Consider the following 144,179-nt stretch of genomic DNA (forward strand, 5'->3'; position numbering starts at 1 on the left):
ATATAATATATATATATATATATATATATATATATATTATCACATGCATTTATAATTACACCTATCAATTACAACAATTGGGTTAGTTTTGGATTGAAATTGGATAACTTTGGATGTGATCAATTTTGGTTTTAAATTTTTTCTCATTTTGATTCAGTTTTGGCTGTTTTAAGTTTTTGGATTAGGTTAGTTGTATCATTTCACATGCTTGTTAATTTGTTTCGGTTAATTTTGGATTTGGATAAGTTCAAGTTCATGGTAATTTGATTTCGGGTTAGAAAAATTTTGATTGTTAAGGAATTTTTTTATAATTAAGTTGAGTTACTTTGGGTTTGAACTTAGAGTTCATTTGATTATATATTGAAGTTCAAATTTATAATAAAAAACTAAATGATTAAATCACAATTTGGGACATGAACTTGGCAACAACTCACACATTAGGGTCTAAATTTTTTTTGGGGTCTAACTTAGTCTTTGAACTAGGTTGGGGCTTGAACTTTTTTTGTCCAAGTTATTTCTTGAATTTGGCAGTTGTTTTCATAATGGAGCTTAAACTTTAGGGTTTTCAAGGAAATATGAAAAATTAACTTGGAAAAAAAATGTCTTGGCCCGAATGTGGGAACAATTGCCAAGTTCTAGTGTCACGGGGCTAGACCTTTCGTCTCGCGATCCGTGTGGCCTTAGGCGATCTGTTCGTCCTAACTCGCCTAAGTCAACCTTTACTCAAATGAGGATTCCTTAAGAACTCCTCCAAGGCACCAAGTTGAAGAGCAGAAGCAATTTATGTCAAAAGAATAACAACAGAAAGAGCGCACACAAAGTGTTTGAGTAAATGCTCTCAATTCTCTTATACACAAACAATAATGAAACAATGAATGAAGTGAGTACAAATGAGAGGGAGGCTCTCTATTTATAGTTGAGCTCCCCCAAAACCGACGGTCAAGATATATTTGCATCGATGGACGAGATTAACCATATCCCTTTATTTTAGGGATTTACAAGATATGCCATATCAAATCTAATCTAATCTTTACAAGATATGATTCTCTCAATCTTCTAAGATTAGTTACCAAATTAGCCTAAGTTGTCATATCTTCATTATTGGGCCAACCAGGCTTCAATCTGACAGGCTTCTCCAACAGTTCTTTGAATCGAACCGATTCTCGTAGGCCAAATGATCCCCATCTAAATAATAGACCTCCATTAGATGCATTTGGTGTGATGGTCACGGGCTTTGAACTGCGGCCCTGTGACATTCTCCCGACCCATTCTCGCAACGCCCTCGTTGCGACTTTCGAATGGCACTGACTTGATTCGCCTCGATCTCGTCTCGACGCCTTAGCTTTTCTCTTCTTTCGGGACTTTTGCCTCAGCGTATGTCGCTTCTTAACTCGAGTCGTCCTACTCGTTGCACTTTCTATGGTCAACTGTCTCACATGCATCACTTCTTTTTCCTTGAAGTCTGATGCACCACCCACCTCTCTCATAGGTGGAAGCCTTGTCGATGACTCGACCAACTCTGACGCTTCACTCAATTCGAGCCTCATTGGTCCAAGCTTCACTATTTTCATCGTAACTTTTTCCTCTAAGTCCTATGACAAACTCACCTCTTTCTTAGGTGGAAGCCCCTCCGATGACTCACCAAGCTCAGACGTTGCCTTTCCTTTGACTCCGGCTTGCTTTGGACAGTTCCCCAACTCATGCGAACCACGGCACAAGAAGCACTTTACTTGCTTCTTTTTGCTCCTCTTTGCCCTCTTGGCTTCGGCTTTTCCCTTGCTCGAACCAAGCTTCTTAGGCTCCTTGTCTGCTCCATCGTTCCCTCTGATGACAGACTTTCTTAGACACTTTCGCAACCTATGCGGACCATGACAAAAGAAGCACTCCACTAGCTTCTTCTCACTTTTGGCCTCCTTAGCTTCGACACCCCTTACGCTCGAACCAAGTATCAAGGCCTTACCCACCGGCTTTTCCTTAAGCGCGGATTTCTTCGGACATTTCTTCAACACGTATGGACCGTCGCAAAGAAAGCATTTCAGCTTGTCCCTTTTCCTCTTGGGTTTCTTCTTCCCAACTCGTGGTTTCCCATTACCACCATTGTCGCCGTTTCCATTTCCATCAACAATATCTTCCTTGTGATCCATTTCACATACACCCCTTTCCTTGGACTTGGAAGACCCAAGCTTGTCTTTCCCTAGACCAAGCTTGACCACGGACTCAATAGCTTTTGGACACCTCTTTGTTCCACCTCCTGTTTGACCCACGGCTTCAATCCATTCTGAAAAGCAAGCAATGCTTCTTTCTTGGTCACATATAAAACTTAGAGCATGAGTTCCTTAAACTCTCGAACATACTCCCCCACTGTGCCCTGTTGCGTTATCTCTTGCAACTTTTCCCGAGCTTCTTCCTTAGCAAATTTTGGGTAAAACTATCCCTTCAACTCACATTGGAACTCTTGCCACGTCCCAATCTCACATTGCCTTTTATTTGTGGTCCTATCTCGCCACCATAAAAGCGCAATATCAGTAAGAAACATTGAAGCAGTGTTTACCTTAACCGCATCATCCACGATGCTTTTGGCACGGAAGTAGTTTTCCATCCTCCACAAGAAATTGTCCACATCGCATGCAAACATTGTCCCCACAAACTCTTTTGGCTTCGGGACATCCTCGTTACTGAATGCTGCACTTAACACTCCTTTCCCCATGGTCTATTCTTGTGCTCAAAGCCCTCGTCGTGGCCATTGTTTCCTCTTTCAAAGTCATCATCATGGCCTTGAGAGCATCGTTCTTCTCCGGCAGCTTATCCCTATGTGAATTAAACAACTCGTTTACCTTATCCATGGTGGAATCAAGAGACATCTTTACATAGTCTCTAGACTGTTCCTTCTAGTTGTCTATGCAACCCTCGACCCCATCAAGTGCCTTCTTTACGCCCTCCATGGATTCTTCGAGTTTACCCACACATTCCTTTACTACCGACAACATCTCCCTCAAAGACTTTCTCGCCCACCTTTGTTCAAACTCTTCTTTCGACATCCCAACGGTGCCTTAGAACCAATAATTCGGATATCACTTGGTTCGAACCAACAGCTCAGATACCACTTGTCACGGAGCTAGACCTTTCGTCTTGCGATCTGTGAGGCCTTATGTGATTCGTTCGTCCAAACTCGCCTAAGTCAGCCTTTACTCAAATGAGGATTCCTTAAGAACTCCTCCAAGGCACCAAGTTGAAGAGCGGAAGCAATTTATGCTAAAAGAATAACAACAGAAAGAGCGCACACAAAGTGTTTGAGTAAATGCTCTCAATTCTCTTATTCACAAAGAATAATGAAACAATGAATGGAGTGAGTACAAATGAGGGGGAGGCTCTCTATTTATAGTTAAGCTCCCCCAAAACCGACGGTAAGATACATTTACATCGACGGACGAGATTAACCATATCCCTTTATTTTAAGGATTTACAAGATATGTCATATCAAATCTAATCTAATCTTTACAAGATATGATTCCCTCAATCTTCTAAGATTAGTTACCAAATTAGCCTAAGTTACCATATCTTCATTATCGGGCCAACCAGGCTTCAATCTGACTGGCTTCTCCAATAGTTCTTTGACTCGGGCCAATTCTCGTAGGCCAAATGATCCCCATCTAAACAATAGACCTCCATTGGATGCATTTGGTGTGATGGTCACAGGCTTTGAACTGCAGCCCCGTGACACTAGGACTAACTTAGACAAAGAAAAGCTTAAGCTCTAATGTGGGCACAATTGATAAGTTTAAGGTCTAATTTGAATAAAAAGAAGTTTTAGACCTCAAATGTGAGAATAATTACCGAATTTAAGTCCAAAAAGTGATTTAACCGAAATTTAATCTCTAGAATTAAAAATGAAATTTTGATGAAATTAAAAAAAATTAATGGCAAGTTAAAAGAAGGAAAATCTTTTAAAGGGTTTTTCTTTTCAATGTTGGATAGTTATATCGGGTTTCGGAAAATTTTACTAACATTATTTTTTTCATTTTCTTTTCAATCTAAAATTATACTAAGAGATCATCAAATGACCAGCAAAGCTGTAATGTTATTATTGTATATTAGTTATATATAACTAGATAAATTTAAAGGTTTTGATTTCTATTTTGAAGGATATTGTCAATGCACGAACAGCGAATATAACAATCAGCCAATCACAAACTGGGAAAACAGTGGAAAACAAGCCAGAGTGGAAAGCCACAGTAAAAAACGATTGTATCTGCACTCAGTCTGATTTGAAGCTTAATTGCAATTGGTTTCAGACGGTGGAGGACGTCGAATCGTGAGTGATGTCAAAATCAGGAGGCGAATGCTTGATCAACAACGGCGGACCAGTGATTTATTCCAGTAACTTGAGCTTCATCTATGCATGGGATACTTCATTTCCTTTCAAGCCCATTTCTTCGCAAGTCATCTGTTCTTAAAATCTTCGAATCCAAAATTAGGGTTTTCAAATTCTAGTGTAGCTTTTTGCTTGCTAAATTCAATAATGAAATGAACCTCTTCTTTTGGGACCTAATGTGGTATAATTTTAGTCCCAAAAAAAATTATTTAGGAAACAATATGAGAGTAACCAAACTCTCAACTTTGAATGTTTAAAGACGATTTAGTTGAAAATAAAAGAGGAATAGTAATACCTACAATTGTAATCGAGTCAAGCTCAAACAATGAGCTCAAGCAAAATCAAATACTATTAATATTCGAGTTTGGTTCAATTAAGCTCATTTACATTATTTATATATTTGAATTTGTGGCATTCAAGACCACATCAAAATTAATTTATTTATTTTTAAATACATTGACCAAATTCATATACTATGTACATTGGACATTAGTAGGTACATTAGTCAAAAGTCATGTATTTTTATGTTCAAAGTATGATTAAAGGACATACATTCAACTTTAATAGGTATATTAACCAAATTATGTATCCTTAATGATTAATGTACTATTAATGTTAATTTCTTAATGTTGAATGTATCACATTAAAATAATTCATATACCTGTACATTCATATACCAAAGGTGGAAGAATAGGGCATTTACATTGACACTTATAGAAATACTATATAAAGGGTTTTGGTTTCTCTCTATTTAACTAAGTTTGAGAGTTTTTCCATAACTTAAGAATCAAACATCAAAATGAGAAAGGAGAGAAAAGATCAAATGTGCATCATAACATGAATCAAGCTTCCATCCTAATTGTTAATATTTCCATAATTGAATTTCTACTAGACCAACAATCAATTGTGATCAAGTTCCTAGACTCAAGATGTTTAAGGTATGTCCTATTTAATTCATAAAAGTATGTTATACAAGTTTTATTTTATGAATACCATTGTGTATGGTTCAATTTTCTAACATGTGGTACCAAAGTTACATTAAGGCTAATTTTCGTGAGCCTATAAAAATTAAAGTTCAATCGACCCTAAAGTTTTAGTTTGGTTGAATTGGTTCTCACTAAAATGACCCATTCATAATGATACTATGGTTGTTGATTAAACAATTTTTATAAGTGAATGGTTATAATAATATAAAATAGCTCAAATGTGATTTACTATTTCTATGATCATATTATAGAATTGTTAATACATGAAAGCATTAATATCTCAAATTATAGAATTCAATCAAATACTATAGAGTGAACTAATAGCATATCATTATCTTAAATCAAAGGTTGGTTATGATGATGCACTAGATTGCTCATTATGAGATATTAGTACTCTCATTTGAGGGTAAACCAATAGCGTTTAATATCCTTAACTTAAAGCTTGGTTATGATGATGATGCAATAGATCACACATTACAAGATGCTATCCGTTGTACTTGAAAGTTAATCAATAGCATGCCATTGCCTTAACTCAAGGTTGGTTTTGATGATGCACTAGATTACTCATTGTAATATGGCTTTATGATTCATGGTATATTTATATCTATTACTCTAGCTTCTTTATAAGGTTATATGTTTAACATTTTGTGTTGATTAGTTTCAATTAACCTTATTGCAATGAAAAAATATTCATTACATTGCAATGCTTAGACTTGGATTATGGTTAAGGTTAGACAAACTTAAAAAAGCTAGAGATTATAAGTGAAAATCTCCATGCAATTTGGGAGCTCTCCAACAATTTGAGTCTCATGAGCATAGAAGCTTATGATACAACAAGGTAAATGTATGGCAACTTTGACTATTAAAATATACATTATAGTTAGTGAGAGTGTTGTGTACTTGAGCACATAATGGAAATAAGTAACTTGGCAAAACAACTTAACTCTTTGAATATGACTATTTAGAATAATTTTAAATGCAATTTATTTTTATCTCTTTTTTTCCTTAATATGGTCCATCTAAGATAAGGCTCAATGAACCATAAAGAAATACTAATTATGAGTGTGAAAAGGAAGAAATATTAAAGAAATAATGATTGCAAATGCGTACACATGATTGTTGAATCTGATGCCCTAAGTGTAGTATATTCGTTTGTAACCTTGTAATTTTTTTCGAACAGATTGGTTAATAAAATAAATTCATTGATTACATTAATATACTTTGTATGATTGTCCTCATATGATTTTTTCATGCAAAGCACAATGGAAGTAAATGTTGTTCATTGGTTGTCTAATGTTTAAACTAATACTAGGCGATAATACGTGGTCAAATCGATAACTACTATTCGGCCGGCGTGTGCATAAAAAATAATTTTCTAAAACAACTTTAAAGGTGCGATTTTACCTACATGCGAATAGTGTCAGTTATAATGCGATATTATGTGGTCAAATCGATAACAGCTATCTGGTCGACGTGTGCGTAAAAAATAATTTTCTAAAACAATATTAAAGGTGCGATTTTAACCGCAAGCGAATAGTGTCAGTTGTAATATTTATAGTGTCCAATGGAACACTAGAGTATTCCAAGGAGTCGAACCCAAAGGAGTCAATGATTTAATGATTTTTTTAACAAACATGCAAGAAAGGAGTTTAATTAGCAAACCGATTAAAAAATTAGTATGTCGTCTATCAAGTCCAATTAGGGAGACGCTTTGTCTTGGGCATCAAAGCGAATGACTCCCAAAAGATAGAGACATAGATGTGACTAACAGTACATCGGACTGGAACCAAGAAGAACAGATCTTGAATCCGTTTATAGATTTATTCACTTGTGACGTTCACAGTGTGGTGTTAGTATGCTCAGAGACCAATCATGAGATGATTGTAATTACATACTTGTTTTACCTTGTTTATTAATATAAGACATTGCCATTATTCTTTCAATTTCTTCTTCTATGTATATAAATAAACTGAATTGTAATAAAGTCCTAATAAAAATATGATTATTCTTACAAGGTCCTTTGTAACATCCCAAATTTAGCTCCATAAAATTTAAAAATATATAAAAAATAGGGAATCGACCCAATGGTTAGTTGTTTAATGTGAAAGCATGAAAGTTAGTTGGAGGTCCCAAGTTCAAGTCTCAACTTTTACAAAATAAATTGATTTTTGCAAACTCCTTTTTTTTTTTATGTGTTGTCATCCAAACCTAGTAAACCTAGGTATAAATATATTTTTTTATCCAAATAATCAACCTTTGAATCCCTTTTTATTCTACCTGATTCGTCCCTAACCCCCTCTCCCTTTCTTCATCTTTATTTTTTTTTCTTTTCCTTTTTTTCCTCTATTGTTGTCATTGCTTACACCTCCCCTTTTATCATCATCTTCTTCTTCTTCTTTTTGCATCAAAACTGTGCACCATCTCCTTTACTATATCGCTGAATTTTTTTCCCATATAAATAAGCCCTAAATCTAATATATTGAACTCCAAAATTGATCCCAAACATTTCCAAGAAGGTGTCATTGTCGTTTCTCTCAACTAGCTTGGGTAAGATCACTTTTCTCTTCAATTTCTTGGTTAATCTTGTCAATTAAAAATAAAAATTTATAGATCTGGAATTTAGGATATTTTAAATGTTTTTAAAGATATTTTTCCATATTTTAATGAGGTCTCAACCCATTTTAAAATTCAGCCCCAATTTTGGCCACCATTGGTGGTGGTGCGTGCGCATATGTGTAGAATAGGGGGTTGTTTCATTTCTTGAATCTAGCCCATTTAATTCCAGCCATAATTTGAGTTCTTGAATCCTCCTAATCAGCTATTAAACCCATGTCAATTAGGTAAAATTTACTTGATCATTTGGGCATTCAAAACTCACAAATCGGGAAGCATAAGTGCATTTAAGCGTAAAATTAATTGTTGTTTCGACATAGTTGTAGGGTAAAATTTATGGATTGATTAAATGAAGGAATTTAATAATTATTAGCTACTAACTTTCCAGTATATTATGGAATTAGGTGCTGACCCAAACGCCCTGAATCAATTGTAAAGCCGAAGAACAATCATACGTACAGTTCGCAGCGATACAAGGTAAAGAATCGAACTAGTTGAATTCATAAAATAGTTATTAATTTGACAATTGATTTGAACCCATTAGTGGGTAATTGGAAGTTGGTTAAATGGTAAATTGATTGAATTTATACTAAATTTTGGTTTAGGATCGTATAAAGGTTTATTAAGGAAAATCAGAAGATTCACTAGGGTGCTCCGAGAAAGCGAAAAATAAGGTGTGGGTCCTAAACTTGTAAAATTTATTTGATAATGATAAATTTCATGTTATATTTGATAAATTAGCTTGCTGGTTTGGCATAGTAGCCAAAATATTAGTTTTGCGAGCAACCGAACCAGGTACATTTCGAGCCTTAAAAGATTGATGTGTTGGCAAAATTGCTAGTTTGACTGTATGAATGTGTAATTGAGATTGTTATGCATAATTATATTATGTGATATGAGAATATTTGATTGAATGGTGTGAAATGTTGAGATATTAGGTTTATGCATTATTTAAATGCATGAAATATTTACTATGATATATATAAGTGAGGTTATTATTGGTGCACAATGAAATTCGTAAAGTATGTGAATTGAACGATATTGATAGATATCATCTTAATGGTAATTTTAAAAATTGGAACACTGCTTTCCTTTTCTGAAAGTATGCGATTATTTAGGACATGTTGAACATGTCGAATAAATGTGAAAAGTATTGAAATATGATTATGTATGAATTTGTATGACATATTGCATGTGCATTGGGATGGGATTTTGTGGTTGACGGATGAGTTCCATGGAGTACCAGTACCAGCGGCATATTAAGTCTGTATATATTTGTAGTCAGTGCACTACATTTGGAGTACCAAGGGGATTGGCGATTATATTGCATTATTTATTTGGAAATTTCACTGCATTCTTGATTATTGATGGTTTTACAACATCGAGCTTCGCTCACAAACGTTGGAGTTTGGCTGAAGGGTTCTGTGAAACTCGTGGTGTGTAGCGAATGGTATGGGTAAGACCTCACATATGTACTTTTCAGGATCATGTGCATTTGAAATTATTATTGATAATGTTTGATTGTGCTATTGGTACCTCTATGTAATTGTCTGTATGAATGCTTAACACTTGTTTAGTCTAACACTGAGCTTGTTAAGTTCACCCTATTACCTCAACTTCTTAGGTTACAAGAACCTACAGGGTCACACCCTATGGTACACCCTATGGTTAAAACGAACAAAATCCAAACATAATTGGTATTGTGGTTAGTTGTCACATGAATTAAATTAATTATTGAATTAATTTAATTTGACAGTTAAATATTAAACGAATTAAATGTACAAGCTTGTTGTATACAAATAGAGAACATAGTTAAAATTAATATATGAATTTGATTCATATAAAATTTTCACAAAATATTATTTACCAAAATTATTATAATAAATTATTATAATTATGATTTCAGTCAAACATTGAAACATGGTAGTTATAATTATTTTTGGAAAGAATATAGCGTTTTTAATGCTTTCCATATGTTCTCTATAGGATTATTTCGTTTTCAATATATGGATACCAAAAATCCCGAATTAGGGTAAGAGTGTTGTAAAAGAAAATAAGAAAAAGTTCTAGCAGCCGTTTCGGGAGATTTTCTCTGAAGAAGTTCTAGGAGAGTTTTTGTCATTTATTTTAATACCGAGTGGACTACGTAGAGGCTAGGAAGTTTTCGCCGTAGCTTGGAACCGACATCGAATCAGCAGCATCCTTTCATCGGTTCTTTCAGTTAAGAAGATATGTTTTCAACCTTATTTCAACTCGTTTCGTTCCTTATACATGGATCCATGGCTGAGGATCGTCGGAATATTTTTGTGTTGCGCCGCGAGGCATACCGACAGTCCTAACATGTGGCATATCTAAATCCTGAGTGGATGACTAACTATGCATGTGTGACTATTGCACTTTTATGTAAGTAAAAGCCTGAATTCGAATAGATAAGGAACCGAAAGTTGGTGCGTTGGGTGTACGAATTCTGTAGCGTGTAGTGTCATTCACAATAGTGGATTTCATAACTCGAGACATGGGTAAATGATATCCTTTCATTGGCATTACATGGTTGATAAAAAGTAAACGTGGTCACAAGTCGTTCATCTTTGTGATAAATGACTTGATTGTTATTTGATAGTAATTGACTTTTCATGAAGGAAGATGTAATGGTTATCATGAGATAAAATAGGATCATATTGGGAGAATAGATTTATCTCAAAGAGATTAAGGATATCCTTTAAAGGTAACACACTTATGATAAGGTCATTGGACGAGCACTGATTGAGTAACTTTCGTAATGGTATGCATGTATAGATAGCTCAGTCACGATATTATAGCGGAATGACTTTGTGACTAAATGAATTTATAATTAGTAGATGAAAAGATGGAACTTAATTATAAATCATTTGGGTCCTAATTACATATTTCCAATTGGTCCCTCCACTAGCTCGTTAAAATCATAAATGAATTGCATTTAGAATCAAATGAACAGAAACGGATGGAAATGATAAAGTTAGAGAAATAACTTACATTCGTAAATGAATGTGGTTTCACACTAAGTATGAAAATGACCTGGGAATTAATTTAAGTTTTTTGAATTATTATTTAAGTAAATAAATAATCGAAATTCAAAATTGGAATTAAATTAATTGGACATTGTGAATCCGTTGAATGTAGAAATTAAATATATTTTCTCATAGTTTTACGGTGAAGTTGTCATGATTTCAATGGAATTAGAATTGGATTGAGAAAATTTTTAATTAGAAATTTAATTTATTTAAATTAATTTAATAAATAATATTTATTTTGGGAAATAGAAAAACATGCATCGATTGGATTAAATAATAAAGTGTTGGGTTAAAAGTTCAAGACACACATATAATTGGACCTAATACAGGATAAGCCAAAACATCTCTCTTAGTAGGACTTGAGGACTAGTTTTTCTATCATATAAGTATTATTTGTATTCTACTAATTCAACCAGGATTCTTCTATCACTCCCTATAATTAGATGGCACTAATAGGGGTAAAAAACACACAAGTTATACATAACTTTGAGATATTGTTATTATGCCCGAAAATAGTGAGGGTATAAATTCTATTTTCTGGAAATAACAATTCTAATGGTTTCTATTCAGAGAGATTTACTTTTCTACTAAAAGTAAGAAATTGTTTCCGGTGTTGTGTTTGATTCGTATTTGATCGAGCTCACACTTAAAGCTATTCATGGTATGAGAATAGCGGAGAAGGTCGTTCGATTGAAATCTAGGAACGTATAAGATCCATCGCACAAGTATTTTTCGAGAAAAGTTTATTGCTATAAATATCACAAATTGACTAAGTTTTCTAGATGTTAATTTTTTGTTGTGACAAAAAATCGTTTTCAAATTGGATTCTTTCAAACAATTCCACCACACCTCCATTCATCGGCAACCAAACATGGCGGTCATTTGCTATCAATTCCTTTCTAAATTATGGGTCTTTCATGCTTTTCTAGGTTTTTCCAAAAACTTTCGGGTTCCATAAAACCTAGTTTGTTTTTGGCTCACATGATTTTTTAATTTCACAAAATATATAAAAATTATAAACATGCATAAAGATGAGAGTCCACAATCTAATTACAAACCTAAAAATGACCTAAATTACATTTTTTGGCAAAATTACATAATAACAAAAAATTATATAAAAACACATAACCAAACACATATATAATCCAAAAGGCATGTATATGATTAAGAATGTCACACTCTTATCAATTTAACCCAAAAAACTAGAGGAAGAAATTAGGTAATCAGTTTACACTATGAACGTAGCACAATCTAACTCTCATACTAATTGTTGGAAAAACTGGTTCAAAAAATGTGTTTGTTTGCACAATGAAAAAAAAATTAAACTCGAGACTTTGTTTAATTAATGCAACAAACTTTACCAAACTATTACTGTTATTTTTTACTTAGCAATTCTGGTTATTTCCCCTCTTTTAACCATCATGATCTTCTCTGATATTCTTGAACCCTCGATTTGCTTAGATTGTAAGCTATATTTCACGAACTAATTACATAATGAAAACTTGTTATTTCCAATAAAGAAAATTATTCTTTCTATGGGCTAAATGCCTAACTCAAATTCTCATGAAAAAAAAGAGACAAAATACTAATATTTTAATAGAAAATACATATAATCTCACTGAGACTTACTACGGTGGATGACAACACATCCCTTATAGGAACCCTAGGTGCCACCCATCCCAAATTAAATGGGCTTTTTGGGCTTATTCATGTTTTTTGTCCAATTATATGCGTTATCTAGTCTTTAAACTAACTTATATAATTTATCCAACCCAATAACTCGTTTTCTATTATCAAAATATTATTTATTTAATTAAAATAAATATAACTAATACACTCAATTAAATTATTTTCTCAGCCTAATTATATTTCTATTAAAGTCATAATGACTTTGTTGTACTAGATTCTACGAGTAAATAAAACTAGTTTCTTTTTTCATAAAATTGTGATGCCTAATTAATTTAACTTTCACTTTGAACTTCAACTATTTAATTACAATCGATTAAATAATAATTCAAATAAATTGAATTAATCACTAAGTCATCTCTTGTCTTTTATGATAACATGCATTCATTATGGATAGTGATACATAAAATCTCTTTCTCTGCTCATCAATTTCATTTATTCAACGTATCAGCTCAAATGCAATCCGTAAATGGTCATGCACTTATCAGTTCTTCCCTAGAGAGATGGAGATCTGAAACACACACATTCCATCTTCCACGCAGTGAGTGTACCATTACACTTGAGGATATGGCATTACAACTCGATCTACTAGCTGAAAGGGTAGTCATTACAGGTGTAGTGCACATTGAGGATTGGAGGCCAATTTTCTAGCAACTATTGGGTAAGGTGGCAGACAAGTTTAGTTGTGGCTAGATAAATATAAAATGGCTAGAAAATAATTTATCACATCTTAATGAATCTTCTAGCGAGGTGAAAAGACAATAGTTCCCTCGATCATTTATACTGAGGTTTATTGGGGGCTTCTAATGCCAGATAAATCTCTAACTAAGGTACATTTAAGGTGGCTCCTGCAACTAATTGACCTAAAAGAAGTTAGGTAGCTTAGTTGGAGATCAGCTATCTTGGCTACATTGTAATAAGAGATGTGTTCGGCCACCGAAGCTCCAAAAGTTAAAATTGATGGATATATACTCCTTTAGTCATGGGCATGGTATCATTTACCGTTTTTACGTCCTAGAGTAAACTTCCCTTACTAATTTTCCCTCGTAATAATGTAATATTCATTTAATAATATAGTTATCATATTATTTTATTTTTTATTAAATTTTTTAAGTGAAATTATTTGAACAGGTGGAACAATGTCGAAAGTCATGTGGGTATATCGAATAACCTTGAAGATATTTGACTATTGTTAGATCAACTGTCAGAAGCTGAGGTTAATTTTTGAATTTTCATTTACATAATAATTATGCTTGCATTTAATATGTATTATTAGGTATTTAATGAAATTTATAATTTCATATTGCAATTTGAATGGAGATCATACTCTGATCCAAGAATAAAAAAGTGCATCCCAGTTGAAGTTCTAACAAATTGTAATATCTAGCACGTCATACTGTCATTGATAGTTTTTGCAATAATTAAGATGCATGAATCTAATCGAGTGATGTGCCAGTTTGGCTTTGTGCAAAATAATCCAACCTCATTTTATAACCTCGATACATTTCACAAGATTGACTTGTGGGAGACACCCGAAGAAGATTTATCACAAGATTGACTTGTGGGAGACACCCGAAGAAGATTTATCTAGATTCCATGCCCAATATATCAACCTGTAGGCACATAGGTATAATTTTCTACTTATACACAAACAAATTGTCAAACTAGAGTTGGTTATATTTTCGGAGTACAAGACATAGTTCAGGTATAATGGTAAGCCATATTTATAGTCTGAAAAGGAAAAAAGTAGATAGATTTATCCTAGAAGGCCAGCACAACCACTGATGAGGCTTTCATCAAGAATACATGCATCGAGTTCATCATCATCAGCTTCAGCCTCGAATCCTATACCGACGGGCGCACCTCTAGGTCAATATGGTTCATATTTTTCTAGTGTATTTAATAACAACCCTATGATGTACACACAAGTATCATTTTATACACCATCATTGATATATGCACCGTCATCCATACTACCATCATATCATGCATCAACATCGTCCCCAAGGATTTTTTTGCTCCACCTCCATCCATAAAAGCATACTAGGTACATTTATCACCAGCACCAGCACCATTGTATTTAGGATCACCTACAATTCCATCATTTTATGCACAACCAAGTAGTTCGACATCATATATTTCTCCACCAATAATGTAACAAACACCACTGGAATCACTATTCTTAAGAGGCGGATTATCTTTACAGCCGCCTACTGATACAATTGGCAATATACAATGGCAACATAGGATGCAAATGCAGCCTAGCATGGAAGAACAAGATGAAGATGGAGACGATGATACTTAGCAGAATGAGGGGGACAATGATGATAGAGATGGAGATGGAGACACTGAAGACTACAACGATAATGATAAAAAGCTAAAACCCCAACCACAACAAAATCTTACTCACAAATGACACCCCCCAGGTTGTGGCACACATTCAATCCGAAGATAATAGATAATTTTTACATAGTAATTTTTTACATAAATCATTGATTAGTTTATTGAACATTTAATTTTACTTTTATATGTAAGTTATTAACATGTCTACAGTCCTCGTCCCAACATTTACACCAAATTTAGATATGTTTTCTTGCTATGTCTCGAGTTTTGGTAAAAACCACATAACCTAGGTTGGTTTATCTTCTCTCGAATATTCATATCGTTTGCGTATGCGACTAAATTTTGGTCGACCTTTGGCATACAACACAATTCAAGATTTCATAGCAATTTGAAAGGATCACTCGAAACAAAGGACCATCTACCTTCATTTGGGACCAGTAGGAATTCAGACTTCAATTCATTAAAGATACATGTTAGTTTGTACACTTCATCAGCATACTTCATGCAATCTAGATGACTAGAGGCATTGCAATTGCATGTGAGCATGGATAATGAAGTGCCAAAAATCTCCCATAGTTGTAGGTCATTTGTTGCAAGTTGACACGATACGTGTTGGATCTAGTGCCTTAAGTGTAGTATTTTCCTCAATATACACTTGTAATTTTTTCGAACAGATTGGCTAACAGAATAAGTTCATTAATTAAATTAATATGTTTTGTATAAATTGGCCTCAAATGCTTTTTACACATAAAATAAAATGGAAGAAAATGTTGCTCATTAGTTGTCTAATGTTTAACTAATACTAAGCAACATTACGTGGTCGGATCGTGATACAAAAAGATAGCTTGTATTTGTAGATGAACCTAAACATGTTCTTAGTCTACTTGGAAATGAGAAAAGCAATTGAAAGACTAATATGTCGTTTATCAAGTCTAATTGGCAAGATGCATTATCTTGGGCATCGGAGCAGATGACTCCCAGAAGATAGAGACATAGATGTGGCCGACTAGATTGACAGTACATCAGACAGGACCCAAGTAGAATAGATCTTGAATCCGTTTATGGATTTATTCACTTGTGACATTCATAGTGTGACATACCTAAATCCTAAGTGGATGGTGGACTATGTATGTGTGACTCGTACACTTTGATGTAATTAAAAGCCTGAATTCAAATAGATAAAGAACAGACAGCTGGTGAATTAGGTGTGCAACTTTTGTAGGATGTAGCGTCATTCACTACAGTGGAATTCATATCCCAGAACATGGGTAAATAATATCCTCTCATTGACATTACATGGTTGATGAAAAAGTAAAAGTAGCCATGGGTCATCCATCTTTGTGATGGATAACTTGATCACTATTTGATAGTGATTGACTTTTCATGAAGAAAGATATAATGGTTACCATGAAATAAAATAAGATCATATTGGGAGAGCAAATATTATCCCAAAGAGATCAAGGACATCTTATGAGGGTAACACATTTATGACAAGGTCATTGGACAAGCATTGAGTAGTTGCTTTCCTAATGGTATGTCGTTGGGGAGAGCTCAGTCATGATACTATATTGGAATGACTTCGTGACTAAATGAGTTTACAATTAATAGGCAAAAAGCGAGAACTTAATTATAAATCATTTGAGCCTTAACTACATATGTCCAATTGGTCCCTCCGCTAGCTCGTTGAAACTATAAATGAATTGCGTGTTTGAATAGAAATGAATGGAATGAATAGAAAAAAAGAAATGGGAAACATTCAAGAATAATTATGGTTTTCTCTAAAATAGAGAAATGGAATCATTTAGAAATAAATGTAGGTTTCCAAAAATGAAGATGGAAATTTCCAATCTCCTTATGTACTGGGTCAAAAAGGCCTAGGAAGTACTTGTAATTGGACTCAATATGAGAGGCCTAAAACCCCTTATCTAAGGATGTGGGACACCAAAATCCTAGTATCATTAACTAGGTTTGTCGCCCCCTATATCCTAAATAAACTAGGATATTATTTTTATAGTAGAAATAAACTTCTACAACGCTATGAAGGTTCTACCTTCTCTTCCTATAAATAGATGGCACTAGTAGAGCTATTTACACAAGTTTTAAGAGATTTCTACTCTACCAAAAACTAGAGAGAATTTATTCTCAACTTTTAAATATATTTTCCAGAATAACAATTTTATCGGTTTCTATTAAAAAAGAGAGAATATCAATTTTCACCCCAAAAATAAAACTTTTCTAGTTTTGTGTTTTAGTTCAGTTGGTTCGAGCTCACACTCGAAGCAGTTCATGATACAAGAATAGCAAAAAAGATTGTTTGGTTAAAACCTGGAAAAAATTAAGGATCCACTTATCCAAAAACACAGGTACATGTTCGATTAAGGTTTATTACCATAAATTTCACAAATCGGGTCGATTTTGAAATTTTTAATTTTTTGATTTGCAAGAAAATTATTTTTAAACCGAATTTTTTCCAACAATACGATCCCTTGATGATACCCAAAATATTGTATTTGTACGAGAGTGACACTATACCCCTATAGAGTTTGATTTTTTTCGATTTTCATTCATATCTTTCCCAATTCCTCACACCAAATGTGTGTACCCTTCATTTGTCCAACTTTTTTTTTCATCTTCGAAAACAAGATTGATAAGTGAAAATATGTTTCTTTCAGCACTGAAGTTATCGAAAAATGATGCGTCCCCTTCAATACAAAATTTATGCATTCAGCTAAGTTCGTTGTTATATGCTCGTATCATAAGCTTCCATCATATGATTTATTCCACTGTTCTTTGGATATCTGATTGAGGTACTCAGCACCGATTTTGTTTACTACCCGCAAATTCTCTAACATTTTGTGGAATCAATATTGTACAAGCTCGTACCCTATCAAAGTAAATACCGAGTATATCCATGAATCAAAACTATGCATATATTAAAGAATGATATAGAAAATAACATTTACTGCATGCCCATGTTAACAATATATCGGTGTTCTTATCATTGTGGAACATTCCCATATAATTGGCGACAATATGTTGTACACAATACCTATGGTGTGTACAATCCCAAAGGTTTCCATCACGATCAATCATAATGTGTATTTCAAGTGCCCTATAAAAAATGATGCATATCTCGAGTTGCGGTACGACATACCTTCTTATGTTAGTCAAGAAGTCCCAGGCATCCACGGATTCCCATTCAGCACTTGCAAATGCTATTGGTAAGATGTTCCAATTATCATCATATTCGACATCCAATAACAAGTAATACTAATATTTTTCGTACATGAATGTACCATCAATTTGGATGAGCAGCTTACAATAATGGAAAGCATCAAGGCATGGCTTGAATGTCCAAAAATACTATGAAGAATTCTTTTTCCTTGGACCATTCAGTTTTCATGATACAAAGGTTCCGTTTGTAAATCAATGACGGTACTTAGGACGTATAGATTCAATATACTCAACCATTTCCACAAATCATTATACAATTTTTCTCACTCGTTATGCATTTTTTCTATTGTCTTTTGTTTTGCAACCCATGCTTTCTAGTAAGATAGAATGTAATCATATTCACTAAAAATATTAGCAATCAAAATCAGAAGGGGAATCCTAGGATTCGCTTTCACCAAAGGTAAAATAATATCAAAGATAAGGTCAGAATCCAAATTTGGATGATCTTGTGAAATACCTCCTACAACATTTTAGAGTATGCCAAAAAACCAATCATGAGATGATTGTAATCACATATTAATTCTACCTTGTTTATTAATAAAAGGCATTGCCATTGTTATTTCAGTTTCACTTTATGTGTGTGTAAAATAAACTTATTTATACTAATGTTCCGTGAATAATATGATTATTCTTAAAAGGTCCTTAGTCAAGTACTATTATGGGCTTGGACAACAACAATGCATTAAGACTAATATGTAGTTGATTGATGACAAAGAGTTGTCATTGACATAGAGATGTCAAAATTAATACATGAGTATATGTTAGAGAATGACATATTAGACTGTCCCGCTGCGAGTATGCTTCTTGGATTATTATATAATAGTCACAACAATACTCATAGTAATAACTATGTATACGATCATTAGACTTGAGATCATCATTGTCCCAACATAGTGAGTCGTATATTTTGATACAGTCAAACGTCTACTGTAACAGGTTGTACTATAAAGACTGATGTTGGGTATACCACAATCTATATAGTGGGATATGATTGATCAAGATAGGATTTGTCCCTCCTACATAATGGTAGCAATATCTTAGGCCACTTGATGAAGTGAGGCTAGAAATGCATGACCATGCTCAAATAAGTTAATATGAGATATAACATTTATTTGTTTATTATAGTCTACTTCAGGCATCAAGAAACATGTGATTGGACTTTGCAAGTGTGATTATTCCTTGACTTGTTTCCAATTGAGATATAAAGGAAAAAAGGATATAATACATGAAAATTTATCACAGAAAGGTTATGTCGAACCATGACTTCTTGTAACTTGGGTAGCGATGATGCATTACTAGATGTCACTTATTGCTTATAATGTTAAAAGTGTTCTAGTATTACTACCAATATTACAAGAGCCTACAGGGTCACATCCTACGGTTGAAACGAACAGAATCTAAACACAGTTAGTATTAAATTTAACTGTCACGAGAATTATATTAATTATTGAATTAATTTAATTTTATAGTTAAATAATAAACACAGTATATGTACAAATTCGGTGTACAAGAATAGAGAACATATTTAAAATAAATGTATGAAAATATTAATTATGTATTATTTACCGAAATTATTAAAATAAAGTGTTACAATAATTTCGATCAAACATAAAATATATGGAAATTAATATCTTTTTTGGAAAGGATATTACATTATGCTATTTTTCATATATTTTCTGGCACCAAAAAGGGGTGATTCCGGTTTTAATATGGATATTAAAATAAAAATGAATTGTAGCACCCCAAACCTAGCCTAGACATTATGGCAGAACCTGGGAGTGTTACGAAGAAGAGTTTTGAAATCAATCTTATTGTGTTAAATTTCTCACGTTTAATTGTTACTAAAAAGAATCCACATTTTATAAAACATGTTATTATTTCCGTTAAGGAAAACATTGTTAATTTTCTCTTTCAGAATACTTATTTTGCAGCAGAAGTTTGATATTGTTAAAGTTGAAAACCGAGTTTGTGTTTTCAGAAAAAATTTTGTTTGCGTAAAACCGTGGTTTTCTCAAACATCGCAGTATAAAAGTCAAAAACACATCCAAAACCAAAATTAAAACAAAAAGTCCAGAGAGTCCCAAAATTACAAAAATCTCAAAAATAATCCATATTTTTAAATAAAAACCGTTAATCAAACAGTTTTGGAGCTAGTGGTCACCGCTGAGACTCCGTCGCACCGACCCGCCTATGTCTGAGGATTACCTGAAAGAACAGACAACAAATGTGAGTTTTCATAAACTCAGTGTGTAACTCAACGGAAACATACATGCATCAAATTCAAAATTTCAATATATCAGAACAGAAGTAGACATAAGTCCTTATCAGAATCAGATTATCAGAAACATACAAATATGCAAAGTCCTACCCCTAACCTCTACACACCTTCCAACCATCCCAACACACCATGTGGGGTATAAAACACCCACCCAACCCTACACACCACATAGTGTCTATACGACACTTATCAGAATAATTTACAGTTGTGCTGCCAAAATAATAGCATATTATTGCCTCATAGAACACTTCCTCCAACAAACAAAACCCTCCCCATATACAAATACAGAATACAAATATACAAAATAAATAGATTTAACATGATCTGCATGCTCCCATACAGATATCATACATGCTTATAGAACACAATTAGACATAAATATTAGTTTTTCTAAACTCAGATCAGTCTATCAGAATAATAGATCTCATCCATTAGGGTTTGTTTTGCCCTTACTGACCCTACGGAAGGCCCACAGTCGACCGAAACGACACGTGCGACCCTAGGGAAAATTTCAAAATTTTGGGCCCACATGGCCTGGCCCACAGCCCAGACACCTAAATCGACCTATCATGTTTGACCCACACGGCCACACACTCGCCCATCACACAGTCATGTATCGCACATGGCCAGCCACTCGACCGAGCACACTCCCGTGTGCATCGATAAGCCACTTTTTGACTTTCGCTGAACCTTATTTTCTCGTGTTTTCATTACACACCTGGTTCATTTTTTATGCTACAGAAATCCCAAGACGACCAAAACCTACAATCCATCAATCAAAACTCCCAAAATTAGTCTTAATTCCTCGATTTCAATCGAATTACCCCTCAACTACAAAGCAACAAAATTGTTTCCACTACCACACTGCATTCTTAATCGTTTCAAAATCTTACCTACGAAACGGCAGCCCCGAAGCTTTACTAAACGACCGAGGAGTTTCGAATATCCCGAGTATTATCTAGAAAAACGATGCACAAAACATCTAAACGTCAAACCAAGTGCTAAAATATTAACTAAGACTTCTTCAAAAAAAACATAACTAATCCTTACCTACAAAATCGTACGAAGAAACCGAGAATACCCAACGCAACGAGGAACGAGAATAGTGACCAAACAGAAAGAGGAAAAATAGAGACGAAACAAAGAAGACAGAGAAAAAAACAAAAATGACTTCAAACGGGAAAAAGAATTTTGGGAAAAATAAATTAAAATTAAAATAAAATAAAATAAACAATCCCTAAATTCCTTTAACTCCAACTAACCCACTAACCCACTAACTACACAATCCCACTAAATCTCACCCATTAACCACATCTAACTACCTCAAAATTTCACTTCCACCCAAACTCTATCAGACAACCAAAGCAAAAATTATCACCCACGCTCATGCAAGGATTCAAACACAAGACCCTAAGATAAGCTAACACATTACATCTTGAACTAACAGGCTTATTCTGACATGAGTTCACAAAAAACATAACATAAGCCCACCCCAAAGGGATAAGGCTGGGATCAAATATAGCAAAATTACTAAAACTGAGGCTTGAACCCAAGACCTCAAGCAAACCTCCAGAACTCTTAACCAGTGAAGCAAATACTCATTTCTAACAAATTTCACAAAAATAAAGATAAATAATTCAGGACGTTATAGGAATCATAAAAACCCTAAGGTGAAAGAGTGTTACCAATATTAACCACGAAAAGGAAAATAAACCTAGGTCTAGCAGCCGCATTTTTTAAAAAAAAAATCTCTAAAACGTTAAAAGAGAGTTTTTGTTTGTTCATTCACAACTGGGTGGACTACATAGAGGCCGAGACGATCCTATTGTAGCTTTGGATCAACAACGTACGAAAGGGATTAAACCAGCAGTGGTTCATCTATATTTTTTAGATTTTGAAAGGTATATTCTCAAACCTTTCCTTCTCGATTCGTTCCTCGTGCATGGATTCCTGGTTTGGATCGCCAGAATAATTTTTTCACTACGCCACGGGATGTCATGGCGACCCAACACAACACAAGTATGTAAAGTATCATATTTATTTATCGTCCACAATTTTGTCTTCTTCCTCACTAATGCTTTGATTTTCCAGGGACATCTATTGTCACACTTTATGCATTTCACCTCATATTTTTCTGCTCGTGATTTCGTAACTTGAAAATTAACCTTCATACATTATGCTATATCGCTTTAATGTAGTATTAATAGCATCTTTGGAGGAAAACTTCATTCCAACTTGTAAATCATTAAAAGTTGTAGAAGAACCTGCATAGCCATCTTCTATGAGGGGATTCTATAAATTCTACCCACGTTAAGCATCAATGTCAACATTAAGCATGTGGGGTAGAGGTGCATATAGTGTAAATTTTGGTTGGGTTCCTCCAGTATTATTTTAAACTTCATTGTTAGAATCACTCCCCTCTAGTTCAATAGGAGCAGCCTCTGGTTCAGAAAATAATGCAATTTACGAATCATTAGAGTGGGACTCTCGAATTGGATCATTATCGGTTTCATCACTTTTTCATTCCTCTTCATTATCAACCTGAGTTGTTGAATCATATACTAGATTGGATATCCCTTCACCGGTGTAGGTGGTAGGGAGAACATCATTCTTTCTTGGCAACCCTACGTAAAAACCAAAATTACCTACGGAAATTTTTTCCCATTTAACTTAAAGGCATACCCGTGTAAGGGTTTCAAGCATAAGAAATCGACATGCTGATGTTGGAATGAAAAGTGCTCATAGAATGTTATGTCGAGATCTTCACGTTCAAGTTACCAACCAACCCTAAGGGTATTCCAAAGTTGCAATCAAAGGCTCCAACCAAAGTATACATTCGCATTGATTATTCTAGTATTCCCTGATACGAGCTTTACGACGTCGTAAAACCATCACACAACTGTGTTTTTGGACTTTCTGCTTCCTATTCCTGGCCACCTTTCGTGTTATTGGACATATTAACAACAATGGTTGACGAACTGACCGCCTCCGAATGTATTAACGTCCAGAGTATAAATACTAGAACTAAATATATGGAATTGAGGTAGTGTCCGCAAGTATATGAGTCAGGTTGTACTATAGTTTTACAACAACGACAAGTACTAAATTAAACTTAACTTAAACGCAAATAGAATTAATTAGTAATTTAAATAAATTATATTAAGATAAAACATAAAGAAAGGATTTTTATATTTTTATAAATAAAGAAATAAAAAACTGCATAAATAAAATGGACTTTGGATAACTAATTTTTAAAACTTAATCAAATCTAGACATGGGTGATTAGTTCGCTTCGATGGTCATAACTAATTCCTATTTCGGGTTTCTATTCAATTAGCTAGTCATCACCCTAGTAGGATCTCTCGATCTTCCACTAAACTAACGAGTCGGCAAGAACTACTTATATCTCGACCTTACAGTCCAGACCAATTAGGGGCTAAGGTTTTCATGGATAAGTCATACCAATTTTGGGTTAATTCTCACCTAAATGACTTCCTATGGTTGTAAAGCCTAGGTTTAAGTTCTTCCTCTCCCAAACAATTAATCCTCTAAGAAAATCCTACATAACAATTAGTTAATCACCCCTCCACCCACTAACCCCCCATAAAAGGATTAGTTCCTTATAGAATCCATAAACATAATAAACTTGATAATAAATATATGCATAAAGAATAAATCAAAAGTAGAGTTTAGAGAATCTTGTTTGTATTTGATTGATGAAGTGCAATAATCCTCAAACATTTGATCACGTTTACAAAAATAAGTCCTCCAAAGGACACGAACAGAAAAGAATTGAAAATAAACCTAAAGCCTAAAAAAAGAAAAACTAAAACTAAAATTATATAGAGAAACTTAGAGTCTGAAAAGTTGTCCCTAAACAAGTGCTAACTAAGCCTATTTATAGAGTTAGGCTTGGTCGTCGTCCTCAACCCTAGGTTTGTTGACGTTTTCGTGTTAATTTCCATTGTACAGACTGTCTCATATTTATTCTCGTACAAGGATGATGTCGCGACACTCTAGTGCATGTGTTGTGACACTGAAGGCAGTCTACCTGGTTTAGGTTTGGCTTTAGGGGTGTATCACGACATCCTATAGCTGTGTCGCGACACCAAAGGCAGTCTTAAAATTCTTGTATTTTAATCCCTCTGTTTCGACATTGAACTTCCCGTGTTGCAACACAGCGACCAGCCTTGAGCTATTTTGTCTTTGAATGATGTCCTGCACACTCACTTAGTACATTAGTTCACCCTTAGGCCTCATTCGGCCCCTAAGGCCATAAAACAACTCAAAATACATTTTTTTTATTAAATTTAAAGCTAATATGGAAAACATAACTAAAACATGCTAAAATTACTCGTATTCAAGCTTCTTAAGTATGAAAACTAGTTTAATCAGCTACTCCGAATTACGAAAAATCACGAACTCAGACCACCTTCCTCTATATTGCCAAACTGGGCATATAGCTCTACTACAACATTCTCAGTTGAGCAATTCTCATCAAGCATTAACTCAACATTTGCTTCGCCATTTAGCTTAAATGTGGCATATCTTACAGGGTTTATTGACGTTAGGCGTCTATATTTCAAGCTCGAGATTCTCCTCCAGCGTGAATCCAAGACTTTCTTCTAATTCTTGACAGAAGCTCGTTAAGTTTGATGCTTCTGCTAAAAGCCAAATCTGTAGATTGGACAAATACAAAAACGAACATGATGCCAATGACACAATTTATCATCGTAATAAATAATGGCTCTAATTTTTTTACTCGTCTTCGAAAAAAACATGATTCACAAGTTTAATAAAAATAAATATGATAATATTATACAAAAAAAAAATATTTATTATTATTCCTATATATTGTCACAACATAAATTACTAACACATAAATTTGTAGATATCAAATTTCTTAACTAAATTCAAACAAGGTAACAACTATAAGTATTCTTTTACTTACTTGAACTAATTTAATATGTTGGGCTCTATTTCAACTTATATTGTAGCAATTACGAACTTTTGAGTAAATGAATAAAATAATTTCATATTTTAACATCAACAATCTTCTTTTTAGCTTGTAAGTTTTATCCTCGAAATTTAACTCTGAAAACTTTCTCCATATCAACTTCATTTTATAGTAAAACTCTATCGCCAAATATAAAATATTTTTCAAAATGTTAGAAAATATCTGACAGACTACACAAAATTTGAAAAACTCTACCCAAGATTCCAAACATGTATTTTACATGAAGGCTCTGCCATCTAATATGGAAAAGACAATACATTTAAAAAAAATTCAAACTAAAAAGTTATCAAGGGATTCTCGAGATAAAAACCATTAAAATTTTCTCAATTTTTTTTATATTTTGATCCAACGGTCATAATTTTTTTCCCTTTTTTTTTTTTGTCAAACGGCTCTAATTAAACCTAAAATTAGAAATCTTAACAGCTACTAACGTGGCACACTAACAAGGCGTGCTTTTTCCCTATAGACTTGCTATATTAGCAGAAGACACATCCAGCAGAGAGTGCTTTCACCACCTATATACCAACTCACCAAAATCAACCTACATCTCTAAATTTTCCAAATATCAGCCTAAAACCCTATTTTTCATTCAAAGATAGCATTTTTGCCTAATTTCTCCATTATTTTTCTCTTTTTTAGAATTTATAAGTATAAATATAATCCAATCATAAATATACATTCAAGTAACTATAATACATAATCAAACCAATACTAAAAAGAATAAACTAAAAACTAAAATAATCCAAACTAAATCCAACAATTATGCATAATCTAACTTGAACTTAGACATTCAATGACTCAAAGCGTTAATCTTTATCAACAGTGTTAATATCTTCTGACTTAAATTGTTTATTAAATAATATATTTCACTCTTTTATCCAATTTTATATCATAAAATAACATTTTTTAAATCTCATACTACAATATCATACATATTTATCCTTTATATAGTGTAAATTACATAATACCTATAATAAAAAAATACATTAAGCATTATCATGAAAAAAATTAAGATCAGCATAACCAAACTCCAACTTTTAATGTTGAACCAATGTCAAATTCAAATCCGTTTTCAACTTAATATTTTTATTCAGAATTTTCTAAATACCAGAAACTCATCGGTTCAAAAAATTGACCCGGACATACATAAATTTAGTTGAAAACAAAGAGTAATAATAATACCTACCGTTGTAATCGAGCGGAATAGAGCTCAAGCAAAGAGAAGCTCAAGCTTGATCAAATACAATTATTTAAACGACTCAAAATGAAATCAAATATTCAAGTTTAACTTAATTAAGCTCATTTACATGATTTATAAATAAAATGTTCCGTTAGGCTCATAAGCTGCTCGAATTGAGTATTAAAACACTCAAATTCAACTCACTTGATAGCTCTTGTTGCTCAAAGCTCAATCTCGATTCAAGAATGCTTTTAGTCAAACTCGAAGAATTTATAAGTATTATTTACACAGAATAATACAAGCATTCCAGCAATCCAAACAAAAAGCAATTAAACTGAGGTTTATCATAATACAAAGCTCGAACTTTGTGGACATAGGCTTTTTAAAAAACAAAAAAACAATATACATAATTAAAATTTGAGAATGCAGTATGCATGAGAATAAACTGGCGTCTCCACTCCAGTTTTGAAATCAGTTTATAATAACAAAACTCTCACAATTTCTCTATGCAATAATTCATGGTTACCAATATAGAAATATGCATCTAATAGCAACACAGCAAATTATAAGTTAGCTTAATTATACCTGGTGCTGTTCCTCCTGCCCCAGAACTTCTTTTTCACCTTGTCAAGTGCACCGTCTTCGTTTCCTAGTTTATTCAATACCACTTTCGTTTCTCGTAATCTCGTCGCATAATCCTTCTTCCAAGTTTCGAACATCTGCTTCAACCTTCTAAGCTCACGGTCCGGGTTCAGGCTTGCATCAACCTGACCTGATTTTACTTCCACCAAGAACTTTGCATCATCACCAAAGACTTGACTCCTCTGCTCGAATTCCTCGGCCAACCGGCTTATAACGCTTAAACCTGCACTCATTGGTCTCAAGCCGTTGCTCTCGGGGACCTTAAGGTTATTACCCGTGTCCCAGCAATACTCTCTATCATCACTCGTGTTAATTGATGCATCTGAACTCCTCTCCGACTCGTCAACTGCTAGGCTCTTCTTTGCAATGGAGAGGCTGGATTGTAGCGACCTCATTTGTTTCTGCCACACTTCTTCCATGGACTTCATTTTTAGCTCGTATTCGGACCAACGGTTTTCATATTGTAGGAGCCGCTGGTGGAGGATATCATTCTCCTCTTCTTTCTCCCGCAGAGCAGCCTCGGCTTTAAGAACTCGGCGCTGTAGTTCAGCAAGAAATGATGACTTGACCAGCACCTCGTCTGGTTCATCCGCCTGTATCAGAATGGCAAGTTTCTCAACTCTCAAATGCAAATAAGACAAGGATGAATACACATATCTTTTAAGAAAAAGTCAAATTTAATTAAAAGTTCAATCAATCCCACGTGTAGAGTCTGATTACATAAAGATGACCATAATTCAAATTTATGAGTTAAACACAATAAGATGGACATAGTACCTTAGGGACCCCAGACTTGAATCCAATATCTCCAGAGCATCTTCTGACTGACCAGCCACGAATTGCTGCAGCATAGAGCACGTATAATTGTTAATTGTATATTACTCCTATATCTTTTCTAATTTCATACATGGTTATGTTGAAATATGTGAAACTCAAATATTTTGGGATATATTTTATAATTATTTAGGTAGATAAATCTTAAAATAAATCATTTGAGATATTTTAGAATTATTTTATTTTATCTTTTAGTAGTTTATTGGAATAAGGGAATTATTTTCCCAATTAGGTTATGACTCTTTTCTCTATTTAAATTTAGTTGTTTAGTTAATAAAAGACAGAACAGTTTTATTAAATGCTCTCTTGAAAACTTTCATGGCATCTGAGTTAGGTTATCTCTAGTAGCATCATGGTTAAAACAGCTTTCATTGGAGATAAGAGATCCAGCAATCAAACAGAGGAAGAAAGTTTTACCGTTAAAACAACTAATAAAAATTATAAAGGCCAAAGGTCTCTAGAAGAGTCTCCATTCACTAAGAAACAACTAGAGCATCTACACAAGCTTTTTCAATCACCACAATTTCAGATGAATTCTTATCTTCCTAACTCATCCAATAATCCTTCTTCCTCCTTTACCCAATCAGATACTGATTTTTCTATTTTTTCAATGTCAGGCCTTGTAAAACAAACACGTGGATCGTTGATTCTGGAGCTAATGATCACATGACTAGTAGTAATTTTCTTTTTTCAACTTACACACCTTATGCAGGAAACAAAAAAATCAAAGTAGCAGATGGGTCGTTCTCGGCAATAGCCAAGAAAGGCACTGTTAAAATTTCGCCTTGCTTGGTTTTACATGATGTTTTACATGTACCAAATCTAGCTTGTAATCTCAAATCGTTCAGTAAATTAACCCAGTCTTCGAATTGTCATGTTATATTTGACTCCTCTATATGTAAATTTTAGGACATAGTCTCGGAGAGAATGATTGGCAATGCTAAAGAATCTGGTAGAATTTACTTTTTTGACGACGACCATCTAAGTCAACCAACAACTACTTTATGTTTAAATTTTGCTTCTAGTTTTGATAAGGTTATGATTTGTCATTATAGGCTTGGACATCCTAATTTTTACTATTTAAGATATTTGTTACCTGATCTATTTAAAAATAAAAGTCCTTCATATCATTGTGAATTTTGTGAATTGGCTAAACATCATTGGTCATTCTTCCCACCTCAAAAATATAAAGCTTCCAAACCTTTTTCGTTAATTCATAATGATGTTTGAGGACCTTCGAGAGTCTCAACTTTTTCAAGAAAACATTGGTTTGTCACATTTATTGATAATTATACTCGCATTTTTTGGGTGTTTTTGTTAAAAGATAAGTCTGAAGTTAAAAATGTGTTTCAGTCTTTTTATGCTATAGTGAAAACACAATGTTGTGTGAAAATAGAAGTACTTCGGAGTGACAAGGGTGGGGAATTTTTTAGTGGCCAATTAGGTATTTTCTTAACCAAACATGGTATAGTCCACCAAAGCTCTTGTACAAATACAGCACAACAAAATGGGGTTGCCGAAAAAAAAAAAACGACCAATAACTCTACCAAAGGCAATCCTATTACCGGAATAGCTTCCGGAATGCCTGTTACGATTTTGACTGCCCAATAACCAATTTGGTCCCGAGGTAACGAATAACCTGTTACGCCAAAAGATGCGATCAACACAACCAGAACCACGCCTGTAACCCAAGTTAATTCGCGAGGTTTTTTAAAACCACCAGTGAGATAGACACGAAATACATCTTTTGGAAGTAACTAGAGCCTTGATGTTCACTAGTCAGGTACCACATTATCTTTGGGGCGAAACCTTATTAACAATTACATAGCTTATTAATAGAATGCCTAGTAAAACTCTAAACTATAGAACTCCTTTCAATTTCTTTAAAGATAACTTTCTTAATTCTAAATTGATCACAAATTTATCCCTCCGAGTTTTTGGGTGTAGTGTTTTTGTTCATCTTCACAACCAAGGTAAACTAGATCCTAAACCAAAAAATGTGTCTTTATTGGCTATGCTTCTAATAAAAATGTTTACAAATGTTACGATCCAATTGATAGGAAGATTATTGTTACCATAGATGTCACATTTGTTGAAACACAATCTTACTTTGATTCTAACCTTCAGGGAGGGAATTATAGTAAGGAAGATTCTATAATTGATCAAGAAAACACTAGGAATATACAACATAAGGATTCTAATAATGGGGAAGGTGAATTTAGATTAACACAGAAATTAATGATGTTAATGTTGTTAATGAAAAGGAGTATGAAGGTGTAGAGTCTGATCATAAGAATAAAGAACAAACAAATGAGTTAATTGTTTACTCAAGAAGAAATCAAAATCAAGAAAGTAGAATGCACCAGATTCATCACCAAGAATCCGACCCACAAGATCTTGTCAAAAGTTCAGGTAAAGCTCATAATCCAACTAATAAATTTTCTGATTTAGATATTCCAATTGCTAAAAGAAAAGGTGTTAGAAATGTTGTCAAATATCTCATGTCTAACTTTGTGTCCTATAAAGCCTTGTCGTCGACATTCTCAACCTTTGTTTTGTGTCTCGATACTGTGAAAATACTCAAAAATATGAAAGATGCTACAAGTTCCTGAGCGGAAGGAGGCTATTTTAGAGGAGATGCGCTCTCTTGAAAAAACAGGTACATGGGAAACAGTGGAATTACTTGTAGGGAAAAAAATTGTGGGCTATAAATGGGTGTTCACAACCAAATTCAAATCGGATGGATCTTTAGATAGATACAAAGCCCGATTGGTGGCTAAATGGTACACTCAAACATATGAGATAGACTATCTTGAAACATTTGCTCCAGTAGCCAAATTAAATTCTGTTAGAGTTCTTTTATCAATTGCTAATAATCTTGATTGGTCCTTACAGCAGCTAGATGTGAAGAATCCTTTCCTAAATGGGAAACTTGAAGAAGAAGTTTACATGGATCCTCCTCCAGGTTTTGAAAAAAATTTGGAACTCGAATATGTAAGCTCAGGAAATCTTTGTATGGTCTAAAGCAGTCTCCTCGAGCTTAGTTTGAACGGTTCACTCAAGTTGTTAAAAAACAAGGTTACTCACAAGGGCAAGCTGATCACACAATGTTCTATCGACACTCAAAAAGAGGTAGAATAGCAATTATTATAGTTTATGTCGATGATATCATTCTTACAGGAGATGATGTTGATGAAATAAGGCGTCTCAAGGAGCATCTAGCATTGGAGTTTGAGATCAAAGACTTGAGTCCTTTGAAATACTTTCTTGGAATGGAAGTTGCTCGATCAAAGAAGGGTCTTGTGGTCTCTCAGAAAAAATATGTGATTAATCTTTTAAAAAAGGCTAGGATGAGTGGTTGCCGCCCTACTGACACACCAATTGATCCAAATGTAAAATTCAAAAATAAAAAAGGTCGATTAGTTGATAAAAGGCAGTACCAAAAATTAGTCCGTAAGTTAATTTACTTATCACATACAAGGCCAGACATAGCTTTTGCAGTGAGCTTAGTAAGTCAATTTATGCACTCCCCAATGAGGAACATGAAGAAGCGGTGTTTCGGATTCTGAGATACTTGAAGAGTTTACCTGGAAAGGGCTTATTCTTCAAGAAATCCGAACAAAGAGGAATTGAAGCTTATACAGATGCAAACTGGGCAGGCTCAATAACAGATAAAAGATCTACATCAGGATACCATACATTTGTATAGGGAAACCTTGTGACTTGGCGAAGCAAAAAACAAAATGTTGTAGCAAGAAGTAGTGCAGAGGCTGAGTTTAGATCAATGGCTCAAGAAATTTGTGAAATGATGTGGTTTAAAAGAATTATGGAAGAGCTGAGAAAACCAATAACTTCACCAATGAAGTTGTACTGTGATAGCAAAGCTGTCATTAGTATTGCGCACAACCCAGCCCAGCATGGCAGAACTAAACATATTGAGATTGATAGACACTTTATCAAGGAGAAGATTGAAAAAGGCCAGATGTGCATGCCGTTTGTTCCTTCAAAACAACAGATTGCTGACATACTCACCAAATGGCTCTCTAAGACAAGCTTTGATTTTCTTGTAAGCAAGTTAGGCATGATTGATATATATGCACCAACTTGAGGGAGGGTGTTGAAATATGTGAAACCCATATATTTTGGAATATATTTTAAAGTTATTTAGATAGATAAATCTTAGAATAAATCATTTGAGATATTCTAAGAATATTTTATCTTATCTTTTAGTAATTTATTAGAATAAGGGAATTATTTTCCTTATCTTTTAGTAGTTTATTAGAATAAGAAAATTATTTTCCCAAATAGGTTATGATTCTTTTCTCTATTTAAATTCAGTTGTTTAGTTAATAAAAGACAAAACAGTTTTATTAAATGCTCTCTTGAAAACTCAGGTTAGACGTGTTTGCATATCTTTAACATAAACAAAACTAGTGGTCAAAATATAAAAACATCTCCATCCTCAAATTGACCTGACCATGGCATCAGGAAGCCTGGGCCATTTCTGGATCTTCCGAACTCCAGTTTGAAGAAAATTCAAAGAAACAGTATATTGCTTTGCTTTTTATACTTAAACTCAAGTGAAGAATACAACCTAAATGCATACCTGATTGTATCACAATTGATGCATCTCTAATGTTCTTGAATGTTTTCTTAGCATTCATGCCTTTAATCTGCTTTTGTATAATAACAGCAGCTCTATGTCTCTGCAGTAAGACAGCATATTCTTTCCTGGTTTTATCTCCTCTGACAACTGTAGTAAGAGATAATAAGAAAATCAAGTTTTTTGACTGTTCCTTATTTTGCATAAACTTAATTTAAAGCGATAAAAACAGAAAATAGGAATACATGATTGTATGGTGGCAATGCCTCTTTGAAGCTCCTTAAAGTGACGGCAAGCTTGGTGTCCTCTAAAGCAGCTTTGAACACGTAAAATGCCATGCAGTGTACGATTTCGTGTATCCTCAAGAATCCCAATCTGCATGGATAATGTTATGTCAGTTCATCAAGATATTGCAGAGCTTTTTAATGTTCTTACCATCAAAGAGATATACCAACTAGTATTGATAGCAATTTTTCCAGACAAATTTCTTTTATTGTACCTGTCCGGTACGGAAAAACAATTTTGTGTAGCCAACTTGATACATCTCAGGCAAAATGTTAAATTGATGAAGAATCGCAACTGAAACGCTAAGTGAATCTTGCGAGGCAGCATTTTCCAGTAGAAGAAAACCATACCTGAGGAAAGGTACAAAACAAACCAGCACCAAACCAAAAGGTGGAAAAGTATCAGATAAACCCTCGAAAGTCAAAACCGTCTAAAAATGGGGTAAAAAAGAAAAGCTAAATGGTTCTGCCTTTGACAAAGAGAAAATGATTTCCTCTTACCTTTTGGCAAACTTCTGGTGAGGCATTCTGGTCGGATAGCCAGACCGCGATATACGAACAACCTCTAGGACTCCACAACATCTCAATTGCTGCAACACAAGTCCTTGCTCATATGATCCAGGAGACTGAAAGTTGTTGGGCTTTATACAACGTATGAAATGTGGAGTGGTGCTCTCTAGACGTTGCATTAGTTGGAAGAGTTGACCCTATGTTATAGAAAGTAACATAAGAAGAGGAATAGAGAGGGTAAACTAACCATTAACTGTAACATTAAAACAGCAATAGACTTTACATTCACAAAGAGGTTCAATTCTTTTATATGCCAAAAATGTGAAAAAGCTAAATCAATATTTCATCTAGGACTACAGTAAGTTCACTGAAAATAATATGATCAACAGTATGCCTCCCTAATCAGTGGGATTGTCATGCCTACTGTCCATGGATGCAAGATAGTTTCTCTCAAGGAACATAAAAGGGAAAAAGATTCAATCATAGAGAAAAAACTTTTAAAACAATTCATGACTTGCCTCCATTGAGAACAAGTGGACCTCACACATACATTAAACAATTATCATAGGCAAAAGCAAAAGAACATAAGCCAATAAGCAATGAGAAAAATGAGAATTAGGAGATTCGTGTGTTAATTGAAAAGATTTTAAATGCAACACAATAAAAGGGGTTTAATTATGGACTCGGTCGTTGTACTCCTAGAACTTTTGAACTTTAAGCCTTCTACTTTTAATTCTAACAATTTAGTCCCTCTACTTGTATGAACTGAAAAATGGAGTTCAATTGATCAAATTGTTAATGGATTTCTGTTAAATTTGAATGCGCCATTTAATATTCAAATGTTTGGAATTATATTTCAATTGATAACACATTTTCAAATTTAACAGAGGTCAATTGACAATTTTATCAATTGGACTTTAATTTTTAAATTAGACAAGTAGAGGGACTAAATTCATAGAATTAAAAGTAGATGAATGAATTTCAAAAGTAAAAAGAGTATAGAGACTGAGAGCATAATTAGACCGATTTAAATCTAGACCAAATCAAAACAGAAGCAAGAATCACTTCGAAGACAATGGACCACCCACCCCAAATTGATCAAGGTTTCATTTCATGCAGCCTAAAAATTGACACAAGAAGAATAAGACACTTCCAAGTATAAGATAAACAATGGCCAATTTTAGCTTAAGACGTATATGAACCTCATACCCAATAGCAAGAAGCAAAAACTTTTGCAAAAGCATCAAAATGTCATAAAACGTTGATGGATTGTTATAGACACGGATAAGCAAAACAAAACTATACGCTACCCTCAATTAAATAGCAAGAATGAAAATACAAATCATTAGCACATTACTTAGGCCTGTAATTCAACAGAAACTTCTTTCACATATTCATATGTATTACATTACATGATGAAGATTGTTCATACTGAAAGAAAGGAAGATTTGAAATTTGTAAGGAACTTCACCTTAAATTTAGTCGCAACACTTAACTTCTGAGAATCTGCACCACCAGCCTTATGTAAAGGACCAACTACAGGCTTTTCAGACTGGTTAAGCATATTTGATGCAAATGCTTTAGGAAGGTGGCATGAGCACGAGGACAGTAGTTGAATTGAATCCAGGTGCAGTAAGTCTCTGTTCTTCTCTAAAAATCCAGTTGTGTCATATGTGACCTGGGTTGGGACCAAGATGAATTGTTATATATTTGTCAGGTAGCAATAATAAATCCATATCTATCAGTAAACATATTTTTTTATCATATATAAATGTACCAACTCCAGCATTGCAAATAATGACAGTTATAACCTGAATATTTTTTTTAAATGAACTATTATATCCATGATTAATATTTCCTAATAAATTAGATTAATTAATCTATTTTTATTAGGCGTAAACTTAAATTTGACCAATTTTATTATTTTAATTATTATAATTATGATAATCACTATGTTATAAATCATTTACCAGCAACATGCATGGAGGAAAATCTAGTAAAAACTAGAAGTGACGCATCTTTCTTCCTCCACCAATACTTTAAACAAACGAATAACAAGGAGACGCAAGCAAGCACTTTGAAACACAAAAAAGGAATACTGCAACTGACAACAAAAAATAGTACCTCCCCTGCAAAATGGGAGACAGTGAAAGCCTTTTCTCGCTCTCCCTTAAAACAAGGATTAGAATTCAGATGTTGCTTGAGCTTGTTGGCAAAAGTGTAGTCCGTGCCATTAGGAAAAGTGGACTCCTCATTTAACAAAGACAACAATCCCAAAGGTTTCTGCATAAAACTTAAAAACATAAGATTTGAAAAGGCTCGTTTAATAAATTGAAGCTGAAAAGATAAAAGCTATCAGTACTAGATGCAAGCATCAATATTTCAGACATTATGATGAACAACAAGATCAGACTAGCTCCAAAGCAGGCAACCTCCACAAGACCTTAGCCTAAGGTATTTTTACAAAAGCACATTATTTCCTAAACCAAGCCTGTACAAGAAAAGCATACCGTGAAGTTGAATCATTAAAGTGAACTCCTTACCTTTTCAAAAAGATGAAGACAATCTTGGTTGTCATCAAAATCAACTTTTGCCCAATCAATGCCATCTTGAATATATTCCTAAAAAGGAAAAAGGATCGAGAATCATTGTAAAATTAACAGGTCTTTTTTTTATGAAATCACGTTAGTTCCCAAATAAAACTAACTGGTCAGAGAAAAAACAAAGCAATTATTATTATCCTTTTATAAATAAAAAGAGATTTATTGAAGAGTTTTTCTAAAGAGGTGATTTTTCAGCATCCTTCTCTGCATTAGTTCACGACGAAGGAAGTTTATGCATGCCCTCACTTTGACTGCATACTTCAATCATCATCAATTATCCAAAAAAGTAGTTTCAATCATCATCACTGAAGATTCAACAATTCACTCCTAGTTTACTACACTAACTCTTCCCTGCCAATGAATGCGCACAGAAAACTGTAATATCTGTCTTTACTTCATACTAATTCGTAATTCTTTGTAGCCTCCGTTACACATTTTAGCCGGTGCAAAACTTAATGAACCGAAAAGGTAGAAGAAATCTATTAAGTTTCATGCAGGTACTATAATCCATAACAAACTCTGATCAATCAACAAAATCTTAATCCAATCATATGATAAAAAAAATAAAGTTACCTCCTGTTCCAACTTGAATAGATGGCGATTAAAATGCTGCTGCAATCTCTCATTTGCATAATTAATGCAGAACTGTTCAAAACTATTCCTCTGGAAAAAAATTTGTTGATTGAACAACAAAAGAAATTTTCAATTTGGATGTATAGGGAGCCATAGAGACAGAGAGAGAATAAAAGTATTATTAAAACATACATCAAACGATTCAAAGCCATAAATATCAAGAATGCTGATAGATCTTCCTGTTAGCCTCTTGCCAACAGCAAGTGATTTGTTAATTTGCTCTACCAGCCACTCAAACAAACCAGCATAAATTGATTTTGCCAGGGCATCTCTTGTCTCAACCGCCTGAAAATGAAGGAACAACTTAATTATGAATCACGGCAAGTTCAATATAAGAATATAAATAAAATCGCTTCAACTTAAAATGTTAGATTCTAGGCCAGTCATCAGCCAGAGTTCCACAAACAAAGGACAGAATAATAAACAGCTTTAACTTTTGACACCTACTTAAGAAATAGAAGCAAGCGATTCAGAAACTTTGTGAAGCTAAAGTGACATGCATGAAACACAGCTAAACAAAGTAATAAGATTATTTAACTCAGCCAGTAGAATGAAAGAAAGTGAGTAAATCCTGCAATTATAAATTTCATGCTCATTTAGATAAGCATATGCAGCACTACTGCAAACCGAAAGATGTAATACATGCAAGTTCAGCCATATTTGGTTCTCTAATTTGATTCTTCAAAACACAGTAGAGAAGTCATATCCATATAATTTCCATAATCATGGCATCAGTTCAGAGATTTCCTTAAAATGAAGAGTGATGTGGATATAAGGTAGCGTAGAACGAGAACAATATTTGGGATCAAAGCAATTCAAACATTCTTCCAGCCAGCCAATAAACAGGCCATGAGGGAGAAGAAGGATGTCACAGAAATGCTATTGAAAATTTAAGAATGGAGACATTCTTGATCGGACGAAATCACCTTTACATGTTCTACCATAAAGTGAAATAAAATGCTTTTTTTTTTTGTGACCTATTAGACAAATTACAGTATAGTATTTTTATAGAGAAGGATTCTTAGTTTCTTACCTGTGATAGTGTTAGCTTTTGGACAATATTATCACTACCAACTCGCATTTTGCGAGTTGATAAAGCCAGATTAAGGTCTGCAGCGTCACATCCAATCAACTTGGCAACATTGATTAAACCTGGAAAGTAATGTTGTATTCAGATATTAGACGAAGCTCAATCAAAAGCAATATGAATAAAAAGACCACTTTATAAGCCAAAACATGTGACATTTAATACAAAGGAAATGAAAGAAGGTATATCAGCAGCATTAAAAAGGAAAGAGATAAGAAGCGAACACAACTGCCTAATATCAAGGGAAACAAATAAAAAGGAGAAATTAGATGAAGCTCAATCAAAAGCAATATGAATAAAATAATGAAGACCATTTTATAAGCCAAAACATGACATTTAATACAAAAGAAATGAAAGAAGGCATACCAGTAGCATTAAAAAGGAAAGAGATAAGGGGCAAACACAACTGTCAACTACCTAATACCAAGGGAAACAAATAAAAAGGAGAAATCTAGTACACAGGACATTATACCTTGACCCTGGTACAAAATACTGCCATCCAAAAGAAGATATAAAATCACTAAGACAACAAACGAGTGCAATTGGAGTTTAAACAAGTCATCAATCTTCCGGAGGTACTCAGGTTCACCTCGAAAAACATTCAAACTTGGCTCGGTCATGATAGAGTCAAGCTTGAAACAGGCCAAAATCAAGTATCCTAATGCTTGACTTGAGTAGCTCATGAGTCTTATTAAGCTTTTTAATTTAAAATCTCAATTTGAACTCGAACTCAAGCTCAAGCATAAATGATTGAGTTTTGAAGTCAAGCATGAATCGAGCTTTCAATTTTTATACCGAAATTAAACTCAATTGTACTCAAGTTGTGCCTCAAATTTCTTCAAGCCAAGCTCAAGCTTGAGCATCTTATAGCCTGAGCTTCACTTGGCTCAATTACACCCCAAGGTTTAACAGACAAATTAGACTCTACAACCATTTTCTAAGCATCCAACCTAAAATTAATTGGCAATAAGAAAAGTTAAATAACTTAAATATAACACCAAAGCAAAGACTAAACTTAATCAATGACAAATAAAACCATTTAATAGTCTTTAGTTTGGCTTCTCATGTGCCTCTATTTCATTTTTCCCTCTCCAATTAAAGTCAATTGTCAGAAAGATGAGGAGATTGGCGGGGAAGGGTAGGGGAAAGGCTATATGGATAAACTTCTGAACATCTATGAAGGGTCACGAGGTATAATAACAACATTAATAGAATCTAAAAACATGAAGCTAATCCAGGTAGCAAGAGTCTTTTCTAAGTGGTTTACGGAAATTTCTTACTTTCATCTTGCACAGCTTCTACATGGTTTTCATTATCAATAATGGTGAATGAGACATTTCCCAGCCACAGTACTGCAGCAAGCATTGCAAACACACTCTCTTGGTCTTCTTTGCTAACATGGACAATATCCAAAGCTTCCTGAAATTATACACAAAACAGTATATGCCAATTACTTTCCCAGGTTTAAAGTATGAATCATGACAAACATAAATAGATTAAAGAGATAATATTCATGATAAATAAGTACCTTAACTATGTGAAAATGTTCAGCATCATTAACCCCAGTAATAGAATAGCAATTACTCTGCTTCAAATATTTATACTCGTCCACATCCTTCAAATTTAGCTTCTCTGTAGGCCAAAATTGAATGAACAAAGGCAAAGAACATAATTTAATGAGGCAAAAGATAGAAAATGATTACTCAAATAAAGAGATTATTCTAGAAAACTAACAGCATAAAAAGAAAGACAACAACTAACTAGTTATCTCATGGATACTTTTCTGCTATCACATTAGGAGAGTCAAAAATGTAACACATATGTTTTCAAGCCTTCACAATGGAAAACTCTAATTTGCTACTGAACATCAAAAAGTGTACCATGAGACAAGCTCAAAGATGAACAAACCATACGCAATCTAGCAACAAACTTGAATCCCTAGTTGTTACCAAGGGGAAGTACATTAGACTAAAGAAAGAAAAGATAGCAAGAAACTTACCTCGAAGAGCACGAGGAGCACCAGCACAAAGCTGATAAAATATGTGGTATGACCTTTCTCCCTCTGCACATTGGACCACTCTAGACTGTTCGTATAATAGATTAACTCAGCAGCTTATATTTCAGAAAAATAATAGATCCAACAGCACATAAAAACAAGGTTGTGTAAAAATTACCTTCTCTAGTAGAACTGCCATGTGAAGAAGAACAAATTCAAACTTGATGTTAGTTACTCATTTCAGGAAGGAGAAATAAATAGGCTCAAATAAATATCATTTTGGGATCTAGTAGTAACTGCACTTACAGGTTTGAATCTTGGCTCCAGATATTTTTCCAGTTTCACTAAAATGGATTTCAATCAACTTTCCCTGAAAAATTTCAACCCAAATTATTAGTAGCTGAAATCCCATCAAATTTCATTAAATTTGAATGCTATGCAAATTGGTTAAGTTAAAACCAAGGTACACTTCGATAGCCATGAAAGAACATGGAACTTACAAAACGGCTTGAGTTGTCATTTCTCAATGTTTTTGCATTACCAAATGCTTCTAGGATAGGATTGGTCTTCAAGATTTCATACTCTATTCCGCTCCCACCACCAAGAACTGCCAAATATTGCATTGCTATCTTTGCTGTCTCAGTTTTTCCTGCTCCACTCTCACCACTACCAGCAAATAGCAACACAACAATTACATGCGTATGCACATGTGATAAAAAACAAACAAGAGCTATAATAAATCCCCGAAATGTGCTCCATGATTATGATCAGATATTTTAATACAAATTATTAAAAATTCAATTTACTCTTATAAAATTTAAGGCTTTACATTCCACATCACAAATTTGCCGAACTGTGTAAAACTAGCAAAGGTACCAAAAAGGATGCTAATCAGAGAACAAAATATGTATACATCCACAGACAAGAAAGAGTCTATACAGAGATAACTTAAACTAATCTGAAGTAGGAAAAATAATGCAACAGTACAAAAGATACTTTACTAATTCATGTCCAAATTTAGACATCCTAAACACGGAATAAATCAAAAATCAGAGCACCAACTTTAATAGGAGGCAAAGATAGAGGTAATTCTTCAAAAAACTGTGCTCCTCTTTTTCATCTTAATTGTATCCTAACTCAATATAAGTATTTGCAATCATGCATGTTTCAACATGTCCTACAGTCTCAGCATCTGACAAGCAATTTACTTTTTAAGTATTTGATCCTTATTACCAAAGAAAGCAGAGCTACATAACAGAGCATCTTTATAGCCAAAGGAGAGACTGGTTGCTTTTATAGGTAAACTCTGATATTTTTATTCAACAATCGTCGGCAGAATGTGTTACTAGTTTTCTATTATCAAAATAATAAGTAAGAAGGACTCTGTATAGGATGCGCATAAAATAAAACTGGTTGAAAATCCATGTAAAATATATTAACAGAGAAGGGAAAAAAAAGACAAAGAAGACCAACCTTATGATGATAGATTGATTTACTTCATCTGCCAAAAAACAAAGAACCATGCTAAAACCACAGATTCCTGATAATAACAAAATTGAGAAAAATAAAATCAACCTAACAACTTTAAGAAACCAACAATACCACGTGTCATCTCCCGGATGGCTGTGTCAGCAATTGCATAGACATGCGGGCTCTCAATGGATTTATTCTTGTATGCTTCAATGTAGTCATTGCCATATAAAGGAACTTTTTTAAAAGGATTGATGGCAACCAAAACTGGTCCTGCTTTTGTCTAGATTGAGTACGATCATCAGAATAACAGCATTAGAGGAACACTTACCTTTAGTAGCAAGTTAAAAAGTTATATAAAACAAGTTTGAGCTCTTACATATATCATATCTTGCTTGTATCTATATTGGAGATTGAACAACACCGATGGCTCATTTAAGTAACTAAGTTGCATGAGATCATCCACCCCGTCAAGGATATCAGGATTTGCAGGTATCAAACTATCAGAGTTCACCTTTAAAACCTACAATTGGAATACAAGTAAATGCATATATACTAAATGTAAGAACCAATTCTCCAAGCTTGCTTAATATTTGCTTACTTTCCCATCAGGAAGTGATATAACAGACTCCGTTCCTGAAGTTGATATTACTCTCCCCAGCTCCCAATTCCCATTTGGATGTTGAAACCAACACTGAACCTTCTGAAACCGCAAGATTAAGTCAGTCAGTATGAAATTTTGCATAAATATAGCAATGAGTAGATCCTATCAAAACCAAAAGGGCTAACCTAATATAAAACCAAGAGCCATAAATTACCTTTTTGGTACCGTACGAAGTTATGTCACTCCATCTGTGTCCAATGTTAGATTTTGATACTGAAGGCAATGGTGCTGCTGCAGAGTCCAAGTCCTCATCAACCACAGAAGGCCTATTTTCAACCAACAAAACATTCCCGCTATATGGTGAATCCTCATTTGCCTGTTCAGTGTCAGCAACACCATTTTCAACTCTCTCAACAACCTTGCCCCCTGAATCACCATTCCTTGCAGGGGAACTCAAGTTGGTTACACCATTGTTCCCCAAATTTCCATCAGCATATCCAATGGGATCGCAAGTCGGAGAACCCATGAACCTAAAATCAACAGGCCAAGATTTAGTAAACCGGTGGGAAGGAAGAACCTCAGTTTTCTGAGACATTTCTCCTAAGTGGTTCACAACTCTGAGGTTTGAGCTTTAAGTATAAAGGTTTGAGATCATAAAGGTGAACTTTTTTCCAGTTCACCAAAAGTTCTATTTAGCTTTAATATAAGACCCCACTGGAAGACTTATCCAAGCAATGCAAATGGCGGGGACCATTGTTTAAGACACAGACCCTAGTGCTCTTCAATCCTCAGTCACCATTAACATGCTCAAAGCTTAAAGATGGTTAAAGCTTCAACTATCACAGGTAGACTTTATTATAATTAAACGGTTGGAAACATCTCAACTTCATAAAAGCCTACAGCAAACTTAAATCTTATATAATATTAAATTCCTTCAAATCCTACACCAAATCTTCAAGCTTCGTGTAGTTTCACTACTCCTTTTCATAAACGGACCTAGGTTGCTTAGAAATATAAAAACATCAATAACATATAAAATAAGGAAATAATTATTTAATGACTATAACTATTTCAAAGCAGTTGTAAAGAATTATCAGCATTAATAACTTTTTCCTTCATTTCTCTATTTTCTCATGGAACAATATGCCTAAACTAACCAGATCCAAGCAAGCAAGAAAATAGCAATAAATTAAAAGCAGAAATATCAGAAGTTTCTTCACTTACCGAACAATAAAATATAGAAAAATAAAATAAAATATTCACTTCAAAGCTTCGATCGATCTCAAAATCCTAGAACACCTTCGAGATTCCAAGTAATTAACATTACTAAGGAAGAAGCAGAGCAAAATGCCGGCAAAAGCCAAGTCTTATCGTTTTAAATTAAAGCCTTAAAAGGAAGTTCACTGTATACACTCTTTCAAATAAAGTAGAATTGACAGTGTAAAAGGTCTGTTTGGTTTCCGAGAAAATGCTGAGAAAATAAAAATCAAATAGAAAATTGGATATCATGAGAAGGATGCAGCTTTTTCGCTTACCTCTGTTTTTTTTTTTTTTCGGCAGCTTCACGCATTAATGGGAAAATACAATTTTAAAATTTATATATATGGAATTTTCTTTCTTTTTTTTAATTCACTTTTCCCTCAAATTTTTGAATTTTGGAGGTTTTTTAATTACCGAATACCGACCGTATTCAAATGAAGATTTTAACGTTTTATGAATTTCAAATGAAAAGACTAATTTACCACCTATTTTCAAAATATTGACGGCGGGGGCTTTTTGATATTTTAAAGTTTAATGTCACATTTGCCCCTAAATTTTTACGCAATATCCAATGGTAGTACAAGAAAAAATGTCCAATTTAATACTTTTTACTATTCTTCGGTATATCAGTGCAGCTAAATGCATTAACACAATTAGTTTCATTTGTTAATTAAGCAATTACTAATAAATCTAACCCACGTGATATTATATGATTAATTTTAGATTTTGTATGTACTTTTATCATTAAATGAGCTTACTTTCTTTTTATTTTAAAATATTTATGCATTTTATCACTTTTATTTTTTATTACTTTTAACTTTTAATCTTTAAATTTTAGTTAATTTATTTTTTGATAAAAATTAAATGAACTATTAAAATTTTAATGATCTTGACGTGACAATTCATGTAACAGTTCATGTGTGTTTTATTGTGAACGTGGATAATTTTTTCTTAAACTTATGAACTTTCTCATAAGCTATCACGATAATATAATTAAATTTTCTTTAAAAATAATTTAAAATTGGAATCAAAATGATAAAAGGAAATTAGAATAATAATAAATATTAAAAGCTAAATTTCTGGAAATTAAAACAAAAGAATAAAAAAACTTAAGACAAACCATCCATGAGAGCTAATCCAGTGTCCATATATTAAAGTTACATTTAAATATATAAATATATATGAAAAATAATTTAGAATATCCATAAATATACTAAAATGGTACACAAAATCATACTAATGCATATCGATAATGAAATAAAATGATATATTTATCGTTATGGTATGGATAGAAATGCAAATTTTCATTCAAAAAATGCATTTTGAAAAGGATAAATTCTTAATTTTGATAAATTTTAATTTAGTCCTTAAATTTCTTTTTGCTCATATTAATTTTGGAACTTAACAATTTTCACAATTTAGTCTCTAAACTTAGATTTCTTTAAAAATATTAAGTCATCACCTAAAATTTTTAAAAATACATAAATTAAAAAATAAAAAGTTTATAATTTTACTTTTTAAAATACAAATTTTCAAGTAAAAACATAATATATTTTAAAATATCACATCATCACACTTTAATAAAATCCAAGTTTAAATATCAAATTAAAAATTGTTGTCAAGTTTCAAATCTAATATGAACCCAAAATATTTTAGAAATCAAAATAAAATATTTATCAAGTTCGGAAACTAAATCTCGATTTATCGAGAAATATGTAGATTCAAATGCAGGGACAAGTTTGTCAATACAGACGTTTTGTGACAAAATGGTTGGAACCAAGAAATTTCGCACAGAAACCGTGGAGGGAATCAAAGGAATTACCCATATTTCAATTTAGACCGTCCAATTCGAGACGGACGGTTAGAGATGATGCCGGACTGCACTGATATTTTGTGCTTAAATGAGATCATTTATTTGCAAGCTATTCATAGTTTAAATTTTTTGAAAAAATATTAGATTTGATTCGATTCGATAATTATTGAATTAAGTCTTTATTTAATAAATTAAATTCAAACATCTTAATATTAGATTTGATCGACTCTTGGGATTAGTAAAAAATTATTTTAATATATATTTTAAGTATATTGTATTATTAAATTATTTTTAACCCTTTATATATAAGTTTTAAATTTTCTTAAATGAAAATATATTTGAGGTTAAAATTTGATACATTAACAATGTATTATTTTATTTCACAAACTATCTTAAAAATTATCATGTATTTTTTTAATATTTTAAAACACTTGTCAACCCATGACATGTATTAATCTTTTATTTAAAAACATTTAAATTTAATTCAAGTAATTGAATTTAATTGAATAGATCAAAATAATTAAATTATATATTGAAATCACTTCAAGCTTGAAAACAATATTTCATCCAATAAGAATAAAAATCAAATATCCAATACCCAATTTCAAATCAAACTCTTTCCATTACAAAACATTGTTCTTGAACTTATCATCATATGAATCCATTTACTTTTAAGATAAACAAATTTAATTAGAATGAGATGTATTTATAAATGTTATATTAAAAAACCTATTAAATAGTTGATTGACATCAACATTATTGTCAATGCAAGAGGACGCGGGTTTGAGTGCACTAAAATGCATTATCTTCCTATTTAAGGGTTGGGAAGGAGTTATAGATAGTTATAGGCATTCTATAAAAAAATAACTGATATGAAAAGAATCTATAACAATAATGAGACATTCCCAAAAATTTTATTAAGTTCCTAAAATTTTAAAAATTCAATTAAATCCTCAAAAATTGAAAACTTTCATTAAATCCTCTTTAAAGTTTTTGGAATTTCTCAAATCAAACTAAAATTTTGAAATTTTAAACAAATCCTAAAACTTGTGAAGATATTTCCATGGATATAATATACATACACACTCAATTTTCATTGGTAAAAAGAAAGTAGATATTAAAAAAAAAAAAGATAAAGAAAGGGTCATAGACAAACAACCTCAATTATTAAAGTTTTAAAGGGGAGTGTTGTTGGTTTACATAGTTAAAGTGTTCCATTTGGTATAAAGGAAAGAGACTTGCCAAATTGTCTTCCATCCATGGAAATTTCAAGTTAAAAACTAAATGGGATAATGTAGACATTAGATAGGAGCTATCATTCATGTACATGGTTTATGGCAAAAAAAGGGAATTGAAAGGTCCCACTCTACTGGTTTTTGGCCTTAAAAAAAGTTGGTTCAGAATAAAGGTTTCTAGTAATGGTCATTGCCCCCTTCTTTATTGGCTTATGTCCTTCAAAAAGTTATAAAAGCTCATCCATCAATTGCAAGTAATGGGGCAGCTGAGCTTAGTTCCAAATTGATTCAACTTTCCCTGTTTATATTTATAAATTTTGATATGGATGGGCATTTTTATCATGTATGGATTAATTGCACTATACATCTTTAAACTATGATCAAGATTCTAAAATTATTTCAAACTTTAAAATATTTTAATTGAGTCCTCAAAGTATCAAAATATTGTATCAATCAACTACTTGAACCATCCTAACCATTAGCTTGGACGGTAAATGTCAGCTCAAATCTAACACAAGGCATATTTAAAACAATTGCATCAGACTGCAAATACGTATGTGTCTACTATGTAAAAAAAAAAACCTACCTAAATTTTATTGAGGGTATGTTTTTTTAACAAATCAAACCCAAGTTTTTCGATGTGGTAGATATATTATATACATTGACAATTTAATCAACATGTTTTAAAATCATATCCAAACTAACATTTAATGTCTAAATTGACAAACGACAATTAAACTAACAAAATATAGTTGATCAGCATTACTCAGCTGTGACACATACTATTAAGAACATGTTGTAACTTCCTTGAATGGTTAAAGTTACTCGTATCTTCAGAGAGAGTAACAAGGTTGTTGATGGGTTAGTATCAATGGCAATCTCAAGACCGGTGGGTAAGTACTTTTTCATGCAATCGTCTGATAAAGTCCTACAATCAATATATGATGATTATTCTGGAGTAACTTGGCCACGTATAGTTAAAGTTATGGTTTAATCCTTCTTTTTATACTAAAAAAAATTATAATTGATATAATACTGTTATCTTGAGACTAAATTAAAACATTTAAAAGCTTAAGATGATAGCTTGAAGATGTTGAGTGGAGTTAACCTTAAATAATTTTCTGAAAAAATGGGAAATGCACATTATGGATTTAGGCCAACACTGTAATCGTCTGGGGAAAAAAACCAGAATCAAAATAGCTTGATTTTTTTTCTTTTTGGACATCATTGCGACCAGATCAAATGAATCTCAATCTTTTGTTTAGGTTTAAGCAGCAAATGAAAAATAATATTCTTTTTAAAATTTAAACTTATTTGATTCATTTCAACAGTATAAAAAGTAGGTTGACTCGAACTAATTTAATTAGATCCTTATAATAGAAGGACTTGACAAGTACTTTCACCGATATATATTTATTTTGAATAAAATCAAAGACAGTGAGGTTTACACTTTTTTTCTAACACAGGAATCAGCTCTTTCCTGTGATCATGATATGGCATATGGTACCAATAAAGTTGGTGAATGGTGGATCATAATTTTTCATGTCACCCTTAAATATACACAGCATGTGAAACGTTTATTAGATTGCACAAGGAATCAAATTGAAACATGCTTGTGGATGCATCTTATTTTATACTAGATGAACTAAATTTCGAATCTCAAATTTGTCAGATGCCACATTTCAAAGAGAATTATACAAATCAAGTGGATTAAATCCGGTTCCCAAACGACTATCCCTACTTTACATCTAGTATAATGGCAGAACATTAACCCAGGATTTTGATGTGGGCCTTTAAAGGACCCCCTACCCTAAAAACTAGCAAAAATCCCATACTTTCTTATGTCGGATTCGTATCTCGTACCTTGCAATTGGGCTCATATCAGGTTTGAAACCCCTAGCGCAAACGTGGGCTGCGGTTAATTTGCACGGTTCGAGTAACTTCGTGATGTAGCACAAGCAAGAAAACCTATGACCACTGTAACTCTCTTAGTCAAAGTGGGAAGCTTACCGGTTGCATTTTAGTCAGGGGGTTAAAGCTTCAAGACGAGATTATTTTCAAGCGATGGGAATTTTAGGCTCGCCTAAATTCACAAATGCCTCTGCTCGTGCCATGCGTATCGTTGCAGCATTCCAAGACACAAGGTGGTTCATAAATGTGCTTATGTATCTCGCTTTGTCGTTCTGCGTAGAAGAATGACAACATGGCAATTTCAAGAATATATCTTGCATTGGACTAAAATAGACGGCGTAGATCGAGTAGCATACCTTGTAGTCCAAATAATAAGCATGCTGCAATGGTGAAAAAAAAAGAATCAGTTAATCTCCCTCTCTCCATAATATGACTCCACAAAACGGACAGAGAAAGAGAAACAAAGAGATTACCTCCCACATATCCAAATTAAGGATAGGCTGCACCAAAGAAGTTGTGGTTAAATTAAGTTATGGGACATAAATAAATACAGATATGAATATGTAGGGTTGACACTTGACATACAATGTCATCCCACACAATCGGATTGATTGAATTCGACGTTTTTACTACTGCAAGCCGTTTTTCTTGCCTCTTCACTGAAACAATCAAAATGAAAGAAATTATTTGCAGAGCCAACTCTTAAGAAACATATCATGTTCCAATTATATGCTATCACTGTCAAGTAGAAGCAATTGGGCCAATGGATTATTTATCACTTTTCACCAAACATTAAAGCTACTATTTCATGTAACCCATGGTAGTTCAATAACTGACGCTGAACCATACCAACTTTAAAAAAGAGAAAGAAAATCATGCAAGAGAAGCAAGGAGAATATAATAATCATGAGGGAAAGCATGCAAACTAAGTGATATATTGACACATAGGCATCCTACCGATAAAAATATACAGGGGCTAATGTAGGGAGAATGCAAGCTATGGAAACGAGACCTAGACACCTAGCAAAGGGTCGGTGAGAGGATGAAACAATATTTTTCTGTCATGAAAGATTGTCCATCAACACAAGAAGTTGTCAATTGAGGTAGAGGCCATTCCCCTGTAGGGGTGAGAACACAAGTTTGAACCTTCGGGAACACACTTTTTAGGAAGGCTTGACTTTTAGTCACTCCCGGCCTGACAGGCATTCGTCCCATGTCCAATGTGGCTTGGGATACCCCCGAGTTTACACCAAAAAAGAAAGCTAGTCCGTCAATAATCAAACAGAAATTAACTAGAGAAAAAGACATACAAACGAGCCAAACCCAGCCAGAGCCAAAAAGTGAAAGAGCTGCTTCCACAAACGTCTCTCTAAAGTTTGTGAATGACCCAAAATCATTTTCAATCTGCTCAAGTAAACCAAGGTTGGGCATGTCCCCACCTCCAGGTTGCATCGACTCCCAAAAGAAGTCATGGTTCCACACCTGCAATTGTAAGCTCAAGTGTTTATCCTACATTAGATCTTTCTAACTTCAATGGACAAAAAAGTTACTTTTTAACACTAAATTATTAAGGGTGTGCTTGGTTGACCAAGAAAGTGGAAGGATGGAAAGAGAATGAAAAAGGGAAAAGAAAATAAATTTTGAGTGTGCTTGGTATGAAGGAAAAATGAGAGAGATACCATTTCCATCTAATGCATAAAAATAAATCATTCCAAATTGGAAAGATAAGAGGAAAGAAAATGATAGAGACATGTAAGTTGGTTCAAAATTATGCATTTTTCAATTGTTTTATTTTCTTTCCTCTCGTATTTCAACCCTACCAAGCAATAAACAGAAAAAAAATTATTTTTTTCTTTCAATTTTTCCAACTTTACTTCTAAGCACATCATAAGAAAGAAAATTATATTTTCCATCTTTCTGTTTTTTCTACTCTTTCAATTTTCTATCTTTCCAATTTTGTGTCCATTGTACCAAACAAAGCCTAAAAGTTTAACTTTGATACACAAATAATGGTTAATGATTCTAACACACATTGGATGTTAGTAACATGTCGAGCAGAAAAATTATATAAACTCACTCTAGGAATAAACTCCTAGGGCCAATGGTTCCTAAAATTTGCTCAGCAATGGATGCAGAGACCCAAGCTTTTTCATTCAACCAAATAATATTTGAATAAGAATGACATATCCAATACAACCAAACAATTTAAAGACGAACAGTTGGCATTTCCATACCTCTGCTGCATTGTTGAACTCAGGTAAGGGGTTCCCATTGTTGTATGTTGCTTTGACAAGTTCATCCATGGTGTAGCCATACAGTATATCACTTTTCCCAAGCTGTTTATTCAGGTTGTCCACAAAATCACGATGATGCACACCCCAATGCACTTCCAATGCCCTCTTACTCATATATGGTTCTAAATCATCCTGCAAGTAGTTTACAATCTCCAAAAATTAGCTGCAAATACTCATTAAAACAAGAGGGAAAGGGGAAAAAAGGGAGGGGGGGTCACTGACAAGGTTATAAGGAGGGGTCTTTAGGCCATAGTAAGCAACAGTTGTGGAAGCTTTTTGTGAGCCAATGGACCTTCCTTTTAGCCGCTGACCCTGAAATACATCAGTAAACAGTGCACAAAACAAGTGAGGAAGAAAGGGCATAAGTCGTAACTTTACTTCCAGAAAGAATTGAGGAAATACAGATATATATATATATATATATATATATATATATATATATAACAATAGATTGAAATTGAAAAACAAAATAAACATGTAATTATGTAAATTAAAAAAAAAAAAAAGGAAGACTAACCGAGTGAGAAAGCTTGAGGCTTTTGAGAGGGAGAGTGAAGTCGGTTAGCAGGAGCTGACAAGCCATTTCTTTTTTGCCTTTCTCTGTGGGTTTTCTTGCTCTAAGCGCTTAGAGGGCTGGATTGGATAATAAATTAGCAATATTACTAAACCAAAAAATTGAAAAAAAATAAAATAGAAATGCCCCCATGCAGGATCGAACTGCAGACCTTCAGTTTACAAGACTGACGCTCTACCACTGAGCTATAGGGGCTTTGCTGTATGCATTCGTAAATTTCATCTAACTCTAAGAACATATCTGACAAAGAACTCAACAATACGATGGCTATTCTGATATCAAATCCGGCTGGATTTTGCAGAATGGAACTGCCCCCATGCAGGATCGAACTACAGACCTTCAGTTTACAAGACTGACGCTCTACCACTGAGCTATAAGGGCTTTGCTGTAATTTCCACCGTAAACATTTATTTGACAAAGAACTCAACCATACGATGGTTTTGACCAATCTGTCGCTTTTGCAGACTTAAATTTTACCCATATTTAGAGCAGCTGCAAAGAGCTATTCAGATATCTATTATAAAATTCAAATTGACTCTTTGGGTAACAAATGTGAATTCAAATTCGAATATTTAAATGCATTAGTTGTAAAATGTTCATAAAAATAATTTTATTGGATGTGAATTTAAAATTTTACGAATTTTGATATCTGAAAAATAATTGAAAATATGTTAAAATTGATTTTTGTTGTTGTTTTAAATATTTGATGGATAATAATATTTAATTTAAATTTAGACTTAAATAATGATATTTTAATAATTTGTAGATAATAAACTAATTATAACTTCTAGTTAAATTTGTGAATTCGAATAATTCAAAAACCGCATAACCAACTTCTTAATGTGATTTACATTTTAAGTCACTAAAGTTAATATTCATGTCGGTAACAAGGCTGTAATTTTATTAAAAATAAAGTCATTATAAAATAATAAATTAAGTCATATTAATTTTGAGATATCATGTAAGTTGCGGATACATGATAAGTCAAAATTTTCTTTAGATGTACTTAGTGGAGTCAAGTATAAGTTTTTAATTTAACTAATTATAATTATTTTAATAAATATGTATTGAAATTATAATAAAGAATTATAATTAAAATTGTATAAAAAGACTTTATACAAATAAATACAATCTTTTGCCAGTAATCTCTTGGTCTAGTGACAAAAATATTATGTTGTACGTATGAGAGTTTGAATTCAATCTCCTCAAAAATACACTCATTTCCAATGAATGTATCCATTGTACATCGGTGCAAAATATGTTAATTATTACATATGTATTACATTAGTTAGGCACAAAATAAAGTATAATTATTATAAATTTAAACTTGAAATTAAAAGATGACTAATAACTCTTATAAAAAATACGATATCTTCAAAATAAGCAAAAAAATCTTTTTTAACTAAAAATAAGTCATGAGAGTGACTAAATATTACCAATTAAATTAATTTATTGCTAATTCATATACTAAAACATGCATAAAAATGATACTCTTACCAAACGCATAACTACTGTTAAATTAATCTACTTATGTTTACTAATTTACAACCAATTAACTTTTATAAAAGTTTGTACCTATTTGTATGGGTTGATATAATATCTATCACAAATGAATATTGATAGTGTTGTATGGGTTGATATAATATCTATCACAAATGAATATTGATAGTGTGTATGAACCTTTCTTACCACATCATCCATGATTCCTTTTCAATTATTTAATGATATTTCAACAATTTTTTCCATATTATTGACATATAATTTTAGTAATTTTTTACTCTGAACCCCAAATTTAAAACTTTGAACTCTAAACCCTAACCCTAAATCTAGAGGTATAGTTATTACTAACTTTATTTTTATTTAATTGCTATATCGTAATTATTCTATAATTAAAAAATGAGGGCAAATTACCAATAAAAGCCTATTTATTTTCAAAATTATCGAAATGGCCCAAGTCCTAAATTAATTACCGGAATGGGCCAATTTCCCCTAAAACGCATCCACGTCAGCGCGTTGTCAGGAGATAAAGCAGGAAAACGCTTCCTCAAGGAAGCGCTTTGTCCACGTGGACAGAAAACGTGTCCTTGAAGGCGCGCTTTGTGTCCACGTGGACAAAGCGCTCCTTGAGGAAACATTTTTCCTGTTTTTTTAGGGTTAGGGTTTTTTAAAATTAGGGTTAGAATTTTGGGGTTTTTGATTTTTTAGATTTGAGGGTTTTAAGGAAAAAAATCAAATAAATTAAGGTTTAGGGTTACTTGAGTAAATTAATTATAAATTTTAAAAAATTAGATTAGGGTTTAGTGTTTAGAGTTTTAAGAAAAAATCAAATAAATTAGAGTTTAGGGTTACTTGAGTAAATTAATTATAAATTTTAAAAAATTAGATTAGGGTTTAGTGTTTAGGGTTTTAAGAAAAATCAAATAAATTAGGGTTTGGAGTTACTTGAGTAAATTAATTATAAATTAAAAATATATATTAGGGTTTAGTGTTTAGGGTTTTAAGGAAAAATCAAATAAATTAGGGTTTGGGGTTACTTGAGTAAATTAATTGTAAATTTAAAAAAATTAGATAAGGGTTTAGTGTTTAGGGTTTTTAAAGAAAAATCAAATACATTTGGGTTTGGGGTTATTTGAGTAAATTAATTATAAATTTTAAAAAAATTAGATTAGAGTTTAGTGTTTAAGGTTTCAAGGAAAAATCAAATAAATTAGGGTTTGGGGTTTAGAGTTACTTAATTAAATTATTTGTTAATTTAAAAAAGCTCCCACGTGGACGCTCTTTTGCTACAGTAGTTCCTGAAAAAATAAATTTGAGAAGACGTTTCTGAGCAAATAGTGTCAAAAACGCTTTAAGCAGGATGCATTGTCAGCAAAAGTACTAAAAGAAGCTCCCACGTGGACGCTCTTTTGCTACAATAGTTTCTGAAAAAGTAATTCTAAGAAGACGTTTCTGAGAAAATAGTGTCAAAAATGCTTCAAGCAGGATGCAATTTCAGCAAAAGTACTGAAAGAAGCTCCCACGTGGATGCTCTTTTGTTACAGTAGTTTCTGAAAAAATAATTTTGAGAAAATGTTTCTAAGTAAATAGTGTCAAAAACGCTTCAAGCAGGATGCAATGTCAGCAAAAGTACTAAAAGAAGCTCCCACGTGGACGCTATTTTGCTACAGTAGTTCCAATTTGGCCTAAGGCTACAAATGAGCCAAATTTTTTTCTCAAGTTGCATAAGTTACAACAAAAAAAAATTAGAGAGGCTAAGAAGGATAGAAATTGAAGATGAGTGAACGTATTAGTGTTGTTATTTACTATGATGGTGATGTTCGTCACACCAAGAACGATGTTGTTTTTTTTATCAGATATTACAGTGCCACTGTTTTTTAACTAGAACATAGATTTGACAGAACTTCGTAAAACAATTAGACGTACAATATTTGGAACGATGCCAATGAAAGTTTTGTCTATTAGGTATCAATTTTGTGCTTCTGTTGATCTGGTGACATATGACTCGTTCGACATCAAAGGTGCTCGTAGCTTGGAGGCAACGGTGCAAACTCATATTGCTAGTGGAGCATCCTATATTGAGTTATATGTACAATTTGCATCGCCAAATAATGTATTTGCGACTGCTGTTTGAGAGGAATACACGACCCCTGCCCGACACTCCGTTAGTGGGTTACAAAACACGAAACTGCCCGTGTTTGGTAGCGGTATGGAATACACAACCCCTGCACAACACTCTGTCAGTGGATGGGACATGCACCTCGGTGGGTCGATGTTTGATGCTAGAAATACGTACTGGGGAACGACATCAACTTTTAGTGGTTGGCAATCTACATTCAATTGAGGACGTTATGAAACGCTCAGAAAAAGGGATGATGTATTCCTTACGACGTCCACCGGTGAGGGGACCTCGTACATTGCAGATGATGGCGGGTTAGAATATGAGTCCGATGTGGATCCACCTTGAGAGCCCTGCCCCGATGGTGCAGAAGTTGCATTGTTTTCTGAATTGGAGCCTATTCCAACCGAACATGAAGATGTTGAAGGGGGTTCAGATAAAGAAGAATATCCACGATTCAGGGTATACTCGCCTCTAGCCCATTTGCATAATGTCAATCTATCTGCAGATTATGCGGTAGAGTTTCCATATCTACCACACAGAATGCGTGATCGTACAAGTTCGTTATTGGATTCGGGTGAATTTGAAGTTGGTGAGGAGTTTTTCAATAAGAATAGTTTTCTTGGTGCATTGAAACAACATAGCATCAATAACGGTGTTAACTACCACGTGGTTAAATCTAAATCTGATAAGTTTGAGGCGAAGTGTACAGTGTAAGACGGTACATGTTCATGGAAAATCTACGCCTCGTTGAGGAAAAAAACATGGTTGTAGAAGATAAAAAAGTACAAAGGTCCACATACATGTGCTACAGGTACAATATTTAGGGTTTTTAAATAATACTGTTATTATGTAATGTTGCATTATTTAACATACTTCGTTGACAAGTATTTCACAAGATCATCCCAAGATGGATTCAACTATGTTAGCTAGCTTAATACTACCCACGGTGAAGGCAGATCCTAGGACTTCAGTACTGGTCTTAATTGCCAATATTCATAGCCAAATGGGGTACACGCCCTCTTACATCAAGGCTTGGATAGCTAAGCAGAAGGCGTTGGAGAATATGCATAGTAAGTGAGACGCTTCATATAATGAAATATGGTAGTGGTGTTAAGTGCTAGAGAGATACATTCCAAGTTGCATAACAGACCTTAAAATGGAACATTCGTACTATAACAATCGATTGCTTTGTGGATGCCAAGTGTTCAAATGTATGTTCTAGACCTTTAAGCAATGTCAAGATGCATTTTTATACTACAAGCCATTGGTACAAATTGACGGTACATTTATGTTTGGTAGATATACCCATCGGTTATTGCTAGCAGTGGCACAGGATAGCAGTGAGAGAAATCTTCCAATTGAGTTTGCAATAACACCGGGGGAGTCAGCTGATGACTGAGATTTCTTTCTATCTAGTTTAAGGAGGCATGTGTGCCCCTAACTTGATATCTGCATTATTTTGGATCGGGGCACCGGAATACTAGCTGCAATTTAGCGACTGGGTAGCCTATGGCAGCGCACACACCATCGGTATTGCCTAAGGTACGTTGCTTCCAACTACTATAGGCAATATCCATCTAAAAGTGAAAGACGATAAGTGACCAACATAGGTATTTAGTCTCTATTAATATAATTTTATTTGTCATTTTAAATTTATTCTAAATGAAATAGTGGTATGTAATATTCTCTATAAACTTATATTGGTAGGGTATGAAATAAGTAAGGACCGTTTTCATGATATGTTGGCAGTTTTGCGTTCAGTTAATGACGAAGGTGCGGACTACCTCTGTAACATACCTTTCAAATAGTGGACACAAACATACGACGGCGGCGTACGATATGGTCATATGACCTCAAACCTGGCCGAATGCATAAATTCTGTTCTAAACAGAACGCGCCATTTATCCATAACATTGATTGTGCGAGAGATATATTTTCGTTTAACGGTGTTATTTCCAAAGCGAGCAGCGAGTTATGCAGGCCAAATGCAGGGAGGCCATGTATGGTGTAGGAAGGTATTGCAAGAAATTAACAAGGCGAAGGCGCGGGCAAACACCATACACACAGTGTGTCACGATCGATACAACTTATAGTTTCGTGTGACGGAGTTTGACATACCACACCAAGGTATTACTGGCGGGCAATATCGTGTACACTTGAGAAATAGGACTTGCGACTATGGGATGTTTGAAGCACTTCATTATCCATGCGCTCATGTAATTACAGCTTGTCAGAATCTCCGTCTAGATCTCATGAGCTATGTCGACGAAGTGTACAAATTAGAATACATATACATCTGAAGACACGTATTCTCACCGGTCCCAGATGAACGTAAGTGGCCGTCTGTATTGCTTGCTCCCTTTAAGCTGTTACCGGATAAAGAATTGCGTCGCAAACCAAAGGGTCAACCTTGCTCGACTAGAATACGTAACAATATGGATATCCAGGAAATAGCAAATCAACAGAAGTTGTGTAGATGGTATAGGAACCCAGGCCATACAAGTAGATCATGTCGAAATCGCAATAGTTGATAGTTGTTGTAAAAAACTATGTTGTATTATTTATATTTTATTAAATGAAATAATATAAAAATATTCAAAACATTGCCTTATTTAAAATAATTTATATTTTATTAAAAACATAAAAGTAAATTACAATTACTTTATTCAAAACAACCTTTTATTTTATTACATGAAATAATATAAAAATATTCAAAATGTTTGTAGAAATATATTAAAATAAAAATCAATGTCCATACTCACCGAATTCAGTGCCACATGGAGGTCGTCGATGGTTACGCGCTGAATTCTTCCTTTGTCCAGCTTCCGGCGGGGGTTGTGGTTACTTTGGCGAGGATTCTGGTTCTTCCGATAGGGGATTTGGTTATCGGTGTTGGTAGGATAACCCATCTTGATAAAATACTGACTGCAGAGGTGTTTGCATCACCAATGGCGAAGGTGTTTGAAACCCATAAGGTGATGGGGATTGGTAAAAAGAAGATCTTCCCGACGACCCCTCGTGTAATCCCTCGTGCGACGACAGCCTATAGATCGGTGGTCCACTCAGAGTAATCGAAAATGGAGATGAACCGGGTCATGCATTCCAACCTGCCATAGAACTAGAAAAAGGAAACATATAAGGGTTAGGACACATAAATGATCTAGGATACACACCTGGCATCATCTAAAAAGGCTATACTGTGGGTGTCGTCGGTTGAAGTATCGGGCCCGGTGACTGTGTGGGTGCTGTTGCTGGGCCTGGTGATTGTATGGGTGTTGTTGATGGGTCTGCGTCGTCGTCCCTTCTTCTTGGATTTAAAGGGCCACGTAGTTCCCTTTGGACTCGCAATTGCCGCTGCATCTCCTCTTCCGACAGTAAATATGGCTTGCCATGGATCTTAAACAATGACATATATTTCAGCACACACGTTAACTCTGGAACGATGATTGATTCCCGAGTAGGTATATAATCATACCGATCTTCCCAAATTTGGATATAGTGTGACCAGAATCTCGACCAATCTGTATGCAATTACCGTAAAACGATTCTGTGATGATCATCCAACACCTCAGGTGCCACAGGAATCAGTTGTCGGAATCTAAATTGCCGTAATACTCTGTCTGATTGGTGTATCTCCAAGATCGCAAAGTTGACCAATGGGACATTCACAAGCCAAGTGTTCGGATTTTGCAAGTCATCCAGAATTACTGCCCGAATTGCCGGATCCTCGTATGGTGTCCATTGAAACTATATGAATATGATAGAAATTTAGTTATATACATAATAATAAATACTAAATACGAATCGACTATCTCTTTATATATATCTATTTTATTCAATACTTACTTGTGCTTCCGACCGTTGGTCTAATAGAAGCCGTATATCTTTAAGAGAGGTAGGTAATCCAACATAACTTGCCGAATGGTTCCACCTAATTAAATAAATTTTTAGCATACGGTTATATTTTAAATCTACGTAATAATTGTAAAATCTAATATAAAATTTACCTCGTTATGAGTGGGAATGTATATGGGTGGTCCACTCGAGGACATAAAAATAGAAAACGAAACCGTGCCCATGATTGCAGTAGTGATAGGCAACCTCTGATTTTCACTTTATTCGGTCGCATCACCCCGCACATCTCCCGGTACAATGTTGCCAACACGGCAGTACCCCAACTAAATTCACCAGTTGCTTTAAAATCAACGAGTTTTAGCAGCCATCTCAGATGTACAAGGTTTTGTGACAAGTCCGGCATCAGATAACCTCCAATTATCTCAAGCATATATACTCGAGCATATCGTATTCTTTCTAGTTCGGTAGAATCATCATCCGGCTTTGAGAATGTGTCTCGTAACCAGCCCATCTCGATCCGACCTTCGTTAATACTATCCAAAATAGCACCCAAAAGCTCTTAGCATACCGCACTTCAATCACCAGATTGAACGGACTCGGTGACTGCGTACCCGTCCACCGGCAATCCCAATTGCAGATTCACATCTTCCAAAGTGATAGTACACTCTCCACATGGAAGATGAAATGTGTGTGTCTCGGGTCTTCACCTCTCTATCAACGTACTAATGAGTTTCGGGTCCAACTTGCACCCTTGGCCTATCGTCGCCATGTGCTAAAAACCTGATTCTCGTAGGTAATTCTCTATCAACGGTGATGGAGGACCAGGTATATTATGGATATAGCATTGCAAGATACGATCTACAGACATTTATAAGAAATAATGAAATAAAACTTATTTAAATTTGCATAAATGAAAAAAATCTTAAATAATATTTAAAAATTAAATTTAACACTTACCATTTTCATTTGTTCGACGGATATGTGTTTATCATCAAGACGAATTAATTCTCCGGCCATTGCTAACACATCAATTTTTTTGATTTAAAAAAATAAATTCAAAAAAAATAATATTAGAGCTTTGAGTGGAATTTGAGAGAAATTTGAAAGAATATTGAAATATTGAAGATGGAAAGGATTTAAGTATGAAAAAAATAAAAGGGGGTTTTATAGTTTTTTTTTCCCGTTGGGGGGTTACCAACGGTAAAAAAATTAGCCGTTGGGGGGTTACAGCAGACATGGGGAAAACGCTTCCTCAAGGAAGTGCTTTGTCCACGTGGACACAAAGCGCGCCCTCAATGACGCGTTTTCTATCCACTTGGACAAAACGTTTCCTTAAGGAAGCATTTTCCTTCTTTATCCCCTGACAACGCGCTGACGTGGACGCGTTTTGAGGGAAATTGGCCCATTCCGGTAATTAATTTAAGACCTGTCCCATTTCGGTAATTTTGAAAATAAAGGGGATTTTATTGGTAATTTGCCCGAAAAATGATGCATTATTCTTTTTATTATAATATATGTATTTCCTTTTCTAATATATGGTTTTATATAAGTATGATTATATTTGGAAGGCCTAAGGGTGTAAAAAGCCCTCAAAATTTTTCAAAAAAAGTAATTAAATCTTTTTTTTTTGCACTCAATTGGGTATTTGAATTTTTAAAATGCATAAAAAAAACCCTCAATCATTTTCAAAAAAAGCAATTAAGCCTCTGTTTTTTTTTTGCACTCAATTGGGTACTTGAACACCAGCTCGAGGTCGACGAACTCGAAAAACAATTGAACTAATTTAGTGTTGTCGTCCCCATTCGAGCAATAAATTCCCACCATTGCGCCAAAGTCTTCTTTGTCTACAAGCTCCATTGCTGAAATTTCAACGGATTGAAAGAAATTGGAAATATGTAGAATAGTTTGGACATTTTCCTCCCACAACATCCAAGTTATTATGGCACCAATCCTTTCTTTCATTTCTTGCACCCCTACATTTTTATCGAACCTCATTCCAACATTCTGGCGATATTCAAATACACAACCAACCGCCCTTTGTAAAATGATTCCGTCAAAATGAACGTAAATGAGAATTTGGTTAATCATCTTCGATACAATTTTTATGTTTTATACTCCAACTACAAAAAAGACTGCCTTTTTTCTCTCCTCTCTTCAACAACTAGCAACAAATGTGACAAAACAAACACAGATAAATGAACTGTGCCCGGGATGAGGGATTATATAAACATACTGATTTTGGTGCCGTCACATTTACAAGCGACACCTAAAAAAAATTTACCTGGTGCCGCTACATTTGGAGTTGACACTAAGAAATTTTTTATTGATTTTAGTGTTTCCACATGAAGAGGCGACACCCAAAAAGTAAAAAAAAAATTATTGGTGTCACCACATTTAGAGTTAGCACCAGCGAAATAATTTTTTTACTGATTTTGGTGCCTCTACATAAAGAGGCGGCACCGAAAAATTCAAAAAAAAATTTGTTGGTGCCGCCACATTTAGAGTTGGCATCAGGGAAAATTTTTTTTACTGATTTTGGTGCCTCTACATGAAGAGGCGGCATTGAAAAATGTGATAGCCCGAAATAGGGCCTAATCAGAATAGTGGTTTCGTAACCACAAATCCGAAGTGAAATAGTTTTATTTTATAAATTTTTATTAGTTATTGATTGATTGAAATATTGTGTGAAAATATGGATAGAAAATTTTAATGATTTAGTGCCTAATTGAATTTTTAGGACTAAATCGAGAAAAATGCAAAGTGTGTCTAATTAGTGATTAAATGACTTAATTGAATTATTGCATGAAATTGGAAGTGTTTATGTGGGAATTAGACCATAAATTAGTGTTATGGACACAAAAAGGTAATTCTAGAAAAATATCTAAGTAATGGATCAAGGGCATTTTTGTCCAAATTGAGAAAAAGACAAAATAAAGAGAAAATAAGTGTCCATCTTCTTAAAAATCAGAAGCTTGCTGCCGAAAGTTTCATGTTACCATAGCTAGGGCTCTTGATTTTTCTAAGCTCAATTGTAAGTGATTTCTTGCCCTGTTTTTAATTATTTTCATATTTTTATGCTTATTGATGCTTGAATTTCATGTTTCTACTATTTAATTTAAATGAAATTAAAGTTTAAAAATTGACCCATTCATGATATAATTGTAAATTGATTAGTGATGTTAGATAATGAATGTTTGAAGTGTTAATTACAAGTTTTACTAGATGAATTTTGATGAAAATGTTGAAAAGGGCTAAATTGTGAAAGATGGTAAAGTGTGCATAAAATTGTGATTTTGTGAAATTGAGGGCTGTTATGAGCATGAAATATGATTTAGTGAAGTTTGAAATTTAAAATTTAGTGAATTTTATTTTACGAGTTTTGGGACAAAAGTGGAATTTTGAAAAGTTATGGGGAAAAATGTGAATTTGCCAAAATGTTGTGTATGAATTGTATTTGAATGGAATATTGATAAAATGTATTAAATTGTGTTAATATAGATCAAGAAAGAAGAAATAGTGGAAGTGATCGGGAAAAGAAAGTTATCGACTAAATTACAAAATAGTCGTTTTGCATCCGAGGTAAGTTACGTGTAAATAATAGTTATATTTTTATAAATTGTGAATTATATTTGATATGTGAATTAATATTCAATGTGGAAGGAGAATTATTCATGAATTATTCAAGTGTTAAAGTGTTGAAAATAAAGTGTTAAGTGTAAATTTCTGGTTGAACTTAGGAATAGAAGTGGATACAAGTGACATGTCACTAGAGATCAGTGTTACAGTGTTACAGTGAGTCCCGGGTGCTGGGTGATCTAGCATGTGTTGCGGACACTGACGACTTGTGTGAGCAGGCCGTGGACATTTCGGTGTTATTGATCGGTGGTAGCTTGACACGTTTGATGGTAACCGGCTACATAACGATGGTAACCGGCTACATTTCGATGGTAACCGGCTACATATAAGTGTTGCACTTATGTGCTAAATCTCTACGTATCTGTGTATATTCCGAGTGTTCAACGGGATTAATAATGAGTTAAAGTGAATATGAAATGAAGTGTGTATGCAGGTACATTTGAAAAGAATGAGCATAAGTGATAAAGGTTAAGTGTGAAAATGTATATGCAAGTGAATTGGTAAGATTGTGCATGTGTAAGTGATTGAAATTGCTAGGAAATGTTTTGATTAGTTATATGTTAAAAGTGTTAATTATTAAATGAGTAATTATTGTTTACATGTAACTTACTAAGCTATTAGTAGCTTACACCTTTCTTATTTTCCTTTGTTTTATAGTGATTTGAACTTGGTCGAATTGGGGATCGTCGGAGCTCGTATCACACTATCATAATCATCTCGGTATTATGTGCTTTTCAAAATGTTTAAACTATGGCATGTATAGAGTCTTAATCATTTTGAGTATGTTCATATGATATGGCTAAGATTAGCTATTGAAATGGTTAGTAAAGATTATGTTTTGGTATTATGTATGTGTAAATGGTAGCTAATACAAAGAAGCAGTTTCTTTGACAGCAGCAGTGACGTGAATGTGAAAAATCACCATAAATAATAGAAATGGAATTAGAGAGTGAATTATATATGGAATTAAAGCTTATCAAGTCTATTTTTATATAAAAGAAACGGTGTAGGCAAAGGAATTCTGTATTTTGAGATATTTGAATTTTAATGAGACAGGGTCAGAATGGTTTTTGAAGTCCCCTGTTCTGACTTTGGAAAATCATTATAAATTGTACAGAAATAATTATGGGTCATAATTTATATGTATAGATTTCTTAGTGAGTCTATTTTCAAAATAAACAAACGATAACCTTATATGAATTATGTGAAATTAGATAATTTATTTTTAGTTCCAAGAGGTCAGACCTGTCGAGCTGTGAAACAAGGGATACTTTAATGAATAAACTGCACTAATTGGCTAAGTAAAAAATTCTGAAAATTTTATGGTAAGTAGGAATATGAGTCTAGTTTCAGAAAAAATTTACGGATTTAAATTTTGAGTCTCGTAACTTTAGTTATAATTAAATTAGTAACAATCACACAGGTGGACAGTTTTGTTGTGAACAGTGAATTTAATTTTAAAAGTAAATTTTTATGCTCCGAATTGGTAAGTTAAATTGGATGACATCTCGTACTCGATTCCGGCGACGGTCTCGGGTAAGGGGTGTTACAAAAAATCGAAAAAAAATTATTAGTGCCACCACATTTGGAGTTGGCACCAGAGAAATAAATTATTTTTACAGATTTTGGTGCCTCTACATGAAGAGGCGGCACCGAAAAAGTAACAAAAATACTAGCGCCACCATTAGGGGTGAGCAAAATCCGATTCGATTCGAAAAACTCAATAAAAAAATTAAATTTTGAATTAAATAGTTCGAGTTATTTGAGTTAATCAAGTTATTCGGATCAACTCGAATAAAAAATTAAGTTTTTTGGTTTAACTCGAATATGAATTACACAATTCGAGTTATCCGAAAATCCAAATAAGAAAATATAAAAATATGTCGTTTTGATAAATGTTTACCTTTTCTAAAGTTAAAAGTCAAAACTATTAAGTTAAAAGGCAAAACTACGTTATTTTGATAAATATTTACTCATTAAGTTAAAAGGGAAAACCATTATACTGTTTATGTAGTTAAATAATATTGTATTTCGTCTATTAGTTAAATAGTTGATCCATATAAACGCAACATTGAGTATAAATAATAGGATTCGTTAACTCAACTCGAATTTTTTTACTTGATTCGACTAGACTCGATCGAATACTCACCCTTAGCCACCAAATTTGGTGTAACCTCCCCAACTCGACCTAGACGTTAGACCCGAATTCGGGGGATTACATCAGCCACTGAAATGGCCTAGTAGTGATCGGGGTTTTATAAAAAAGTAATTTTTAGACGATTATTTATTTTAGACGAAAACTTAGTTTATTTTTGGAAAAACTCGCGAGTTATCAAAACTGATTAACTTTAACATTTTTCTTGTAACGATGACTATTTTTGAAACCTTATTCAATTTATTTATTCTTCCCAAAATTTGTTTATAGCTTAGCAGTGGAAAAAGTGATACTCAATTTAGTTTTAATAAAACCTATATTTAATGCATACTTGAATATAATCATTATTTCTTCATTTAAAAAAATTAAAAGTCATGCATGTTAACTAAACCAAAACCTAAATATGAGTCTCATGCCACAAAATAAATAAAACGTACAGTTCCTGAAATAGTATAAATTATAATAATAAGCCTAATAATACATTCATATAAATAAAACAATTTTAAGCCCTCTATATGTCGTGTCCGTGTCCTAACCTAATGGGCTATCTGTAAGAATGGAAATTAAAAAGGGAGTGAGTTATGAAGCATGTGATTCTGTCACAAGAAAACTAGTGTAAACAGTATACAATTCATACAGAATATCAACTCAAAAAATAAATCACAATTGGATAGCAATACAAAATATCGTTAAATCAAATCACTTCATCAACATATTATCTTAGTGTTAATAGTCATGTAAATACTTATGGATGCAATGGAATTTCAATTGAATAGTACAAAGGTTCCTACCCCACCACTAGACACCACAATAGGAGTTCCCAAAACTTCTTTACCTTTACACCACAGTGTGGATGGATCACTAACGTTGCAGATGAACTGGTAGTACGATGTGGATAAACCACTGGGTTTGTTTTATAAAACAATTTTTGCAGACGAACTATTAATAAGTTGTGGATGCACAACACATTTGCAAATAAAAGTAGTTAATATAGTATAGGTAAACCACTAATTTGGTGCAGATAAAAGTTGCTAGTACGGTGTGGATAATCCATTAAACGGTGCAGACAAGCTGCTAATACTTCTTTCGTAGATATAGTCTCATCCCATGCAATGCAATATGACAAGCTCAAACAAATCAATACAGTAGCATTTAATTATGCTTTTAACAGAACAATACGATATCAATTAGTATGCTTATAACAGCTCAATATAGTTACAAATAATATGCTTATAACAGATCAACTCAATACCAAAAGTCACGCTTATTAAGTGTTTGGTTTAACGGTAACATAAGGCATGTTGTACTTACAATCACAAATGCAGGTATTATTCACCATTCATGCAAATATCTATATAACATTAACTTAGTCAATTAGATCATGGATTATAGTATTACTTATATTATCAAGGACTCAATTGAATAAAATAAAACATTAAAAATAGTTTGGGAACCATTTAAGGACTAAATTGAAAAAGTCATAAACTTTTGGGTAAAACTGTAAAATTTAAAAAATAGGGGGCATATGGCCATGTAGCAGGCCATGTGGAAAGGTCTAAGTCATTGGAGGGGTTACACGACCGTGTGGCCTGTGACCATATGGAATTTACAAAATCAAGGTACAAGGGAGACCCGATTGTGTGGCAGGACGTGTAGAGGGTCTTAGGCCGTGTGCGATTCAAACTATCTTAGGGTTTCATGGGAACATGGCCGTGTGAGGGTCTGTGCGATCCACACGCCCGTGAGGCAAACCGTGTGGCCCTATCTTAGGCATGATTTTACCCTGATTCACTTGTAAAAGAGCACACGCCTATCTCCGGGAGTCCAATCAACGTTTCTCACGATTCAAATATGATCTAATGCACCTAAAACGGGTCATTCAAACTATATTTATACACGAGTTAACAATTAAATATTTTGGCAAGAACCATAAAGGATTGATTAATCAAACATAAGATTAGCGTCAAATAGTAATATTACGAAAATTTGGGATCTAAACCTCGGAAACAAGATGTACTTACCAATTCTTGGAAAGAATATAGATACTATTGACATCAATCACAAATCTGATAGAAAGAATGATTGAATGAAAGATGTTTTAATCTGGAAAAGCAAAATAATCAATAGTGAGAAAGATGAAAATATGGTGTAAAGAGAATAGAAAGAAAATAAAAAGAGAATAAATAAAAGGATGGAGCGCAAATTCTATTAGGATTTGAAAAGGGGAAATCGAAATTTTAATTAGGAAAATAAGATAAGAAGATGGTAGAATTCTAATTCTATTGGAATTTTGAGAAATAGTAAGATATGAATTATAATTAGGAAAGAATTGAGTCAATTCTTAGTGTAACAGCCCGATTTTGGGTCTAGTCGGAACAGTGGTTTTGAAACCACAAATCCGACGAGGAAAAATGTAATGGCCTGAATTTTCAGAGGTGTCGGAACGGTGATTCGAGATCACTAAATTCGAAAAATGGGTAGAAAATATTATTAATTTGGTGAGTATAAGTTAAATGTGAAGTTAGGAAAATTTTTGAAATAGTGAATAGTACACTAGAAATAAATATTAAAATAATTAGAATAAAAAATAAGGTATCGAGACCTCGAGGATTTTAAACCGAGCCATAAAAATTTTTATAAATATTTATGTAGTGTTAAAAAGTTAGTATTAAAGTTTCGTTAAGAAATTTTAAAGTTCCGATAATTAATTGAACAAAAAGGACTAAATTGTAACAAATGCAAAATTATGGGAAATGATTAAATAGCTTAAATGATAAAAAGGAAGAGGGCTTAAAAGGCAAATAGACCCAAGGTCTATTTGGGCTGGACGGCAAAGGCATGAAATCAGCAATAAAGTAAGGAGAATTAAGGGCAAAATTGGAATATTGCAAAATTTACTTAATAAAGTTAGGACCAATGTGGAATTATCTAGATTTCTCTTCATTTTTCTGCATTCTCATCAGCAAAAACACCATAGAAGGGTTTCCTTAAGCTGGTTCTTCCTATTTTTACTGTAAGTTCAATTCTTGATTATTTCTTGAAAATTTTATGTTTTTGTGACTTTTACAACTAGGCCCACTTGTTGAATTCATTAGTTTTTGATTCTATGAAAGAAGTTGAAAGTTGCTATGAATATGTGCTGGAAGTATATGATGATTTAGCATGAAATTAGAGCTTTAAATTGTTCATATGCTGATTTTATTGAAAGAATTGAATAGAAAGTGAATGTTTGGGACCTAATAGTAAAAGAGTTTGAAGATAGAGTTATATGTGGAAATTCTAAATTTCAATAGTTGTGTAACAACTTATAATGTCTAGGTAAAGTATTAATTTAGAAAATTAGATTAATTGAGGGGTTAATTGAGAAAGGACCGAATTGTATAAACTGTGAAATTTGGGGCAAAATGGAAATCAACATTTTGCACTAAAGCAGTTTTGGACAGCAGCAGTAGTCTAACTTTGAAAAATCACCAAAAATTGTGGGAATTGAATTAGAGGATGAATAAAATATGAAATTAAATCTTGTTGAGTCTAGTTTCTCATAGAAGAAACGGTGTAAGTAATGGAATTGTAAATTTTGAGATATTTGAAGTTTAGTTAGACCGAGTCAGAATGAGTTCGGAATCCCCTGTTCTGACTTTGGAAAATTGTTAAAAATTTTAAAAAAATAATTATAAGTTATAGTTTATATTCTTAGAATCCTTAATGAGTTTATTTTCAAAATAAATAAACGGAAGCATCATCCGAATTCTGTATAATGAGATAATTAATTTTTAGTGAAGAGATGTCAGAACTGTCAGACAGCGAAACAGGGGAAACTTTAAAGAATAAACTGTACTATTTGGATAAACCAAAAATTCTGAAATTTTTATGGTAAAAATATATGTGAATCTAGTTTCGGGAAAAATTTACGGATCTTAATTTGGAGTTCTGTAGCTCCAGGGAAAAATAATTTAGTGACTCTAACTCAGACGGACAGCTTGAATTTTACATACAAGAAAATAGTGAAAGTACGAATAATGTTGTTTAAATGTGTTATACACATTAAGGATGAGGAATGGAGAGGAGGTAGAGGAAAATTGGGAAATATATGAATGATTTGTGTATAATTGGTCATATTTTTTATTATAACTGATAAAAGATGAAATATGAATGATGCTTATATTTGTGTATTATTGGTCATGGTTTAAGCTCATGTGTGAAAATGAAGTTTCATAAGTATGTGTGTATGGTATATTCGGTATATGATTTGGCATGAAATAATGTCATGAATGGTTTATCATGTGGTTAGTTCCAAACAGAGTTATGTTTAAATACACTAGCTTGCAACTATGGTTGAATGATATGTTTATATCTTGTGTGATGTGCATAGGAACAAGTGTGGAAAGATAATGAAATAGTAAGTTCATATGATTGAAATTTAATGATTAAATGTTAATTTCATGAATTATATAATGTATGATGAAATATATATTTATTGTTGAAATGAGAATAAAATAAAAATGCGAAAACTGAATAAATGATCAAATTGAGCGGAACGCCGGATTTGAGTACTTCTGATCAAGTGACAAAGTGATAAGTGTAAGTGGTAGCTTTAGCTACACTTATCTGATCAAGTGACAAAGTGATAAGTGGTAGCCTAGCTACACTTATCTGATCAGGGACAAATGATAAATGATCATACGTAAGACCATAGTTATACTATGGCCAAGAGGAAGTGAAGTACTCAATTTTCCGTAACCGTTCCCTAATTTGATTAAGGATGTTAAGTGACAAATGGGCCCAAAAGAATTAAAGCAAATGGATAAGTGGTTGTGTATTTATAACAGGATGATGTTGTTAATTAAGCTAAAGTGATATTTTCATTGCAAAATTGAGAATTCCATAAATGTGTTATTGAATGGTATAATTGATAAACATTGAGATAAATGGTAAATACGTATTAGTGTTGAACTTAATGCCATTGAATTGTACGTGAACTAAATGGAAATTGCCAGTGATATGATTTAAATTGTGAGCATGAAAAATTGCGAATTGAATGAAATGGAAATGAAGCATTGAATTGCATGAGTATGTATCGGGTCTCGTAGGCCCTAATTATTATGATTATAATATTTTGAGGATATATTGTGAAAAGTTATAGAAGCATGTTAATTATTTTGAAAGTTTTAATTTAGATGAAATTTTATAACTCGGTTTAATACGTTTACAAGTGTATGTGTTTTGGTAATGCCTCGTACCCTATTCCGGTGTTGGATATGGGTAATGGGTGTTACACTTAGGGTTTGTTAACCCTAGGGGTGACATCAAACCCTAGTTTCAAGGAGTACCAACGCCTTACCATTGAGCCTGTTGCTCATTCTTGCTTAATTTTTTCACTTAAAAATTACATATTTTAATGTTTGTAGTGTCTTTTGCAAAATTATGAAATAAAAAAAGAAGGGATTTAAACCTGGGTCAATTAGGAAGGAACTTAGTGTACTAACTATTAGGCCCAAGCCTATTTCTTTTTAGTTTTACCTCAAATAATATTTGTTTTAGTGTGGTTTTATTCTAATTTGTTGAAAATAAAAATAATAAAAAGAAGAAGCTTGAAACAAAGATCTCTAAGATAGAGAAATAACACTTAACCACCAAGCCTAAAACTCATTTCTTACATGATTTTATTTCTTAACAGTATATATTTTATTTTGGGCTCAACTTACGTATTCTTTATTAGCTTATACATTTACTCAATTTTTATTAACTTATTTAACTTTATAGTTTTTAATGCATTCCTATTTTAATTTATATACAATAATTAATACTTTTAGTCAAGTCTAATTATTAATATCTTAATTCATTTTACCTTTTTTCCAATTAGGTCCTAACTCAATTAAAACACGTTGTTTTCAAATTAGACCTCGCAATTGAATTTCGTTTTAAGTTGATTAATAAAATAAAAACCTAATTATGTTATTTTTTATATTTCAACTAATTATTTACGACACTAATTTCGGTATCTGACTTAAACCCTCGATTTATTAACCCGATTCTTCTAAATTGGTTTTTAGGGTGTGACACTTGGAGCTGGAACCAAGAATTTTATTTTATTTTACAAATTTTGGTGACTCCACATAAAGAGGCTACACCGAAAAAGTAAAAAAAAAATACTGGTGTCGCCACATTTGGAACTTGGACCAATAAAATAATTTTTTTACAAAAATTGGTGCCTTTACATGAAGAGGTAGCACCCAAAAAATAAAAAAAGAAATTATTGACACTAGTGTCGTCACATTTGGAGCTATCACCAGGATTAAATCTTTTTCTTTCTACTCCGGGAATACCAGTGAAAATAATGGTATTTCAAAAAATACATACAGGTGCCGTCTAGAAAATTGGTGGCACAAAAAAATCATTTTTGAATGTAATCAATATATGAATGATTGACTGATAATTGGGTGAAATTTTAGGGTAGTGCCGCCTTAGGAAGTGGCAGCATCGATATCCATTGTAAATTGTAGGCCATTCCCATAATTAATATTGAAGTTGGGTCGTTTTCATACTTTATTAAGAAGGTCACTTTTCTAAAAAGAACCCTTAAATGTATTTTGATTGGTACAAAATTTCTCTATGCTTTTCTCTCAAGTGTCCATTTAGTAGATTTTTATGAATGTTAGCATCACTTATTTAACTCCATTTAGTATAAAATGCAACAATTCAATTTTAAAAATAATCTAAATTTAAAATAATCTAAATTTAAAATAACCTAAAGCTAAAATAATCCATCATCATAACTTATAACTTAAAATATCTTGAAAATAACCAAACTCGAAATACTTGAACTTAAAACAATTTGAACTCGAAACAGACTAAATCCAAAATAATCTTATTGTAAATTTAAAAACTCAAATTATTAAATTCAAATGGATCCAACTAGATCTGATCATGGGTTGGGTCATTAGCCCAAGCTTGAAGGCCTGCCCGAAAAGTGAAAGAGTTTGGACAAAAATAAAGACCTGAAAAATGGACCTGGACTAAAAATAAGGCCCATTTTCTAAACGAGTTAGGGCTTGGGTAGGATTTTCAGCCCGAGCCCAACCCAAATCAATTATTTTGTTGTTGTTTTGTTGTCATTTCACCGCTGTTTTGCTACCATTTCACTATTATATTATTACTATTCTGTTGTTATTATTTGGATATTGTATAACTCTTATTTTATTATTAATTTTGCTACTTTTTAAGAGTCATTTGCTTGTTAAGTTGCACCTATATTAAGATTATTTAAGCATAACTATTAAATACTTTTTTTAAATTTATTTTCAATTATTGAGAAACATTTATTTTTAATATTTTAGTGTATTATATGTATTATATTTTTAAAATTTGTTTTTATATAAAAAAATCTAAAAATTTTGAATACAGACGGGCCAAGTCGGGCTTAGGTTTAGAATTTTTAATTTGGACCGGGCTTGAACAAAATTTTAAATCATTTTAAGGATGGGTGAGGCTGGGCCTGAAAAACAAGCCTAAAATTTTGTATCTATCCAACCCATGATCGATTCTAGATCCAACCCAATTATCTATGCTTTAGCTTTGACTAAAACGGCACCGTATGACCCTTGATTGAAAAGAGAAGGGTTTTTGGTATGGGGGTTTTTGAATTTGGATCGTTATTGGCCTGGCTGAATTCTCCTTCTTCAAGCTTGCAAGAAAAGACTGTTCCCCAACATTAATCGATGTGGTATTTATGTGTGTTTTACCACAGGCTGCTTGATTACCGGAAACCCGAAGTCGAGTCCCTGGCTGACCTTTTCGGAGCTTTCGAAGACAAACGGCGCCCTGGTAACCGGGTTCTACAATGGCGGCTACCTCAACACCATCACCCCGACTCCCCTTTCTATTTCGTCGACTTGCCTTCCGAGGACGTGGCCGAGAACGTCGCCAATCGAAGTAAGTACTGCCGCCACTTCCTTTTTCTTTCACTTTAAAAAATGACTTTTAGTCAAATTGTGGTTTTAGTCCCTCTACTATACTTAAACTTGGAATTTAGTCTTTTACTTTAGTTTGGCATAGTCTGATAATTCTAATAATTAACAGCGATTATCCTCACAATTAAAATGCTGATTTAGATTTTTTTTTCCCCCATAAAATGATAAAACACATCTGAAAAGAAAATCTATTTGCATAACTTACATGATTTCATTGGTGAATGTTACTGGAATGTTCCTCTATTATAGAGACCAGATCAAATTATAAGTGGATCAATTTAGTACATGCACTATTAAAAGAATCCAATGATTCTGGATTCTAAATTTCGAGGAGTTATATTTTGAGAGCTTTTTATGATTCTGCAAACAGAATATTTTGTTTGGAGTTAAACTGCAAATAAGGAAAAAATTATGTCATTTTTAAATAGTAAATGTTAACTTGTTACAAATTGGTCTTATTTGATTTTCTTTTTAATAGTATAGGGATTAAATTGATCCATTTAATAGTAAAGGGACTAATTTGATCTAGTCCTTATAATAGATGGACTTCGCATATACTTTAACCTTATTTCATTTATATTTTAATTGGAATAGTTAATGGTATTTAGTTATTTGGAATAAAATCATAGTTAGAGCAATATAAAAGTATATTATGCTAAAAGTAGAGGAATGGTTAGCGATGTTAGTTAATATTGTAAAAGTAAAATAATGGATTATACCACAGGCTGTAATTTAAGGTTGTAGTGATCTCATCTGAGGGTGGGAACACAAGTTTGAATCTTGGAAGCGCACTTGTTGGGAATACTTTAACTCTCGGGTCGATGAGGATTAGTCTTAAGTTCAATATGACTTGAGGACACCCTGGGTTTACACACAAAGAAGGATTGAATTATAATATGATTAAATTCCAATTTTGAGCACAATAGAGGGACCAAAATCATGGTTTGAACTTTTTTTTCATTCTTGAAGTTTTGTGAATCCCTTTGTAGGTATACTTGTGAAGGGAATATATGAACTTTGGGGAGAAGGAGGTAGCTATGAGGAGCTTGAAGAGGCTGTTAAAAGCTACCCTGATGAACGAAAGTTGCCATATTTGGGGTCTGAAAGTACATTTAAGATTACCGTGGATAGTTTTGGGAAGGTTATGAGCCTTCTGGAGCAGAATGAACGGATTCGTGGGCTTTCATATATTCCTTTCAAGGTTTGGTTCTTAATATGATTTTCTTGATCCTGAAGTTTGCTTTGAATGACCGGTTTCCTTTGGAACATTAAAGCCATAGCTGGGGCATGTAGAGAATAAGGAAAAATAAAATGTTATAATATGTTATTCGGACTCGTGAATGAGTGTTCTGATACAGGCATGTATTTGGAGGATCCTTGGAGTTTGTATCCTATATCAGGTACTTCAAGAAGAATTAGAATCCGAGCAACAAAGATGTTATATTTTCATATTTTGGTGCTTTTTCTTTAATTGTATTTTATGTTACTTGACTCATGGTGAATGTTGGATGGGTATGTGTCTAGCACATGTATGCTTTGTTTTCTTTTAAGTTTTACCATATCTCCGAATATGTATAGAACGCATATTGAAATGAAGAGTCTGGAGGTAGATAGATCGTATTTGCTATGGTAACTGTAATCAACATGTTTGCAGGGTCGAGTTAATTTAAAGAACCCCGATCACAATTTCTGGCTCATGGAAACTGACGACACTGCAACTAATAATGGACTTCCACCGGTAGCACAAAGGAGAATATTCTTCGGTAGGGAAGTTGGTGGAGCAGATAGGAAGCTTCTCCCCACGTATCAGTTGAAAAGCCGAAATTATCTTGGACCGACAGCAATGGATGCGGAAATGGCTTTCTTAATGGCCAATCAAGCGCAGGCTGCGCCTGGGAAACTTGTATATGACCCCTTTGTTGGCACGGGGAGCATTCTGGTTTCAGCAGCTCACTTTGGAGCAATGACAATGGTGTTTTATTTTCTTATTTTAGTCTGATTTATTCTTCATCCCAATGCTTTTTTTTATTATTGGAAATCATACGGCAACTGTTTGAATTCATCCAGGGTGCTGATATTGACATCCGAGTGGTGCGTGATGGGCGCGGCCCTGACTGTAATGTTTGGAGCAACTTCAAACAGGTAAATCTGCAATATAACTAGCAATACCTTTTTCCTGAAACCCACCTGCAAATAGTTCTGCATGAGATTACATGCTCATTTGCCCTGCATCCTTTTAGTACGGATTGCCGATGCCAATTGCTTTGTTGAGGGCGGATAACAACCTTCCTCCTTGGCGTCCTGGATTAAAGGAGGTAATTTCTTGTAAAAATTGCTTCCTTTTGAATATGGTAGTGCCTTCTTTATTCGTATTTGAATTTGATTTGTTCCATCTAGGCATTGTTTTGAATGAAATACAAAAACACAGTATGTGGCTGGTACATTTGCTTAATTCGCTATGTCATCATAATCAGTCATTCATTAATGGCTAAACTACTAAAAGAGCCCTTGGACTAGTTTACTTTTGCTAAATAAGCCCCTTATACTTTTCTTTTACCCCAATAAGCCCCTATATATACCTTATTTGGGTGTAAATAAAGGTATAAGGGCTTATCTAAATAAATTGACAAAGTTGAAAGGTTTATTTTGTGAGGGAAAAGGCAATCTTTGCTGTCCATTTACTGTCATATATTCTGAAATTTACTTGTATGATGTTTTCGCTCTGCTTTTATACATAGGTGTTTGATGCAATAATTTGTGATCCTCCATATGGAGTTCGAGCTGGTGGACGGAAATCTGGAGGCCGGAAATTGCTCAAGGGGGTTATCGGCCCTTACACTGTTCCAGATGACAAAAGGGCAGACCATATACCTTCAACTGCGCCTTACAGCTTAGCTGAGTGTGTGCATGACTTGCTTGACCTTGCTGCTAGGATGCTTGTAATTGGTGGCAGGCTTGTATTCTTTTATCCCGTGTCGAGAGAAGAAGACTCGTGCGAAGATCATTTCCCCGAGCATCCATGTTTCGAGTTGGTTGCCACTTCAGAGCAGATACTTAGCTCACGATACAGTCGGGTTTTACTCACCATGGTAAAGACGTCCTCGTACACCGAGGAACTCGCGTTGGCAGCATGGATGAAACATCTGGAGTTTAAGGAGAATCATTCCAAGTGGTTGGAAGAAGGTAACAATCTTCACTCTTCTGTTTTCAGTCCAGCAGATGTTCATCACTCTGGTGATTCAAAACTGAGCAAAGAATCAAAGCCCAAATATAGAGGGAAATACGTGTAATATCTTTGCTGTTGTTTTAGGGGGATATATTTATTCTAAAACGAAAATAAGGTAAAATTCTGATTTTCAACCCTCTGGTCTCACTTTTTAATCGAAAGTGTTTATTTCTAAAGAATGGTGAAAAAACAAATCTTATTTGGCTACTTTAGGTCTAAAATAAATAAATATATAGTTGCCTTAATTAATTGAAAAATGCTCATCTACTTTTGTTTAAAAAAACCATTTTTCTTTCTTAAAATAACCCTTTTAGCTTTTAAAAAGAACCCTTTGTTAATATCTAACCACATATTATGCATTTATTTTTTCTATAAAATAATTGTTTTTTGGATACAATAAAGTAATAATTGTTTAAAAGACAATTTCTTATAAAATAACTTTTATCATATTTTAAATCCAATTAATCCCAAATGAAATTTAAAGATAATTTCTCTTTCAAACTTCTTTCATTCTTTTCATAAAACATGTACTTAATTATTGTTAAAGGCATTAAATGCCCCTTAGTAGTATTTATTCACTTTTCATGGGCCCTAAACTGAGAAGACCCACTAAAGAGTAAAGAATAATCACTATTTCCGAATTTCATCGAGATCAAACGTAATTACCGAATTCGGAACAATCTTAGACCAAAAGAAAACAACCCATTCCAACAATATCCTATATACGTGTGTATATATATATACGAGTAAAATGCTCCCCTAAAAGGAGCAAAGAAAACATATAAACAATTGGAGCAATCACCAAAATCTTAAAATTGAGGCCCCCCCATGATTTGCAAAAGCATTGCCGTTGCACTTGCATGTGCTCTGCTTCAATAGCCAAGGATTTGTCTCAACTACTATGGCCCAACCCCATGAATATGGTGGCCCCATTTTTCAGTTTGGGACCAAATTTCCCGTCTGAAATCTAAATGGCTATTAAGATTTTTGAATTAGGATAGGGATTGAGATGCTCCAATGACATCATAGGACGATTCCCAATTTCCTTTTTATTTCAACAAGCCATTTCATTGGGGGACCCCCCATCATCAATTATTGGGACCTGCCTGCAATAATTTAATATCCAAACAAAGGTACAATGATGAATGATTTTTGTACTCATTATATCTTCACTAACATTTGCTTTGTTCATTGCTGCCTTCACTACTTGTTTGTTTCCTCACTTTTTTTTATATTTTCTACCCCCCAATTCAATAAAATATACTATCAATCTTCATGTCCCCATTTCTTTTCCTGGAAAACACAGAATGCAGTCACCATCTTCCCTAGCTATTTTTTGATAGTCAAATCCATTTTCAAATCATGAGATGGCCAAGTTTTCAAGGAACTGAACTCAGTTGGCCTGTCATTGCTTCCAAGAAAACGCTTACTAGTCGCAGCAGTTCATGCTAATTCCTAGTAGTATATTTTTCTAGGGTCAGGACATGCCACCAGCCTCATAGAGGGTCCTAATACTTGCCAAATGGGGACTGCCATGTACTCAACCGACTGAACCAATCCATATTAAAATTGATATGCAAGTAAAAGTTCAAAGATCCACAAATAGTTCAATTCCCTACCAAGCAACACCTTCTGAAACAGTATAATTTGAATCATCACCATTGAGCTTTGCATTAACTGCAACTTTTTTTCCCGGTGGAGGGTCTGCGATGACAGCTGCATGTGCTCGTTACTGACCTCTCCAAGTGCTAAGAAGAAGAGTCATGAAAGTATCATTTAAGCATATGCAAATACATGTTTATAGGTCTGAGAAATAGTAGCAATAAATAGCATGAGAAAGTCATTAAAATCCAAGTTAGTGGCAACTAATTTCCAAGGGGACTAAATTGAGAATCGTAGCTAGTTTTAAAGTTATAAGCTCTCTTATCATCGAGATCAAAGAAGCTAATTCTAGTGTCTAATGTTCACAAAGCTCATAGTGAATATGTCGATGAAGCTACAGTGATCAGATTATTGTAACTCTAAACCAAACTATTAATCAGCATATGGGATCTGTTTATTGGTTACTAGAGATATCAAAAGAAGACATCCACCATTGAAGGAACAAGAGTTAGCAAGCCAGAGGTAAAAGCATATAAAAAATCAAACACGACCCAGACATTGAATTTGCACAAATAATCAGTAGCAAAACAAAAGTCATGCGTACAAGAGAAGATGATGGGATAATAATGTGCAGAAGGAACTAAAATTGAGAAGAACATATGGGTTTTTTTATTCACACAACAGGCACCCAAAACAATACATGAAGAACACATTATTTGCACACCGATAAATCTAAGAAATGGCTAAAAGTACAGCTAAAGTTTTCCAAAATAAAGGTCTTACAGAAAGGAATGCAATCTTTCACACATCAGTCTCCTTTGAGACCATGCGATCAAACACAAACACTGAAAGCAGAAGAGAGAGGGCCAGATCAACCCACGTCCACAGCATACCATGAGCTATGCACTTAAGAACCATAATTTTCGATGCTAAGCGACAGCTGCAAAGAAACTAATAGTTCTCAAACAACCATAGCAATAGAAGGAATTCCAGAATATTTAGGGAGACCATATATCCACAGCATCAAGCTAAGTAGCCAAGCAAGCAAATCTCGGGCGTTCAGCATCCAGTCACCCTATTTTGGTTAACCGATCAAACCCCAATAATATGTAAATCAAGTACAATCCAGAAGTAAGATTTAATCGCTTTGCTCGTTCGTCGTTCCTATGACAAGAACAATGGAAGAACTTGCCAATGAGGGAAAAGCCTGAATTCTCCAAATCCAGGTTTGAAACCTCTAATTCTTCAATGCAGCAAGAAATCAGCAAGTACTTGCTCAAAATCAAAGAGCAATAAGCAAACCCTAATTAATGACAAAAGAAATCCCCAAGTATATATCACTCATGAAAGCTCTAATTCTTGAGCCCTCTTCTTCTCCAACATAAACTCTCAAATTCCTAAACAACTGTGAAAGCTCTAAAACCCTAATTAATCATCAAATAGAAGTGCTAAGGGAAAAACCCTAATTTGAATCCATTCATCAGACTCCAAACTCACAAATCGTTTCCTCAAAAACCCTAACTCCCCTAACCCTAAAATTCCAACTAGAAATGATCTTCCACATCCACACACATGAAAACAACATTGATACACAAATATTTATAGAATCTATGTATTCATATAAATATATATACTCCCAACAACAAGGGTAAAACGGTCCACCCAAATTCAACGAGGGTCATCGTCTCTTTGACCCGAACCTCCCGGAGCACCCGACAAGGAGGCTAACAAATTCAGATGACCGGGAAGATAATTGCCAACCCTCGCCGCCGACGCTTCACCCATCGCTTGCTGTTGCTGAACGAAAAACGCAGCTGCAGCTGGTTGCTGAGCCGCTGTTTGTACCACCATCTCGGGAGGAGGCGGGGGCGCGAAGCTCCATATTTGACCAAAGTCAGGCCTAGCTGGAACAGCCCAGAACGCACCCGTGTGCGTTCCAGCGGGCCCCACGATGGACCCCACGCCCGGTCCCACCGTGGCCCCTCCGGAATCGTCCTTCCCGGCGTTATCGTCGTCGGGCCGGACACGTTTTCCGAGTAAAAAAGGGGTGGAACCCAACAAAGGCTTATGATCCAACGACGAAGAAGTCGTTGACGGCAAAGAAGTGGAATTGGCTCCGCCGCGGACGGAAACTGACACTGTGGAGAAGCTGGCTGGAGTCGTCCCCGTACCTGTAGCGGCTATGATGGAAGGCTCGGCCTGGCGTAACAGCCACTCGATGGTCTGACCGTCGGACTTATGACCCAACTCGCGAGTCAACTGGAAAACACGAGCGGCGCAAATGATGGGCATCCTTATCCTCCGTCCACGACCGTCTACTTTGCTGTGACGGTCTTTGGAGGGAGGTTTCTTGACGGCAAGGGCACCGTTCCCCGGCGCTTGTTGTCTCTGGGTATCCATTGTTGCTCCGTTTTTAGCAGCAGCCTCTGAATTTGACATGCGGCACCAAACAAAACCCCAAAACTGTATACAATTTCAACTAGGCTCACTGAAAATGTTCTCACTTAGTTTTTTTTTTTTTTTTTTTTTTTTTGGGGGGTTAAGCTGAAAAGATTGGCTGCAGTGTATTGTAGGTGTTTGATGTGAAAAGAAAAGCAAAAAAAATAGAAAAACAAATTAATGGAAATACAGAGAGGAGAGGGATGGATATTGGGGAGGGAGCAGAATGCTAATCATTGAGCGGCAGCAGCTGGTGGAGACAGGAGGGAGGGCACATGGGTGGTGGTTCCCACTTCCTACGTCCCCTTTTGAATCACATTAAAATTACGCTTTTTTCAATTATTTCCCCCTCAACTATACCTCTAACCTCTTCCTTTCTTTTCATCTTCTCGTACCCATAGCTAAATTAACATCTACGTGGATTTAGATAGATGATAAGTTTATTTATAGTTACTATAAAAATAGCGGTAATAATAAAATTAAATAATATAATAATATTATAATTTGAGATAAAAAGTAAATTAAATATATTTCATTTAATTATCCATTCAAACCTCCTTTTAATTTTTCAACTTCAAGTATTTTTTAATTTTAATATATAAGTTAATGATAAATTAATTTAGTTGTTAAAATTTACTTACTTTCACTTTTTTTCAAATAGAAATAATTTTTATTTATTTTGAAAATGTTTTATTTTATAACAGTTTTACTATATTTTTAATTTAAAGTTTAGAATTGTACTAACTATTCTTTATTGTAGGTCCAACTATTTTAATACATATGTAATAAATAAATTTTATTCTTGATATTATTGCATTGAAAATCAAACGAGACATTAGTTTTTTAATTTTCGTAATTTAATTTTGAATTTAGATTCCATATTAAGTTGTGAGGATGTGACACTCTCAAAATGCAACATCATCACTTGAAATTTTATAAAATTATATAAAATCTAAAAACACAAATTTATGAATTTACTAAGAAAATTTATAAATATATATTTTAAAGTTCGGTGATGATATGGTATAAACTCTTACTAGCGAGATCATCACACTTAAATAATAACCAAGTTTAGTGATCAAATCAAGAACAACAATCAAGTTTCAAGATTAAATGTTGTTTTATTCCTTTTCAATGACTAAATTATCGAGTATTAAAGTGAAAAAAAATTTGGAAAAACAAAATTGTTTATGAGATCGATGACATACTTAACCTTTAATCAAAATAACATCTTCTCATCTAAACTTCGTACGTCATGAAAACTAAACCATAAACGAACTATTTTATATTAATATTGATGCATGTTAATATAGATGAGTTTGTGTGTATCACTTTGAATTTATTAATCTTTTAAAAAAAATTATATGTATTTGTTAGGATTTGGGAACCGATAGTCCAAGTGACTGATAGAATCTGGACCTCTGACCTGGATGAACCCGACCTGGAAGAAGAATGTTGGCCTGCAGGCATAGTCAGCTGAGGACCTCGCGAAAATACAAGATGTTCGAAAAGATAGCTCACGCGGGAAGCCCGAGAGGAAGTTCGCGTAAGGTTCGTAGGAATGAGGCCGCAAGAAAGGAGCTTGCGTAAACCTCGCTGGGATGAGGTCGCAAGTCATGTTTGCGAAGAGGACCCCCGCTCGTGACTGGCAGGTGCGAGATTCGTTGGGAGAGCCAATCCCAAGATTAGAAAGGACTACGTGCTCTGCAAGTAAACGTCCAATAAGCCAAAGTAGGCCCAGAGAATGTCAGCATTAGGGACAGGGAATATCAGTATACTCGACCCAAAGGTCAAGACAAAACAGTGGGCCCTATTATGAGCTGTAATAGTAATAGTAGGAATGTGTATAAATACCCCTTATATTTCCTTTAATACAACACGAGAAAATATTACTCAACAGTATTTATATTCTTAATTCTAAAATTTAATATCTATATATACACATGCAAGTATATATTAATTGCATAGGTATATAAATATGTTGATGTGCAAATATATATATTTCTAATTAGGTTAAATTTGAATGAGTTAATGAATTTGTATTTTTAAATATTGTTATAAAAATAAAATAAAAATATTAGAAAGTATTAAATAAAAATATTAAATTGTTTTATACTAAAATCTTTGTGTTTTCTGTCTTGAAAGTATTATTTTAAAAGGTTTGATTTAGTGAGATTTAATAGGGTACTATATAAATAAATTATATTAAAATATGTGTTAAAAGATTTTAAAATTCTAAAATTATTTTATTTCGTATTTAAAATTTAATAAAATATTCACCGCTTAAATATCACATAAAACCAAATTTGCAAGTTTACTATATATTTAAGGGAGTAATTAATACTGAATTTATTTAAATAAAATTTGGTGGCATTCTTTAAAATTGATTTCTAAATATATGTTTTATGAATATTAAATTTGATTTGATGGTTTTAATAAAATATGCATTAAAATGGATTTATTATTATTAATGGCAACAAAACCAGTATTTACTTATTTTAGAACTTGAAAATTATCCTAAAACTCAAATTTTTCATATATATAATTAGTTAACGAAGTTAGCATAAGTGAACTACTTTGTTAATAATAGAATTTCAATGATATAATTTGATAAGATCAAAAGTTTACAACTTAAATAAAAGTTAATGCTAAGTTTACCGCTCTTTTTGTATGTCTCATCATCCTTTCATTTAGAGGCGAATTTAAGGGGCTGGCAGGGGCCTCAATCCCCTTAAAATATAAAATTCCTATTTAAGCTCTTAAATTAAAAAAAAATTTAAATTAGTAAATGTAAAATTACACTTCAGCCCCTACTAAAATTATAAAAATTCGATTTAATTCTTTAAAAATTATAAAGATATAGACTATAAAAAATTAAAATTTCATTTGCCCCCCTAAAAATTTGTTCTGGCTTCACCCCTGCTTTCATTCTATTTATAATTGCAATCTTAAGGTTACTCATCAACACCTATATGTTGGAAATATGAGTAAGGATGACAATAAAGTAAGGCGAAATATATATTTTTTTGTGTGACAGAGAAAATAAAAAGAACAAATTACATCATGTAACCCATTTCCTTAAATGGGAAAACTTCAAAAACTTGTAAACCTTGACCATCCAAATGATCAAATTTAACTAGTCTATTAGCTTTCTGATTTTCTTCTCTAGGGATATGACAAATACTCCAAATGATGAAATCGAGATAACCGCTGCAGAGTTCTCCTAAGCAAAGTAGAGTTAGATCCTCTTTTGAAACCCTCCTGAATGGCAGACGCCACTTCTAGACTATTCGTCTAATCGTACATCAACATAACCTTGGTCACACAAGATGTCCCACATTTCAGCCTCGAATACTGAGTAGCTCCCTAAGAATCTATTAAAGCCAAAGATCCAATTCCCAACTTGGTCTCGCACAATTCCTCCTGCTGAAGCAGAGTCATCCTCAAGTTTTACGGAACCGTCAGTATTCAAGTAGACTCAGTTCCCATGTAAATTGGAACACGATGTTGAAGCTTAAAGTGATCTCGTTGGGCCCCTAGCTGTCATCATAAACTGTCTGGCCCAACTATAAGAGACCTTAATTGCATCGATATTACTCCAAGACGTCCCTAAAAAATAAAGAGATTGCGATTTTTCCACATGTGCCATATGAGGATCCCCAAAAAACATTTCTAGCCAAACTCTCCAAATCCCAAGTCATGCTCCTTCTGCAGGTTTGAGACGATCCATTCCTATAAACTACTTGAATAAAAACTAGCAATTTTATTAGTAGGAATTAAATGATTTCAAATATCTCTTACAGCAGGACAATTCTTAATGGCATGCAACACATCCTCAGTGATGTGCCCACAAACCTCACACGCCGAACTATGACTTATACCTCTCCGAACTCTTTCCATATTAGTTTACATGCAGCTAAACTCATCTTATTTTTTATTTAATATTTTTATATGGCTTCTTCAATCACATTATAACTTATCTTGAAAATTTAAATAATGCTTTACAATATATTATTTTTAACAAAATTATACCAAATATTATAAAATTAAGCTATTATAAAGAAAAACGTTAAATTGAACTATATGTCATGAATTACTAAAAAATTAACATATTATAATTAGAAAAAGTATATAAATAGGCATAAATTTAAAAGAATGAAATTTCAACAAATAAATCAAGCATGCTAAGCAGGTTTTACCTAAAATCAACTCAAAAAAAAAAAAATCAACTTGTTCACTTGGAAGAAAAAATGTGAAGAGCGAAGGGGGATTGAGATCTTAACTGATTTTGAGGGGTCCTTTTTATCATAACCATCATAATTACGTTCTATAAACAACATTTCATTATAATAGTCAAATTTTTTATATTTTATATATATAATAACAATAACAATAAAGTATAAAATTTTTGTTATTTAGTAAATGAGTTATTATTCCATACACTGCTAGTAAAGTAAAAAACCTTTACGAGCTCGTAAATGTAGATGTTATGGAGAGGATTGATTGTATTAAAAATATTTAGGTATTAAATGTTGGGTATGACAGTATGATTCTATTGAAGAATTGTATGGAACTTGAAGAACTGTGTAAGATTCCTTTTTTCCCTTTTCAAATAAAGACTACAGTTCACATGTTTTCTCTTAGTTATATATTAATTTTTGGCTTTATTCATAGTATGCATTGTTGAAATTAGAAAATAAAAACATTGGGTGTTGGTTGAATGGGGCTGCGTTGCATTAAAAAGAACACATCCCTACCTACTAAAATTCTTGATTGGTAGCTGAGACAAGCTTTTATCATACAGAAAATGACTAATCCCAAACACCAACTTAGTCATATAATAATATTCAATTTTCAATTTTAATTACATGTTTTTATTTAATATAAAATATAGTCCTAACATTTTCCAAATATATCAACAATGAATCAGAAAGTTAAAGCAGACTGAATTTTCCAAATATAAAATTAAAATATGGCATATGTATTGTTGTCATTGTAAAATAACGTGGGTTCGAGTGCGTTAAAGCGCATTATTTTTCTATTTCTGAGTTGGAAATGAATTACGGATAGTTCTAAATATTGTGTGAAGAAATACAGATATGATCAAAATCTATAATGAGATTGTACAAAAAGAAAAAAATCCAATAACTTTTTAATAATGTATTTCAAGTTAGGGGGAAAACATTTAAAAATCCAAACTAAGAAAAACAATTTTACCTTTTTTTTTATTTGGGTTAAAATGTAATGGCTTTTTAAAGTTATTTTGTGTTGAAATTGGGATTATTTTTTTCTTGACCATTTGGTCTCTAAATTTTCATTCAACTCCTTTTTTTCAAATTGATCTCTAAAATTAAATTCCGTTAATGTATGATAATGTGGTTCTTTGAGATTATATCACACTACCTTGTTATTACTTGATTTTTTTTATTTTCATAATTTCTTTATAGTGTATTAATGTTTTTCAAGTGATAACGTGTCACAATATCAAAATGTCACACCATCATATTTTGGCGGAATTCAAAGTAAAAAACTTGATTAAAAAAGTTGTCAAATTTCAAAATTAGGGAAAAAAATACTAAATCCAAAAATTGAATATTGAATATTGCTTTATCTTTTACACTATTTTTTTTAGCAGTAAAGACTCCTTAGATTACCTCATAAAATTACATGGGCCTGACGTGGGCCGCACTTAGAAAAAAACAAAGTAGTTAAACTAAAGTCAAAATTAAAAAAAAAAAAAAAGAACAACTTTTCAATTAACTATTTAAACTTTAGCTAATAAGCTCAACACTAATTAGTTACGTGCGTAAATGATGTCGTTTTTGACTGTTTTATACCAACAATAATCACTCATTTATTGGCTAATTTAATTAGATCAGATTAGTATGGTATTAATTACGTTGTTCTACAAGAGCGAAGTTAGAAATTTAGTATTGCGAATCAAAATAGAATTTTAGAATTGTTAGGGGTTAAAAGGTAAAAATTAAGCTTAAAAAGCTTAAGTTGAATTCTTGATAAAACAATGGGACTAAAACCGAAAATATACCATTTAATCAAGAGAGGCCAAAGCTCTTGTACCCCTACTTGTGCCGTTATGTGTGTTTGATGTGCAAAATTAAATTTTAAATATATTTATACTTACTGTATAGATAATTTATATCAAACGAGATAAAAAGAAATACTGTCATGAAAATTTAAAAGAGTTGTTTTTTTAACAAGTCGGATTCAAGTTATCCTTGTGATAGATAATTTTGTACTTTCAAATTGACTTATTTTGAATATACTCAACATCATATTTGATTATCATTTAACGCCTAATCTTCTGGTTAGCTTGATAAAATAATTTGATTGATATCATATTAATACTTTGAAGTTTTAATTAAAACGTAAAATCTCAACTGAAGGTGTGACATGATTAATCTTACTTTTAAATATTCATACGAAAATGTTTTCTATTTCGTTGGTGTTTGATTTACCTTGTGAAACTAATCGGATGTGAGGTGAATCTAAAGAAACGAGTAGTGGTTTTGGCTTCCCTTAAATGACAAAATTATTTTTTAAATCCTTTTGAAAATTATGAATTTATAAATTAGTATACTTGTAAAATTATCTTTTGACCTTTGAAAAAGTATTATTCAATTTAGGTCCATTAAAACTTTTTTTCCCCTTCACCCCTAAAACCAAACAAATTAAAAATTTTGTAAGTATTATAGATATTCGATATTTTGTTAAACATAACTCATACTTGAGTAGGGCAGTGGTTAAAAATTTTGTTTGACATTTAGACGATATTGATTCAAATTCTCTTATCCTCCTCTCCTCTCATACTATTCTATGATAATAATAAAAATCGAATGAGATTTTTGAAGAAAAATAAAATATTAGTATCCAACATATTACACAAATTATTTAGGAATCCATCAATAGTTATAATAAGAATCAATCGTTAAAATACATGATTGATATGGATAAGACTCAAACTTAATCGCACAACATTTTAAACTTTGACCTTGTCATTTCAATATTATTATTAGAGATAAAAAAAAAAAAGTCAGTATTTGACCTTGATAAAAACTTTTAATTCGGTCCTTGAATTTTCTTTTCTTCATGTTAATTTTGAAACTTGATAATTTTTTTCCGAATTGGTCTCAGAATTTAGATTCCGTTAAGATGACGCAACACTCCGAGATTGTGCCACACCATCACATGAACTTTTAGACTTTTATATAAATTCTAAAAAATACAATATATATTTTTTAAAAAATCAAACGATGACATGGCCACAGTCCTAGATGCTATGGATCCAATTTTAGGGAACGAATTCAGAAAAAAAACAAACAAAAAACTGCCAAGATCTAAGAATAACAATAATAATAAAAAAGAAGTTTAAGGACCCAAATAAAAAACCCATAAAAATCAGGGGCTAAATGTTGATTTAACCCTTGGTACCGTTGTTAGTATTATTAAAATGATGATAAGGAGAAAGGAGAAAGGAGCCAAAGATTTGGTGTACGTAATCATAATTGGATAACATCTATTATTAATGATTTTGAATAGAACATTCCTTAGTGATCCCATTATATTAGTTGATCAGCATCTTCATTTTCCATTTATTTAATTCCCACTAAGCCCCCAAATATTAACCTACTTATTTGATTCATACTAATTATTATTGTACAATGTTTCAAGCCTCCAAAATTTTTTTCCTTTTATGTCTCCATTGAAATAGCTTCTTTCTTTTTTATTTTTAAAAGTTCGTCAAAATGGTTAATTCAAAGAAAATTCTTTTGTAATTATTGTTTTATTTTTATGTCAATGATAGGTCCCATTCTATTAAAATGGCTGTACTTTTGTCAGTTGAAGGGCCCCATTCTATTAAAATCTCAATTATCTTAATATTGTCGGCTTTTTTTTATTTTTATTTTTAGAGAAAGTGAATGGCTTAAATGTATTGGGGAAAGTTTGGTTACCTATGAATTTTGACATTTATTATTTTTAAAGGTGAATATTTTAAGTATTATCCGTGCACAAGTTTTATGCACGAATAACGATGTGATATTTACTATAAATAAATATTAATAATTTTATTTAAGTATAAATCTTAAATCTCAAATATGAAATTTAATATAAACTATAAACACCGAACTCGAACCTTAAATTTATGACTAAATATTCTCTAAAACTTAAATTATAAACTCGGAAAATATAGCAATTACAAATAATATTTAATTAAGTTTATTAATAATTATTTATAAGTCTTTCAATGATTTTTTTCTTTGCTTGACGATAATACATTATATTACTATTCACCTAGTATGGATGAAACTTACAACGATGGTACATTAAATATCATTAATTCTTAACATATTTGCACTTTGTATAAGAGTTATTTAGACGACATGAAAGAACTTGGTACGGGTAAGAAAGTGGTGCAGTCAAGATAATGAGAACTTGGCAAGGGTAAGAACTTGGTTGGGATGGAACCACGTTCACATATATATTAATATTAATGGTAGGTTTGGATAGGTGGTGTGGTACAGTGTGTTTAGTTTACTTTTTGTCTCACATTACAATATCGTTATAGTATTTAATTTCACTACTATTGCTGTTTTTACACTAACTGTAGATAAGTACACCACCTATCCAAACCCAACCTAAATTTTGCTAAATTCATAATATAAACCTAAGTTCTGTTCAAGTTTAATCATAATTGTAAATGACTACTTAGACTATTTAGTCTCATGAATATATATTTTTTTGTTTTTAAATTTTTTTTATTTAATATTTAGTAATTATGTACTTTTTTGCTAGTATTGTATAAATTTGATTAAATTTCTAAATATAAACAACTTTGAATATTGACAATTGAGTTTGGTCCGTATTTTAAATAAGTTTTCTTTAATCTTATTTTTGGATCTAATATTTTATCCAAATCCTCTCAAATACCAAATGGACATTTGAACTTAGCGAATAGTCTAACCCTTAAACAAATTATTTTATAATTTTTAATGTTAATTATTGTTATAACAATTAAGTTATATAAGATATTAGGGGTGACCATGTTCACAATTTATACTACAGATGGTGCAAAGATTCTCTAAGAATGGTAATTTACATTGTAGATAATCCGAAGAGGTGATTGTTTATTTGAGCCAACAAATTATTTGATTAGAGTGTACAAATGTATGTGGTCTTCTTTTGTTTTCCTTGGAGACGATTGGGGTTTGATCCTTCATCTCATGATCATATTTTTAGAAGATGTGATATTTTTTGGGGAGTTAATATTAATGAGATCGAGTTTGGTGGTCTTGCAACGATGCCTCATTTATAACGGTGTTTGATGCTCATACATAAGGGGCATGAAAGGTACTCAAGTGTAAATGTGTAACAGTTATATAAATCTAAATTTAGTAAAGTTAAAGTATAAATATATACAAAAAATCAATTAAGTTTCTTTTGTTAATGATTTCCGTTTTATAGATATTAATCGTTAAAATATAAATAAAAAAATCAATAAAATAGAGACATGGGGTAGCTTTTGATTTAATTTTTCACTTTCCGAAAAAAATACAAAAAATACTCAAGGATCATAAAATTTATAGAAATATTAAAATTAAATAAATTAAAACATTGCAAACAAAAAAAAAAATTTATAGAAAGGTTGAGTTGGGAAGTAGGAAATGAGGAAACGGTTGGAAGTAGAAACGAAGTTTGTTCCCAACTCAGTGTCATAAGTGCACAAGTTGAAGCAAAAGTAAAGGCCCCACATGGGTGATTCTATCATTTCCACGAGAGGAGAAATAGTTAAAGCCACAAAATCATTAATAACATGTCAAACAGCTGGACCCCATCTCTACCTGTTTTTGGAGCTATTTATGAAAATGACTATTGCCTCCGCCACCGCCTCTTTTTTATTTGAATTTTTTGTTAAATTCCGAAAAATGATTATAAAATCATATAAATATATTATCATGAAAATTTTAAACTCACAAGTAAAATCAGAGATCAAATACTATCAAAATATACATAACAAGTACTTTAAAGTAAGAAAAACATATGCAAAATAGTAAGCCTATATAAAAAAATCTCTAAATGTTTTTCTTGGCTCTCAAGATACTGAGCTTATGTAAATTTGTAAAGCACCAATGGAAACTTGACACATGATGACTTGTATGAACAATGGGCCATCATCATTTGCCAGTCTGTGGGTGTTGTGTTGGGACGACCATATATTCTCAAACCTTTTTCCTTTTTATTTATCCATAATTTATTATTAGAAAGCGTTACGTGTACGTTGTAAAATGAGTGAGTTTTTTTTTTTTGTCTAATTTAAAAATTTGGGATTGTGTTTGAATAATTTATTTATTTTAAAAAAAATACAGACGTGTGTGATTATAATGGTGTTTATTTAATTAACCTTGCACTTCAGTATACTAATAAAATTCGTATCAAATTGGTATGACCATATGGTATACTGATGAAAATTTATCAAGGAATAAATTAAGAAATGTTCAAAATTTAGATAAATTAGATTTTGTTGGTATAAAAGGTTGGACTTTCCATTTTTGGGTACACTACAGTTCACAAATCAGAGAGATGAATTGCTTTGATTTCAATGCTAATTGGGGCTTTATTGACGGTAAAAATATGTGGTAGGTCATTCTATTATACAGACTTTTGAAGTTAACCTTCTCACTACTTATATTGTTACCAAAAATCAAACAAGGCACAAAATTGATTTGGAGACTAAATCATGCAGCAATTACTAATCCAAGTATTTGTCTCAACTTTGGAATGCAGATCTTAACTTTGTTTCTAAGTAACCCTCGTTAGGTTGGTTACATCAACTAATTCAAATAAACCTAAACAAGGTTTACCTATCAATTGAGCACATCGGGAAAGTTTTGGATGATTACCTTTTTAATGATCATACCAAATTGGTGCTGGATCAAATAAAAATTACATGTTCAGATCAATTCTGGTGATTTCTAGTTACATATTCAGATTGTTTACTGTTAAAAGTAATTCCTAATTCGGAAAAATTTAAGTTCAAATTATTGACTTTTATAATCAAATCGAATTAGATCAAAGCTCGAATGATTGAACTATTGGTTTCGGATCAGAATTGACAACAACCATATATACCAAAGGGAAAGTTAATAATATATTGGCTGCGACAATCACTTGGTAATTCCATTACTAAGAAGCATGAAAACTGAACTATCACCGAACTATTTTGGTAGCTTGAGCAACTTAGACTATGGCAGGTCTAAGACTCAAGACTCACTTGGAAGAACATTGAAAAAGTGATATACCTCATCTTCATCAATGACACCGACCTCCGTTGTGCAGACCGAACAGTGGACCGACTTGAATGTTTCCCCACCGGCAGCAGCAACTGCTTCACCCTCAACAGTTTCTCTTCTTCGCTTGCCTCTTTTTGGTTTTACCCTTTCTTGCCTGACTTTTCCGTCTTCAATCTTGCAGTTCGCAACAAAAATCGCCCTGTATTGTGTCACATATTTTTCATGCCTGCAAAACCCCGATTAAGCTTAGCTTAATGGCAAGAAGAAATGCAAGTTTCAACCGCATCACAGATTTCTCGATAATGCTACGAAGAAGAATAGAATCTCTAAATCACAGTAAAAGGATATTATGCTACATGTAACCATTACATAAACAAAACTACATAAAAGCTGCAAAGCAATTATTCTCTCAAACCAAAAAGAACCATAACTTGATGCAAGGAAGAAATAGCTTGAGGTCGTATCTTATTGCCAGAAGTTATATTACCGGAAGTTAGCTTTAGCGCCTGTTTGAGCTCGGTGTCACTTGACTTAGCTATACTTTGTAGAAAAGTACATAAAAACCAAACTACAAAATAAACAACATATACTTATCAAATTATCTTTTTCATTTAAATAAGATTATTTTCCTCATATATCCACTCTTCTATTTTCACTCTTGGTATATTCAGTTATTTAACATTTTTCATCGTCTTTTACATTTTTTATTTGAAATATCTTATTTTCATTATATTTTATATATAATTTTTTCACTCAGAGAGTGAGTGTACAAGTGACCGTGCGGTAAAGATAACATTACACCATCAAGACAAGCCAAATTTCAATTTGACTTGACATCTTTATAATACGTCCATTTCTTTTCCCGATACTATCATACACAAATCACAATTGTTAAGAAAATGTTCGATTCAGACTTAAAGAACTTGCAATAACGGAATAGTGACACATAATGATATGACAATGACATGAAAACCGATATGCTTGATGTACCTAGACAATATTCAAAGACTAACGTCTGATCCAATGTATATCTTGGTTTTCCAATGACTTGCATATTGCCAAAAACAGAGAGATTAAATGCACGTACCGTTGACACTCAAGGCAAAGGGTGGTAAAACAAGCAGGGCAGCTTAGCACGGCATCGGAAACACGATCTTTCCTCTTACTTTGGACCCATAATTCATCTTTGTCATCAAGGTTCGGGTCATAGAATTCTGGTTTGATTGAATAGTCTATTTCATCATCGTCAGAAACTGAAAATGCACACAGCACAATCAACAATTCCAATTAGATTTTGTGGAAGGACCAGACGTTAATATGCAGATGAAGGACAGTTCCACAACAACTCAAATTCATCATGTATGCTATAAAAGAAATTTTATCTATTCTTTCTTCAATAACAAAACTGAAAGAATAGCTGCTTCATATTATTGCCACTTCTTACAAAACCAAATATATTAATGAATTTAGGTAAAAACACCTCTCCTACCCTTCTCAATTTTAATATTAAGCAAATTGGCCCCTCTCAAAAAATCGAAGTAATCCAATACTTGTAATTTCGAAAGTGAGCAACCAAAGAAAATTAATCATGACATTAATGTTTTTCATCAATTATATATAACTTTGATTGGTATAATAACAAATAAGCCCTCAATATTTACATATTCTGTCAATTTGGTCTAGATTCTAAAAGTTTTATCTGAAAAAGTATAAAAATTAAAAAAGAATATATATAAAACTTTAGCTTCAAAAAATATATAAAAATAGACAGGATATGTAAACTTTGAAGGCTAAATTTGTTGCTATACCAATCAAAATTATCTAAAATTGACGAAAAACATTGACATTAAATGATTTTTTTGAGAGGAACCAATTTACCCAATATCGAAATTGAGAGGGATTGGAGAGGTGTTTTTACCTAGAATGTATAATTGGCTAATATACCTCACAGGCCATTGTACGATAGATTGAAAACTAAATTACTCTATATCCTATAAAAAAGCAATTATTGAACCTGACTAAATCTAGAGTCAAGTTGGGTTGAGCTCCTAAACGAAAGACAAAACACAACCAGCATTGTTTCCTCCTTTCACAAGATTCGAACTAGAGACTTCTTGATTAAGGGTACCAAGTACTCGGATCCAACAAACGTTGGTTGGTACCCTTAAATGTTAAATAATACCAACTTGTCATGTTTCAAGATAGCATGGAACAGACAAATGCTTGGCAAGGTCTCTAGTTTGAATCATGTAAAGGGAAAACAGCATTGGAAGAATTTGCCCCTGAAATAGCTTCCCGCATAGCTCGAATTCGAATTTAGTCGAGATCCTTGAAGCCAAAGAGAAAAATAGCATGGAAACGGGGGATAACCAAAATCAATATTTCGAAATACTAGAATTTCACTAATTTATATAATTAGCCAACAAATCGCAACCAAACTACGAGAGATTCACTAAGAAGGCTAAATTCTATACTGGAGTTTCAATTATATATGGTAGAGAAACCAGTGAAGATTAAAGGAGAATAAAAGGACTAAGAGAAGAAAAAACTACTGGTTTGCTGGGAATTGGTGGGGGAATCCACTTTTGATGTTGTGGTGTCTTCTTCCATCTCCGATACTTGATTGCTACTACAAGTGGTGGTTTTTGTCTTCTCCGTTTCCATTATTTCGTGGGTGCCGCACTTTTTTGTTTTACCGGAAACTGAAAAAAAAAAAGAAAAACCGCTTACACCGCCAGGCTCACAACGAACGACGCCAGTACTGAGGGTTTAATTTGTTGTTTAACGAGCTTAACTTGGACGGCCCATTTTTCAGTAAGTTATCAATGGGCCAACACCGTTGAGTCGATGCCTGTATAAAAAGATTCTGTCTTTCTAATCAACATAAAGGAGAAATTATTTTATGATCTTTCCTAACCACATCATTTATAGTTCCTATTAATTGGAAATAACATTATCCTTTTTTACATCACATGTATCGTTAGTAAAAAAGATAAAATATTTATATTTAATTGGTAGAAATTATAGATGATATGTTAAAACCCTTAAAATAATTTTTCATAAATAATTCACTTTACATTATACATATTGGCCGAGACCCTTCAATGTTTCAATAGCCGTATTCAACCTCACTTAAATTTAAAATTGAGCTAAATTAAATCTCTAAACAAAAAAAAATCTTGCTTAAAATTATCCAATTCCTTATCATTTAACTTAATACCCACCTAATATTTACATCGTTGATCAGTCAAATACCAATGAGTTGCTTTGAAGTTAAGGTCATGAAGACTTTAATATTTCAAAATTAAGTCTTAGTAAATTACGTATATATTCTTTTGGATTTATTTTGATTTAACTCACACGAACTCTATCTAAATTTATATAATATATCCTAGTTACTTAGAATTTCTCCTTTCACATTCATCAAAATATAATTAAACTTTGTAATAATCAATTTTGATTTTAGTGATTCAAATTGTCTTTATAATTTTTTTCCCAAAAATAAATACATTAGTTACATAAAAATCAAACTGAAGATATAATAGTAATACAAATTAAGAATTTCAATTTTCCAAGAAATAGTTTTAGTACTTTTAATTTCAAAAGTAGTTAAGTAAAGTCTAAAAGACCATCTTACCTAATATACAATAAATTTATCTTAAAATATAATTATTTCGTCCCATAAATACAATTGGAAGTATTGAAACTTGGATTGCATATGAAGTTTGCTCATATTTAAGCTTCGACAATGGCCAAGTTTAATCAAATTATAGGAAATGCTCAATATAAATACACATATTATAAACATAAACTAAGAAAACCCGATATATATCATATTGATAAAAATATATCCCTTCAACATTAAATTTTCCTTTTACATCAAACAAATACTTGGTTACAAAAATGTGTAAAATTAATTTACTTTTACACGTTAGATTAAGAAAACTATTTGGCATATTATCACACAAGCAAGATTGACAGGGTGTCATGTAGGTATAGTATATAGTACAAAAACATTAATAAAATGAGATACTAATAATTTAAAAAAATTTACTTGAAACTTTGTATCAATCAAATATCTCTATATCTCAAAACATATAAATAAAATTATTACTTTTTAAAATATATATTTAATGATTGAAAATTATTATTCTCTACATTGAAACATATGCTACATGCATGTTGTCTTTCTACATTACTTTGGAACCTTTTGTTCATTTTCACGCTCTAGTAGTTTGCAAATTTGAGCAAAAGGACCAAAGAATCTATACAACAAACAATGTATGGAAGTCTAATTGAATCCCACATGCAACAAACAAAGCGAATTCAGATATACATATAATACCAGCAAATGGCAAAAACTAATATTTTCTTAAAATGTAACCACTCTAATCTTAGTTCTCCATGTTTAATTTAAAACATACCCCGCTTTCCAGACATCCAAAGAGGTCGATCTATTACCATGTCTCATGATAGAAATGCCTGATATTTTGCAGCACTTCAAGGCTGCCAAAAATCAAATCCAAGTTAGGGTATATTCAAATTGACCATGAAAATGCATATAAAAGTAAATTTGAATGCAAGTACTACTGCACCATGCAAACATAGGTTCTATAGGGGAGGAGGGAAGCTCTGATTTGTGTATATCACAATTTTACTTGATGAATCAAGAAACAATAGGTTCTGTAAGTACAATTTTATTTCCAACTCCAACGCTTAAATAACAAAACCACACTTCTATATCACCTTTCCACCAAGCATGAAGGTCTTCATGAATAACATTTGTCTTAATAGCAGAAAAAAAATACTTTCTATAGACTGAATCCGCTAAATACCCAAGTTTTTTGACCAAGTACCATAGAAAACAAGTGTAGCAGGAGACAGTTCTATTAATAGCAAGTACTATGGAATGATTGCAGCATAAATTCTTTATCAAAAAACAAATTTCAACATTTTAATCAATTTTAAAATGTGGCCTTTCACCTTTCTTGGTTGGTATAGAATGATCCTAAACCTACAAGAGATCCATAGCAGCCTAAAATTTTAATAACAATAACATTCAACCTCATTACAACGTTAGAGTAGCTACTTAGGGATGACTGATGCACTGAGAGGTAAAATTATCAAGCAAACATGGATTAAAAAAAAGTCAACTCCACCACGTATATTTGTATTTTACATCCAGATCGATTCATTTATCGATATTTCAACAGGATTTAAGATATGTCCAGATTGAGTTGGCCAGTATGTTAATGCAAGAAAAGCCACATGCAGAACTAAAAGTGAATAATCAAAGCTAATTGCCCTTCCAAGTATCAAGATGTCCACAACAATTCGCCAGATTTGCACAGAAGAAAAATATAAATCGCTTAAGAGCCTAGACTACTAGGACCACAAGTTTATTCAAACTGCCTTTTAAAGGAACAAGTTTAAGTTTGAAATATTGAACACCACCACATACACAACCTAGACATTACATGACCATCAGAACTTGCCCGGAGATTCTTCCACAGAATATGATTTTAGTGTCACAAATTATATATTTGATGTACACAAATAACATACCTTTCAAGTTTTTTATTTCTCACACTCAGCCACCACCCCTTTTCTCTTGCAACTTATTTACATACATTTCTAGTTATATATTGGATGTCCCAACTTATTTAGGTTAGAGTTAACTTTTTGTCTTATGTTGAACAGTTGCCTAAATAAGTAATAAGAATTCCATAAGAAAATCACATGGTCCTACAATTTTCTGTACTTCAAAATATTTCAGAAAACATGTCTTGATTCAGCTACCCCATCTTTCAATGCCCCTATGAATTTCACTTTACCGAAAACTCCAGCTTAGTATTCAATCTTTATGTAACATTAGTTCCCACCACCTTAAGCCTGAAGGATTGACCACCAAGCCGTTCACAGTTAACACCACTTAACTACATAGTTGCAAGCATTTAAGTTCAGAAAACAAACCACTTATAATACCTCCAAAATCAATTGAGCAAGTATCCATATAAAGAATTAAAAAACTAACAGAAGTGTCAAACACAAAAAATGCATCCTCAACCAAACTTGGCAAAACCATTAGTGACCTTAAGTGGTAACTGTCATGCAGTGAAAAGTAAGTTAAAAGACCCTTCTGTTGTCACTGTAATTTATGGTTTTCATAATAGCAGCTAAGATACAGTTAATATTTAAAAAGAGCCTTGATCTCAAACTTCATAGCTGCACTCCTATTATAGAGATAATTACCAAGCTTTATGTATTAATGAGTGCATAAAATGAAATACTAATAATCTAAGTTCTTGCTCGAGCTTAGTTACCCTAATTGAAAGGCAACACATATAAAAGGGAATATACGATAGATATAGTTGTTAAAGAAGGCAAAGAAATAAAAAAGAACTTACAGTTTTCAATCCAAATCTTCTTGCCTGGTCTGCGGATTATCACCTGATCCTGATCCTGAACCCGACCCACGAGCCCGAAACGGCCAGGGCAGCGATATCCTAAAACTCCTCTCCGCCGTCCGATTATCCCCCGACCTCTGCTCATTATCACCGCCACTACTATCGCCGTCATTACCTCCACCAGTAGCCTGCGCCCCACGAACCCTCCTCTCATAATCAGGATCATCGGTAGGCAGCTCGTGACGACAAACAGGGCAGGAATTATGCAATTCCAGCCACGGAAGTATGCAGTCCTTGTGATAAAGATGCTTACAGGGCATTTGCTTCGCTTCAGCCCCTTCCTCGAACTCGTCCATACAAACCGCGCACTGGTTGAACTCCGAATTCAAGTTATTCTTCGCTATCTTCACCGAAGGTAGCGCGTCGATGGCCGATTTCGATGCCGGTGGGGTCCCATACCGGTTCGGATCGTTCTCAGCCAGTTGCTGGATCAGTTGTTCGAGGCCCGGTCCGATGAAATAATCCCCAATGTTCGCTGGAAGCCGAAAACCCGGCTCGGACGGATTATTCTGGATCACGAACTCGATTTGGGCTCCTCTTGAACGGAGATCGTTGAGATGGTTTTGGATGAAGGTAAATGGATCGAAAGCGAATGGGTCACCCCGGCCTGACCGGGTCGACCCGAATGAGTTAGGGTTATGAAGGTCAATTGAAGCAGGAGACGGTGAAGAACTCGTCGTTGAAGAAGAGGAAGGGAAAAGGAGCGGGAGCAAGGAAGAGAACGGATCCGATACCGACAAAAAGGGTTCGGATAACGGGTTTGAGTTCGGATTCGGGTTTTCAAAGCTAGGGTTTTCGTATTCTTCGAGGAACCCTTCGTTGCATAGAGGACAAGAAGGGTCAGCGGAAGGGTAGATTGTTACGGTGACGGTACGGTTACATTGGTAGCAAAAGAAAGGCTTATTGGTCGCGCCGTCGGTGTTAGCGTCGCCGCCGCCACCGTGGACGCTGGCGTCGAACGACATGTTTTCAGGTCTTAGATGGTTTCAACGGGACAGCCGGAGAAATGAATTTTGCTTTCGATGTTTTTAATATATATATTATTCTATTTGGAAAAATAATGTACGGTAATCTTAGAGGAGAATTTTATAATTAATTTATTTTGAATTTGATAAAAAATAGTTAATAAAAAAAAAAACCTCAAAATACCCATAAAAGAAACGTTAATTGCAATTTTCCATTTTCCGTGGAGGCTTCTCGAAGGCTACCTACCAATCTTAATTAATAAATTAATTGAAGGATTTAGTTAGACTTTCCACGATCCGGGATAAGGTGGAGAGTGGGTTTATGTCTCCCTCCATTTTTTATTTTATTTTATTTTTTAGGTTAATATTTGATATATTAATTATGTATTCTTTTTATTTTTATTTTGATTTTACTTATGATTTTTAAATTTATTTATTTAAAATTTTAAATTAAAAAACACTTCCTCGAAATATTACATAAACTATTTCATTTTATATTAATTGTATAAAATTAAATAAAATACATATTATAAAAATCATATAAAAGTAGTTCATTTATAATTTTAAAATTTATCTCTTTTGAAAAAATTAAATAAATAGTTTTTAAATCAAATATTAATTTAAAATTAAGATTTTAACTCAAGTCATTCTCACTTTTGAAAAAAATATTTTTTATTTCCTATTAAATTTTCTCTAAGATAATTAAAAAACACATTTTGACAATAATAATAAACATTTTTTCCAATAATTTTCAACTTCAATAATAAATTGGCGTTTTTTAAATACAAATAAAAATGCTAAATTATTTTCAAAATGTTTTAATAAAAAATAAAGGAGTATTAAGGAAATTGTGTTGATATTTCTAAAGCATTGCATGAATGGAATGGGTAACTTATGAAGAATTGACGAGTCAGAGTTTTTCTTGTGCCGGTGTTTGCCAACAACGCGTTTGATGATATATCGGAATATGTATTTTTTTTGGAATGTATTGAGAAATGAAAATAAATACAAACTACAAACTCTACGTACAAACTAATATATAATAAATAATAAATAATAAAATATATTATTAAAGTTAATTAATAATTTCATATGTATAATATTAAAATAAAATTTATTATAAAGTTTTGGTTTAATGGTAAATTTAAGTTTTTATTAATGTATTTAGAGTGGGTTCAAATTCAATCATGTATAAATTTTTATTAATTTTTTAAAAAGTTAAAAAATCTAAAATACATTTTAATAATATAACTTATTTTAATTACGGAAGGATATTTTTCATAATTTCTCTGATTGAGTCGGTGCTCGACCGACTTGTGACACCAACACAGTCAATGACTTAAATAATAATATAGATAAATGAAACTAAATCAAGATAAAATTCGTCGAGAAAAAAATAAAAAATATAATGGTAATGAAAAAAAATTGGCTGAAAAAAATATATTTTATGCATTGTCGTTAACGATTGTTTTACTTTTGGTCATTCGTTGTTAGTTTGAATTAGGTAATATTATTTTACACTCATTTTAGTCACTCAACTTTAAATAAAATTTAATTTTAATAACTTATTTCCTTTATTTAGAAATAATTTTATTACTTTAAAAATAAATTTATTTAAGAAAAACATAAGTTTTACATGAAATTAAGTTAAGATCCTTTTCAAGTTTGAATTTGTTCATTTGAAATCTACGTTCTTCTACTTAATTTTATTTACTTATTCATTATTTTTATTATTTTTCCTCTCTTTTTATTATTTCTTTTGATTTCATTTTATTCCCTTCCATCATTCCCTAAGTCTCATAGGTTTAATCCTACAGAATCTGACCCATTTTCTCATTGAGCGAGGGGTACGAAATAAATCAGATTGATTTTTCGATCAAAAGCACAATGTGGAATCTTCGGTTTTTCCTCTTTCTCTATTCCTATCCCATAGGTACAACATTGGAACCAATAGAGAACCTTTTCCTTCTATATGAATCAATATTATTACATTCCAATTCCTTACTGATACCCCCAAGGAAAATCCTAAATTGGATCCCAAATTGACGGGTTAGTGTGAGCTTATTCATGCGGTTATGCACTCTTCGAATAGGAATCCATTTTCTGAAAGATCCTGGCTTTCGTGCTTTGGTGAGTCTCCGAGATCCTTTCGACGACCTATGTTGTGTTGAAGGGATACCTATATGATCCGATCGATTGCGTAAAGCCCGCGGTAGCAACGGAACCGGGAAAAGTATACAAAAAAGATAGTTCTTTATTGTTTTAGTTCGCTTTAGTTTTAAGAATATTATTTTCATTTCATTTTTCTTAATTTAATAAATTTAATGAATATTTAAAATTAATAAAATAGAAAATTAAAAAATATAGGGCTATACGGACTTGAACCGTAGATCTTCTCGGTAAAACAGATCGAACTGATTATTATCAAAATGATTCGGCCTATTTCAAAGAACCAACATGCTTTTTTTTTTTTGCATTGGGCATTATCTGATAGAAATATTAGTGTTTCGGCCTATTAACTGATAGTGTTTGAAAAACCATCTAATAATTGGATTTGGGTGTAATTGTTTATAATTGATGTGTCTCATCGAATTGAGTGTAATTGGAGACCAATTACACTTCCCAATTCCTAGGGTGAGAATTAAAGTAATTACACAGATAATTTACACTCAAATCCAATTTAAAAATATTTTATACAAATTATAAAATTATATTATAAGCATGACATGTATGAGTGCTTGTGATGGTTATGACAAAAATTTCTTATGTTATAAATCCTAAAATTATATTATAAATATAATTTGTGTATTTTATAAAGTTATAACAAAAAAATTAAACCCTAAAATATTTCTAAAATTATGTCTAAAAGTTTATTATAAAATTAATTTACATGTTATAAAAATTTTATAAAATATTTATTTATAAAAATTATAGATATAACTTATTTATGTGGCCATGCTATATATTATAAAAATAATATACTTATTCATCAAAAAATATTATAGTTTTTTTATCATAACTTATTTATAAAATAACTTTTAAAAGTAATGACAACAAAAATATTATTTATAAGAAGTGTTATGCAAGTTTTGGACAATTTATAAAACATCTTTTTATAAAGGTTAAATATTACAAATTTTATATTATTTTGTCTTAATTTACTTATTATGAAAAGAGATATAACCTAACATAAGTTTTTATCTAAATTAAGTTTATATAAGTTTTTATAATTAAAGCTACCGACTATTTGTATTGTGAACCTAAATATTATAAGGTCGATACTTATTATGTAAATAGAAAATATTTTCTTACACCATATAGTAGACAACTTGCGATTTATTTAGTTTGACACATTCAAAGGTTCAAATGTGGTTGAGAAGACATTTTTGTTCTAAAAGATATTTATCATATTAATAACATCACCTTAGTATGACATAAAAAAGGTGGATTGTACTAGAATGTTACATATTCTATAACTTCAATCGTATGTGGAATTGTGATAATCATATATTTCAAAGAGTACATGGAATAAAGAGATATTCATAATCTTAATGATGCATATTTAAATTCAGATGATGATGAACTCGATCAAGGATTAATAGATGATGATAGAAGCATGTGATAAACATTAAAAGTTGAATAACCCAACATATATGTTGTAACACCCCAAATTCGACCTAAACGTTATGACCAAATCTAGAGATGTTACTGCATATTATTTAAAAATCCAAGATTCGTTTGACTTGTAAAGCATTTCCAGTTCTTGTTACGGAAAGTTCAAGTTTGTTTGGAGAAAATACCTTTCTTAAATAGTTTGATAAATTTGTCGATTATTTACTTGTAAAACACTTACATAGCAGTGGAAAAATCTTAGTTGAGTCCAATTTTGAAAAACGCGGTTTGTTATTGAAAAAAATAAAACTCAACGTTTTGTAGTTTTAATCTTAATCAACCAAAATCGTTAAAACAAATAAAAACAGAAAATATAACCCAAACAACAATCCCAAAAGTTTGCAAACAGTCCAAAACAGATTAGACCAAAATAAAATGGCGCGATTAACGAAAAGTTGATTAACCGAGCTCAAGTCACTGACCCGTCTTAAGTCTGGGGATTACCTAAAAGTAACAGACAAACCGAGAGTGAGCTTACAAGCTCAGTGTGTAACATAAATAAGCAAAGATATCAGAAATAATATTCAGACATACTTTCAGAAGTCAAATAGATTTATATATACATATCATATCCAAATATAGAATCAGAACAGATCAGATGCAAAATTGCATTCCTACCCCCATTCGCTGCACATTATTTCTGACCATCCCATCACACCATATAGGGTATTAAATACCCATCTAGCCCTACACATCGCTTAGTGTCAGTATGACACTTTTCAGAATATTTGTAGCTTAGCTGCCAGATCAATAGGTGATTAATCGCCATGTACAAATATCATTGTGGCTGTGCCACCAAAATCGGCAGGTAATTACATTGCCCACGCTTCCTCCATATCACAGATCCCACCCCAATGCACATACAAAAGTAACGGATGTCGGAATTTACATATCATACATGCTCATATAACCGATGCAAAACATGCTTGACGAGTAACAGATCAGACAAATCATATCATAGATCATACATATCGTATCACACCATATATTATTTACACATACTTGTATTTATATTAAATTTTATGCTAACATATTAACAGGAAACACGTTTTATAGCCTAGATTATAACATACAGACCTTACAAAAGGCCTATATTCGATCTGAATGATGTTTATGGACCTAGGGAAAAATTTTAGAACTTGGGTCCACAAGCCCGTGTGGCCCACACGACCTACTTGGCTAGCCTCTGTAGCTTACACGGTCTGTAACAACCCGTTTTTAGTGAAATTAGAACAGTGGTCTTGAGACCATAAATTTGAGGTCAAAAAATTTATTTTAATATTATTTTAATATCTACAACATGATAGTATTATAGTATAAAAATTTCGTTAAGAAATTTTATCGTTTGTATGCTCAATTTGTGAAAAAGGACTAAATCGCGTAAAGTGTGAAAGTTGTGTTCTATTAGTTAAAGGTGTTAAATAGCTATAGAAAATTAAAGTGGAGGTCCTTATATGGTAATTAGACCATTAATTGAGTTAGTGGATGTGCATGACTTGGCAATTATGAAAATTTTAAAGTTAAGTAAGGTTAAAATGGTAAATAGGTAATAAATGAGTAAATAAAATAAAACAAAATACCAACCTATTTGCTTCATCTTCTCCACCGAAAAACACAAGGAAAATAGAGATTTTTGAGCTTAAAAATTCAGCTAGAAGAAGACCTTGCATGTAAGTGAATTTGGTGTTTGTTTTTGTTGATTTTTATGTTTATGGAATTGTTGTAGCTTAACCTAGCTAACTAGAGGACTGATTTGTAAAATTATTGAATAGTTTGAGTTTTTTCATTGATGAATATGTTAGATTTTTGAAGTTTAATAGAATAAAATAAATCTTTGTTGTTAAATAAACAACTTTTGTTAAGTGAGTTTTGTTGAAATTGTCAATTAGGGGTTAATTTGTGAAACATGAAAATTATGTGGTAAATGTGTGAATTTGTGAAAATTATGGGTTTATATAAGCACATATATAATTCAGCTAGGCTTAGGTGTGGATGAAATTTCATGAATTTCATTTTACGAGCCTAGGGACTAAATTGTAAAGAAGTTAAAAGTATAGGGGCAAAATGGTAATTTTTCCATAACATGAATTTTGGATTGAATTGAAAATAATAATGATTAAATGAGTTAAATTTGATTATATAGATCAAGAAAATCAACGTACAAAATTAGATCGGGGGAAAGATAAAGTTATCGATTAAACGATTATTTTTCTTCGTACGAGTTTGAGGTAAGTTCGTGTAATTTAAATTGCGTATTTATATGATTTAATTGAAATATATGTATGTGAATGGTTTAATTATTATGTATAATTATCAAACGTACAACTGACGACATACGAAGAATACCGAGCCCAGTTTGAACCTTAGGAATTCGTAGAATACAAATGACATGTCATTAAGGTTACCAATTCCAGCTCTTATGAGCTTACCAATACTCAGCTCGTATGAGATTATCGTTATTCAGCTCAGAGGAGCTTACCGTTTATCGCTCGTATGAGCATACATGTACAAGAATTGACGGATTACAGTTCAGTACACCTCGTGTGTACCACCTGCGTATCTAACGATATTTTAAGTGGTTCAACGGGCATAATGTTATTATGAGATCATACAATTTTGATACGAACTATTACAGGTATTTACATAGAAATGATATATGTATGTTATATGGATACACGGTAAAAATGGTACATGTACATGGAATTTAATAATTGTTGAATTCATACATGATTCTCGATTTTTATATGAATACATGGTTAACTTGGTTAATGATTATGTGGTAGGCTTTGGCCAAATTGAATTGTGTTATGCTTTGATTTACTTACCTAAATTGTGGTTAAATGGTAAGTTTAATTTTTTATTATACGAACTTACTAAGCTTAATTGCTTACTCTATTTATTTTTTCGCGTTAATAGTGTTTTGGAAGCTCGTTCAGATTGGAAGTCGTCGAGGATCTCATCACACTATCAAACTTTATTTTGGTACTTTTGATTTTATATTTTGGGTTAAATGGCATGTATAGGTCATTTTGGCTAATGGTAGCCTATATGTTTTGGTCATGTATTTAGCCATTTGATTTGGCTTGATTTTGGTATGTTTTGTGATGTATATATGTATAAATAGCCTTTGTATATGTGGTGTATGGTTGCTATGTGAATGCCTTATTTGTGAATTGTTATTTTAGGTATCAAATGGTTGAAATGGATAAGTGGCATGCATGATATGTTTAGGCACATTGATGCATATATGTGTTGGACCATTTAGGTATACTTTGGAGGCATAATTGACAAGTTTTAAATTGGCTATTTGAAGTGTCTATTGGTACCATACTTGTATGTGATGTTTTAACAATTATAAACTTGATATTGGTTGGTTATGAATGTCTAATTATGCCATGGTTGTATGCTAATGGTTATGTTTAGGTTGGTACCAAGTTGGGTGAGAAATATGCCTTGGAAAATGACCTATTTTTGTCTACATGGGATGAAACACGAGCGTGTGTCTCAGCCATGTGTGACACACGACTAGGTGACACGGCCGTGTGTCCCATGATACTTTTATAGAAAACAAGTTAGTAGCTTCACACGGCCTAGCACACGGGCATGTGGCTTGGCCGTGTAGTACAAGGCAGTATACCCTCCAGTTTTTATACAACCTAGCACACAGCCTGACACACGGGCGTATAAGGCCATTTCGAAGGGTACACGGCCTGGTACACGGGCGTGTGGTCTGGCCATGTGACCCAAGTCAATATGTTCACTAGTTGAGACACGGGCTAAGACATGGGCAAGGACACAAGCGTGTGGCCCCATTTCGAATGTCCATAAAGCCAGAGACACGGGCGTGTGTCCCTTGTACCTTTAAAAATTTTACATGTTTTTCGAAAAATTTCTTAAGTACTCGGTTTAGTCCCGAACTATTTTTAATGTCTATTTTGGGCCTCGAGGGCTCGTATTAGGGACTATACGAATGAATTTAAATGGTTTTTGTTTTGAATGAGAAATGAATATAAAATGATGATTGTTTGATTTATAAGCTCGGTAATATTCCATAACCCTATTTCGACGTCCGATACGGGTTAGGGGTGTTACAAAATCTGGCACACAGTTGCACACATATTCGTGTGGCCCACACGACCCAATTGGAATATTTGAGGCATATTTTCGATTGGTAAATAAGGAGTTTTGGATCATAAATTATGATTTTATATTCTACCCCATAAGACCTTTACAATGGGATATTATATGCTCAAAATGGTTGAGTGATGAATGAGAAATTGATGCTCAAAGTAAGCTACTTGTGAATTATGTTGAGAAAAATGAAAAGCATTAGTCCCACATTGATTGAGAATCAAGTGGCCATAACGCGTATAGAAGGCAGTTTTCGACACGTCACTATCTTTCACTTTCAAGTGATAGTAACCTAATCTTAAATCAACCTTAGAAAAGGCTGAAGCTCCCTTCAGTTGGTCAAATAAGTTATCAATACGAGGAAGAGGGTGCCGATTCTTAATTTTCAACTTATTTAATTATCGATAGTCTATACAAAGTTGCATTGAACCATCTTTCTTTTTAACAAACAAAACTGGAACTCCCCAGGGAGATATAATAGGACGTATGAAGTCGTGGTCCAGTAAGTCTTGCAGTTGAATTTTCAATTCCTTCATTTAGCCAGTGCCATACGATAATGGGGTATTGACACTAGAGTTGTTCCAGGAAATACTTCAATTGTGAATTCAAGCTCCAGATCAGGTGGTAGCCTCGGTAATTCCTCAGGAAATACATCGAAAAATTCACAAACAATTCAAATATTACTGATTTTGCTATCTCCAATCTTCGAATTTATAACATAAGTTAGAAAAGCTTCACAACCTAACTTCAATAATTTATCAGCTTGAGTCGACGAAATAATCTGAGTTGAACCATTCGTTTAATCACCATTAACTTCTATAATACCACCATTCGAATCTTGAACCAAAAAGTATTTCTTTTGATAATCGAGAATCACACTGTACTCGGTTAACCAATCCATACCCAGAATTAAATCACAATCACCAAAAGGCATGATTAATAAATCTACTGGAAAAGTCGAGTTTTGAATTTGCAGTGCACATCGCTTACAAACCTGATCAACTAACATTGTTTGACCCAGCGGACTTGACACAGACATAGCTACTTTTGACATTTCAAATTTCATACTTCCAGATTTGACCAAATCAGTATTAACATACGAATGAAAAGAACCCGGATCTATCAAAGTATAAACAGATGTAGGAAATAACAAGAAAATACCTGCTACAACATCGGTAGCATCTCCCTCATCATGAGTACGCACCACGTAAGTAGAAGTCGGTGCTCTGACCTCAGGCTGATGAGCAACTGCTTCGCTCCCTTTTCTCAATCCATCTTTCGAAACTGATCCACTTCTACTCTTCCCTCTACCCCTAACTGTGGAGGTGGCTCTCTGTGCGTCAGAAGGTGTCTTATTTTCGTTCTTCGGGCACTCACGAGCGAAATGCTCCAACGATCCACAATGGAAACAACCATTTGTCAATTTCCAGCATTTTCCCCACTGCTTCTTTCCACAGTATTCACAGGTCGGTATTTTAGAAGCTTTATTTGGCCTTTTTACACTTCCAACAGAAACTGTAGGTTGATAGTCTCGCATTCTATTCGATGTCACCGATCTTGCAACTGCCTTCCCCAAATCCTAAGACCTTTTGCTTTTCTTTGGTACTGAATATGAACTAGGAGTCCCGAAATGCTTTCCCGTAACACGGGAAGGTTCAATTTTTTTACATAATCCCAGGGATTACTTTACCATTTTTGCCCGTTTAGACAGATCAACGAATTCCTTAATTTTTAATGCCATTAGCTGAGTCCAAATTTTATCACGCATTCTACGTAGAAAGCGTTTGCAGCTTGCTTCTTCGGTAGGAACAAGTTCTGTTGTGTAGTTGCTGAGTCGCATATATTCCCGTTTATAATCTACCACCAACAAATCTCATTGCTTCAACAAGAGAAATTCTTGTTTTCTATCTTCGAGGTAAAGTTCCCCGGCATACTTCTTTTGAAATTCTGATTAGAAGAACTTCCAATCTATAACATCCGTAGAAATGTGCAATGTAATAATTTTTCACCAAGTGTAGGCTTCCCCTTGTAATAATGAAATAACACAGATAACACTTTCTCGGGAATTACATTCAATTTATTGAAGAACCCTAGTTGTTGATTCCAATCATAACTCAACCGTTGACGGATCAACTCCTTTTAACCCAACAAATTCTGTTGCACCGTATCTCCTCAATTCTTTAATAGGAGCTCGTTTAACCGTAGGTGTAGTTATTACCAGAGGAGTGACTCCCACTACTCTCTAAAGAGCTTCAGTAATAATATGTAATAAGTTTGTATCACTTTGTCATTTATTAGTGCCTATATTAGCTTTTGGTTGTTGGGCATCACCAGATTGAATACTTGGTGTTACTGACTCATTTTCATCAAATTCCTCAATAGAACCATCACCAATATGAATTTCTTGATCGATTGCACTATTACCATCATTCGACATCTTTTAACTATAAAATAGGAATAATATTAATTAGCATCCAATCCCGATTCAAAATCAATTCAACTTTGGCATGTACTTTTAGACTCAATTCTGAGCTTGATTAGTCTGAGAATTGGCTAAACCTGTAGTTCTGATACCACTAAATGTAACACCCCGAACCCGCTTTCGTCGCTGAATTAAGGCCACGGAGTGTTGTGATAACTTTTCAAATAGTTAACACTACATACAAACAAATATTCAATTATAATTACAATTAATCGAAACATAATGCATTCACAATAAACATACACTTACGGGCCTTAAACTGAGTTAACGGGGCCATAAAAATGATTGAAAACATTTTGGGGTCAATTCAAAATAAAACAGAAAAGTTAAGAAAAAATTGAAAAATTTGAAAATAGGGGACACACGATCATGTGGCCAAGCCGTGTGTCACAGCCTAGACCATGTGGACATTCGAAGTCCAACATACAGCCGTGTCCTAGCCCGTGTGTCCGTCCGTGTGGATATTCAAAATAATGTTACATGGTCGTGTCACGAGCTGTGTGCCTGCCCGTGTGTACATTCGATGTTGGGTCACACGACCATGTTGCAGGCTGTATGCCAGACCGTGTCCAAAACTATATTGAAACACATGGCCGTGTTGCAGGGCAAGTGTACCCTGTACCTGAAAACGTTAAGACACACGGTGTGTGACAACCCGTGTCTCAGGCTGTGTGTACCAAAATTTGCTTCCAACACAAGATTAATTATTAATCCTATACTTAACCAATATGTCATTCAAAGGCACCTCACACTAAGATTAATCATTCAAATAACCAAGTTAAAGAGCATATGGCACTAACCACAATTTCCACTCCCAAACATCCACCATAATAACCAAATATAACCATTTCACCAAGTTGACATTGCACATAACATTTACCAATTCACATCAACAGTTATACACATCCAAAAGAGTCAAATTTATCAAACATGTTTATTTCATTCATATCTATATGCAAACATTTGTTTCAAGGCAAAACATATCTCAAAAATTATATAACATTCAATATAAGTATTTTACACTAAGTTTAACTAGACTAATACTCAAAATGTCATTATCCTAGGTACATGTCAAGACACAAAAAGAAAAACGTCACCAACGTTGAGTTCAGGATTTGTCGTTGGATGCTAAGTCGATAGTCAAAATATAGGTACCTAACTTGCACACAAAAGAATTATCAAATACTGAATATATTCCTTAACCCAAAGAACTACATATGTGCTTAATAATCCATCAATTCAACTATCAATCTCGTAATGGTTATTACCACATAGTGTACCATAAGTTTTTAATGAACAATTCATATACATATCAAGCCATCTCTCAATTACCAACCATCTTCAAGGAATCGATTAAACATTATTAATATTGACCAACCTATTATTGGTACCCGATACTTGATGGATAAACTGTGACAAGTTTTGTGTCCAACGCTAGTCAGTTAAACCAACAGTAGATGTGCCTTGTACTAGACGAATAAATCGACAAAGATTTGTGCTTAGAGCTAGTCAAATAACGACGATTTCAATTGTGTGCCCAACATTAGTCAGATAATGACGATTTCAATTGTGTACCCAACACTAGTCAGATAAACCAACAGAGATTTGCGCTAGTCGGATAAACCGACGAGATCGAATGTGTGCCCAGCATTAGTCGGATAAATGGACGAGATCGAATGTGTGCCCGACAGTAGTCGAATAAACCGACAATGATTTGTGCCCAGCACTAGTCGGATAAACCGACAATTACATACTTAATTGCATACTCCACAAGTTTCTCATTTCACAACTCAATATTTGCATATATATAAATGTAATTAAGATATCAAAGTATTAATTAAATTATTTAAAAGTAAATACATAGAGTTCGAGTTCAAGACTACGAACTTACCTTCGCAATAGCTATCGGTATTCGATGATGATTATTCAACAGCTTTTTCCTTTCCACGATTATCGACCGATCTACTTATTTCTAGATCTAATTATAACAATTCAATTCAATTAATCCCAACCAAAACCTTTAATAATTTAATTCATATAATCAATTCATTAATACAATTTTACATATTAACTCTAAACTTCTACTTTTATTCACATTAGTCCCAAAAACCGATACTTCCAATTTAACATGAATTTACCTTATCCATGCTTAACTGAATTTTCCTAGAGTCCTTATAGGACTTCCTATTTCTCAATTAAACCCCAATTTTGCATTTTTTAAATTAGTCCCTAATGCACAATTTCATAATTTAATTTTACAAAATAGTCTCATTTCACTACCAACCTTAAAATCTATCAAAACAACAGCAAAAGCTTAAATTCCTCTACAATGGAAACTTCCATAAATCTCAACAATTCTAAAAATTTGAACATGAAATTAACTCATGAGATTAAAACTTCAAAAACATAAATTTCATGTAAAAATAACCAAAATCTACTAACCAAATTACACATGCAATATTTAGCTCTTGGCCGTGCGTGACTTCTCCCCCTTTCCTTTTGTTTCGAAAAGAAGAAAATTAGAAGAAAAATATGCTTGGCTTTCTTCTCTCCACTAACTAATTTTCAACATTATTATTAACATTATATATTCTTTTATAACATAATTTTAATTTAAGTATTATAATAACTTAACATATAATACTTATAATATTACTATAACCGTCCACTATTACATACCTATATAAATAATGGCTAATTTATTTAATAACTCCCTTAATCTAAATCCACCTTATAATTTAGTATTAATTCCTACTTTTATCACTTATTTGATTTAGTCCCTTTACTTTAATTAAATATCTGATTCAACAAAATTATCTAACCGAATTTCGATTCGCTTCTATAATAACTCCATAAATATTTTAAATAAAATAAAAAAAAATAACAAGCTCGGTTTACGAAAACGAGGTTTTGAAACTATACTTTTCGGTGCCACTAACTTCTGGGTCGTTACATATCGTCTCATTGGCGTTGTGTGGATTGATAAATATGGAATGTGACCACGGGTTGCTTGTTCTCGAACGAACAATTTGTCACAATCATTAGTTGACAGTGATCATATTAATCATTAAGAAAAAACAATTGTGACAATGAGATAAAATAGAATTGTATTGAGTGAATAGATTTAACTCAAAATGATCAATGATATCATATGAAGGTAACACACATGACGAGGTCATTGAGCAAAGCAGTTTGATGATTTACTTTCGTAAAGAGTATATAAGAGTTTTCAATCATGGTACTTCTTGTGGACTGACTCCATGATTAAGTAAATTGTGAACTATCAGAATGATGCTTTTGGACATAATTGCAATTACACGAGCCTAATTGTATATGTCTGATTGGTCCCTCAGCTAGCTCTACAAAAGCTGAATCATATTACATTTGAATTAGAAGAAAATTCTATGACTTTAGAAATAATTTAATTGAGCCAATTTATTCGATTGAGAATTAAATTAGGCGGTTGTGAGAATTTATTCAACTAGAGAATTTGATTAAAAATTTTTTTTGAAAAATTAATTTAGAAAAACTCAGTGGTTTTCGGGGAAAATTATTTTTTATCAAATAAAATTTAATTAATCAAATTAATTAAAATAAATATAAAATTTTAAAAATTAATTTTCAAGTCAGACAATTGACCCAATGGGTAATTGAATTTGAAAATTGGACTTGAGATCGAAAATTGGACTCGAGAACCAAAAATTGAGACCGAGACCCAAAACTAGTTGAACCAAACCCGGTGTATGAAATTGGGCCGACGGCCCAACTAGTTGCTAGACCGGATTGGTTAGGCCGTCACTGGCCCGAATTGAATCGACAACAGTCGAACCGGCTATCGCACCTTCCAAACATGTGAATGCCTAGCCGATGGTGCCTCGGCTATGGCAGCAAGCTGTTCGAACAATTTGCTAAGGGTCTCGACCAACCCCATCGACAGCATTGAGCCAAGCGTACAAACGCCTAGCCAAGGGATGCTGCACTTCGTGCGGTTGGTCGTGCAATCAATCAGCTTGGCCAGACACTTGTTGATTGGAAAAAAAAGGGGAGGTTGGGCATAGGGCCAGCCATTCAACCTCGCGCCAACCACAAGTGCCGAGTCGGTCAGGTCCATTTAGGAAAAACGACTACGATTCGGGATGCTGGGGGAAGTTGTTCAATGATGACACCACCAGGCATGACGGCTACAACAATGGCAATCCGATAGTCGAAAGATGGTCGACGACGGTGGTTCTTCGGTGGTAGAGCAGTGAAAAAATTATACTCCTAGTAGGACTCTAACGATAACTTGATTTCAAATTAATTTTTTCAAAAAAATATTATTTTAATAAATTTAATATTTATCTTGATAGTATTTTATTAATTTAATATTAATGTGAGATATTAAATTTGATTTAATATTTATCTTGATAGTATTTTATTAATTTAATGTTAGTAATTTCAATCCTAGTTTAACTCTCTCTAAAGTCTCTCTATATAAAGAGAGCCTAGGTTATTATTCTCACACACTTGAATTCAAGAAAAGTTGTAGAGAGAAAAATCTCTAAAAAAATTATTTTAGGAAATTTCTAGAGATAGTTTTTATTATTTATAACTTGACCCTAGGAGTTTACAGAAGTTACGAAATTGCACCATTGGTAATTTTGTGAAAAAAATTTCTGATTTAAAGCAAGCCCACACTTTACAGACGTGAGCTTGAGGATAGCGGGGAAGACCACTCGGTCGAAGCGAGATGAATAAAAAAGGTATGAAATTTGATTAAGTGTTTATTATTTTAGATAACACAACCAAGTTCTTGTTTTGGGAGAAAAAAATTAAAACTCTGATTTTTCCTTAAACTTATTTTCCGTTGTATTTTCCAAAGTCAAATTTCCCACATAATGTACATTACGTCTATTGTAAATGAATTAAAAGATAGGTATTACAAATGTATTAACTATTTTCTTGATTGATATTAACCGTTTGATATACATGGAGTTACCACTAAGTATTTTATACTCAATGCATTGTTTTTACCTCTTGTGTGTAGGTTTTCCGAGTTCATTTCAAAGTTTGAAGAGTTGAATCACCTCCTATGAGTCACGATTATTATAAGTAAACCATTGTTTGATTGGTGTATCTATCAATCCTTTAGTGGCATGTATGTAGGTTATTTGTTTAAGGATGCTAAAATGGTTAGATAATTTATCTCAGATCAACAATGAAGTCACTAGAGTTTGTCTTAGACATCAAACCTAATGCTGTCTAATTAGGGTTGTGATCTTATTCAGGTTAAAAGGTGTTACAATTACCTTAAAATAGTTTATTGAAAAGAATTTTGAGATGAAACATAAAAAAAAATTCATTAATACGTCTTAATTCAAGTATTTTTTAAAAAATATCTATATTACCTATAGATTCTATAATTGAAATTGGTGTAATGAATTAATTGGATAAATTCAATTTAAAAAATTGAAAAGAAAACTTCATAATTTCTTTTTAAATTAAATAGCTTAAACTATATTTTTAAAAGAAAATTTAAAATGCATGTGAGTGGTGAGTGGTTAAGTTGAGGAATTTAAAATCTTTTGGGTGCAAGTTTAATCATGTATTTTGAAAGGTTAAATTATGTAATTATTCCTATCCTTTACTTTTAATCAATTTTAGACTATGAACTTTTCAAGTTGGTTAATATTAATTTTATACTTTTCAAATTCATTAGGTTAAATTTTGTTATTAGTCTTATATTATGTGTAAAGTTATAGATTTAGTCGACGTTCTTCAATTAGATCATTCTTAGTCCCTATACTTTTGAAATTTGAAATTTAAACTCAACTTTTTGTGAGTAATATATGGAAATAACAAGTGATCTTACATTACATATGTGATAATATATATTTGTCACATAACATTTTGAAAATAGTGGAATTTAATGATTAATACTTCATCAGGTTTAAAATTTTAAAATTTTAAAAATACAAAAATTAAAATTAAACAAATTAAATCCATAATAGCATAATTTAAATTTTTTAGATAACAATTTTCACCTATAATATAAATGTATATAATCAGTAATTCATATTTCTATCTACACTCAATAGCATAATACATTATAAAAAGGGAAAAGGAAATTCAGATATTAATCTCCAGTTGAATGTTTGAACTTAAGAAACATGAAATCATAGCACACTTCCTAAAATAAATATGTCTCTTATGAATTCCCTAAACCCTTAAACCAAGCATATTTAATCTTTAGGGTTTATATATATAACTAAACATTTGAATCTTGAAGGTTGGGCTGAGCAAGCTGAAGCTGATAGGAGAACTGTTGAGGAATGGTTGCAAGCTGAAGCACACTGCTTGGCTCTCCGTAGAAGGGGAATTCATCAAGAACTTGTTGATGATGCTCCACTGGCTTAGCTTCTAGCCCTCCCTGTTGTTGATACTCGATTGCCGCTCGGTGTTCTTGAATCTGTGAGGTCAGAGGCGAAGGCAGGAAATTTTTATTAGGGAGACAAGATAAACATATAAATGGTTGAACACCAAAGCCAAAAAATTGTATACTAGAAACGTTTAAATTGGATTATTAGTTGGTTAAAGGGACTAAAAATGAAATTATATAATTTTATCAGAATGCTTTTATTTATTATACAAAGTTTAATCTAATTGTTACTTACCCAACGATACATGTTGTTGTTTTCTTCCTCAAGCATTCGTTCCTACAAACATGCAATAAACCCAGGATTGATATTAGCCTATCTGATAATTTAGTACATGCATCTGAGCGGTTTAATTATGTCACCAGTCCTTGTCGTCTTTGTATCTTTGAAATTTAGTTTCTCTATTTGTTTGATTTAAAAATTAAAGTTTAATTAATGAACTGTGGCATTCTCATATTCAAAGGTTTGGTTTTAAAAATTGAATCCCAATTAGTAGTACATATTCAAATTTAATAGAAATCAATTTAATAGTTTTATCAATTGGACTTTTTTTAACCCAGACAAAGAGGAGGACTAAATTATCAGAAGTAAAAGCAAAGAGACAAAATTTCAAAAGTTCTAAGAGTACAAGGATTGAGAGCATAATTAAACCTATGTGAGCTCACATATGGTGAAATTTTGAAGGGCTTTATAATTGGCATATCACCTTTCTACGTAGATTATCAAGCTGTTGCTGCAAGAGCTCATTCTGCCAAATTTTCAAGCCAATTTACATAGATCTCAAATTTTTAGAAGTGATTGTAAGAACCAAATGAATTAAACTTAGAATTTTCAAACGGTACCTTTCGCTCTCGGACCTTGTTGACGGAGCGTTCGAGTTCTTGTTCGAGTTGATCGAGCTCCTCGTAGGGTATAGAGCTCATGTCCTCACCGGTGTAGCGTCTCATGCTTAGTTGAAGAAGACGGGTTTCTTTCCTCAACACTGCCAATTCATTGTACAAATGTTCCTACATACACACACATATAAAATCAAAGGGTAAGACTTGAAAAGTTTCCAAGTAATGAATGTTACATAATTGAGATTAAGTAAACATTTAGTCCTTAAATTTTGTAACAATATTATTTTAGTCCATGAACTATTTTTTTGACATTAATCCCGAAACTTGACAGCTTTTCTCAATTTAGTCTGATGGGCACAATTAAACGTAATCCAAATTTAGGGATCAAATTGAGAAAGTTGATTAATGGAAAAGTTCCTAAATAATTAATCAATTTGTACCCCCTCAAAAAAATTAATTAATCAATGAATCTTACCCGATTGTCATGCTCAGGAATGCGAGTCCCAGTGACCTTCTGGTACCTTTCAATGATTTGCTCCATTCTGCATAATATATATATATATATATATATATATATAAACCGTAAAAGAAAAGGGTAAGAGCATGAATCTTTATAATATCATGTGACACTGCAATTTCGGATAAAAATAGATTCTTTTTTTCATATAAAAGAGAAGCTCTTTTAGATTTAGTTTGGGAAAAGAGTTACAAATATTAAAGTTCGAATATATCAGAATAATACTTGTATCATAAACATATAGATATCTATAATTCACTCAAAACCATAGAAATGTACGCAATTGCATAGAACTTTCTGCCCAGGAACTTGAAACCCGCCATGATTATAACATACATAAGACACTAAGCAACTGATTACATATATAATATTATCGATTGATATTGATATTATTACATAAGATAGTGAGTTTGAGTGCGTGAAACGCATTATTATCCTATTTAAGGGTTTTAAAACAAATATAATAAAGATTAATATTAAAAAAAATTACATATATAATATCAGAAATCATTAGGAACTTTAATGAACCTAAAATCTTGACCATCCATTACACACAACAAAAAATCAAAATTGACTTGGGAGTTATGACCATAGAAGGAACCCTAGGTAGATATGTCATCAGAATCATTGGGACATGGAGGGGTAAAACCAGAACCAACCCAATCGTGGTCTATCAACAACAACCAAATTTTCACGCATTTTTAGGCCATACGTATGAATGATGAAATGAAGAAAAGAAAAAAGGGAGTGGGAGAGAGAGAGACCTATAAGGTTGAGTGCAATACTGGCACATCTTGCCGGTGCTTGAGAAGATGATGAGGCCAATTTGAGCATCGCAGAGAACGGAGAGTTCGTGAGTCTTCTTCAAAAGCCCAGCTCGGCGCTTCGAAAAGGTGACTTGCCGTGTCGTTTGGTTCTCGATCCTCTTGATGGCTATCTTTCCACGTCCCATATTAAGCAAAAACACCACCTTTGAAAAAAATTTTCTTTGTGTGTCTATGAATCTTCTCTAGTTAAGGAAAAGACAAAATCAGGGAACTATGTTCTCTTTTAATTCACTTCCAAAAAACCCACACACACAAAAAAAAAAAGAAGGGAAAATGAAGAAGAAAGGAAAGGAGGTGAGGCTAATAAAGAAGTAAAATAAGGGACAAAGTGGACACAGAAAGAAATGTGATGATAAAATGGAAATTAAAAACTATCTGCAACCCTAAAATAACAAGTTTTATAGTTCATAAAAACAGGAAGGGAAGAAAGGAAGAAAAAGATGACACTGAGTTTACCTATTCCTTTGCTTCTAAAAACTCCTCTCTGCTCCTTTTTTTGTCAAAGCGTATAGCAACGAGGAATTTATTCTATAACCCACCCACGTTCTCCAAATTATCCTCAAGCTATTTTTTTAAATTTTTTTTATTTCAACTAAAATTATGTTAATTTTTAATAAGTATATTTATATATTAATTTTTTTAACAATTTAATTATATAAATGTTTGTAGGTTAATGATTTGTGTTATGCAGAGTTAAAAATTTTAGGAATGAATTATAAATTTGGAATCAAAATGCAATTTTTATTATTTTATTAGTTTAAAAATTACAATTTTTAGTGAAAATTAATCATAATTTTATCATTTTGGGTCAAGGTCTTTATCTACCCTTAATGCTCTCGTCTTATGCATTTTGAAATTAAACCGGTCAGTCTTTACTTGAGCACAAAAAATTAATTCTCTCACCATACGCATTTTGAAATTAAACCGGTCAATTTTTACTTGAGCATAAAAAAATTATTTAATTAACTCAAACCTAAATTAGACTCAACTTGATTAGAGCATAAAAAGTCAACAGTTTGAACCTGTCCAATTTAAATCTGAATAAGTTCGAACTTAATCTGAAATAAGTTGAATAAGCAGCTCAAAATGATTCAAATTTGAAGTGACTAAAACTCGAAATAATTTTATTAGAAAAACACAAGCCTCAAATACAAATTACTCGAATAAAAAATCCAACCTAAACCCTAAATCCGACTCAACTAATTTCACAATAAAAAACCAACAACTTAAACCCGTTCAATTTGAATTTGAATATACTTGAACTCAAAATTTACTATAACCTAAGTAGCTTCAACATGAAAAATCTAAACCTCAAACTCAAATCCAACATAAAAATCCTCAAATTCACAAGTCTGATTGAAATCAATGTTGGGGTTTAAAGGAGAGCAAGGGAGGGAGGGTTTCATTAGTTTCAATGGATAATCACCACATCCATTAACAAAGGCTTGAAAATCTTGGATTTTGGCCTGGCCAAGGAGGAGGAGTGGCATTATCAGCAATTCAATAGCAATAAGTATTCCTTTAATTGTCTTATGCGGAAACATAGGCAAAAGGGTGCTGTGACCCTTAACCACTCTTCTGATCTCTTCTGCCAAGCTACCTGAATTTTACCATTTCCAGTATTTCCTTTTTCTTTGCTACAATTTGCAAAACTCTGGCTATCTAGGAAAAGGAAAAGAATTCTTTTCAAACCCCAAAAACCCTAATCACCCCCTATTCGGAAACGACAAACTGTAACAATCCCATGACTAAGACCTATATGTATAGTTCATGCTATGGTCATTCAGCATCACCACCACCTTGAAAGAAAATTATTTGAGGTAAAAATGTAAATTTGAAAGTTAGTGATTCTTTTACGTTTAAACCTTGAGATGTAAAAGTAATTAAGTTACACCGGGTTCAGGCTAAATTTAGAGTTGAGTCGAATTGGACCCTTAACCAATAAGTAAAGTCCTAACCCATCTTTGACATTGTTAGTATTACCATCAAATTTTATCATCAATACACTCATGCAATCATACCAGCTTAAGCAGTAAACTATCATGAACTCAGTGAATATAAATGATAATATTGTTACATTTTGTCCAAATACAGGGACTGAAAGCCTATTTTATTTTATTTTTTATAGCTAAAAATGGGAATGCACCAAGTATTCAACACATGAAATCTGATCAAAAGCCAGTGTGGTGAAAAACCAAACTTTTGCTTTTTCATATGGAAGGTGCTTTAAAGCAATGAGGCCTCTTTTTAATTTTAATTCCCACCAAATATTGATCTAGCACCAACTACATACACACAAGTCATTACTTTGGAGTTGATCAGAAAGCAATTTTTTTTTTCTTTTTGGTAAAGTTAAAAAAAAAAAAACCACATCCTAAATTAGGGTGAAATGGATTCGATTTGATTGGTTTTTTTTAGAATTTTCAAATTGTCAATTATAATTTGATTTGGTTCTCAAATTTTTTTCATTGATTTTTATTTTTGAATTTATTTTGAAAAAATAAATTTTGTTTATTTTTAGATATTATTTTATTAAAGTTTCAAGTCTTTTACATGGTATTTTAAATATATATATATATAAATAATTTATTTCCACTATTTTAAATATAAAATATTTTTACATAATAAAAAATTAAATTAATTATAAATTAAATAAAAAGAATTCACTTGATTTAGATAATCATAGTTTTTCAATATATATTTCTTAAACCATCCAAACATTTTAATTTGGGTTCAATTTCTCAATTTTTCTTACTCAATCCTATCCTAAATGAGGTTGAATAATATACATGATCATATTCGAATTTTAAACATACTTAATTCCTTTTTCTTCAAATTAAGTTTAATCAATCAATTTAATTTTGGATTAATTATATATATTATTATCACCATCAAAGAATTTTATCATAATTTGATTCTTTATTTTTATAATATTATTAATTAATTTAAATAGTAATACAATCTCTCTATTAATTCATCATGTTAGCATGTATTTTATTTTTGTGTGTTGAAAGAAGTACTTTAAAAAAGAAAGTTTCGACTCAGCATTTTAACTGTTAATTCAATGAGTTAATTAATGATATTATAAAATTAAAGAGATTAAATTATTAAAATGTGGAATTTAAATATCAAATTTAAACATGGAATATTATCTTAAACCCGCTTGTAAATTTGATTTTACTCTACTAATAGTGATTAAAATAATTATCATTTTAATGTAATAAAAAGAATCAAAACCATAACTTAACCAAACTCTGTGTGTTGGCTTGATGGTTAGAGTGTTCATCGCCTCAGGTGTAGTTTGAATTTGAGCTGCATTAATCGTGTTGCTATTAAAACTTTACCCTTCTTTTATAATTCAACAACAAAAAACCCCCATAATTTAACCCTAGTTAAAATATAGTTTACTTTTTTCCAAAAATAAAATCCTGAGAATGCATGGACATGTATTTACCATGCATGTTTAATAAGTAACGCAGTAAATTTATTATGTTATAGTTAATTAATCAAGCATTTGTGTGAGTCTAGTTTTAGAAACAAGCCCTAGACAGACCATACACATTAGGTTTTCCAAAACTGGATGCTTTATGGCTATCCTTTTGGTCCCCCAAAGTTTGTCTACCATTTTCATCCCTACTCAACGTCACTGATTTAAATTACCATTACACATCCCATCTCCATTAATCGTAATTCCTAACGTAATAAATGTTATCATGATTGATTACGATAAATATATATTGGCCATTTTGATTATACTCTAAATATCAATTTCATTACTATTTTACTAAAAAAATATTAATTTGATTAATTCATATTTGTATTCGATTTTATCTGGGTTAATTTTAGAAAGTCAAAATTTTAGACATGTTCAATCTGATAGGACTTGAACTGAAGACAACTCGATTTAGAAAATTTGATGGACAAACTCAAACCTAAAAATGATCCAGACCAAAAATGACTCAAACTTGAAATTAATTTGAACTCGAAGTAATTTAAATTTGAAATAACTTGAAATTTTTAAAACCTGAATTAACTTGACCTAAATTAACCTGAATCAAAACTAATTTGACTCAAATCCGAAATGACTTAAACCTAAAATGACACCAATATTATCCAAACCCACAATTAATGACCATAAAAATAAACAACCCAAAATTAATTCGATAGATAGATGATCCGAACCCTAAAGTATTACAAAATCTTAACTAAACTTCTTTCTAATGATGAATCTTAACTCGATTAACCGTGTTTAACATATATAAAATTGAAAACCTTAAGCGCGTCACTACTCTCTCAAACTATGTTTCTCTCTACTATCTAATGGGTTGAAATCGTAATCGGCTGAGAGAGTTGAAGCTGACGCTGAAGTGGAAAGTAGGGGGGGGGTTCATTGTCTTCGTTTTAATGCATGTATATATATAATTGAAAGGTAATAGTGGTAAAAGAGCGAAGACCATATGAGTGAAGGTGAGCATTGGAGACTGAAGAAAAAAACGAAAGGAGAAGATGGGGAGAGATGACCAGAAATGGGAAGTGCGATGGCAGAAGCGGTTTTAGGTCCACTATCTTTAGCACTTAGCAGCCCCTCATTGTAGGGGGTGCTCAGTTTCTCACATGCCCTTTTAGCCTTACCCATCAAACTGCTCCCAAGTTTCATCATGATTACTAATAGTGACCTGCTTGAATTTACCTATCATATTACGATACTTTATATTTACCTAAGTATGATTGGATTCGAAATATAAGTTTTAAATTTTACTTTAATTTATTTATATTTGTCGATAGTTGACTCAAATGTTATATTATGTTTAGTTATTTTAATTTAATATTTATTAATTCAATTAAAATTTAAACATAGACAATTTAACATATCTTTTAATATTTATGTTATATTATTATATATTTAATTTAATTTACATGGTATATAGAAGGAATAAATCTCAAAATTATACACGAATTTGATTTAATGTGCAATCGTATACATGAATATTAATTTGGTGTAATTATATAGTGAAACTTTAATTATGGTTCAAATGTATACTTGAAACTTTAATTTTGATTTAATTATACACATTTAAAGAAATAAATATATCAATTGTGTTAATAATTTACAATAATTGAATCATATCAAAATTTCATGTATAAAATTGCACAAAATCAAATTTCATGTATACAGTTGCACATTAAACCATAGTTCATGTATAGTTTTGAGATTTATCCCTGTATAAAAATAAAATAAATAGAATAAGCAGAAACAGTATATTCAACAGTGCATCAATCTCAAAACTCAACTAACATACTAGAAGTTAATTAGTAATTAACCATCCACATACCTTCAGTTTGTCCACTTTAGCGCTATGGCCTTGGACATTCACCAACAATTTCAGGTGAAACAAAATTAAGTGCAACGTTTACGCAAGACTGTTCAAAAATGACAAAATAGAATCAGAAAGATATAAGCAGCCTAACCATATTGACTGTTCACCATAAGAAATCAAATCCATGCATGGCAATATTGTTGAGAATCTTTGATTATTTGATAGCATTGAATAATATAGCTTTAGAGAATATAGCTGATTTTTAGGGATTTTATTTAGAGATATTCTTCCCTTAATTGATTCAATTCTTCATGTATATATACTTGTACATATTTTTAAGAAATACATACTTTTGAGTGAGTTTTCCTCAATACATTAGAGTATTTTTCTCTAATTTCATCATGCTATCAGTTTTTTATCCGATTTTTTGAGATTTTTTTCTGATTTTAAATTTTGTTCCAAAAAAAATCCTATAAACACAAAATTGATACTTTCCACCCTGCATCCACTCGCCGGCAAAACCCAAAAATTCGGTGACCAAAAGACCCGCGCGTGGGCCTCACATGCCGTCACAAGCTTTTACATCTTTGTTTCGCGTGCCGCGCATGGCCTTCACCTGTTGCCGCCATGTCTTTTCTGACGCCGTCACTGTGCTCTCTGCTCCCTTCCGGTCATTCTCCTCTAAGTGGTGCCATTTTTTGGCTAAGTTTTTGTTGGGATCTCTTTTGTGTTCTTTTTTGGTGTTTTTTTTCCCTAATTTTCCTAGCAATTTTTTTGGGTATTAGTTTTTTTCCCTTAATTGATCCCTTGTTGCAAATTAGTCCTATGAAGTTTGATGGACATAATTACCTTTCTTGGTCAAGGTCTTGCTTGTTTATCAAGGCTCGTGGCTTGCAAAGATACATCACCGGTACAACATCGAAACCTAAACTCACTGATTCAACATTCGGTCAGTGGGATTCAACAAACTCTCTTATTATGGCATGACTTATCAACTCTATGCAACCCAATATTTCTAAAACTTATTTGTTGGTTGATATTGTGGAAAAAAATTGGAATGTTGCTGGTCTCACCTACTCTCGTGTTGGGAATGATGCGCAAATTTTTTAGATTTGTAATAAGGTCTATGGTACAAAACAAATGAGCTAACAATTTCTCAATATTTCGCTGAACTAAGTGGGTTGAGGCAAGCACTTGATTATTATCAAGATTTTCAGGCGTCTTGTAGCAATGATGTTGAAAATTTTCAGAAGATGGTGGAAAAGGAGCATGTTTTTTCATTTCTTGGCTAGGTTGAATACTAAGTATGATCAGATTTGGGTTCAAGTTCTTGGAAAAACTCTGTTCTCTTCTCTCCATGAGGCATATTCCTATGTACAATAGGAGAAGAGTCGTCGTGTTGTTATGCTCTATAATCCATCTCTTTAGAAAGCTGGTCTTATTGCCAACTAGGATGGTCCATCAGGTGGTAAGTCTGACAAGAATCATTTGATGTGTGACTACTGTGGTAAGTCTTGGCACACTGAAGATTCATGCTAGAAGTTGCATGGTTGCCCCACTCGAGGTCGTGGTGGAAAACAAGGGGGTATCAGGCACATTTGTCAGGCTCTGTGACAACAGAGGACAAGTCCACTTCTACTAGGATTTTTACCTCAAATGAGATTCAACATCTCCGACGCCTCTTGTCTCAATTGGATTCTACCTCAATTGCCAAGTCTAATCATGCGAAATCAGGTACTGTTTTAAATGCTCCATCTACTTCTGAATCTTGGATTATTGATTCCGGTGCAAATAGACATATGACAGGATCAAACAAAAATTTATTTAACTATACTACTTTTTCATTTAAAAATAGTGTGCGAATAACCGATGGCTCCCTTACCTCTGTATCTGGAACAAGTTTTGTTGTTTGTACTCTCAATCTCACTTTATCCTCTATCCTCAATGTTCCTAAATTCCCGGTTAACCTCTTATTTGTTAGTACTATTACTAAAGTTTTAAATTATAAACTTGAATTCTTTCTCGATCACTGTGTCTTTCAAGACATCCAGACATGAAAGACGATTGACGGTGATAGATTATGTGATAGCTTATATCTTCTAGATCAATCAGCCAGTATGTCTCAAGCCTTATTTGGAGACAATAAAGATGTCAACCGGGAGATAATTCAATGGCATAAGCAGTTAGGACATTCATCATTTACTGTTCTTGCCAAGATGTTTCCTACTTTGTTTTCAGGAACTCAGTTAGACTCTTTAGTTTGTGATGCCTGTGAATTTGCTAAGCATACAAGAAACAATTATCCTTTACATAATAATAGAAGTATTGTGTTCCTTTTAAGATTATTTATTCGAATTTTTGGGGCCCTACTTCCCTTACTTCTTTATCTGGTAATCATTGGTTTGTTACATTTATTGACTGTTACACTCGGATGATATAGGAATTTTTATTAAAATCCAAAAGTGATGTTTTCTCGTGTTTCAGTTCTTTTCATAAATTGATTACTACTCAATTTGATGCTAAGGTTAATATTTTGTGAACTGATAACGGAATAGAGTATAACTTTAATGATTATTTAAAATCATATGAAATTTAGCATCAGACCAGTTGTTCATGTACAAGTGTCACGGGCCGCAGTTCAAAGCCTGTGACCATCACACCAAATGCATTCAATGGAGGTCTATTGTTCAGATGGGGATCATTTGGCCCATGAGAACTAGCCCGATTCAAAAAACTATTGGAGAAGACTGTCAAACTGAAGCTTGGTTGGCCCGATAATGAAGACATGGCAACTTAAGCTAATATTGTAACTAATCTTAGAAGATAGAGGGAATCATATCTTGTAAAGATTAAATTAGATTTGATATGGCATATCTTGTAAATCCCTAAAATAAAGGGATATGATTAACCTCGTCCGTCAGTGTAAATGTATCTTGACCGTCGGTTTTGAGGGAGCTCAACTATAAATCGAGAGCCTCCTCCTCAGTTGTACTCACTCCATTCATTGTTTCATTATTCTTTGTGAATAAGTGAATTGAGAGCATTTACTCAAACACTTTGCGAGCGCTCTTTCTGTTGTTATTTTATTTAGCTTCTTTTGGCATAAATCGCTTCCGCTTTCAATTTGATGCCTTGGAGGAGTTCTTAAAGAATCCTCACTTGAGTTAAGGTTGACTTCGGCGAGTTTGGACGAACGGATCGCCTAAGGCCGTACGAATTGTGAGACGAAAGGTCTAACCCCGTGACAAGTGGTATCCGAGCTAGATTCAAACCAAGTAAGTATCCAAGCCAAGTTCGAACCAAGTGGTATCCAAGCTGTTGGTTCGAACCAAGTGATATCTGAGTTATTGGTTCGAAGGCACCGTTGGGATGTCGAAAGAAGAGTTCGAGCAAAGGTGGGCGAGAAAGTCTTTGAGGGAAATGTTGTCGGCTGTTGAAGAACGCATGGGTAAACTTGAGGAGTCCATGGAGGACGCAAAAAAGTTGGACAATGCGCTTGGAGAAAGCATTGAAGACTTGAGGGAGCAGTCTAAGGACTTTGTGACCATGTGTCTCACTTCCTAAAGGGATAGCGTGCAAGAGTTGCTAGATTCCCAAAGGAAGAAGCTGACGGAGAGGAACGATGCTTTCGAGGCCATGATGATGGCTTTAAAGGAGGAAACAATAGCCACGACGAGGGCTTTGAGCACAAGAATAGAGGAGCTCGAGGGAGAGCTGGCCTTGTGTCGAGCAGCCGTGGGGAAAGGAGTGGCAAATGCAACACTCAGTAACGAAGATGTCCCGAAGCCGAAAGAGTTTGTGAGGACAATGTCTGCATTCGATGTGGACAATTTCTTGTGGATGATAGAAAACTACTTCCGTGCCAAAGGCATCATAGATGATGCAATTAAGGTAAACATTGCTTTAATGTTTCTTACTGACATTGCGCTTTTATGGTGGCGAGGCAGAACCACAGATAAAAAGCAAGGTGATATTAGAATGTGGCAAGAGTTCCAATGCGAATTGAAGGGACAGTTTTACCCAGAATTTACCGAGGAAGAAGCTCGGGCAAAGTTGCAAAGGATAACGCAACGGAGCACAATGAGGGAGTATGTTCGAGAGTTCAAGGAACTCATGCTCCAAGTTTCAAATGTGACTGATAAAGAAGCATTGTTTGCTTTTCAAAAGGGATTGAAGCCGTGGGTCAGACAGGAGGTGGAATAAAGAGATGTCCAAAAGCTGTCTGAAGCCATGATGGTAGTTGAGTCCGTGGTCAAACTTGGCCTAGGGAAAGACAAGCTTGGGTCATCCAAGCCCGAGAAAAGGGGCGTATGTGAAATGGATCACAAGGAAGATATTGTTGATGGTAATTGCAACGACAACGGCGACAATGGTGGTAATGGGAAACCACGAGTTTGAAAGAAGAAACCAAATGGGAAAAAGGACAAGCTAAAATGCTTTCTCTGTGACAGTCCACACATGTTGAAGAAATGTCAAAAGAAATTCGCGCTTAAAGAGAAGCCGGTGGGAAATGCCTTGGTACTTGGTTGAAGCGCAAAGAGTGTCGAAGCCAAAGAGGCCGAAAGCGAGAAGAAGCCAGTGGAGTGCTTCTTGTGCCATGGTCCGCATAGGTTGCGGAAGTGTCCGAGGAAGTCTGTCATCGAAGAGAACGATAGAGCAAACAAGGATCCCAAGAAGCTTGGTTCGAGGAAGGAAAAAGCCGAAGCCAAGAGGGCAAAAAGGAGCAAAAAAAGCGAGTAAATTGCTTATTGTGCCGTGGTCCGCATGAGTTGCGGAACTGTCCAAAGCAAGCCAGAGTCAAAGGAAAGGCAACGTCTGAGCTTGTTGAGTCATCGGAAGGGCTTCCACTTAAGGAAGATGTGAGTTTGTCATCGGACTTAGAGGAAAAAATTACGATGAAAACAGTAAAACTGGGACCAATGGAGCATAAGTTGAGTGAAGCGTCGGAGTTGGCCGACTCATCGACAAGGCTTCCACTTATGGGAGAGGTGGGTGGTGCATCAGACTTCAAGGAAAAAAAAGTGATGTATGAGGGACAGTTGACCAGAGTAAATGCAAAGGTACATTCCGAACACTTTGATAGTGTTTTGCATTCTAACTTGTTGACTTAGCGAAAATGTAGGGGCCTTTTCGAAGTTCTTGAGCAAAGAGGCCGAGAGACTATGGGCAAAGCGAAGCCAAATGTGGTGAATCAGGAAAATTCTGTTCAAGTAAAGTTAAAACGTGGACAAGAGAGTGATATAGCTTCTTGTCATCGAAATGTACAAACGAGTAGGACGATTTGAGTTAATAAGCGACGTAAGCCGAGGCAAAAGTCTCGAAAGAAGGGAAAGGCTAAGGCGTTAGACAAGATTGAGGCGAATCAAGTCAGTGCCATTCGGAAGCCGCAACAAGGACGTTGCGAGAATGAGTGAGGGAGAATGTCACGGGCCACAATCCAAAGCCCGTGACATCGCAACAAATGCATTCAATGGAGGTCTATTGCTCAGATGGGAACCATTTGGCCCACGAGAACTTGTCCGATTTAAAGAGCTATTGGAGAAACCTGTCAAATTGAAGCATGGTTGGCCCGATAATAAAGACATGGCAACTTAGGCTAATATGGTAACTAATCTTAAAAGATAAAGGGAATCGTATCTTGTAAAGATTAGATTAGATTTGATATGACATCTAGTAAATCACTAAAATAAAGGGATATGGTTAATCTCGTCCGTTGATGTAAATGTATCTTGACCGTCGGTTTTAGGGGAGCTCAACTATAAATAGAGAGCCTCCTCATCAGTTGTACTCACTCCATTCATTGTTACATTATTCTTTGTAAATAAAAGAATTGAGAACATTTACTCAAAACACTTTGCGAACGCTTTCTGTTATTCTTTTATTTAGCTTCTTTTGGCATAAATCGCTTCCGCTCTTCAATTTGGTGCATTGGAAGAGTTCTTAAGGAATCCTCACTTGAGTTAAGGCTGACTTACGCGAGTTTGGACGAACGGATTGCCTAAGGCTGCACGGATTGCAAGACGAAAAGTCTAGCCCTGTGACACAAGTGCTCAGAATGATGTTGCTAAAAGAAAAAAACCGGCATCTTTTGGAGGTTACTAGATCACACTTATGTTCACTATGAACCTCCCAAAGCCTTACTAGGGGGATGCAATTTTGGTTGCTGCTTACCTCATTAATCAGATGCCTCTTCAGGTCCTTAATTTTAAAAGTCCCAAAAAAATCTTATGGGACAAAACGGATTACCCAGTTTCACCCAAGGTCTTTAGTTGTGTTAACTTCGTTCATCTTCGATATGGGAACAAATCGAACCGTCAAGCAGTCAAATGTTTTTTTATTGGATACTATCCCACATAGAATGCTTACAAATGTTATCATCCACCATCTAAAAAATATTATGTAAGTATGGATGTAACATTTCGTCAGGGTGAACCCTACTTTTTTTCATCACAACCATTTTTTTAGGAGAGGTTATTGAAAACGAGGAGATAACAACCTCTTCTGTTACCTTTTTGAGGGAGAATTTAGTTCCAGCAAAGACTTCGATTCAAGAGAAAACTAGTGGACGGTTGTTGGATAGGCCTGATTTAATGACATACACTAGGAAAGGCAAGAAAGAATACGTCATCATACAATCTACTTTATGCTTTGACACTTCACTATCAGGTGAGTCTTCTTTACCTGAGGTTGCTACTGATTTAGAATTATTGACAGCCCAACAAAAAGGTGTTAGAATTTGCAGTATACTTCCTATCTCTGACTTTGTCTCTTATGATTCCTTATCCCCATCCTATAGAGTTTTTGCTTTGTCTTTATTTTCTATGTCTGTTCCACAGAATTAAAGAGAAGTCATCACTGATCCAAGATGAAAAAAGGCTATGATTGAATAAATGAGGGCTTTAGCAAAAAATGAGACGTGGGAACTGGTTAATACTATTAAGGGACAGAAATGGTTGGCTGCAAATGAGTGTTTACTATCAAGGATAAGATTGATGGTTCAATTGAAAGACTCAAACAGATTAGTAATGCAAGGATTCAGTCAGGCATATAGGGTGGATTATAAAGAAATATTTGCTACATTTGCTAAATTGAATACGATTAGGATCCTTTTATCATGTGTAGTAAATCTCGACTAGGACTGACGGTAATTTGATGTAAAGAATGATTTCTTACATGGAAACCTGGAAGAAGAAGTGTATATAAAAGTTCCTCTAAGATTCGAGGATAAAGACACTCAAGGGAATATATGTAAATTGAAAAAGACCCTATATGGACTAAAACAATCTCCCAGAACCTGAACTAAAGAAAGGCCATGGTGTCACTTGGCTATCGACAAAATAATGCTAATCATATCCTCTTCATCAAACATCACAATCACAAGGGTAAAATTACTCTCCTTAATAGCTTTTGTTGATGACATAATTATGACCAAAGATGTAAATAGTGGTCGGGTAGCGAAATAGTAGCCGCTATATAGCCGAAGCGATGCCGTCCGAAACCACTACTGCTGAAAATAGCGGTGTGAAGCAGAATCACACCAATAGCGATGGACCACGACCACAATTTAACGGGTAACGGCCAATTGCGACAATAACGGATCGCTATTCCTGTTATTTTTCCACTATTCCTGTTGATATCTATTTTTTTACTTTGTTATTGGTTATTAGTTGTGTGAATTTTTAAAAAATTCACGACCACGATACCCGCAATGACCACAATAGCTTCCGTTATGTCCACAACCACGATAAACGCAACGCGACCAAAAATGCGGTCGCAACCGCAATTTAAATCCCTGATTATGACAGGAGATGACAATGAAGAAATGGTTTGACTCAAGAAACAATTGGCTCAAGAATTCGAAATCAAAAACTTAGGGAAGTTACAATATTTCCTTGAAATAGAAGAGGCTAGATCGAAAAAGGGAATCTTTATTTCCCAAAGAAAATATGTCTTAGATCTTCTGACAAAGACTAGCATGTTAGGTTGCAAACCAATAGAATCACCTATTAAGAGTAATCACAAGTTATAAGCAGGGATTGGTGAAATGGTGGATAGAGAGAGATATTAAAGACTCGTCAGACGGTTGATTTATCTCGCTCATACTCGACCTAATATAGCCTATGCGATTAGTTTGGTAAGCTAGTTTATGCATGATCCTCACGAAGCCCAGATGCAGATAATATTGCGAATTTTGTGCTATTCGAAGTCTGCACCAAGCAAAGGTATTCTATTCTCTAAAAATAGTCATCTCAACATAGAAATATTTATAGATGCAGATTGGGCTAGCTCTCTTGATGACAGAAGGTCTACAACAGGTTATTGTACTCTTGTGGGAGGAAACTTAGTCACTTGGAGGAGCAAGAAACAAAGTGTTGTGGCTCGATCAAGTGCAAAGGCTACATATAGGGCCATGGCTCAAAGTGTTTGTGAGCTTTTATGGCTGCAAAAGGTATTGAAAGAGTTGAAGTTGTTGAACGAAAATGGATCAACCTTGTATTGTGATAACAAAACGGGCATCAACATAGCTCAAAATCCAATGTAGCACAATAGAACCAAGCACATCGAAATATATCAACATTTTATCAAGGAAAAAGTAGCCAATGGTGCCTTAAGTCTATCCTATCTAGCATCCGAAAAACAATTGGTTGATATTTTTACTAAAGGGCTCAACTATAAGACTTATCATAATCTTCTTTGCAAATTGGGCATGCGAGACATCTATGCACCAACTTGAAGGGAAATGTTGAGAATCTTCAATTATTTGATAGCATTGAATAGTATAACTTTAGAGATTACAGCTGATTCTAAGGGATTTTATTTAGAGATATTCTTTCATTAATTGATTCAATCCTTCATGTATATATAGTTGTACATATTTCTAAGAAATACATACTTTTGAGTGAGTTTTTCCTCAATACAGTAAAGTATTTCTCTCTAATTTCATCAAATACCATGTATTTAAAATATGTCACCCTTGAATATCCCATACCATGCCTTTATATTGACCCCATAACAGAAATAATTATGATGGCAGACTCCATAAGAGGATTGATACAAAATCAGAAAATCATTTCAACTCCATTAATACTTTTCTTATAAAACTAAAGAATGAAAAAGGATTGCAATGAGAAAAATCAAGATATCTTAATGTTCCTGACTTGATAAGGACAACCAGCAGGTATAAGAACAACTTCCCCAAGTTTCTGAACAAATGTCCATGGTTCAATTCCTACATGCCAGCATATTAATTATTTAACCATAAACAAAGACTGATGCTTTCTTTTATCATTTATCTGACGGTTTGAAAGTATTAATCTGTTTTACCATACCATATTCTGCCTTAAGCTTGGACTTATGGTCCAAAGTTAGGGAAAAAGATTGATCATGTATAGGGTCCACAACCTATCTCAAAGAAAACAATTTTTTGTTAAGTGTCAATGAGTCTCAGAAGACGGTAAACCTGAAGAAGAATCAGTTGCCAGAGCCTAATAAATTAAAGTTTATTGTACGATAAGATTAAAGTAACTATGCATTTTTACCCGTGGTACTGGAGAACAATTTATATGCCTGAACTCCCTAAAATGCTTGTTAAGATAATCCCTTAGCTTGGGAACATCTTCTCTCAAAAAAAAACCTCCTCCCTGAACATCTTCCACCGCACTGTCTTCTAGTTTTGACACCCTAGCAGAACTAGTGCCATTCTGTGTGGAGTAGCCAGCAGGCTGAACTCTGTCAACCTTTTTCTTCATCCCAAATATTTCCTTCAGATCTTGCACATGGTGCCTTTCTTTTAACTTCATGATGCTTGCAAGCTGCTCACCTTTAAGATTTACTTCAGCAGCATGCACCAAAACATTCACCTGAAACAGAAAGATCAACAAATAAATTTATTTTAGAAACTAATCTGAGACCTAATAAATGATGAAAATTAAGCATAGAGTACTCCATTATCCTGCAGAAAATAGATTATTGAGAAATGCTACCTTTGTCTGATAACAAAGACCACAAAAGCTAGTTATCCATAATATCTCACCGTATGAGAAATATGGTTCAAGTAGTCACAATTCCAAAAATCTTAACAGCTGATGACTTGCTAAAGATAATGCAGAAACTATGAAACTTAATGCACACAAAGTTGGAATCAATGTATAACTAAAGCTCTTTTTTAATTGTTTGGGGAAAGAGGATCTGAAAATATGACCTCCACATGGGGAGCAGTTGATACCAACTAATATATGCCTGAGCCACACATGTAAGAGACGGAACTATAAAATGCAAGAAAACTACTAACTAATCGAACAACCTCATTCACCCAAACTAGTGTACTAGGTAAATATTCTCTCTAGAAACACAGTCCTATATATTCCTAGCATCTGGTCCGTACAATATACATCACAAACTCTATGAGCCTCCACACTAAATTACATCAATGCAGTCCAGTCCCAACTTGCCCCCCGCAGCATCCAAAAAGAAGAAATAGAGGAAAATAAGAAATCTAGGTACAAAAACCCTTTAAACAGAAAATGAAAACATGTTTAGAGGAAGTGATGCAGCTTGTCCGATGCCTTTGAGGCAAGATCGATAAAATAATTGTAATGCCTTAAAGCATAAACACATACGGATAGGAAACCCAAATAAATCTATATAATAAATAATATTTATAAAAAAATCCTAAACTGACAATACACTCCCATTCAAACTTGCATACTTTAGGAATTTCCTCCTTTTTTTCTTTTTCTCATTGTACTTTGGACTAATAATCAAACAAAGATTTGAAAATAGCCTTCTAATCTTAACTTGTCAAAGTTGCGGATGTAAAAGCCTAGTTTACAACAACACAGCAAACAAAGGGAGTTTACCAAATATAACTCTTCCAGTTTTTGTAGCATAAAATGATTGAGTATGAACCAAGAAATTACCAATGGAAACTCATTAACATTCTCCCTAGTGTTCCAAAATGCATATCGAAAATATCTACCAGCCATAAAGGAAAACTCAGCAAACAGAAGCAGGTATATTGTCTAATATTCATATTCAATTTTTTGTTCCCACATGCATTATATGCATATGGTAAATTTGGGATTTTACATGTCTGACAAATGGTAACTGCTAACTAGTCCTTTGCCCCATAAGTATTTGCAGTCAGCAATATCAGGCAACAAATGAACCATTGTTTTCCAGACATTATCAGATGACTTTCAGATCTTATAGATAAGGTTCATAACCCAAAGAAACATTGTTCACAGCAACAAAAGATGTTGGCATAATAATGGAAGTTCCTCAAAGTCCTCTGATCTGACGTAAAGTTTCTAATAATGCAACATTAAATATTTACAGAAAGGAGGAAAAATGTTAGCCCATATACCACATCAGACATATCGCAGTGAAGCTTGGTTACAGAGTCTCCTCGCACAAGCTCTTGAGCTACTCCATATGCAATATGCAACTCTGGCCCCATCTCTGGCTTAGGAAGTATCTCTGACAATTTGGTATCAAGGTTAAGGCCACAATGAGAGAGCGTGTATTCCTTGAAGGGCAAACAACAAAGAAACTCAGCATGATGACGTGGAAGGTGCTCCTCAAATTTCTTGGATGGGGGCAAGGCTTTCAATTTCAAAATTTGTGGCCATAAACAGTAACCAAAACAACCATACATATAGCCTTTGAAGAATTAATGAAGATTGATCTCTACCTGCATTTCAGAGAGAGCTGATTCAAAACCAAACTTGAAGAACTGAAATGTTCGCTGCAAGCATCTATAAACACCTTCAAAACTAACAATAAGATTGTCAGCTTATGACTATCTATTCCATACTTTGAGGTAATTATATTTCTGAAGAAAATTAACAGCAATTGCTTTCACCAGAAAATAATTTGACTAAAGTTACTCTGTGGTAACAAGGAATCCAATATGTTAACTTAAGTCAAACAATTGCTGTTCCATGTAATAGGTGACAGAAGGTTTTACAGAAAAATAGAAAAGAAACAAGAATGCTGCTTTTAGTATAGAAACCATACAATGTAGCATTTAACACAATAATCAATTATTTTACCATGTAGTATCATATCATAGTGCAGACAATAAAGTATAATGTACAGAACCTAGAACAGGAATGGAATATTAATTTTGACTACGTCACTCCATAAACATTGGTACAAGTGCATGCAATCAAGTTTAGTCATGTATGTTTATAATTTTGAACCACGACAATTGAGAACAAAACTGACGTCTGTCCAATCTAAGCAATCAATAGCCTTCACATGCTATTCAAACTTGGTGCTTTTAATCCGACGTAAGACACGCCAGAAAACAAATGGTTCCCAGCTCAAACCAGGTGTATTCTCAAGCACATTAGTAACAATAACAGGCTCCCCTTTAGTCCAGTGCCTTTGGAAATGCTTCAAATTCCCGTTCTGAACATCTTTAGCTTTTGGACAATATAAATAGTTATCAGTGGAATCTTCTCGAGAAGCTGCTTTCCTTGGTTTATTATTGGCAAACTCAATTTCATCAATTGAGGTGTAACAAAGGCACTGCTGTTTAGGAGACTTCAGCACGGTCTCACGACTGAGATCTTTAGCTATTGCCTCTGCCTTTTCTACCAATTCAACAACAGCAATTTCTTTAAACATAGATCTAAACTCTAAAAAAGCACTACCACAACCGCCCAAATCTTTTGGGGGCAAGAAATGCTACCGTTTTCATTTGCTTTCCACCTAGCTGCTATACAGCTGTGTTTTGTCGAGTCAATTCCAGAAGACGAATCAAGAGGCATCCTCTCTTCTGAATATGTAAAAGACCAAAGTTCACCATGCAAGTAACATGCGCCCCTGTCAACATATTGAATGTTTACTTCCTCTTCTCCCCCCTGCAAATGCCCCTCATGGATTTCCCGGCAACAAATAAGGCAGAGAACATATTTACAGTTAGGACAACTTCGATGATAATCAGCAATTGAAGTTCTGCAGTTGCCACTACAGAAGAATGCATAATGGCATCAGGAATCTGTTAAATACATTATATTTTAAGTTTTAATAACAAATCAAGTGATCCTTACTCTAGTGACAATATAGAAAATGAACATATATATCAATATTTAGAACATACCAAAATATACAGTTATGATAAGCAGGAACTGCCTGCTTCGGCTGTATTTCTGACGGGAACACCCCTACTCATCCAAAAAACCAAAGTTCACAAAAATTACTTAAAGTGAAGGAAAATATTAAATGAATATTAACTAATAATGTTCTACTGTGTAATCACATACAAAAATCCTTTCCTAGCAACAATCCATTATGTTATTTTCTATTTTGACAAGGCATAACAAACCATGCCATGAAGAAATGATGGTAGCATAAAAGACTCTGGCTGTATCAACCAGGGTACGATGTTAAGATAAAAAGAGCAATTTGATCCCTGAAAACAACATGCAAATCCATCACGAAATCCACAAGAGAAAGAGTGCAAGTAGACCAATTTTTGTATCTATCAAAAGCCAAAATGTTTTAGAAATTTTGAATTTTAACAACAAACCCAGCAGCATAGTGATTGGCATCTTCTTTCCATAATCAAGCTATCTTTGTTCTTCCACATAAAGACACAGATTTTTTAAAGACAACTGATAAAAACAAGTCAACTTAAACAACATACTAAAATGGGTAATGTAATCTTAATTATTTAACATTTGACACTAAGAAAAGGTTTTAACTGTTCTTTTACTATAATGCCAAGTTAGACCACATCAAAAGCCACAAGTAGCAAGAAAACGCTCTTGCATTGCAAAAAGAGCAGACATTTCCTCCCAGATCGAAGGGAAGAACGCATATCTTGAATTTTAGCTTCTATCACCTTTTCTTTAATTTGTTCTTGACTTAACTGTTCAATGTGTGGGAGAAGACACTGAAGCAAGTATTTGGAATGCTGAACTTGTTCATCATCAGTGAACTTTAAATGTAGATTTCTTGCCAATTTCTACAGTTTATCACAAATACCATATCATATATCACTTATTACAGGAATATGAATAAAATGTAGTAAAGCAAGAGATACAGAACCAACCATGGTAGAACCATCCTTCCGCAAGCATGCTATGCAATTGCAATTATCCCGACAAACTGGGCAGGCATTAGCAATGGCATCCTGTGACATCCCTGGATACCTAGTCCAAAATTCACAATAGATAAAATGTAAAAGTATGTAACAGGAACAAGTGCTAGCAATTGCATACAAACCAGAGCAATGCACATACAGATAGCAGGATACAGATGCACTCACATGTAAATTATGACTGGAGAGAAGAGAAACACTCGAAAAAGAAAATGTCAATTGGTGTTGAAGTCAACTACTCAGCTATAACATCAAACAAGTGAAAAAGCGATGCATATATACTTGAAAAAAAAGTTCACTTTACATGATTCTTTGTGCTTTTCAGGTGTAAATATTCTAAGGTAAAGCTAATTAATAATTTATAGGGCAATTGGGGCCAATAAAGAGGAAAGAGAAAGCACCCTGGCAAAGCAGCTGAAGAATAACAAACACATAAAATTTATCTATTTAAGAAAAAACCTACAGAAAACTTCATTGGAACTTCTTTTGATTAAACTATATCCAAGAAGTGTGCACTATTTGGAGGCACCAGCAAGGCAAATAAGCAACTTTTCAGCAATTCTTCAAACCACACAATTTTATTCATTTCTCAACATATTTCAGTGTTTAAATAAAATATAGAAGGTAACAGGTCTTCTCAGTTTTATTCAACAGAAGCAATGTTTCTGACCAGATAATCACCGTCAAAGTTTAAGACCTTTAAATAACAATACTATAGCTCTCTCTCTAAGGTTAAATGATCATCTTAAAGCACTAATAGCATGTTATCACTACAAAACAAAATAATGGCTTTCAATTGAAATGTAGCATTGCCAACATTATCTAGTTCTGATCCAATTTATCTTTTGTGAAAAACCATCTCATGAAAACAGAAATACAAGTTAAATCTAGTATCAAAGTTTGGGGCAATGAGAAAAATGAAAAGGAAAAAAAAAAAGTAAGCAAACTTATGTAACTCATATAAAAGCAAAAGAATTTTTAGTAATGCTATATCAATTATCAACTACTCCACCTAGAATAAGTAAGAAGTGTTATCATTAAGGAAATAATAAATACAAGAGCCCCAACCAACACACAGGCTTTCATTACAGTAAAGCTCTAAAGGTGAACACCTGAACTCCAATATAATCCAGTATTGCAAAAGAATTCAAACATCAGCTCTCAGCCACATACAATCTAAAGTGGCTGATGAGAAGCATCTATGAGTCAAAACCAAGTTACGGAGATGAACAATTGTAATAACAACCAATGCTAAGAAGACATTAATAGTTAAAAGAAAGAAGACAAAGTGAAATAAAGAAATACCATTTTATACAGCGAACGCAATATCGTTCCCGACGGCAAGTTTTGCACTCAATAACTCGGCCTTTATCATTCCTCTGGCACTGATGGCACATTAATGATCTTTCCTGAAACCAAAAAAAAAAAAAAACGAAAAGAGAATCAAGGAGAAATAAAAGAAACACCACCAGGGCCAATGTAAAAGGGTTCATTTTCTTCTTACCATAACATTTCTCTTTTCCGTGAATAAGTTGTCACAGGTTCTTCCCGTTTCTTACTCTTTGTATCATCTTTACGTTTAAGGGAATGACCAGGATTATCTTTCTCTGTTTCTGTATCTTCCCCTTCATTTTCTTCACTGCCATCAGTTTCCATATCAACGCTATCCTCCATAGTAGCTGCTTCTTCTTCTTCAAAAATCTTCTTTTTGAATTTATTGGGAGAAAACACGGCTCGACCAGTCTTGGGTCTTTTGAAACGAAGCTTCTTTACCCCAAATCCGTACAAATTCTTGGGTTTTGCTTGCATTCGTGTGGAGTTGGGTTTAGCTCTCAGAATCCTACTATTATCATGGTGTCTCATACTCCTCGGTCGCTTCCACGTGATAGCTCCTTCCAGTTCATTATTTTGAAGATCACATTCTCTGTTACCAGCCGCTCTCGTCGGCTTTAGCCCCTTCATCGGCACCGTCGATAAACTAAAGTAATGGATGGTGGAAATAAATACAAATGAGAGGAAGGGCGTGGTGCAGAAGGTTTTTGCTTCCCAAACAAGTTTCGACACCGTCAGCTGAAAAAAAATAAAGAACCGAAAATATTTTGAAAATCTAAAAATGGTTCCGTTTTTATTTATTTTACTAAATTTATTAATTTTATTGTCATTTAAGATTAATTTTTTATTTTTTTAAGTTAAAAGTTATATTGTTTGTTATGAATATTTTAAATGTATGTTTATTATAATTAATCTTTTACCTTTTTTCTTCTTTTAACTTTTAACTTTTCATCTTTCTTAATTTTTACCATTTATCTTTCTTTTAACCCCTCATATTTTATTTTCCTGTAATAAAATCTCATTTATTCTCATATATTATTTTTGTGTTATTTGCATTATTATGATTTCATAATACGTTATCAGCATAGCATAAGCTTGTGGGGTAATATTCAATATTCTATTGAAAACAAGTAATCTAGACATGCAATGTCCTTGTTGAAGCAACACTTTTAAGGTATGTGATTTCTATGCATGCTTGAAAGATTTTGAGATTTCAATATTTTTAATGCAAAATGTTAAAATGATGCTATTTTTTCAGTATTTAAGTATGAATTTATGTTTTACATATTCCATGATATGCTTGTCTGTGATCTAAGACTTTGAATAAGATTAAAGTATCAACAACTTAAATAGATTTACTTAAATATGTATATCTTTTATAACATATGTCATTGATATGATTAAAAATGAGTCATTTTTAAATATTTCATTTTATTTGGTGACCTTTTACCAAATGTATTGTATTACCTATTAGATTATTTCTAATAGAGCCACACATGATTCGTAAGTATAAATGAATTTGACTTTTATATAGACATAATAAAAGCCATTGTTTTTGTCCAACATATCTACATGAAGAATTAAAAGTGGAATATCTAATTGCGAAATATCATCTTGACTCTTGAATTGCGTAATAATTTGAAAGAATGATTTGACCATTAGAAAATAGCAATACTCTCTAAAGCTTGTTACAATTGAAATATCATATATGCTCTTGTAGCAACAATATTATGAAAAAGGTTTTAAAAAGTATTTTGAAATGATCTCAGGCCTTCTAGTGAAAAATGTTTCATTCCCTAAAGTGAATGTAATAATAAATAACAATTATGAAAAATCAAAATATAGATATCGTGGTTGTCATTGTAATTGAGGATGTGGTTTGAGACGTACTAATAATTATTATAATGGTGGTTATAATAGTGATAATTTTAACTCCCGAAAAAGAATAATAAGGAAAAACAAGAAAATGATGATTAAAATTTTCAAGGTTATTGAAAATCCATGCTACCAATGTGGTATGGAAATGCATTGGTTACGTACCTGTAACTTTATCAAATAATCCATTAAAAAAAAGAAACAATATTGAGATAAATTTCGTTATCCCAAAATGATGAAATGAAGGAAAATTTTTCGATAAAAGATGAAAAATTTACTATGATGCTAAAGTTGATCATACATATAAGAATGATTAATACGTTCTTAGTTCATGTCAAAATTTTGTTGGGATCCAAGCATTGAAATGGTTTAAGAATCATTAGAATCAATGACTACTTGATATTTGTTTGAGGATGATCTCTTTCTCTTCATTACAAAATATGCTTATAATCACTATTTCTCATCCATGGCAACCTAAGTCGGTCTAATAAATTTCTTTTGAAATTTAATTTGATTTAGTTTAATTTATATAATTCTCTATCTGTAACTCTATGAATTTTTAAAACTCTTCACGCATTTAGTTATTGAGATGTTTATGTGCGATAAATGTTTTTATTTTTCTTATTGGTTCAATTTTAATAGAATTGATTGGTTTAATTTTAATTTTAATTTTGATTAATATATATGATTAGTGTGGAATGAAAGTAAAAGTACTTGTCATGAATTTTGAGATATTTACCCTATCTGGATAGTTTTATGATTGAGGAGGAAGTTAGAAAATGTTTATGTTAAACCTCAGTATAGCTGTAAAATTATTTTAATCGACCTTATAATATTTTATATTTTGTTGTGATATGATATATATTATCTAACCATAGAGATTTATTAGTAACATGAATTTATTATTTGTTATGTTTAATATATATTTTATTTATACCTATTCATTTTATTTTTATATGAATAAATAAGGTTTTCAAGATAAAATTTTTTATCATTCATGTCGAAAAGAAGTGTAAAAGTGTATATAATTTAAAAATTAAACATTTTTAATGTTATATAATAAAATGATTACATGCTCCAAAAGCTAATATTGCATCAAACGTAAAAAGCTCTTTAAGAACTAATATTTTACCTCCTTGTGATGCAAATTTTTGTAAAACATAATATTATTTTTCAAATCCAAAATATATGTTGAAGGAAATCTTTGTATTATACATTAAAACCATAGATAGAAATAACATGAGATACTCATGTATTTGTATTATATATACTCCCTAAAGGAATACATTACACTTATATGAATGACATATGAGATAATGAAAAGAAGTTCATAGTAGGGGTGTTCATTCGGTTAACCGATCCAAAATAACATTAACCGAATTAACCGACCTTTCAAAATCTTTAACTGTTAACCGAACCGAAATTTTTTCAAAAAAATTAACCAAACCGAAATTTTTTCGGTTAATTCGGTCGGTTAACCGAATTAACTGAAAAGTATATGTTTTTTATTTTTGGTTAAAAATTAACCGAATTAACCTAATTAACCAAATTACCCGAATTAACTGATTTACCCGAATTACCCGAATTAACCGAATTGAATCACTACATAATTAAATTATTTTTAGACTTTTAGACTATAGTTTTTGTTTTAGTTTTAGAATTTTTTTTAATTATTTGTAATTTTTATGATTAGGTTGGGTTGGGTAATTGGGTTTGGTTGAATACTTGGGTTTGGATTGGATTTAGGTGAATAATGGGCCTATTTATATATTATAATTTTATTTATTAATTTTTTCGGTTAAACCGAAAAAATTCGGTTAACCGACCGATTTCGAACCGAATTAACCGTTAACCGAAAAATCAAAAAATAATTAATCGACCCTAAATCGAAAAAATTCGGTTAATCGACCGATTAACGAATTCGATTCGGTTAACCGAATTTTTTCGGTTTTACCCGAATTTTGCACACCCCTAGTTCATAATGTTGGTATGACTGGTTAGACCCTCCTGAGTCAATGATGATGCAAAAATAATTTGATGATAATTTATATGATTTTATTGAAGAATTAGAAGTTATATTTTAATAATTGTCATGAATACTAGTTCTTTGGACAACATATTGAACTAACACCAACTAAAGTTAGAAGTCGGTTGCATTTTTGGATGATAACCAACTAATATATGAGCTCATGTATCACATGTGTGAAACCTAAAGTTTGTGATATTATTTCTTGAAATAAATTGATTGTGCACAAACTTTATAGTATGTAATTTATGCTAACAATGCTAGTGCATTATATCCCAAACTTGATTTTCGTAGTTTTAACTGGGATAATGTCAAGTTGTCTATGCCTATATATGTTATACTTAATGGTTAGCAAAACTATGTCTCCATTTAATTGCTTAACCATTAATATAAGAATAGTTTTACAATAAGCATGTAATTTTATTTACATCAAGTCAGCATGTAAGAAATATTTGTCTCGTGAGAATTGACTTTCATTTAGAAGCCAATAGATTTCATCTAAGAATATTTAAATGTACTATATCTATTTCATTTTCCACCATAATGCACTAAGATGAATCATCAAGTATGAAATTGAGAAAATTTAGAATTTTCATTAGATGTTAAAAGTTGAAAGGAGATATATTTTGTAACACCCCTAACCCGAACCCGTCGCTGGAACAGGGTTACGAAGTATTACCAGAGTTTACAAATCAAACAGACAGAAAATGAAAATATTTCATATCATATAGCATTCATGTCAAAAACCAATCAAAATCATACACATTGTCCCTTATACCTTAAGGCCCAAATTACACATTAGAAACAAATCAAAACTAAATTGGAAACTTAGAAAATTTTTTGGAAACATTTAAAAATTTCAACAATGCAGGGGTCACACGGCTGTGTGGCCAGGTCATGTGACTCACACGATCAAGAGATATGCCTGTGTCTCAGGCCGTGTTGACATTCGAATTAAGGAGCACAGTCGTGTACCAGCCTGCGCCCGTGCCCATGTGAGTATACTGACTTGGGTCACAGGCCAAGCCATACGCCCGAGTGCTAAGCCGTGTGAACATATTGATTTGCAAACCTTTACAAGCTACAGGGGACACACGGTCGTGTCACCTAGCCGTGTATCACACACGGCTGAGACACATTCCCGTGTGGACAAAAATAAGCTATTTGACAAGCCATTTTTCTCACCCAACAAGGCATGTACCTACAGTTAACATTGTGCATATAAACAAGTCATATTATGGCATCCAAAACAAATAAAATCAACCCCTAAACATGTAGTATATTCACATACAACCAATATGCCCTCAGGCACCTTAAATGACAAATACAAACATATTTAACCATATAATCCATGTAACCAAGTAATCAACCAACCTTTATGTCTAATAGCATTAATACACAACCTGTAAATCATTTACCAAAACTTACCATTTGATACCAATTGTACCACTTATTCAATAGCATCAAATACATATATACTTACTATAGCATAATACCAAATCACACCAAGTTATAAAACATACCTCATATGCATATTCAACTACTATTTTACCTTTCATCATTCAACCACAAATCATTCCATACATCAACATTTTAAGGCAAATTATACACATATCAAATACCAAAACACAAGCCAAATGAGTGGCTAATCTTAACAAAATACATATAGGCCAACATTTAGCCAAAATAACATATACATGCCATTATAACCAAAATTAAAACATCCAAAAGTACCGATAAAACCGATGGATAGTGTGATATAGCTCCGAAAAGCTTTCAACCTAATCGAGCTTCCAATAATCTGAAAAGTAAAAGAAAACAACTACGTAAGCAATGAATGCTTAGTAAGCTCGTATAAACTTTAATCATATCAATTCATTTCAAATATGAAATTTATACATATCCTATCCAATATCGATACCATAGGATTCATGAAGCTATATTCAACAACTCACAAGACGAATAAATCCACAGCATCACTTATACATATCATCCCTAGTATAGTAGGATTTTAAATAACTTTAAACCTTACTACTCTTTCATGAGCTCAAGCATATTTTCATTTGAGCACTTACCATTTCAATGCAACTTATAATTAAACATATTACCATTCAACCGACAACTTGGCACTTGCTTAAGCATCAAACAACAACACTTGTTAGCATACTTGAACATATTTCATATAAATTCATCATCGATAACCTTATTATCTCAACATATCACACTTGAGTTTATTACACGTCTTAGCTTACACAATTTCCATGTATCAGCATTTAAAGATA

At 33.1% G+C, this 144,179-nt stretch overlaps 7 protein-coding genes, 2 non-coding genes and 1 pseudogene across 17 annotated transcripts; 1 reads left to right on the forward strand and 9 right to left on the reverse strand.

The window, feature by feature from the left end:
* Positions 1-24,250: 24,250 nt before the first annotated feature.
* Positions 24,251-43,630, reverse strand: LOC105782621 (myosin-1). 5 transcript variants are annotated; one of them, XR_008192932.1, is made up of 25 exons: positions 42,240-42,659; positions 42,023-42,124; positions 41,801-41,944; positions 41,554-41,704; positions 41,425-41,452; positions 40,452-40,617; positions 40,258-40,321; positions 40,130-40,143; positions 39,955-40,039; positions 39,484-39,587; positions 39,236-39,374; positions 37,902-38,020; positions 37,001-37,153; positions 36,809-36,898; positions 36,176-36,253; positions 35,757-35,915; positions 35,104-35,310; positions 33,624-33,829; positions 33,338-33,473; positions 33,084-33,213; positions 32,842-32,988; positions 28,179-28,243; positions 27,345-27,994; positions 25,116-25,239; positions 24,251-24,780 (listed from the first exon to the last, which is right to left on the reverse strand). XR_008192932.1 is itself a non-coding variant. In XM_012607478.2 (25 exons), the coding sequence occupies exons 1-25, from the start codon at positions 43,593-43,595 to the stop codon at positions 25,227-25,229; spliced, it is 3,501 nt and encodes a 1,166-aa protein (XP_012462932.2). In that variant the 5' UTR covers positions 43,596-43,630; the 3' UTR covers positions 24,251-25,226. The 5 variants fall into 5 exon arrangements, 4 of the variants coding, with proteins under 4 accessions (XP_012462932.2, XP_012462933.2, XP_012462931.2 ...); XM_012607478.2 differs by adding an exon at positions 43,561-43,630 and having other exon boundaries at positions 24,251-25,239; positions 42,240-42,555; XM_012607479.2 differs by adding an exon at positions 43,250-43,406 and having other exon boundaries at positions 24,251-25,239; positions 42,240-42,555.
* Positions 43,631-47,930: 4,300 nt separating this feature from the next.
* LOC105782623 (superoxide dismutase [Fe] 3, chloroplastic) lies at positions 47,931-51,212 on the reverse strand. The gene is made up of 8 exons (XM_012607480.2): positions 51,056-51,212; positions 50,761-50,850; positions 50,479-50,670; positions 49,555-49,726; positions 48,830-48,903; positions 48,718-48,744; positions 48,601-48,624; positions 47,931-48,516 (listed from the first exon to the last, which is right to left on the reverse strand). The coding sequence occupies exons 1-8, from the start codon at positions 51,119-51,121 to the stop codon at positions 48,391-48,393; spliced, it is 771 nt and encodes a 256-aa protein (XP_012462934.1). The 5' UTR covers positions 51,122-51,212; the 3' UTR covers positions 47,931-48,390.
* Positions 51,213-51,235: 23 nt separating this feature from the next.
* TRNAT-UGU (transfer RNA threonine (anticodon UGU)) lies at positions 51,236-51,307 on the reverse strand. The gene has a single exon. It is a non-coding gene; the product is annotated as a tRNA-Thr (tRNA).
* Positions 51,308-51,421: 114 nt separating this feature from the next.
* On the reverse strand, positions 51,422-51,493 carry TRNAT-UGU (transfer RNA threonine (anticodon UGU)). The gene has a single exon. It is a non-coding gene; the product is annotated as a tRNA-Thr (tRNA).
* A 20,493-nt stretch (positions 51,494-71,986) lies between these two features.
* Positions 71,987-75,707, forward strand: LOC105784075 (uncharacterized). Of its 2 annotated transcripts, XM_052626027.1 has the most exons (7): positions 71,987-72,309; positions 73,337-73,548; positions 73,706-73,747; positions 74,002-74,319; positions 74,415-74,489; positions 74,588-74,662; positions 75,086-75,707. In XM_052626027.1, exons 1-7 carry the CDS (start codon positions 72,096-72,098, stop codon positions 75,635-75,637), a joined length of 1,488 nt encoding a protein of 495 aa, XP_052481987.1. In that variant the 5' UTR covers positions 71,987-72,095; the 3' UTR covers positions 75,638-75,707. The 2 variants fall into 2 exon arrangements, with proteins under 2 accessions (XP_052481987.1, XP_012465315.1); XM_012609861.2 differs by lacking the exon at positions 73,706-73,747 and having other exon boundaries at positions 71,989-72,309.
* Positions 75,708-77,821: 2,114 nt separating this feature from the next.
* Positions 77,822-79,929, reverse strand: LOC105782793 (transcription factor TCP21). Its single transcript, XM_012607785.2, has one exon. The coding sequence runs from the start codon at positions 79,612-79,614 to the stop codon at positions 78,844-78,846; it is 771 nt and encodes a 256-aa protein (XP_012463239.1). The 5' UTR covers positions 79,615-79,929; the 3' UTR covers positions 77,822-78,843.
* Positions 79,930-90,656: 10,727 nt separating this feature from the next.
* Positions 90,657-93,725, reverse strand: LOC105782858 (uncharacterized). The gene is made up of 3 exons (XM_012607908.2): positions 93,473-93,725; positions 92,008-92,173; positions 90,657-91,146 (listed from the first exon to the last, which is right to left on the reverse strand). The coding sequence occupies exons 1-3, from the start codon at positions 93,582-93,584 to the stop codon at positions 90,891-90,893; spliced, it is 534 nt and encodes a 177-aa protein (XP_012463362.1). The 5' UTR covers positions 93,585-93,725; the 3' UTR covers positions 90,657-90,890.
* Positions 93,726-95,018: 1,293 nt separating this feature from the next.
* LOC105782857 (E3 ubiquitin-protein ligase RING1) lies at positions 95,019-98,419 on the reverse strand. The gene is made up of 2 exons (XM_012607907.2): positions 97,328-98,419; positions 95,019-95,426 (listed from the first exon to the last, which is right to left on the reverse strand). The coding sequence occupies exon 1, from the start codon at positions 98,350-98,352 to the stop codon at positions 97,333-97,335; it is 1,020 nt and encodes a 339-aa protein (XP_012463361.1). The 5' UTR covers positions 98,353-98,419; the 3' UTR covers positions 95,019-95,426; positions 97,328-97,332.
* A 16,304-nt stretch (positions 98,420-114,723) lies between these two features.
* On the reverse strand, positions 114,724-117,771 carry LOC105784095 (protein TRANSPARENT TESTA 16). 4 transcript variants are annotated; one of them, XM_012609885.2, is made up of 7 exons: positions 117,693-117,771; positions 117,174-117,413; positions 116,368-116,434; positions 115,896-116,060; positions 115,760-115,801; positions 115,291-115,332; positions 114,724-115,085 (listed from the first exon to the last, which is right to left on the reverse strand). In XM_012609885.2, exons 2-7 carry the CDS (start codon positions 117,359-117,361, stop codon positions 114,885-114,887), a joined length of 705 nt encoding a protein of 234 aa, XP_012465339.1. In that variant the 5' UTR covers positions 117,362-117,413; positions 117,693-117,771; the 3' UTR covers positions 114,724-114,884. The 4 variants fall into 4 exon arrangements, with proteins under 4 accessions (XP_012465339.1, XP_012465340.1, XP_012465338.1 ...); XM_012609886.2 differs by having other exon boundaries at positions 117,174-117,418; positions 117,693-117,748; XM_012609884.2 differs by lacking the exon at positions 117,693-117,771 and having other exon boundaries at positions 117,174-117,628.
* Positions 117,772-131,950: 14,179 nt separating this feature from the next.
* LOC105784079 (lysine-specific demethylase JMJ29-like) lies at positions 131,951-138,313 on the reverse strand (annotated as a pseudogene).
* Between the last annotated feature and the right edge of the window lie 5,866 nt (positions 138,314-144,179).

The sequence above is a fragment of the Gossypium raimondii genome, chromosome 13 (assembly GCF_025698545.1).
Source record: "Gossypium raimondii isolate GPD5lz chromosome 13, ASM2569854v1, whole genome shotgun sequence".
Lineage (NCBI taxonomy): Eukaryota > Viridiplantae > Streptophyta > Magnoliopsida > Malvales > Malvaceae > Gossypium > Gossypium raimondii.

Bases quoted from the DNA above. Each gene is read 5' to 3' on its own strand.
- LOC105782623 (XM_012607480.2), bottom strand. From the start codon at position 51,121: ATGGCTTGTCAGCTCCTGCTAACCGACTTCACTCTCCCTCTCAAAAGC. The intron at 48,745-48,829 runs GTATGTCAAGTG...TCTTTGGTGCAG, and splicing joins CGATTGTGTGGGATGACATT to CCTATCCTTAATTTGGATAT. The intron at 48,517-48,600 runs GTATGCTACTCG...TCTTCTACGCAG, and splicing joins CTTATTATTTGGACTACAAG to AACGACAAAGCGAGATACAT.
- LOC105784095 (XM_012609885.2), bottom strand. From the start codon at position 117,361: ATGGGACGTGGAAAGATAGCCATCAAGAGGATCGAGAACCAAACGACA. The intron at 115,802-115,895 runs GTACCGTTTGAA...AAAATTTGGCAG, and splicing joins ACAAGGTCCGAGAGCGAAAG to AATGAGCTCTTGCAGCAACA. The intron at 115,333-115,759 runs GTGATATGCCAA...GCATGTTTGTAG, and splicing joins TTGATAATCTACGTAGAAAG to GAACGAATGCTTGAGGAAGA.
- LOC105782858 (XM_012607908.2), bottom strand. From the start codon at position 93,584: ATGGAAACGGAGAAGACAAAAACCACCACTTGTAGTAGCAATCAAGTA. The intron at 92,174-93,472 runs GTAGTTTTTTCT...GTGCATTTTCAG, and splicing joins CACCAATTCCCAGCAAACCA to TTTCTGACGATGATGAAATA. The intron at 91,147-92,007 runs GTACGTGCATTT...GGGGTTTTGCAG, and splicing joins CTTTGCCTTGAGTGTCAACG to GCATGAAAAATATGTGACAC.
- LOC105782857 (XM_012607907.2), bottom strand. From the start codon at position 98,352: ATGTCGTTCGACGCCAGCGTCCACGGTGGCGGCGGCGACGCTAACACC.
- LOC105782793 (XM_012607785.2), bottom strand. From the start codon at position 79,614: ATGTCAAATTCAGAGGCTGCTGCTAAAAACGGAGCAACAATGGATACC.
- LOC105784075 (XM_052626027.1), top strand. From the start codon at position 72,096: ATGTGGTATTTATGTGTGTTTTACCACAGGCTGCTTGATTACCGGAAA. The intron at 72,310-73,336 runs GTAAGTACTGCC...ATCCCTTTGTAG, and splicing joins CGAGAACGTCGCCAATCGAA to GTATACTTGTGAAGGGAATA. The intron at 73,549-73,705 runs GTTTGGTTCTTA...GTTCTGATACAG, and splicing joins TTTCATATATTCCTTTCAAG to GCATGTATTTGGAGGATCCT.
- LOC105782621 (XM_012607476.2), bottom strand. From the start codon at position 42,620: ATGTCTCAGAAAACTGAGGTTCTTCCTTCCCACCGGTTTACTAAATCT. The intron at 40,618-41,424 runs GTTGGTCTTCTT...ATTTGCTGGTAG, and splicing joins AATCAATCTATCATCATAAG to TGGTGAGAGTGGAGCAGGAA. The intron at 37,154-37,901 runs GTAAGAAACTAA...CTTCATTTTCAG, and splicing joins AAAAGCTAACACTATCACAG to GCGGTTGAGACAAGAGATGC.